The sequence below is a fragment of the Euleptes europaea genome, chromosome 6 (assembly GCF_029931775.1).
Source record: "Euleptes europaea isolate rEulEur1 chromosome 6, rEulEur1.hap1, whole genome shotgun sequence".
Lineage (NCBI taxonomy): Eukaryota > Metazoa > Chordata > Lepidosauria > Squamata > Sphaerodactylidae > Euleptes > Euleptes europaea.
In genome coordinates this window covers 99,216,507-99,359,806 of record NC_079317.1, presented here as the reverse complement: position 1 = coordinate 99,359,806, position 143,300 = coordinate 99,216,507, and the positions used below count along the sequence as shown (strand labels likewise).

At 43.4% G+C, this 143,300-nt stretch overlaps 3 protein-coding genes across 4 annotated transcripts; 2 read left to right on the top strand and 1 right to left on the bottom strand.

Annotated features, from left to right (window-relative positions):
• Positions 1 to 8,140: 8,140 nt before the first annotated feature.
• On the top strand, positions 8,141 to 50,456 carry LOC130478760 (acyl-CoA 6-desaturase-like). Its single transcript, XM_056850967.1, has 12 exons — positions 8,141 to 8,353; positions 18,814 to 18,924; positions 21,897 to 22,094; positions 24,037 to 24,138; positions 27,356 to 27,481; positions 41,800 to 41,860; positions 43,600 to 43,676; positions 43,866 to 43,963; positions 47,602 to 47,698; positions 48,230 to 48,309; positions 48,987 to 49,112; positions 50,201 to 50,456. Exons 1-12 carry the CDS (start codon positions 8,141 to 8,143, stop codon positions 50,250 to 50,252), a joined length of 1,341 nt encoding a protein of 446 aa, XP_056706945.1. The 3' UTR covers positions 50,253 to 50,456.
• Positions 50,457 to 83,447: 32,991 nt separating this feature from the next.
• LOC130479590 (eosinophil peroxidase-like) lies at positions 83,448 to 108,554 on the top strand. The gene is made up of 16 exons (XM_056851985.1): positions 83,448 to 83,547; positions 84,680 to 84,872; positions 85,138 to 85,313; positions 85,402 to 85,534; positions 88,349 to 88,478; positions 88,606 to 88,812; positions 89,960 to 90,320; positions 91,438 to 91,598; positions 95,683 to 95,941; positions 98,294 to 98,464; positions 98,580 to 98,817; positions 101,227 to 101,438; positions 102,302 to 102,466; positions 102,836 to 102,994; positions 104,596 to 104,692; positions 108,470 to 108,554. The coding sequence occupies exons 1-16, from the start codon at positions 83,448 to 83,450 to the stop codon at positions 108,552 to 108,554; spliced, it is 2,847 nt and encodes a 948-aa protein (XP_056707963.1).
• A 5,099-nt stretch (positions 108,555 to 113,653) lies between these two features.
• RAB3IL1 (RAB3A interacting protein like 1) lies at positions 113,654 to 136,258 on the bottom strand. Of its 2 annotated transcripts, XM_056852157.1 has the most exons (10): positions 136,046 to 136,258; positions 132,180 to 132,275; positions 130,843 to 130,920; positions 124,207 to 124,422; positions 121,228 to 121,356; positions 119,273 to 119,401; positions 119,029 to 119,141; positions 115,228 to 115,327; positions 114,761 to 114,827; positions 113,654 to 113,759 (listed from the first exon to the last, which is right to left on the bottom strand). In XM_056852157.1, the coding sequence occupies exons 1-10, from the start codon at positions 136,214 to 136,216 to the stop codon at positions 113,677 to 113,679; spliced, it is 1,182 nt and encodes a 393-aa protein (XP_056708135.1). In that variant the 5' UTR covers positions 136,217 to 136,258; the 3' UTR covers positions 113,654 to 113,676. The 2 variants fall into 2 exon arrangements, with proteins under 2 accessions (XP_056708135.1, XP_056708136.1); XM_056852158.1 differs by lacking the exon at positions 121,228 to 121,356.
• Positions 136,259 to 143,300: the final 7,042 nt, after the last annotated feature.

The window sequence follows — 143,300 nt, the reverse complement described above, 5'->3', positions numbered from 1 at the left end:
TGATAACGGTAAGATACAATAATGGATTCCTTACAGATGTTTAGAGCATAAAGGTCTTTTCCCATATTCACACAAACAGTAATTTCTGTTCAACAAATACAACATCCCTAACCCTCTTTAACTCCCATACTATTCACACTAAATACTGGTTCACATGTACTGCAGCACCACTCAGGTTCCTCATGGGACAATGCTGAGCTTGTTCTTGCCCATCCTCAGAAGCAGCTCTGAGGAAGTACCATGTGAATTAGAACCAGGAGCATATGCTGGTACATGAAATCACAGGAATTCATGTGGCAAAGTGCCATGATTGCAATAATCACTACAATCTAGGGTTGCCAACCTCCATGAGGTGGCTGGAGATCTCCTGGGATTACAACTAATCTCCAGGTGACAGAGATCAGTTCACCTGGAGAAAATGGCAGGTTTGGAAGGCGGACTCTGTGGCATTATACCCCATTGCAGTCCCTCCCCTCTCTAGACCCTGCCTTCCTCAGGCTTCATCCCCAAAGTCTCCAGGTTTTTCCCAATCTGGAGCTGGAAACCCTACTAAAATCCCAAGTAGTTGTGTACACATACTCTTCCCATTCAAACAGCATTGATTTGATACAATTGCATTCATGTAGAAGGATACATACAGCCTTATACAATAAAAGGCAAAAAAAAATCTGCCACAGCTTAAACAAATGGCCCTGAGAGAAATAGTGTTAATAGCAGATAATACCCTAACTCATTCTAATTTTCTCATGTGAGCATTACACAAGTAAAGAACTACTTTCCCCTTTCTCAGGGTGCCTGTATTTATCCCATGGGTTATGGCTATTTGCACTGTATGAACTACAGAAGCAAAGCAAAGCGGATTTCTGGGATAAACCTGCAAGACTTCATTAAACACCAGGTCTGAAGCAATACTACGTACTGCTTTGTCTTAAAATGTATCCAAAAAGCCAGATCCAAAATGTTATAGGCCCTTGAACACAAGTGTGACTATGGGCTGCTCCTCCCCATTGTATCTATATTCGCCACACCCACTGTGACCCCAACCACTGCATCTACCTCCCCCCTAATTATGACACCCTTCTCTCCCCTTAAGTGCAGCTGTGCTGGACGAAGCAGAGGGCAACTTTTCAAAGTCCTTTTAACCCATTGGTGCTGGCAGGCCTAAAAGGTGCAAGAAAGAATAACTGTCACATTGAAGGAAGTCCTCTGGGCAGAGTGGGAACAGGACCTCAAAGCAGCAGCAAGAGAGTGATTATCTTGGGCTCTGTTTTTCTTTCACTGCCTACAGGCACTTATCTACTTCCAGTTGGGGAGGGACACTCTGCCAGGCTGTGTGCCTCAACAGGCGTCCAACTCTTCTTACCACTGCTGCCACTCTTGGTGAGCAACTTGGCAATGACCAGCTGTCCTAGATAAACTTCAGACCCCCTAAAATACTTGGATGGTTGGCTTATGCTAAGAAGCACAGTTAATTTTTTTTAAAGACTATGAAGAAGACAAAGACAAATATTTGTGTGTGTTGTGAAAAGTGCAGTCAAGTCGCAGCCGACTTATGGCTTTCAAGGCAAGTGAGAAGCAGAGGTGGTTTTCCATTGCCTTCCTCTGCAGAGTCTCCCTTGGTGGTCTGTCTTCCAAGTGCTGAAACTGCTTAGCATTCAAGATCTGATGAGATCAGGCTATACCATGCCGCCTTCCCTCCAAGACAAATATTTGCTAGGAGCAAATTCCAGACTGGGAAAGAGGGTCTAGTCCACGACAGCAAAGGGCCATTCATTGATTTAACAAGTGAAGGTTGCATCACAAAATAACAGATGATATGTCTGAGCACAAAGAACTCTCAAGCTTTTGATACAGGTTGAAAAACAGCAGCCAGTACAGTCACATCATCGTCCATTATGTGCCATTTCAAATGTACATTGAAGACTACATATTGTTTCATTTATGTGGGTGAAGACGTGACAACAGTCCTGAGGACAAACATATGATTTTATACTCCTCAGGCAATGTGTAAATGGAGAAATCAAACATGTAGTCCATAGGAAGATGTACAAACTATACTTTCATATGGAGTTCTTCCATCTCTCCATAGGTGATTTGCAAGACTTATACATTATACAATAAAGGGATAGGGCATGTCACCTACAGTTCTGCTTTTCTGCACTCCCTGCAATGAAACTCTCTAAATGAAACTGCTATGAGCCTTGAAAGCCAAAACAGACTAGTGCACTGCAAGCAGAGTTACGCCCTTCTAAACATACTGACCTCAGTGGACTTAGAAAGATGTAACTCTGTTTTAAAAAAGTAGTAAAGGTTCCCGGTGCAAGCACCAGGTCATTCCTGACCCATGGGGTGACGTCACATCCCGACGTTTCCTAGGCAAACTTTGGTTTGCCAGTGTCTTCCCCAGTCATCTTCCCTTTACCCCCAGCACGCTAGGTACTCATTTTACCGACCTCGGAAGGATGGAAGACTGAGTCAACCTTGAGCCGGCTACCTAAAACTGACTTCTGTTGGGATCAAACTCAGGTCGTGAGCAGAGCTTTTGACTGCAGTACTGCAGCTTACCACTCTGCGCCACGGGGCTCTATTTAGGATTATACTATTAATGCTGTAGCTCACATATACATAAAACAATACAACTCTCAGGTTCTTCTTTCCCCCATTTCCACACCCTGGAAAGAAATGACAACAATTTAAAATAACTAAAAACAGAGGAACTAGTTTGCAGTTGCAGTTTTGAAAAATTGGCTATGATCAGGAAATAAATCTACCCAAAACACTTCCCATAGCACTTTAGCTGATACAGAAATCAGTGCATTTATTTAAAGCAGCAGAAAAATTGTGATTGCTTGCATGCAAAATCTTATCAGGAGAGACCAGAGTCCATTGCTTGGCTTTTTAACCTTAATGTAGAGTCCAGTAAGCCTCTCTTATTTGGAGTGCTGCCATCAATAAGAGGATGATCTGGACTCTAAAGCGTTGCTGTGCCCAACGAGAGCCTTAGTAAAAGTATTTTCACTCTAGCATGGATAATTGTGACTGTGCATAGCAGATCTTTCCTCATAAACAACACATAATATTAGAGCTAGAGAGATAAGAAACTAAAGTCAGTTGCAATACAGTTGTAAATGTATTAGTGGTTGGGAAACTATCATACATTACATCACCAACTAGAGATCAAAGAACAATTTTCCAGTATCAGAGAACACAAGAGCCAGATTATGTACTTTTCAGGAAAATATATTCTAGGAAGTAAGTAAAGTCTATAAAGAAAACTCTATCACTAGGAAGAGAATTTGGGGATAGCAATGCCTGCAAAAATTGCATACAGAATACAACTGGGATATGCACAGAGTATACAGAATATGTCAGAAAGCATAGCTCTAGGTTGGGAAATACCTGGAGATTTGAGGGTAGAGCCTGGGGAGGATGGGGTTTGGGGAGGAGAAGGACTTCAGCAGGGTATAATGCCTCCAAAGCAGTCATTTTCTTTATGGGAATTGATCTTGGTCTCCTGGAGATCAACTATAATAGCAGGAGATCGCCAGGTGCTACCTGGAGGTTGGCAACCCTACTCCCTCCACTGCATCCAGTTTGGCCCTGAAACAGTACATCCATGGTACAATTCTAAATACAGTTCCACCTAGTCCATTGAAGACAATGTGCCTATAAGTACAAGTACATTTCAGATATTCACCAGTCCTCCAAATAATATCTACACAACTGTGAACAATTGTGGTTAGGAAGATCATCTGGATGCCCCCTTCCACATCCTGGTAACATCTTGTAATGTCATTGCATACTAGATACTAACAACCTATACTAGGTACTTCATACAAATAATAATACTTAGCATTTGTATAGCACTTTAGAACATCTGAAGTAACTCACATTATTTCAGTACTGGAAGGCCAGTCAATATTATTATCCCCATACTGTAGATACCAGAGGGTAGGCTGAGACTGTCTTGACTTAAGTAAGTGAGTTCATGGCATAGATGAGATTTAAATGTCCTATGCCACTGTGTTATTCTAGCTCTCAATACAAGTACAGCTGCTCATGTTTATTCAGTCAAGTTTGGGGAAACAGCAGAAGTTTGGAAGATGAATATGCCTACTGATAAACACGTTGGGTAGAAAGGGTCTACTCAGCAGGATCCAGAAATCCTTTACTGTATTATCTAGACCAACTTCCAAGGGGAAATTAGCTGGGAAATTAATTTGCATGCTTCTCCTTCAATATCTCAAAAATATAACAATGCTGAGGCTTTGATTCTATGCACCAAATTCAATAGACTATTATGCAGAAGGTAATGGATTGACAACCACTTTTAATGGAGTCTTCCACTATACAGAGAGATGGTTAAGTTAGCTTGTTGCAGGAAAAACAAACAGGAGTCTAGTGGCACTTCGAAGATTAACAAGACTTTATTCTTGTATAAACTTCCATGGACTGGAGTGCACTGTGTGAGACGCTATGCAGTGCATTCTCACTAGGCAGACATTTATATATGAGGCTAAGGAAAAAATAAACAGCAGGGTCATAAATGATTACATTTGAATTTTACGTAAGTACAAGTCACTCTGTACTTCTTCAGTTCCATGGTCCTTTGATTCTATTGTTTATTTTTTCCCTATGACCTCATACAGGGCTTTTTTTTTTGGGTGGTGGTGGTACTCACATGTACTGGGTACCAGTACCTTTTTCAGGGCTCTCCCAAGTCCTAATCCTCCTGTGTCGGCATGCCCCACTCAGCCAGAGAAGAAAGAATGGACCCTCGGGAACTGCCTAGGGGGATCTGCAGGGGGAGGGGGGAATTGGTAGAAATCAGTTGAACCTTATATATGAATGCTGGTGCTGACCTCATATATAAATGTCTACCTGTTGAGAACCCAGTACATTGCATCTGATGGAGTGGTAGGGTTGCCAACCTCCAGGTACTAGCTGGAGATCTCCTACTATTACAAATGATCTCCAGCCGATAGAGATCAGTTCCCCTGGAGAAAATGGCTGCTTTGGCAATTGGACTCTATGGCATTGTAGTCCCTCTCCTCCCCAAACCCCGCCCTCCTCAGGCTCCGCCCCCAAAAACCTCCCGGCAGTGGCAAAGAGGGACCTGGCAACCCTATGGAGTGGGCTCTAGTCCAGCAAAGCTTACGCTGGAATGATATCTCTTTATGATCCATTAAACTCCCATTGGAGGATAAAATGGAGGAGTTGAGACCCATGTATGCTACCCTGAGCTCCTCAGAGAAATTGCAGAAAAACACTTTTTCTCCCCAAAACAGGAAACAAACAGTGAGATTCTGCTATCACTTCCTTTATCCAGGGCTCCCCAGATGGGCCTGGAGTAGGTATGATGTTGGGGGCCCTGCCATGTGTATGCACAAAACTGAGATGCCACATGCCATCTTACTTTTATATATCATTTCTTCTTTTTAATGAATACTTTAAACAAAATAAGAATTCTGGTGAGCAATGTGGTAGGCCAGAGTCAGAGGCACACAGAGGAGCTGAAACAAGGATGTCCTCTCTTCTTCCACTCCCTTCCATTGCCCTGCCTTGCTCCAGAAAGTCTACATAGAGATTAAAACAGAAACCACTGGTGCTTTTTGGTCTATATTTTTTCACCAAATCTGTTTAAAAGAAGGGCAATATGTCTCAGTTTCTAAACTGCAGGGTTTATATTTGGCCTCCTCTTAGTTAAAAATGAAGCCACTGTATCATCACCAAGAATATTAAAATGAACAAGGCAAGAATCCTGTTGATTTAAGTGGTGGTCATCTATAACCCCTGTAATATGGAAATAAAACCATATGATTGAAATCCTAGTCAGTTTCATTAATACAGTGTAGGACAAAAATAGACAATGATTGAGTTTTAATTTCTGCTGTCTAAAACACAGACATAACGGGGAGAAATTTTCCACTGCATGTCAACTATTGATAGTTAATTGTTAAAGAGTACATTTCCTTAAAGCATGGCAGCTTTCTTTTCTTTTTATGTGTGTGTGTGTTAAGTGTCGTCAAGTCGCTTGCAACTCATGGCGACCCTATGAATGAAAGTCCTCCAAAATGTCCGATCTTTGACAGCCTTGCTCAGATCTTGCAAATTGAGGGCTGTAGCTTCCTTTATTGAGTCAATCCATCTCTTGTTGGGTCTTCTTCTTTTCCTGCTGCCCTCCACTTTTCCTAGCATGACTGACAGGGCTGGTGCTACCATTAGGCGAACTAGGTGGTCGCCTAGGGCGCAAACCTCAGAGGGGCACAGAACTGGCCTAAGGGGCACAGTTTTAAACAGATTAGTTTCTTGAAAAAAATGCCACTGACAATTTATATATTTTTTATTTTAAGATAAGTACCACAACAGTGCTATGGAATACAATTCATTGTAACATCTTATAAAAAAGTGTTGTGCTTTTATTTTTTTCTACAAGACATATTTTTGAAAATTGGTTAGCAACAGGGGTGGGGGCACAAGTAGTTAGCTTTGCCTAGGGCACAAAAATGACTGGCACCGGCCCTGATGACTGTCTTTTCCAGTGACTCTTGTCTTTTTTAAGAAGAGGTTAAATGGCCATCTGTCAGCAATGCCGATTCTATAACCTTAAGCAGATGATGAGAGGGAGGGGCATCTTGGTCATCTTCTGGGCATGTAGTGGGGGTCACTGGGGTGTGTGGGGGGAGGACAGTTGTAAATGTCTTGCATTGTGCAGGGGGTTCGATTAGATGACCCTGGTGGTCCCTTCCCACTCTATGATTCTCATAATGTGACCAAAATATGATTTCTTTTTATGCCAACTGCAAATCAAAAAAGAAGGGATGGCCACAACTGTAAACGGGTATCAGTTCCTCGTGACAGCGAGAACTATCCCCTTGGCCATTTCTTCAGGGGAGGTTTTGCCTTGGATTTGCCACTCTCTAGACGCACATTTTCCCCATCCAGATTCTCAGAACTTAACAATAAGCCCCCGTGCAGAGTTTTGAGAATTTAGATCGGGAAAATGTGCATCTAGAGCAGTGGTTCCCAACGTGGGGCACAGGCCCCACAGGGGGCAGTTTGAAAGCTGGTGTAGACCAGGTAAATGGCCTTTTAAGACTTCCTCCCCGTGAATAGGAGTTCACTTTTTGAATAATAAGAATTATATGTCGGGTGGGGGGCATCAGGATTTTAGAGATGCTTAGGTGGGGCATGGCCAAAAAAAGGTTGGGAAGCCAAGATCTAGAGCAGTGGTTCCCAACCTTTTTTTGACCAGGGACCACTAGGACTTTTTTGTTCGGTGCAGGGACCCCAAGGTTCAAAATAAAAACTCCGAGAATTGGAAAATAAACTTTAATCATCACTGTTAGTTAAACATTAAACTTAGAATAATATTTGAATGTATATATTTTATAATAGAGAACTTTTAATTGAAAATATTAATTTATTATGGGTTTATAACTTTGTTTCGCGGACCTTAATTTAGTTCTCGCGGACCCCAGGTTGGGAACCAGTGCTCTAGAGAGTGGCAAATCCAAGGCAAAACCTCCGATGAATAAATGGCCAAGTTACATTTGGAAGGGGAGCTAACTGACCATCCAGTCACATGGGGGGGGGCTCGACCCCCAGCTCCTCCGGGCTTCTTCAAGTTGACGCTGGAAGTCAGCTGGCTTTTCCTTCGAAAGATCCGCGGCAGCCAATGGCGGAGCCCGGTGTCGTCGGGGGACGGCGGGGATTGGCCGAGGAGCTCTGCTGATTACAGTGGAAACCTCATCTGCGATTCATGGAGTGGGATGCTAAGGACGGGAGGGAGGGAGGGAGGGAACCAGCGAGGCCCGCTTGAGCCCCCCCCCCTCCCAAAAGCTGGTGCAGGGATTACCCGAGAGGGAAAAGTCCGTCTGTATAACGGCGGGGGGTGCGTGGGTAGGTGGGTGGGTGGGACCTCCTAGTAGGTAGCGGAGCCGGGGAGGGGGGGGGACTGCACAAGCTCCTGCAGGCCACCGAAGGGGAGACAAAGAGACCGCGTGTGTGTGTATGCATGCATGCATGCATGCATGCATGCGCGCCTCTTGATGAATTAAGCCGGCAAGGGGACGCGCTCTCCGTGCAGCTCTTCCCCTGCGGGGACAGCCCGAGGCGGACAAAGGAGCGCGGGTGGCTCATGGGGAAAGGCGGCGAGCAAGGCGAGGAGAGCGGCGGCGGCGAGCGGGGGGCGCCGCTGCCCTCCTACACCTGGGAGGAGGTCCAGAAGCACACCCTGCGCGCCGACAAGTGGCTGGTGGTCGAGCGGAAGGTGTACGACATCAGCCGGTGGGTCCGGCGGCACCCGGGCGGCCAGCGCGTCATCGGACACTATGCCGGCGAAGACGCCACGGTAAGGCGGCCGGGCTGCTGCTGCTGCCGCTGCTCGGGAGGGGCGGCTGGCTGCCTTTTTTCCGCCGGGGCCCGTTATTTCCATCCCCTGCTTTTGCAAAGAAGGGGCGCGTGGGTGGGAGGAGACCCCCCTTTGGCTTTGGTGCGGTGCTTTGTAGTCGCGCTTTGCGAGGAGGGCTGGATCCAAAGGCAGCTCCCTGGGGTCTCGATGCGGTGGCCCTTGCAAGAAAGGGGGGGTGTCGAGGGAAAGCTGTGCCCGTAAGCCTTTCTGTTATGCCTGTTCAATGACGCCTCCACGCTTAAGTTGCACGTCTCTTTATCCCAGCCGGATGCGCGACTTCAAAACGCATCCAACCCGCTGCTCCCTCTCCCGTATATTCTTATTTACAAGTGTCTTCCTGACCTGGATGGCCCAGGCTAGCCTGATCTCGTCGGATCTCAGAAGCTAAGCAGGGTCAGCCCTGGTTAGTATTTGGATGGGAGACCACCAAGGAAGACCAGGGTTGCTGTGCAGAGGCAACCCACCTCTGTTAGTCTCTTGCCATGAAAACCCCAAAAGGGGTCGCCATAAGTCAGTTGTGACTTGATGGCACTTTACACACACACACACAAGTGTCTTACAATTCTCTTAAAGATAATTCACAGTGGGTAGCCGTGTTGGTCTGTTTGCAGTAGTCAAAAAGGGCCAGAGTCCAGTAGCACCTTCAAGACTAACACAAATATTTTCGGGTAGGGTGTGAGCTTTCGCGAGCCACAGCTCACTTCTTCAGGAGAGATAGACACAGGCCGATGCCACAATTTCTCGCCACCACCACCCCGATCTTCAAAGAGGCGCCGGTTTTGACTGGGGGGGGAGGCGATCGGGTTTTCTTTTCGCCCCGGCAGCTGCTGCTGCTTCTGCAGCGAAGGGCTGCCCCTCTCTCCGCGCTGAGCTCCCGTTTCGGTTGTAGCAAAGGGTGGGGAGGGGGGAAGCTGCAGCCGAAAGGAGCAAACCCGGGGCAGTCGACGCTGCAAAACCCGTGTCTGCGGTTTGCAAAACCAGTGTCTGCGGTTTGCGAAACCACAGGCTCCAGGAGAGCGGCCAAAGCGCAGGCTAAGCTGTCCCCGCAAGGCACGAACCTGCGAAGGGAATCTTCTTTGCAGAAGCTTTCCAGGGAGGGGAAGCCCGGCCTCTCGCTCCCGATATAGCCGGGTCAGGGGCCGATGGCGGCGCTGGGAGTGTGCAGTGGAGAGGGGAAGGCCTTAGACTCATAGACTTGGAAGGGACCGCCAGGGTCATCTAGTCCAACCCCCGGCCCAATGCAGGAAATTCCAAACGACCTCCCCCCCCACACCCCCAGTGACCCCTGCTCCATGCCCAGAAGGTGGCCAAGGTGCCCTCCCTCTCATGATCTGCCTCCGGTCATAGAATCGGCACGGCTGACAGATGGCCATCTAGCCTCTTCTTAAAAACCTCCAGGGAAGGAGAGCTGACCGCCTCCCGAGGAAGCCTGTTCCACTGAGGAACCGCTCTGACTGTTAGAAAATGCTTCCTAATGTCTACACTGAAACTCTTTTGATTTAATTTCCACCCGTTGGTTCTGGTCTGGCCTTCTGGAGCAACAGAAAACAACTTCTACATGTGGTCAGAGGCACTCCCTTCTTGTTGTCGCCTATGTGATCTGGGGCTGTGGCTTAGCATTGAACGCTGGTACAAATGATAGCCTTGAGTGTGCAAAGCTATTCCTTACGTGTGTGACCATAGGCTGCATTGCCTAGTGTGCCTGTTGCTGTCGCACACGGTCGCCCTGGCCATCACTGATTTGCAGGTTCTCAAGTCTAAAAGTTGGCGCCCACAGTAGACTTTTAGGACTGAGGGTGGGTTCGTGTTATGTTTCATGGTCCATAATTTTGTTACACATCTGGCGTTCTGTGTCTTGTACATGCATATAGATCAGTGGTTCCCAACCTTTTTTTGACCAGGGACCACTAGGACTTTTTTGTTCGGTGCAGGGACCCCAAGGTTCAAAATAAAAATTCCGGGAATTTGAAAATAAACTTTAATCATAACTGTTAGTTAAACATTAAGCTTAGAATAATATTTAAATATATATTTTTATAATAGAGAACTTTTAATTGAAAATATTAATTTATTATGGGTTTATAACTTTGTTTCGCGGACCTTAGTTTAGTTCTCGCGGACCCCTGGGGGTCCACGGACCCCTGGTTGGGAACCAGTGATATAGATGCACGTACTCTAGTAAGTTAAGTTACTGGTAATTTGGGTGACGTCTCTGTGAATACTGTAAGCCGAAAGCGGGTGCAGAGGAAGAGAAGAGGTGAATTCACCCTGAATCTTGGCTCCTTTAAAGCCTTGCAGGAGCTTCTTCACTGTGTTTGTGTGTGTGAGAGAGAGAGAAGGAATCCATCATACTAGGCTTCCCAGCAATCTGCTTTGACAATCTGCCTGTTGGCTCTGGGGTTACTTCTGGCCATTATCCTTGAAGTGCCACGCTCTGTATTGTTCACAAGATGTACGCCTTCTCAGATGGGTCAGGACCGTACATTGCAGCCGACGGGAGCAAGTCACCGCCGTTCTTTTTGGGAAAAGCTTGGGCTGATGATTTATTGAGAGGGACTGGCCCAGGGTCTCCCGCCATTGGGCACCAGCAGATTGAAACAGTGATTTGGTTTTCACCTTTGAACACAAAAGTGATCCTGTTTGTCTTTGTTCTGATGTCCCTGTGAGGGTTGCCGAAGCAACATTGTGGAAGAAACCGGAGGGGGCAACTCTGAGGGGAGGCATTCTCTGAGGCGGCTGTGCTTTCGAAATAAATGACCCTAGAAAGTAAAACCGATCGGGGATTAAAGCAAGAAGGCGCCACATTTTCAAACCTAGCATGCCTTTCAAGTAGAAGGAACAGCTGCTAATCCTGTATTCCCCTAACTGTGAGAGAATAAAATAAACGGAGCCCCCTCTTTGGTACCCTGTAAAGGCAGGTCAAACTATAAAGCGATGCTGGTTATAAATGAGTTTTACTTCACGAAGAACTCGGTATTTCCCGCCTCCTAATACTACCCTGGTGCGCAGATGTCTGCTATTCAAGAAAAAAAAAAAGGGAGGTAAAGGAAGGATGAAGAGAACCAACTGCCAAGAAAGGCCCAGAGAACAGGCGATGGCTGTTGCTAGCAGTGTGAAGGAAGGGGGCAAGATGCCCAGGGAGTTGGGATGGAGGGGGTAAACAGCAGCTTGCTAGCAGCAAGGAGTATCTTTCTCTCAACCCTAAGGGGCACACTAGGCATGGCAGCCTGTGGCCACACATGTAAGGAATAGCCTTGCATGCTCAAGGCTTGCTTTGTTAGCAGTGGAAGTAAGAGGCGGGCCTGAAAATGCAGCAGGGGGTGGCAAACTGCATGTACACAAAAAGGGCAAGAGTCCAGTAGCACCTTAAAGACTAACAAAAATATTTTCTAGTCAAAAATGGCAAGAGTCCAGTAGCACCTTAAAGACTAACAAAAATATTTTCTGGTAGGGTATGAGCTTTCGTGAGCTCATACCCTACCAGAAAATATTTTTGTTAGTCTTTAAGGTGCCACTGGACTCTTGCCCTTTTTGACTACTGCAAACAGACTAACACGGCTGCCCACTGTGAAAAATATTTTCGGGTAGGGGATGAGCTTTCGTGAGCCACAGCTCACTTCTTCAGACCTGAAGAAGTGAGCTGTGGCTCACAAAAGCTCAAACCCTACCAGAAAATATTTTTGTTAGTCTTTAAGGTGCCACTGGACTCTTGCCCTTTTTGACTACTGCAAACAGACTAACACGGCTGCCCACTGTGAAAAATATTTTCGGGTAGGGGATGAGCTTTCGTGAGCCACAGCTCACTTCTTCAGACCTGAAGAAGTGAGCTGTGGCTCACAAAAGCTCAAACCCTACCAGAAAATATTTTTGTTAGTCTTTAAGGTGCCACTGGACTCTTGCCCTTTTTGACTACTGCAAACAGACTAACACGGCTGCCCACTGTGAAAAATATTTTCGGGTAGGGGATGAGCTTTCGTGAGCCACAGCTCACTTCTTCAGACCTGAAGAAGTGAGCTGTGGCTCACAAAAGCTCAAACCCTACCAGAAAATATTTTTGTTAGTCTTTAAGGTGCCACTGGACTCTTGCCCTTTTTGACTACTGCAAACAGACTAACACGGCTGCCCACTGTGAAAAATATTTTCGGGTAGGGGATGAGCTTTCGTGAGCCACAGCTCACTTCTTCAGACCTGAAGAAGTGAGCTGTGGCTCACGAAAGCTCATACCCTACCCGAAAATATTTTTGTTAGTCTTTAAGGTGCTACTGGACTCTTGCCCTTTTTGACTACTGCAAACAGACTAACACGGCTACCCACTGTGAATTATCTGCATGTACACAGATATCACAGGTAAGGTTTTTGAGGGAACTTCCCCTCCAATTCTTTAACCATGGGAGCTATTCCTGCAAATGGAGGGGTTCCCTTAGGTTTACTGAGCCCTAATTGCTTATGCCCTGGTTAATACTTGAACGGGAGACCGCCAAGGGATACCAAGGGCGCTACGCAGAGGAAGGCAGTGGCAAGCCACCTCTGTTGGTCTCTTGCCTTGAAAACCCCATTAGAGGTCACCATAAGTTGGCTGTGACTTGACGGCACTTTCAGTGAAAGTGAAAAGCGCATAGTTGAGTGAAAACTGTGAGCAATAAATGCAATCCTCTTCCTCTTTGTCTAAAATGTACCCCTCTATGATGCTTATTGAAGCAGAGTCTTAAAAATCACCCACCCTGTTTCATCCTCTTTTAATTCTAGGTCTTTTAATGAAGATATTTGTTTTTCAGCCTGACTACATTACATCTTGACCTTCTTTTCCACCCGTTTCTGGCAATTCCATATCAAGTCTCACTTCTTCCTAAAGCCTTCCCACTCTTAAACCAAGGCTTTCTTTTTCTCCCAGTTTCGCTACGAAGGAAAGGCTTTCTCCTTTAAAACATCATTACCTCTGCGCCCCCGCCCCCAGCCTTGTTGGAAAATTAACTAGCTTCCCTGTAGGAGTTTTGTCCGTTGCTCATTGACACAGGAAGAATCTCCCTTGTTCAGCTGGCTACTGTTCTTAACATATGAAAGGCTGTCCTCTACACAGACTGAAGGCTTGATAACTCAACTTAATGTGCATCCTCTTGCTGCCCTGTGAAGATATTGTAGGGTAATCTCTAAGCATTATTTATTTGTATAGTTATATGCCACTTTCCTCCAAGTGGCTTACAACATTGTATTCCTTGCCTCCATTTTATCCTCAGGTTGGTGAGGTAGGCTAAGCTGTGCGAGACCGGCTAGCCCATGGTCCCCACATGAGCTTCTGTGGCGAAGTAGGGATTCAAACCTCAGTTTCACAGATACTAGTCTGACACTACACCATTAACAGAGTGCAATGTAAAATATAAACAACCTTGTGGAACACCATGAATGGTACACTTGCACAACAGTTGTCCACATTCCTGGTATGTTACTGTCCTGTACAGCAGTTGAAGATGTCCCTGGGGGAAAAGCAGGTACCTTTATGTATTTCACCTCAGTTCTTCTGCAGTGACAATAGGAATCCAGCTATGCAGTCTTCATTGTACTCTGATCCTTCAGTAGGGCCCGAGAGATTGGGACCTGTACAAGCTTGACTTCTAAGAACAGCCATGCTGGATCAGACCAAGGCCCATCAAGTCCAGCAGTCAACACAGTGGCCAACTAGGTGCCTCTAGGGAGCCCCCAAACAAGACAACTGTAGCAGCACCATCCTGCCTGTGTTCCACAGCACCTAATATATTCGGCATGCTCCTCTGATCCTGGAGAGAATAGGTATGCATCATTACTAGTACCCATTTTAACTAGTAGCCATGAATACCCCTCTCCTCCATGAACATGTCCACTCCCCTCTTAAAGCCTTCCAAGTTCATAGAATCATAGAGTTGGAAGGGATCACCAGGGATATCAAGTCCAACCCCCTGCACAATGCAGGAAATTCACAACTACCTCCCTCCTCCACACCCCTAGTGGCCAGAGGATGGCCACGGTGCCCTCCCTCTCATCATCTGCCTAAGGTCACAGTATCAGCATTGCTGACAGATGGCCATCTAACCTCTTCTTAAAAACCTCCAGGGAAGGAGAGCTGGCAGTTGGCAGCCATCACCACATCCTGGGGCAGGGAGTTCCACAATTTAAGTATGTGTTGTGTGAAGAAATACTTCCTTTTATCAGTTTTGAATCTCACACCCTCCAGCTTCAGCAGATGACCCCACGTTCTAGTATTATGAGAGGGAGAAAAGCTTCTCCTTTCAGCACTATGGAGGCTGGATACACTTCACAAACTCATAAATGAGCACTGTCTTGGTGCACTCTGAAGTTATCTTTTCGCAAGCAGATTTAACAGCTCATGGTTATTGGGAAGCCAGCAGGTTGTCTAATAGAAGAGTAGGGAGGCTTTGAGATACAAATTCTTAGGGTCTTGCAAAGACGATGCTGATTTTTCCCAGTTTCGCTGAATCATAAGGCAGGGCTGGTTTGCACAATTTCATCAATTGATGACTGCAGCTGATACATGTGAAGGAGAATGAGCACAGCAAGCTCTGCAGCAGAACTTTACATCAACCCAAACATTACCTTAAACACAATTTTTCTTGTAGGCAGTTGAAACATTTAGTTGCCGGTCTGTGAATAACAAGTAAAGAAGGAATATATATGGAGACCTGGCATATAATTATGTTATATATAAAAACTTATATGCCACCTCACCATACTTACAGATATAGATAGCACACTTATATGCCACCTCTCCAGTGACCTGCTCAAGGCAGTTCACAAAGTAAGCCCGGTACAATAAAATAATCAAAACAATGACATAAGAATTATCAATAATGAATGGACAAAGTCACAGAATATGCAACTAAGGCTAAATTAACATCTTCAGTGCACCACAAACAGATCAATCTTTGAGTCCTATGAAAACTGGGATGTATTACTTGACTATACAGCTGTTAACCAATAAAAATAATAGAATGTAAGAATTTAAGTAAGAAATGCATTGTCAGTTATGCACATATAATCAGAACATAAAAAACTGTGGGCAAAAACGCATGGTCACTTTATCCTCCTTTAATCCCTGTTTTAGCCAGGATGGAACGCACATTAAGCGAAACGCATGCGTTCGATCCAGGCTGAATCCTGGCTGAAACAGAGATTAAAGAAGGATAAAGCAACCATGCATTTTCGCCCTGAAACTCAAAAAAGGTAATAATTGGAAACAAGTAAGTTCCAATACAATGTAATAATTTGATCTGTATGCCTGTATGTTTTGTTTGAAAAATAAAAATATTTTAAAAGAGAATTATCAATATTAAACATACTATATAAAAAAACAAGCTGGCTCTGGGTGACATTTGGATCAAAGTAGTTATACATTGCTGTCCCTTCCCCATTCTATCTGTACAACAACTTTTTGAGGTAGATTAGGCTGAGAGATAACTGTTCTAAAGTCATCCAGGGAGTTTTATAGGTGGGGTTTGAACACAAATCTAACCACTATGCCATATGGCTTATACTGTCTGGTTCATACTGTTATCAGCCCCTCTCCTTTCTGCAAATTAAGCCTTGTGCCCTGAACTCTTCCCCATATCATAATTCACACATACAAATTTAAGCCATGTTTACAATTTTCTGTTAAGTCATGATCAGAATGCGGTAGTGAACAAAGATCCTCAGAATATTGTCGAAGGCTTTCACGGTCAGAGTTCATTGGTTCTTGTAGGTTATCCAGGCTGTGTAAATTCCAAGACCACGGTTACACAGCCTGGATAACCTACAAGAACCAAAGATCCTCAGTTTGTGAAATTGTTCATGTGTTTCAAATAAATCAATCATAGATGAAGTAGAATGGCAGAAAAGGAAAAAAGGACCACTAACTGTGAACAAAGTGGCACAGTTTATGTATTTGTGGCAGATCTGTCTTAGAAAGCAAAGCTAACTCTGGTGGTGAAGACCCTGGTCTGTCTTCTCCACATCAGAGGTGTACACTAACCAGAGTTGACACCAGGGCAATTTCTCCATATAAGGAAGGTGTAGATTGACTCCTCCTTGTCTGCAAACTGGTCTATACAGTGGCCCACTGAGAAAAAGAATTCCAGAAATTTTGGGACTAGTAAGCATCAGTAGAAAAGGTGTTTCTTGCTCCTGTTTGAGGAAAGAAGGGAACAGAGGGCATCTGTTGCAGATGCCACGACCACTGCAAACCTTCCCTCATATTAAAATATAGTTTTAAAATTACATGTCTCCTAAACCACTGTCATTGCTACTCTGGTCTCCAGATCATTCCTTTGGTGCTTTTCCTCTAGTCTGTTTGTAGCTTGTCTATTTCTTCCTGCACCCTGTTCCAGCCTTCCCCCACCCCCATACTGAAGCCAGTTTCCCTGTCATAGATTTCTGCTTCCTTCCATTTTGATCAGCAAAGCAGTCAAGACAGTTTTGGATTAGATCAGTCCTAGGGAACAGATGTACAGCCTGATCATTTGAACACTCAGGTGTATACACAGGAAGCTGTCTTATACTGGATTGGACCATCAGTCCATCACAGTCAGTATTGTCTACTCAGACTTTGAGTAGCTCTCCAGGGTCTCAGGTAGAGGTCTTTCATATCACTTGGTCTTTTTTTAAAAAACTGGAGATGCCGAGGATTGGATTTGGGACCTTCTGCATGCAAAGCAAAGGCTCTTCCACAGCCCCTCAAAGATCCTCTATATTCAATAGTATTTATTCCCATCTACATGGACGAGAGATTTTGCCTCCCACTCACTATTTGGCCATGGGAATTTTCAATGTATGGCTCTGTACATCTGCATATAATATTTCTAGGGCTGGGGATTTATACCATTAATGCCTGTAAATATTTGGGGAATTTATAAATGGTAGTATTGCTTGTTTCTTTCCTTCCTGCAGTGGCATGCATCATATTAGTTTGTTTCATTATGTATTTTCTGAAAGCCTTGGCTACAGGTTGGCTTTGTTAAGTTTAGCTTGGTCATATATATTTAAAATGTATATATATATTAAAATAGTGTGGTTAGGCTTAAAGCTTTGGCCAGTAAAGCTAAACCATTAAAGGAAAGGAAAGGGTTGACTAGGTCAGTGTGACATGAATGGCATTATATGGCATTATGTTATATTTCTGGTAATTCTGCAGCTAACTTATTTTAATGGTATAGTTTCTGTACGTATAGATATATCACATATTTGTTGTGTTCGCAACTTCATCATTTCACGAGAGGAGCAACACGTCTAGAATCAATGTAGCAATAAAACATTCCCTGCACCTTCAGGGTTTCTGGCTTTTGCATAACGATTGCTCTGTGCTATGGTTCTCAGTTATATAGCAGCTCTCCCAGTTATTCCAGATTCTGGCCAGTCCCTGATGTAGGTTAACACTTACATGTGATACGTGTGTGAATTAGCTCCCTTCGGGTGGCAAATGAAACATCAAAATGTGACAATCCTGCTTGAAATTCAGTGCAGCAAGTAGTGCTGCCCAGTGTGTTATTTGCAAAAATGTGCAATTTGATATGTTGGATAGCACCATCAAGATGTTAACTTTTGATTAAATTAACAGATGAAGAATAAAACAGCTTCTTGATTGGATGATGGTATCACCCATGCCAGGGAATAATTGATCCAATTTGATGCCAGATATGAGAATTAGCAGCCTGCTACATTCTGGATACGTATAGGCAACATAAACATGGATGCAAATCTGACCATGATTATTCCATTAATTCAGATTCCTCATGCGGTACACTTCATTTGCAGAACTGATTTTTCTTAATTCTTGGGATCTGGATGTTTAAAACCAGAGGTGTGCAACAAGGACAGTGCTGTTAGTCAACTGCTGGAATTGGCAGATCATATCACCGCCTTTTAAGGTGATTGCAATTTATATAATTCAGGGGACTTTTTCTGAGCAAGTGAACAATCTGAACTCAGGCTCTTTACTGAAGCAGCTAAGTCATTGCTTAATCACAGATCAAATCCAATTCTCACAATCCTCCTTCAACTCTGTTTTTCAGATTGATGTAAATCATCCCTGATATTAAGTGGGAAAGAACATTACTGATGTATAGTACTTGGCATTTTTAAACCACCTCATATAAAATTATCTTACTGTAATCCTTGCAACAGGTAGTCCAGTAGGGGCAGCTGAGATTGAGAGAGAGAGAGAGAGTAGCTTCCCTAAGGCCACTTGGGGAGTTAATTGCAGAGGCAAAAATCAAACTGGAAACACAGCACATTATTTTAGCCAGTATGCTATACCAACTCACATGGAAGGAGAGTAGAGAATCAGAGGAGGAGATGAATGTGACAAATTTCAAAGAGCACATGTGTGTTCATTGGGGAAGAGTTGATAACTGCGATGTTCTGATTCTTCATTCTAGGATGCATTCCAAGCCTTTCACCCTGACCTCAACTTTGTGCGGAAATTTCTTAAACCATTGTTGATTGGAGAGCTTGCCTCAGAAGAACCCAGTCAAGACCGAGACAAGAATGTGAGTAGCAGCTACTTTCCCTGTGAATTAGCTGTTAGACTGCCTGCTACATTCTTGCATACATCTATATACTATTTCCCAAGGGGGTTGCCAGGGGGAAGGAAAGAGGAAATAGTATGGAGAAGAGGATACAGGGAAAACTGTCCATAAGTCTTTGAGGGTACCCTACCGTGCAAGGGGGCCCGGCCCAGTGGCTGCACCACACACTGGACCACAGTTTTCCTGGTAGAGGCTATCGGGGGTGGGGAAGCTTAAAACAGAGGGGCAGATAAAGGTAGGTTGGCAGTTGGGTGGGGTGGGAAGGAGATAGGGTTGCCAACTGTACATTAGGAAATTCGTAGACATTTCAGGGGTAGAGCCTGGGGAGGGTGGGGAGAGACCTCAGAGGGGTATAATGCCATATACTCCTCCCTCCAAAGCAGCCATTTTCTCCAGGGAAACTAGGGTTGCTAACCTCCAGGTGGGGACTGAAGATCACCTGGAATTACAACTGCTCTCTAGATGACAGAAATCAGTTCCCCTGGAGAAAATGGTTGCTTACCCTGCTGAGGTCACTTCCCTTCCCAAACCTTGCCCTCCCAAGTTTTCATCCCTAAATCTCCAGGAATTCCCAGCCTAGAGCTGGGAGCCCTAAGTAGGGGAACTGATCTCTATAGTTGGGAGCTCTATTATGCTTCTCCAGGCCCCACCTGAAGTTTGGCATCCCTAGAAAGAATGAAGGAAGCAGGAAAAGGGAAGAGACTGTAGGGACTTTGGGGAAATAATTAAATGGTCTATAGCAAGCAAAGTTTGAAAGCTTTAAAGGTGAGGAGAGAGCAGAATTCTAGCCACAGGATTAGGGCAAAGGTAAACAAGGCAGCAGCATATCCGTGTGGCTGTGCAGGAGAGTAGCTGAGGAAACATAATGGATTGAGATCAGGGTGGAAGAAGGTTCCACACTCCCAACATTGGTACACATTTTACACGTAACTCTTTGTACAGGATTGGGGCAGCTTTGTGTGTTTGGCCACTTAGATTTGCTGCTGTCGTGTCTAATTGGTCCTCAGCACTCCAAAACTTTCATTACGGTCTCAGTAAATAATCATGCTAGCCTGTCCCAAGCTAAATTGGTGGAAAGCACCAGCAAAGCTAGAATTATTGAACAAATAGAACAAGTCTTGTTGCTGAAAAATTAGTAAGACGTCCACAAGGGGAATTCTGTTTCCTAAACAACTTTGCATTTTTTGAGTGTCAACAACTATAGATAAGGGTGATCTCTTAGACACTATGTCCTTGATCTTCCAAAAAGCATTTGGCCAAGGCTCATGAGTAAGCTTAGCAGTCACAGGATAAGAGGACAGGTTCTGTTAAGGATCGGTAATCAGCTGAAGCGCAGGAAATAGCAAAAAAAGGGCCGTTCTCATAATGGAGGACAGCAGCAGTGAGGCACCCAGTGATCTAATTTGGCTGGGATTACCTTTGAATAAGAATTTGAGGTCAGTGTACTTCACTAAAAATGCACAATTATCGTCTCATAATGCCAAAATCAAGGTTTCTTTATAGATGCGGCTTTGTTACAGAGATATGAATGAATCTCATAACAAAATGCAGACTATGTGGATTTGTTGGAAAAACAGCAGTAATTTTGATGTTCCTTCAAAGAAGCCATGCATACTGAAAAAGGATGAATCGCGAGGCAGACACCAGCTAGCTAATACCTGATTGTCTTGCATGCCCTCCTTCACCATTAATTGAGTTGCTGTTAAAAGAAGCCTGCAAGGCTGAAATTGGAGAGATGCGAGGTTCAGTGGGGGAGGGGTCTGAATGTGTAATAAGGACCTGAGGAAAGCAGAGAGAGACGGAGACCCTTTCCTCAGCCACGTTAGCTGTGCTGCTACTGTGTCACAAAAGACTCTAAAAGGAGCTCTCTCTGAAAGGAGCATAGGGATAGCAAGGGCTGTGTGCATGTGGAGGGACGTAGTGGGAAGAGATGAAGTTGTGCCACATGTAGATTAACCAACTAGAATAAACCTTCCAGAGAATTATTCACGGGTTCCTGTTCCACCCATAAGGATCCTGTTCCCAACTTGCTGACAATTAGCTGCATACAAATTTCACTGTATCTCTTCTCCCTCCTCCTCCCGCCACTGGAACGAGACCTTGTTTCTTTGCACTGGTAGAAAATGACACATGACTGTCTGCTGATTAATTGAGATTCCACGATCAGCCATTTATTCCAGTTTCTGGACTGGGAGCTGCTTCGTTGCATCTTTCCCCTCCATCCTATGTCAGCATGCCACTCAGGACCCCTGAATCCCAGATGTTCGAGGGATCAATTATTCAGGCACTCTGTACTGCTTGGCTGACTCATAAAGGAATCTCTTTCTGCTCCCTGTTGTTCGTGGCTGACTGAGTTTATGACAGCTAGCCAGTGCCCAACCATTCACCTGTTGTTACTCTGTGGAGCATAGTATTTTGCCTCCCAAGGGGAACGCTTGTCAGAGGAGAGGCTAATGCTTAAGTGGCTTTAATTGTCTCCTGTTGCCCTCATGAGACCAATTAGGGAGGAGCATAGAGAAGCATAAGAGACCTCTGATGAACTGAGAGACCCTTGGCCATACCTTAAGTTATTAGTATAAACTGCCACACCTGTATTGATTTCAGGTGCGGGTATACAAGGAGCCTTTCCAAAAACCTCTTTTATTGTGCAATAAATGTGGGGGATATACATGTTCCCTCACCCCCAGCTTCAAGAACTGAGGCTCTCTTTAGTTAGCATTTAGCCTTTTCTGGAGTAGAATATCTGCTAGCCTATTTATTAATGGGGAAGAACGATGGAATGGCTGAATATGCCATCTAGAGACGGAGATGCCATCTAGAGAAAGTGACAGTGCCGTCCTAAGAGCACTTTCCTGGGAGTAGACCTGTTTAGGATTGCTCTGGAAGTGTGCTTAAAAGGACTTGTGTCAATTTCTTGCATTTTCACTTTGCAGTCCCAGTTGGTAGAAGATTTTCGTGCCCTAAGAAAGACAGCAGAAGATATGAATTTATTCAAAGCCAGTCCTGTGTTTTTCTCCCTATACCTGGGTCATATCCTTTTGATGGAAGCTCTGGCTTGGTTAATGGTTTTCTACTGTGGTACTAACTGGATCACAACCTTCATTCTTTCTATCATCCTTGCAGTCTCTCAGGTGAGAATTTATTTAGGGGATGTTGAATGAACAATTGCTTGTCTTATTCATTCAGTCATTCATTCCATTTATATAAATATGTATATCACCACAACCTCAACATAAATGTTCTTTTTTGAAGTTTGGAACCATGAGATAATATACAGTTTTATAACTAAAATGTTCAAATTCTTGTTAGCCCGTCTTCAATATTTTATGCTTCCTTCCCTGTTAAAATACCCAATCTGAACCAAAATACCGTCGGAGAATAATGTATTTGCTTCTCAGTCCCAGTGATGAAATTTAGCCCCTTGAATTAATCAACACACAATGTAATCCTAAGAAGAGCTACACCCTTCTAAATTCATTGATGTCAATGGGCTTAGAAGGGCATAGCTTCACTTACAGTGGCACAGACCATCCTGCTTTCTGTGTGGCCGCACCAACCCCTGTGGCTGCACTAGCACTGCACCCAACCCAGAGCATGGCAACACAAAGAGACCCTGCACACACTTGTTATGCCTGTGAGGAGCAGACATAAGCTGTATGCATGAACTACCTGTTTCTCAGTGATAAAGAACGGAAGCTAGGGAACATACTGTTTGACATAAATAAGACAGGAACCAAGATAATAAAATAGGCAGGATGGATTATTTCCTATGACATCATCTTGTTCTGCCTTCTTTTCTTGTGCTTTTCAGCAGTAGGGGTGTGTGGGGTTGGGTCTCTCACTTTCTGCCACTGTTGCTGATGAGGAAGGGAGAGGAAGGGGTATAGAGGAGTGGGCCAGGTCAGCCGTTCTCCCAGTTGCTTGCTCAGATCCTCTGTGTCCTGCTTTCTTTATGGAAAGACCAGGTGTTTTAAAAATATTTTAATGTAATAATTGTATACAAATACAAATGTACAAAAGAAGGAATCGGCAAACATAAACATCAAACACCAAGGGGGAATAAGAACATATTTATTAAACTAAACAGTTTGATTAAACATTTTGCATTTACTCTTCTATAAATCTTTTACTAGCATGCATTTACACATAATTAAGAATTTTCATTAGACTTAATTCTATTCCAGTATATTATAAAAGGTTGCCAGTTGTTGATAATTTTTTCTTCAGCCATTACTTTCCCTTCCGACATATCCTCCTATGCCTTGATTTTATCCATAAACATAATGTGCCAAGTCTTGCCAGGATTGCACAGTAAAATTTTAGTTAAATAATTTGGAGGAAGAAATTTCCACAACGAGGTACTCTTCGGAACTTTTATTTCACTTATTTATACCCTACTTTTCTCCCTAATAGGGAACCAAAATGGCCTATCTCATTCTCCTCTCCTCCATTTTATCCTCACACCAACCCTGTGAGGTGCGTTAGGCTGAGAGAGTGCGACTGTCCCAAGAGCATCCAGCAAGGTCATGGCAGAGTTGAGTTTTGAACCTGGGTCTCCCAGATCCCAGATCCTAGTCCTAGTTGAACCACAAAGGCCCGATCATCTTCTAGCTTAAGGCATAATGATGGGATCCCAGAGCACCAGATAGCATCTGAGCATAAACTGCCGCCAGAGCAAGATCCCAGCAGCAACAATAAAATGAAAAGGAAGAATAGAAACTTTTGTTTTTTAAAAGGCTTCTTAAATAGGTTTCAGACAGTTTTTTGTTGTATAAGAAAATCTCTGTATAGGAAAAACATCATTTATGGCTTTCACTTTTGGTTGCATTTCAAGCATTCTCCTTTCTAATGCACTTCACAGAAGCTGCTAGGTCTCATTGTGTTAGCTTGACCTTGAAAGTGGACATCTAGAATGCCTTCTGTTTCAGTTTCTGGTGTCTTGATATCAACAGTGTGAATATAACCAGATCTGTTCAGAGGAGATAACTCTTATAGCAAGGCAGATTTTGAGGCAGTTTCATACTTGCTCTAATGTTCTTTGTCATTCTTATGATCATTCTCTTTCCTCCCAAGGCCCAGGCTGGATGGCTACAGCATGACTTTGGACACCTCTCTGTATTTAAGAAGTCTGTGTGGAACCATTTAGTCCATAAATTTGTAATTGGTCACTTGAAGGTAAGGCTCATTCCCATTAAGCATTAAGGAAATAGCTTCAGCAAGAGACAATGAAGCTAGCATATCTTTTTCCTGGCAAGGATCTTGCATTCTTAATATATTGATATATTGATAACAGGCAGAAATCCAAGAGTTAATGCATTCCTCATCACTGACAATACTTTACCTGCTGAATTTCTGTCATACAGCTCTTAAAGGCACAGGACAAAAGGTACAAACTACCTTGCCTGGAGCTCTGCTTGGTCTTATTTTATTATATAAATAAATATGTGTGTGTTAAGTGCCGTCAAGTCGCTTCTGACTCATGGCGACCCTATGAATCAGTGTCCTCCAAAATGTCCTATCATTAACAGCCATGCTCAGGTCTTGCAAACTGAGGGCTGTGGCTTCCTTTATTGAGTCCATCCACCACATGTTGGGTCTTCCTCTTTTCCTGCTGCCTTCAACTTTTCCTAGCATTATTGTCCTTTCCAGGGACTCTTCTTAAAATGTGACCAAAGTACAATAGCCTCAGTTTAGTCATTTTAGCTTCTAGGGACAATTCAGGCTTGATTTGATCTAGAACCCACTGATTTGGTTTTTTGACTGTCCACGGTATTTGTAAAACTCTCCTGCAACACCACATTTCAAAGGAATCTAATTTCTTCCTGTCCGCTTTCTTCATTGTCCAACTTTCACACCCATGCATAGTAACAGGGAATACTATAGCATGAATTATAAAAATAGTACATTCTAGCCTCAAAGTCTGAGTCCTTACAATCAGAGCAAGAGAGGGACATAGATGTGCTGTTAGGGCTTGTTGTAATGTCTGTAGAGGAGAACTGATTGTGACGGGCTATTACTGTGCCTCAAGAAATATTATATTAAAGAAAAAACCTTTCATATGCAACAGCAGGACTGTTAGATCCAGTCAAATATACAACAAATTATTCTTATTACTGTTAAGTTCAATAAGGATCAAAACATGATATTTTGTTGGGCATCAAAGCTTACATTAAATTTATGGAGAACAGGGTCAAATCGTTTAACTCAGAAATGGAGAATGTCATATATTAGAAAGATCTAATTAAGTCTAAGGGAATTTGCAGCAATCTTCATGAGATCAAGCCAGACAGTTCAGAACAGGAAGATAGATTCACAAACCATTGATATCCTTAATAATTCTGGCCTAAGGCACAATACCAGAACCGAATCAATAATTTAAGAGTTGACAACAGACCTGGAAAAATGTCCTACGCCTTGGTGTGTGCGTAAAGTGCCACCAAGTCACCAAGTCACAGCTGACTTATGGTGACCCCGTAGGGTTCTCAGGGCAAGAGAAGTTCAGAGGTGGTTTGCCATTGCCTGCCTCTGCATGGGCTGAGAGAGTTCTGAGAGAACTGTGACTGGCCCAAGGTCACCCAGCAGGTTTCATATGGAGGAGTGGGGAATCGCACCTGGTTCTCCAGATTAGAGTCAGCCGCTTTTAACCACTTCACCAAGCTGGCTCTCCCTGTCCCTTTGGTAGAGGCTTAATGTATGGATGTGGGAAGCTGAGGCTTTCATAGCATGGACAAAAACAGCATCACGTTAAACATTTGTTAAAAGGACACAACACTGTTTCTCCCGGTAGTTGGCAACCCTGTTAGTAATGTTTACTTAAATTCTATGCAGCTAAGACTGCTTTGTAGGCAAAAACTCAACAGGCACCGTGAGTAGGCCACTGCTAAAAACCACTGATTGGGGATATTCTAATCAAACTAGCAGGACATCTCTTGGGACAGCCAGATCCCATCCCTCCCAAGGCTTACACCTGTGCCTTCAGCAAAAGCCTGACACAAAAATTAAGCAGATGAAGCGTTTCCTGCCATGGAGAAGTGGCAGGAAATGGTTTCCCTGTTTTATTATTGCATGCCAGGCTGCTGTTTAAAGCACGGGGAGCAGAATCTGTAACATAATTATGTTATGACGTTAACGTGGGATGGATAGTCATGGGTCTTTTACTTTCAATTTCAATACCTTTATTGGCGTACCATAATCTTTTACTTTCTTGTATCTCCTAAGTGACCCATTTTAGGTGGTCATTTGAAAATATTGATCAGGCAGCACCAGGGGAACTTTGAGCAGTTGCCCGTGCCATGTTAAAAGAGAAGCCTCACACATTTGGGGTTTGCTCTGCTCGTAAGTGCCAGCTTCTCAACAACGACCCCATTGGTTCTTGTAGGTTATCCTGGCTGTGTGACTGTGGTCTTGGTATTTTCTTTCCTGACATTTCGCCAGCAGCTGTGGCAGGCATCTTCAGTGTTACTCCTCTGAAGATGCCTGCCACAGCTGCTGGCGAAACGTCAAGAAAGAAAATACCAAGACCACGGTCACACAGCCCGGATAACCTACAAGAACCAATGAACTCTGACCGTGAAAGCCTTCGACAATATTTTGAATGACCCCATTGTTTGCTTCAAACGGAAGCCTTTCCTCAGTTCTGTCTAGGGATAACAAGCGTCCAGCAGTATGTGAGTAGGGTGTTATAACTGCTTGTGGGAGTCACAGCCTTGACTGAAGGCCTCTTTGTGAGAGAAAGCTCTCTGCCCTCTTGGAAGAAATCTGGAACAGCGCCGAGAGAAAGCTAAGCCTGTGATAACCAGCAACTTGGCCTTCTGCCCTGGCTGGGTACTTTATGCCAGAGCAGAATCTGGTACTCCGATCTCATGGAAAAGCAGAAGGAACAAGGCTATAGGGCGAAAACTGAACATTGACCTTAATTTATCCCCACTCTTCTTCAAGGTTTTTTACTCTCCATTAAGAGATCTCCTTAGGGCTGATATCAATATTCAGCACTAAATGTGGGGTTAGCAATTCCATTTCTCTGTTGGGGCCAATATGCAGAGGGCAACTAGCATGCAGGTCCTTAAAGTCCTGAGACATCATACAGCTGCTATGCTTGAGATTCCCACCAAAATTTTATGTTTTTTTCTTTTACCATACTTCTTCCAGGGTATAGGTCAAACATATCTGTCTCTTCTTGGTTTTTCTCTTCCCACCTGACTGCTTGATCAAGACACTGGATAATACCATTGGAGCTTTGGGGCAAAGACTGATCCTGTACAAAGGGCTTTCGACAATTTTTTACCAAAGTGGACATGTGTTATATTGAGTTGCTTTGTTGTAGGCATGGAGGTGACACACAAACAGAAATCAGAGTTGGCTGTGGACTGCCCATGTTTTTCTTCTTCAACAGGGTGCCTCGGCAAACTGGTGGAATCACCGCCACTTCCAGCACCATGCCAAGCCAAACATCTTCAAAAAAGACCCAGATGTGAACATGCTGCATCTCTTTGTCCTGGGGGATGCACAGCCAGTTGAGGTAAGTTAAGGGGATGTGAAGTCAGGCTGAGTTTATTTATTTATATATGTACTTAGGGAATTTATATCCCATCTTTCTGTGGAACTTTCTGAGTTGGATCCCACAGAGGATTTCTGAGGATGGAAGGAGTGTGATTTTTGGATCCCCCCCTTCATGCTGTTCTTAGAGGTCCCCTGTCCTCCAGGAACAGCATTTGGAGATGATCTGCGTATGAATAAAACAACTGTTTGAAAGAAAGAGGCATTCTTTCTTTTTTTTCAGATAATGCACCCAGGTCATAGCAGGTGCCATCCCAGAAAAGGCATTCCCGCCTATGAAAGTGAAAAGGAGGACTGCCTTTTCTAAGAAGGTGCCTGCCACCCACAGGTTTTGTAAATATTTAAGTTAAAAGTACCTAACAGGTTTTAAAATGATGTCTGATTAATCAGAGACAATCTTTTAATACATTAATTTTTTTTTGAAACAGGTCATCAAACTGACAAATTACTGCAACTTTACATATTTTGTAGCAAACTCCTGGAGTCCATATTCTATTGCAGTTGCCAAGCAGAATTCTATATATTGTGGCTTTCCTGTTGATGGGGTGTGTCACTTGATTGCTAATGGCAGATTCAAATGATACTGAATCACATGAAAACACATTTACAGTGCATTCCTAAGGAGAGTTACTCCAGACTAAGCCCATTCATTTAAATGGGCTTAGACTGGAGTAACTCTCCTTTGGAATGCACTGTTAGAATATCACTTTGGAGATGGTTGCCTTCATAGGTGGAGTCAGTCATTTGTAAAAGCTGCCAAATGGTGAAGCCAGTCTTCCTTCAGACTTGCTAGCTCCTTATTTCCAGATGATAACAAGTTGGCTTCACAGCACAGCTAGTTGCTAGTGTTTAAGCTAAATAAGCACTTTGGGAAGTCTAAAGAGGCTTCTTCTGCTTTCTGATACTGCATAGTGGACATGCAGCATTTATCTCTGCACTCCATACATTTTTCCCCAAACCAAAAGGTGCAGTAACCTTCTAAACCATAGTAGACTGCTGCTATCCTGCCTGGTCACTATTGAAATTCCCTTTCAAAAATAAGCCCACTCTTACCTGGTATTGTTCTGGTAGTCATGGACTACTGTTGATGTAGATATGGAATAGTTTACTTTGTGAGACAGTACATAAAAGAAAATGAAATTTATTGTAAAGGAAATCAGAGTAAAAGGAGGAAAATATTTCAAATACTGTCAAAAGCATTAAAATATTAAGGTACAAGATTCCTTAGGTTTCTTGCCTGTGCAGGGTCTCCAAAGGTGTACATGGTTTTAACAGGCCTTTTTTCTTCAAGCGATTCGAAACGTAGTCATCCATAGCTCTGTGCAGCTCCGGCCCTTCATGTGCTGCTTTGTGTAAGCATCAGGAACTGGATATCAGCCTTCTCCTCTAGATCTGTTAAGAGACTCCTGTTTGTATCTGTTAGCTCCCTTCCTTATTTCTGGAATCTTATCCAAGCACATTTGATAGAAGAAGAAGAGTTGGTTTTTATATGCTGACTTTCTCTACCACTTAAGGGAGAATCAAACTGGCTTACAATCACCTCCCCTTCCCCTCCCCACAACAGACACCCTGTGAGGTGGGTGGGGCTGAGAGAGTGTGACTAGCCCAAGGTCACCTAGCTGGCTTCATGTGTAGGAGTAGAGAAACAAATCCAGTTCACCAGATTAGCCTCCACCACTCATGTGGAGGAGTGTGAAATCAAACCCGGTTCTCCAGATCAGAGTCCACTGCTCCAAACCAAATAGGGTGCATCAGCCAGCAAGGACTGGACTTCTTTAAAATTATTTTATTTATATCCCACCCTTACCCAACTAAGTCAGGCTCAGGGTGGCTTCCAACAATAATACATTACAATATAAAATATAAGTTAAAACACACACAATGGAAAACTATAAATAGCAATTTAGCTTAAAAGATGGCATTCTAAATTACATACCTACTATGTACTATCTAGAGGAGCCCCGTGGCGCAGAGTGGTAAGCTGCAGTACTGCAGTCAAAAGCTCTGCTCACGACCTGAGTTCGATCCCGACGGAAGTCGGTTTCAGGTAGCTCAAGGTTGACCCAGCCTTCCATCCTTCCGAGGTCGGTAAAATGAGGACCCAACTTGCTGGGAAGATGACTGGGGAAGGCACTGGCAAACCAACCCGTAAACAAAGTCTGTCTTGGAAATGTCGGGATGTGACGTCACCCCATGGGTCAGGAATGACCCGGTGCTTGCACAGGGGACCTTTACCTTTTATGTACTATCTAGAGAGATTGGGCCTATCTCCACAGGATCTATTGAAATTGGATAAAAACCACTTTAAACAAATAGTAAGACAAAGGGTAGAGTACATCGAATGGCAGCATGACATAGCAAGGACACCCGGCTTCTTATTATCTACAAAAAACAGATATATACCATATTTTTCGCTCCATAAGACGCACCTGACCATAAGATGCACCTAGTTTTTAGCAGAGGCTGTTCAGAGAAGGAAGGGGAGGGACGGAGGGAAAGAAGGAAGGAATGAAAGAGAGGGAGGGAGAGAAAGACAGAGAGGGGTTCCCAGCTTCTCCCCCTCACACACGTGCAAACCTCCCCAGCTTCTCCCCCCACACACACACACACTCATGCATGCACAATGGGAAGAAACCTCCGTAGCTTCTCCCCTGCCCCTCCTAGCAAGCAAGCAAGCACCTGGCTGCACTAGCAACTGGGAGCGATTGGGAAGTCACCTCCGCAGCTTCTCCCCCACCCCACTCCCAGCAAGCAAGGAAGCAAGGAAGCACCCAGCTGCACTAGCAACCGGGCGTGATTGGGAAGTCTCCTCTGCAGCTTCCCTTCCCCCCCCCCCCCCCCAGCAAGCAAGCACCCGGCTGCACTAGCAACCGGGCGCGATTGGGAAGTCGCCTCTGCAGCTTCTCTCCCTCCCCCCCAGCAAGGAAGCACCCGGCTGCACTAGCAACCGGGCGCGATTGGGAAGTCGCCTCTGCAGCTTCTCTCCCACCCCACCCCCGGCAAGCAAGGAAGGAAGGGAGCAAGGAAGGGAGCAATCAAGCAACCGGCTGCATGGGCGCGATTGGGAAGTCGCCTCTGCAGCTTCTCTCCCACCCCACCCCCAGCAAGCAAGGAAGGAAGGGAGCAAAGAAGGGAGCAAGCGAGCAGCCGGGCGCGATTGGGAAGTCGCCTCCATGGCTTCTCCACCCCACCCCCAGCACACAAGGAAGCAATCAGGGAAGGAGGCAAGCAAGCACCCAGCTGCACGAGCAGCCGGGCACAATTGGGAAGACGCCTCTGCGGCTTTTCCCCTGCCTCCCTCCCAAACAAGCAAACAAGCACCTGGCTGCACAAGCAGCTGGGCGCGATTGGGAAGTCGCCTCTGCAGCTTCTCTCCCCCCACCCCCAACAAGCAAGCAAGCAAGCACCCAGCTGCACTAGCAACCGGGCGCAATTGGGATACCTCTCTGCAGCAGGGGGAAGCAGCGCTCTGACGGACAGACCGCCGGACAGACACAGGAACCCCAACACTTTCCTCTCGGCGATTTGGCTCCAGTTACGGTAACACACACACATTCACTCCATAAGACGCAGACATTTCCCCTCACTTTTGAGGAGGAAAAAAGTGTGTCTTATGGAGCGAAAAATACGGTACTAGCGCCGTTCTCATATCTTATGGAGCTAAGTGTAATCAAACTACGTAGAATCTTTACACTAGCTAGATGCGACGTACTACCATCTGCTGTAATGGAAGGTAGATATAATAAGATTCGCTGTCCATGCGAACTTGGAGAAGTCGAGCCTAGGGAGCATATTTTCTTTAAATGCCCTGTTTATAATCAGCTTCGACTCACCATATTATTCCCACTATTGGAAAATATCTAGTTATTCTAACAAATATAAACTTGGAAGTGGCAGACGAAAACCCTTCGACCACAAGACAGGTTGCCAAATTTTGCTTTGCGGAGATTAAAGTACACAGTAAATTAAAAAGCAAAGATGCAGATTAAGTTGAGCTTAAACTAATGGATTTCAAAAGTAGTGAAACCTGATGGCTGTTTTGTTTATCGGAAATAGATAATTGTCAAATTACTATGCGGTAATCTGATTTTAATTTTGATAAGTTTTTATATCCTATTTTATTTGAAATGCTGTAAGATTGTTACATATAGTGTGTATTTATTGGTCTTTGACCGCAAATAAAAATTCAATCCAAACTACTATGTATAATATGCTAATTATTCTCAGTGGTGAATCTTGGGACAATAGGCAAACAAAGTTTTCAGAATTCCTGCAGATGGAGATGCTAAGCAATTTCATCATCCTGAATAATTTGGTATCATCTGCAGATTTGCCCAGTATATGCTCACCCCCCAATTCCAGATCATTTATGACAAAATTGTTAAGCAAATTAAATAGCACTGGTTTCAATACTCATTCTTGTGGGACCACATTGCTTACTCCTCACCATTACAAGAATTGTTCATTTGTTCTTACTAGCACATGCAACTTGTGAGTTCTTTGGGCCTTAGAAATAGGAAGCTACTCAGGTTAGTTGATCATGCTATAACAGCTTGAAAACTAATACAGTGTATTGGTTAAGATGATCAAGGAGATCCTTGGTTCGAGTCTCATCTTGACTTGCTGGAAGACTCAATAGGAGGTGTAAGACAACAAATCCTGCCTTTTGTAGCCGGATAAGAATAGTTTAAAATTAATGTATAACTCCAAGAAACCTGGGTTGTGCTTTGGATGCTAGGATACTGTGGCATTGTGTTCATCCTATGAGGATAAGGGTTTGTGTCCTGTGATGAGAAAAGAACAATCTTCAGCTGGTGAATATCAATGCAGTACACAATTGCACTCCCTGTAGTGATTTATACCAGCTGGAAACCTGTGATGTGGTTGCCACAGCAACTAATAGGCTGAAATGCTCTAAATGCCATTGCAGTGCATATTAAAATACTGTAATTAAATCCAGCACCTCCACACAAGATGTGGAGGTGGGGCTACTAACAGGCCTGGTGTTAACAGAGGCTTAATGTGTGGAAACAGACAGATGAAGCTCCGAGTGGTGTGGAGGTAAATAATATCCCATTAAGACTCTACTTAAAGACAGGACATTTTTCTCCAGGCCGTTGGAACCCTTTATGGGGGGAGGGGAAGAGCATAGATAAATCAATGTTATAAGTGAATATAAAATGTTGTCACAATAACTGAGACAAAAATATCCTAGAATAGCAGTTGGTAAAGATTTTAAACAGGCACTAAGTGGGATGAAAAGAAGCAAAGGAAAATAGCAGAGTGCTAAAAATGTCTTGGCCTCCTTTCCTTTCACAAGAGAAGCTAATTTCAGACTTATCCAATCCTAGAGATGCTATCTAAAATGTGTTGCATCAATGTAAGCAAAACAGATTGTGCATTTAGTTTTTTTTCCCCATTTATAGTCTTATTTATAAAATTGGGATTTGTTTCATGTATTCAGTGTGCCTACCTTGTTGTGCTGGCTGTTTTATTATTTATGTTGGCTGTTTTATTATTTATTCATTTTAAACATTTATAACCTTTTCCAGCAATGTAAAAATCAAATTACAATATAAATTCAAAAAATGGAGAACATTAATATCAAACAAAACAACTCTCCCCAAAACTAGTGAAAGTAGGGTTGCCAACCTCCAGGTACTAGCAGGAGATCTCCTGCTCTTACAACTGATCTCCAGCCGATAGAGATCAGTTCACCTGGAGAAAATGGCCGCTTTGGCAATTGGTCTCTATGAAGTCCCTCCCCAAACCCCGCCCTTCTCAGGCTCCACTCCAAAAACCTCCCACCAGTGGTGAAGAGGGATCTAAGTAAAAAGCAGAGTTATTTAAAAAAAACTTTCTAAAAACAGCTCCCAAACAATTTAAAAGCAATTTTAAAAAATATTTGTTTTGGAAAATTTCTGTGCTCCTCTCCAGAGAACCTGTATGGAGTCCCAAAGGGGTTGCCCCCATTCCCCATAGGAAAACATTGCAAAGTTCACCCACAAAGACACCAAACTGCCAAAAAAAAAAACCCTCTCTCTGAATTCAACAATGAGAATGATGATGACAATAACAAAGGAGTGCCCCTCCAAACAATCAAATCACCCCCTCATTTTAGGTAAAAGCCAGCAAGATCTGAAGCAGAGAAAACCCCAAAATTCAAACAAAGCAACTTTGAAACAAAAAGCAGTAGAGAAATGGAAACAGGGCCTCCTACCCGAAATAATCAAAACACCCCCTCAGACAGCAATCCTTCCCCCCACCACCATCAACCAACAGGCCAAGGCCTGCTGTCTTCTAGCATAATTTAGATATCTTCTCCTCCAGGCATCAGGCAGGAAGGAATCCAACCCAAGCAGCAGGTTGTAATCCAGCAGGTCAGGATGAGGCACCAGGATCGAAGAGGAAGAATCAGGAGCTAAAGCCAAGCTATGCCACCAAACTCTCTCAAACAGCCTGGTCTGGGAACCAGCCCTGCTTTCATAGTCTTTGGCCAAGCACAGAAAAGTTTGAAAATAATTCCAGCCAAGAAGAACCTTTTGTGATTGGTGAAAGAACACTGTTCTTCCTTACCTGTGTTCCTATTGGCCATTGAGAATTCCTGGCCCTCCTCCCTCCTCCTCTCTAGGTTGTCCTCTGTTGCAATCCAGGTAGATTACACCAGCTGGCTACATGGGAAGCTCCAGTGAGCCTTCCTATCGGCCACTCCAACATGCCTGCTCCCTCCCTCCTACTGCCCTGGAAACCAGCCAGGGGGCAGGAATACAGAGAGGAGATATCGCCACAAAATGGAGACTCTGCAGAAGGCGATTAGCCGAAAAGCCGAATAGCTGTTCAGATTTTTCGGGAATCACCTATTCGGCTTTGGGCAGATTCCCATGTTTTCATATTCTGTCGACCCAAAACCCGAAATATTGCAGAAATGGCTAATTTCGGGTTTATTTTTGGTTCGGGTATATCGATATGCACAACCATATTCAGGACCTTAACTGTAAGAATAAGCACTTTGAATGGTGCACAGAAACAGCCAGTGCAGATGGTTCAGCACAGGGGTGGTCTGATCCCTGTATCCTCCACCCCTAGCAATATCCTCCTAGCTGCCACATTTTTCATCAGCTGAAGTTTCCACTGTTTTCAAAGGCAGCTGCACAGAGACCTATATTACAGTAATCTAACCTGGATGGGATTAGAGCATCACTGTTTCAAAACAGCTGTAGCTGGCATATCAGGTAACACTGATAAAAAAAGGAGCAAAAGTCAGGAAGGAGAGAGGCACCTCCAACTGTAGGCCAGGATCCAGCAGTAACCCCACACTATGAACCTGCTCCTTCAATAGGGTGCAACCCCTCAAGGACAGAGTGACTCCTAAATCTAGACAGCCAGTGTGGTGTAGTGGTTAGAGTGTCAAACTAGGATCTGGGAGACCCAGGTTTGAATCTCCCCTCTGCCATGGAAGCATGCTAGGTGACCTTGGGTGAATCACACACTCTCAACTGAACCTACCTCACAGGGTTGTTGTGAGGATAAAATGGAGGAGAGGAGAATGATGTAAATTGTTTGGCTCCCCATTAGGGAGAAAGGCAGGATATAAATGCAGTAAATAAATCCTGGCACATCTTTGTCATTGAACAAGAGCACCTCAGTCTTATCCTGACTGAGCTTCAGTTTATTGTCCTTCATCTGTCCCATTACCTTCTCCAAGAATCTTTTCAGGACCTCTACAGATCTACGTGACTCACCTCTTAAGGAGAAATACAGTGGGCTGACATCCACATATTGGTGGTAACCTTCTCCAAATCCCCTGACACTCTCCCCATAGGTTTCATGTAGATGCTAAACAGCATGGGGTACAAAATGGATCCCTGCAGGACCCCATATAAATGCTAGGGAACTGAGCAGCAGTCCCCCAGCACCACCTTCCGGAATTGTCCAGCCAAGTAAGAGCAGAAGCACCAAATGTCACTCCCTACTGCCAACCCAGCCACCTTCTCCATAAAGATATTATGATTGATGGTATCAAAAAGGCCCCGGAGAGTCAACAAGGATGGCCTTCCCTGTCACTGTCCTGGTGAACAAGGACAACCAAGACCATTTCATCTCACAGCCCTGAATCCTGATTGAAATGGGTCCATCTCCTCCAAAACCTACTGAAGTTCTGTAGGGATTACCTGTTCAAGCACCTTGCCCAAAAAAGGAATATTGGCCACCAGACAGTAGTTAGGTCAATGAGACCTATTTAGGACAAAGTTTAAAATTTCAGCAAAGGCCAAGAAAAATTCACCAAATTGGAGCAATTAACTAAATGCTCAAAAGAATAGTAGATTTGGTGATAAATGAAATTCATTAGGAATGGAGTTCCAAAACTTTGGTACTATGCCTAAAAATCCTCTTCTGTACTGTTCACCCACTTAATAGCTGATGTCTGGGGTTCTGGAGAGGGCCCTTGTAATACATATCTATTTATTTATTTACTTATTTATTTACTTCATTTGTACCCTGCCTTTCTCCCTAACAGGAGAAACAACTTACATTGTTCTCTCATCTATTTTATCCTCCCCAAAACATGCATGGTAGGCTAGGCTAAGAGACTATGCTGGCACATGTTTCCATGACAGCTTGGGAATTCGAAGCTGGAGTCTCCCAAATCCTATTCCTTTCCTCTAACCACTACACCACATTGGGTGTCCTCAGAGTTCAAAGTTGAAGATAGAAGGACAAAGGGATAAAATGATCCTTCGTATACCTTAATCCTTTGATGGAAAGGAATTTATAGGTATGCACCAGTACTTTGAAGCAAACCTGCAGCCAACAAAGCGCTTTCAGTATTGAGATGATATGGTCTCTATATCTTGCCCCTGTAAACTGTTGTGTCACTGTATTCTGAACTGCTGAGGCTTCCAGTCGGTCTTCAAAGGAGCCCCACTTAACAAACATTGTGGTAGTCCAAATTGGATATGATCAAAACATGGATAACTGTGGCCAGGAGCAGGAGACTTGCACTTTTAATAGCACCCAAACTGAGAACTTGATGCTTGCAGGAGCACAAAACTTCATCCAACAGGCTGAATGCACAAACCTCTGTTCTCTTTGTGTCCTCCAACAGGTATGAGAAGCCACTAAGAGATCCAGGAGAATCAAACAGGGTCACATTATCTGTCTCTCTCTATCCCAGAAAGGCTGTCAGTCAGGGTGATCAGAGCAATTTTTGTTTCAAAACCAGGTTGGAGACCCAACTGAAGTAGATCGAGAAAATCCATTTCATTCAAGAAAGCCTGTAGCTGCCCACTAATCATTTGGCCAATGCCCTTTCCATCTGGCTTGAACATGTCTAGCCAAATGGGGCATAAGCAAACTAATAGTGGCCATGTACAGCCTAAGTCTTGTGTTGTACTGAAGTGTCTTTTCCTGTTCTTTCATTGGAACTGGGTGACCTCAAGCCACATCGATTGATTTGACTTGACCTGGCAGTTAAACAAAATATACAATGGACTTATGCTAGTTTTCAGCTCTAGGTCATTTACAAACTGGCAAGTTTGAAAAACAGGGTTGTTTGCTTTATCAACAGTATAGATACCTGAAAAGAAAAGTAATTAAATCAAGGAAGTAATTAAATCGAGGAAGAAGTTGGTTCGTTTTTTGTGTGCCCAGAGGCACTTGTACATCTTGTTTGTCAGAACTTGTTTCAGTGTCTGAATCCAATATTATTAAGCAGAACATTTGTTCTTAGTAGGTTTATAAAGCATTGTGAAGCAATAAGACTTGGGCAACAAACTCATGGAGGATGCCATCCTCCTCCTTCTCCGTGTAGGATTTTAAGATGTTTTTTAAGAGTTTGTGATGGGGGAAGGGAAATTGTGTTGTTTTGATCTTTTGCCTTAGATATCAAAATGTCACCTAAGAAATGGCAGCCATGTTCAGAGTGGTGGAAAACTATGAAGGGATTCTATGCAGGATCCCTTTGAGCTTCATACCCCACAGATAATTCTACCATAGCAAGGTCACCATTTTGTGATCTTTTAATTTACCTTTGTACAATTTAAAACCATACTTTATCAGTACATGCAGGTTAAAACAATAGAGTAAAATATATTGTGGTTTTTGAGAAATATGGAAAACAAAACAACTGCCCACAGATTGGAAACAGTCAATGTACATTTCAATTCCAAAAAAGGAGATGTCAAAGACTGCAGCAACTATCAGTCCATCACATCAATTTCTCATGCAAGTAAAGTGATGCTCAAAATCTTAAACGAACACTTTTACCATATATGGAACAAGAAATGCCTGATGTTCAAGCTGGATTCAGAAAAGGAAGAGGCACTAGAGATCATGTTGCAAATTTACATTGGTTACTGAAGCATATGAGAGATTTCAGAAGAAAATCAGCTTGTGTTTCATAGACTACAGCAAAGCTTTTGACTGTGTGGATCATGAAAAGCTGTGACTGGTTTTAAAGGAAATGGGTGTGCAACAGCATGTGATTGTTTTGATGAACAACTTGTACTCCGGACAAGAGACTACTGTTAGGACAGAATATGGAGAAACAGAATGGTTTCCAATTGGCAAAGGTGTTAGACAAGGATGTATTTTATCTCCCTGTCTCTTCAATCTATATGCAGAATATATCAAAAGGAAAGATGGATTAGATTTAGATGAAGATGGAGTGAGAATTTAGGGGGAGGAACATTAACAACTGCAGATATGTCGATGCTGCCACATTACTGGCAGAAAATATTGAAGACTTGAAACGACAACTGCTGCAAGTTAAAGGAGAAAGCGCCAAAGCTGAGCATCAAGGAGACAAAAGAAATGACTACTGGGGAGTTACTCAACTTTAACGTTTACAATGAGGAAATTGAAATCGTTCAAGTCTTTCTATTCATTGGCTCCATCATCAACCAAAAGGGAGACCACAACCAAGAAATCCGAAGGAGATTGAGACTGGGAAGGGCAGCCATGAAAGAGCTAGAAAGGATTCTTAAGTGTAAGGATATGTCACAGGCAACCAAGATCAAGTTAATTTATACCATACTATTACCTATTATTACGCGTGGGTGTGAAAGTTGGACAATGAAGAAAGATGACAGGAAGAAAGTAGATTCCTTTAAAATGTGGTGTTGGAGGAGAGTTTTACAAACACTGTGGACTGCCCAAAAAACAAATCAGTGGGTTCTAGATCAAATCAAGCCTGAACTGTCTCTAGAAACTAAAATGACTAAACTGAGGCTATGGTACTTTGGTCATATTATGAGAAGACAAGAGTCCCTGGAAAAGACAATAATGCTAGGAAAAGTTGGATGCAGCAGGAAAAGAGGAAGACTCAACATGAGATGGATTGACTCTATAAAGGAAGCCACGGCCCTCAGTTTGCAAGACCTGAACAAGGCTGTTAATGATAGGATGTTTTGGAGGTCATTATTTCATAGGGTCGCCATGAGTTGGAAGCGACTTGATGGCACTTAACACACACAAACATCAGGCTTGGCCTTCAGCTGTATGCATTCAGAATATTACTTCCCACTGATAAAACCATGGTAGAACTTTATCAGTAAAACTTTTATCAGTAGATGAAAAGCTACATTTCATTAACCGCACAGTCACCTGGATTGACAGTGACAAAAGTAAACTTTGTACTTTTGTGATAGAAACTGTGATATCAATGTAATAAATGAATAAATTTGTACTTTAACTAATAGTACTGAGCTAAATGGATTCCTTGTAGGGCAGTCCTAAGTAGAGTTATACCTTTCTAAATGCATTGACGCCAACAGGCTTAGCAGGGCGTAACTCTGCTTAGAATGGCACTGTTGTGTACCCAATTTGTGGGCAAAAAAATAGACAACTGGTTTTTGAGATGCTTTGGCTCAGTTCTCACTTAACTTTTGCTACTTTTGTTTATCAGCTGTGAAGGAGCCTTTTTGATTAAGCATATATTACAGATTCAAACTCCACAGCATTGGATCTCTGAGCTAAAACTATGTTTTGCAATTTCCCTTGACCAGTTTGTTCAGTAATGTTCACATGACTCATCACAATCGTACTCCCTTCTAGTCACAAACCTACTGGCATCCAGTAGAGCCAGAGAATATACAGGGGAAAGCAACGGATAAGGACATGAGAGGAATAAAGCATCTGAATTATGGGGCCTCTGTCATCCAATAGATGTGGCAGAGATCTACATAATTGCAGATGTTGTGAAGACAGAGTGATCACTCTGTCAGAATACTAAAGCTATAGAATATCTCATGGAACTCACTGGCAACAGTTATGGAAAAACAAACAAAATCCTTCCAATAGCAGGAGTTGGCAATAGTTATTACGCTCTTCCTGTGAACTTTCCTGAGAACCCACTCTGACAGACTGCAAAGCCAGAATTACCTTCAGTTTGATCCAGGGCTAAGTGATCTCTGGGTTTAATTGGAATAATCTGGAACCCACAAAAAGGAAGATTGGAAGAAAGCATTGGTTGGGGAGTGTCAGCATTAGCAGTGTCCCCCCCCCCAAAAAAAAGAGGGAAGGGATTACATGAAGATGTATACAATGACCTGGATCCCATCTAGCATGAGCGGAGCAACACTTGTAGAAGCAACATTTCTAACCTCCTTGTCACACTAAAGCCCATTGTGCCCTCAAATTCATGTTCCTGCCGATTGATGGACCCCTGAACACAACATGGGTAGCACAATGGGGGCCTCTGCTGGTAGGGGGTCAGCAAGAACCTTTTTCTGCTGGCTTCTGCCAGCAGAAAGCATAGTTAGGAAACAAGCTAGTATGTTGCTTATGTATGTACAAGATATCATCAAGCAACTATTCTGCTAAATTATAAGGCATGCTTAATCGGTGGTTTTTACCTGCATCTGACACCTTCCATAGTTGTGACTACTTTATTTTTCTTGGCTGTGGTACAATTGCTGCTTATTATCATTTGGGAACTCTTTCTGATCTCTAAGGATATATAATTTTTTAAACTGTGCAGGGGTCCCCAATCTTGTTGAAGCTGTGGGCACTGGGTATTTTGAGAACAAGTGGTGGGAACTACTACAAAATGGTTATATGGGGGGGGGAAGCAATTACAAAATGATTGACATGGGAGCTGTGTTCAGTCTCAAAACAGTGGGAGGTTCCACAAAATGTTAGGAGGCACCAAGCCAAACACCCTCCTATGATGGTGGTAACTTCTTCCAAATGGGCACTTTGTGCAGGAACAAAGGAAGGTGTCCACTGCTTCAGTATGGTGAAGAAAAACCAGGACCGAAGCCAAGTGGATGCCAGGGAACAAATTGGCCACCACATTGACTATCACTGAACCTGCAGCTATCAGACAATGTACCATCAAATGTTGGTGTTCTGAAATACTATAGGTAACATATTTTATTGTGTTCTGCCCTTCCTTCAGGGAGCTCAAGAATGTGTACTTAGCTTTCCCACCCTTTAATCTTTAAAACAACCCTGCGGGGTTGGTGAAACAGAGATAGTGACTGGTCTTGGATTACCCAGAGAGCTTCATGGGTGAAGAATTGAACCCAGATCTTCCTAATCAACATGAAATGCATTTTCTTTAGGAAAACAAAACAGTAATAAGATAGCAAGGCCATGTAGTGGTAGAATGACCCGCTGGTGGTGGGTTACAGCTCTGAATGCTCTTTCGTACAAAACCTTGGGTTCAAATAGAAAAACAGCAAGAGTCTGCCCACTCGCTTTGCTTGGTGTGCCCGTTTCATATTTTCAAGGAATATTTTAACATAGGGAAGCATCCCAGAACATGATCCTTCATGATGCTCAACCTACAGAATGAAATAGGGTAGTGTTCTGCCACCTCATCTCCCCCGTGTGTCTGAACCAGACCTCCTTTTCATTCCCTTGAAACTTTTCTGTGTGCAGGGTCTGCCTATCAGTCCCCAATCCCAAAAAGACTATTAATGTTGATTGACCTCAGAGACGTTTTAAAGCATCCTTGCAAACAGGCCCATGGTAATCACTAGCCTGCCAAAATCCTGACTAGCCTGCATGCCCACACATACTTTGTATGCGCTTAATGGAAAAAAATAACCCTCTTTAGTAAACTGTTCCATCTGGTTGCCTAGAGGCAATTCTCCCTTGCCAAGATAAGTAGACATTTACAAGCCCGGTTTTAAATATTGAATGGAATGGGTGAGATAATTAAAGAAAGGTAACATAAGAACAGTTTTTCCATTGTGCAATTGTTCCAATCCATGAGTGTAAAGAGTTAAGATAACCCTTCCTCTTCTCTCCCCCCCACCCCATCTTCTTTTTCAGTATGGAAAAAAGAAGCTGAAGTATTTCCCTTATAACCATCAACACAAATACTTCTTTTTCGGTGCGTATCTTCATTTCCTTTTATTTACACACATGTAGACAAGGCAGGAGGAGATAATGTTTATAGTTGTTCTTCTTAAACACAGCTATAATCTATATCCAGGAGTGCTGAGAGGAGACTAGGCATTCGAAATATGGCAGCTCCAAGTGAGATTTGAGGAGCTGAGCCAGATGATGTGGAACAATAGCAGTGTGCCTATTCGACTAAAATATCTTGTATACATTCTGAATGTGAGAGATGGCAGTGGGGTGCATTGTCTGGGAGTTAGTGGTGGATCTTGACATCTCTGTTTATATCCTATCCAACCTCTCCATTTATAAGTAGTCAAATCCCTTCTGCATATTTGAAGTGAAGGAACAGGGTAATGTCCCTTTCAGTAAGCTGTAAACTGTCTCATAGCTGCCTCTCTATTCTATTTTGAGAAATGAACAGGTTCCATTCAGAACCACGCAGTGTATTCTCTTCACTGCTTGTGTTTTATGAGCTTTAAGTCATAAATGGTGCAAGAAATGAGTATCAAAATGGACAATGGCAGCTTCAAAAAAGATAGACACCTCATAGGATTTTTTGTTGTTCTTGAGATGTAAACAGCCATAATTAAACTGAGTAGAAAACTGCCATTGGGTGCTAAGAAAAACAGGGCAACTGAATATCTTTAAGAACCCATTCAAAACTTCTCAGCGTGTATATTAACAAGAGTCCTCTTGATTATATTGCACTTCAGGTGTGGGGATGTCCTGTTTAAATATCCCTCCATGTCAAAAAATTCCCTTCACACATTTCAGAGAGAAAGCTAGGCTACAACTTTTGTCACTGGCACCAGCAGGGAGTAGTCCTTGGCTTCACCTAAGACTATTTTTAAAAAGCAGACTTTTTAATTTGTGACACTTTTAATTTAAAAATTAGAGCTTCTTTTTGCAAAAAGAACATTCGTGTTTTTAAAAAGCAGCTCATTGCCACACATGCTTAAAATTAGAAGCACTACACTCCACTCACCTGATTCACACTGTTCTGCACACCGAGGATTATCCCAGGTGCTTTTTCCAAGGTCATTATTGACCTTCTCATACTTAAATGTGAAAATATCAGTTTAGCTATTATGACATTTCAGTGGCAGGCTGCTTAAAGGGTGTGTGGAATAAAGGGGTAATGAAATTATTATTTCTTTAAGACAGCACATGAGCAAAAGCTTCTGCACCAACTGCTGGTTTTCAGCTTATACGTTTCTGATATTAACAATTAATAGATACTAAAATAGTCAGACCAATGGGGTGGTAAGGGGTTTATAGGAGTTCCTGTAGGTAATGGGGAAAATATTACTTTTTCATTCCCTTCTTTGAAATGTGGCAGCCCCAACTGGCAAAGAAGGCTGGCTACATCCCTGCCTACCTTTCTACATGAAGAGAGCATTTGTCATGCAGGCATATTCAAATGTGACATTGCCTACTAGTATTGTGAAGTGGTTCAGCCGCTGAAAGACTGCAACATATTCATTTTCAGAATGGTCAGATTAGTTCAAAGCAGAAACCCAGAGACCTTTCTGGGATGGTTCATTTAATATCTTGGATATTGCAGTAAACACAGACCAAAGCAGAATTTCTTGCTTTCTTTTTCCTGAGAGAGAACATCTCATTCCAGCCCTGATTTTTCCTATTAAGCTTAAATGATTATCCAGCCCTAAGGCACCACTTCATTTTATGCTTCTCTGCCTTCTCTAACGCCTCTGGTTTTCCTTTCAGTTTTCCCACCTCTCCTCATTCCAGTTTATTTCCAAATACAAATCTTCACAACCATGGTCAAACGCAAATTCTGGGCGGTAAGTGAACAATTCTCTGGGTCCTACTGTGCTTTCATTAAGCAACGTTCTACTGCAGTTGGATGCACTCAGCTACTCCAGAGGGACTGGGGGAAGTAGAGGCATTTTTATACACTGTGTGGAAGTGAGCAGCAGCATAAAAGGGGAGGTTACCACCTGGAGTACATAATTTCTTTCTTCTCTCCCTAGGACCTGGCCTGGGCCTTCACTTATTATGTACGCTACTTCGTCACATATATCCCATTCTATGGAGTTCTGGGGTCCTTGTTTCTCCTCACCTTCGTCAGGTAGGACAAAGAGAGCCAGTGTGGTATTGTGGTTGGAGTTTCACATTAAGACTGGGGAGACCTGGCTTCAAATTCATATTAAGCCATGAAGCCAAGGGTGAGCGTGGTCCATTTACTTTCTTGAAACCCAGTTTTCCTCACAGGGTTGGTGTGAGGATAAAGGGAAGGAAAGATCGTGTGTTCTGTGTCAGGCTGTCTGTAGACACCCCATTTCGCCTTAACTTCAAGGTTGTTTTCTGGTGCAGCTGCCAGCTGCTTTGCTTCGCTTCGCTTCCCAGGGTCTGAGGTCCGTGGGAGCTTGATATTTCCAGACCGCTTCTGTAATCATGATGTGACTGTAATTCTATGTCTGTATTCTCCATATAACCAAGTGCACCCCGATCCCCCTTCGTTCCTGCCTTTTGATTTCTAAGCTCTGCATGCCTGTTTCAATAAACCAACTCTTTTGGACCTTTGTCTCTTGATGTGGCTATTGGATTTAGGATTACAAGTGCTTACATTCTGCAGTTATCAAGCAATGAAGAAATATGTGTGAACCATTTCAGTGTTTCTCATTGCCATAATTAACATTGCTACTGTTAACATTCTTGGAGTGAAGTGAGAAGGAAACTCTACTCTGCAGAAGATTCAAGCCACCTCTTTTACCTCTGTTGTTCCCAGGAGAAAATGTCATAAATACAGTGCACCATGAAGCTGGGGTGTATTTTTTGAGGCAGATTTTCATTCGAGTGTGAGAAATCCAGTGTAGTTTAGTCACTACATAGGTTGAAATTACTGATCAGCCATGAAGCTCACTGCATGATACTGGACTACTAACACTCTCTACTTCATAGTACTTTTTATAAAAAGGGGTGGAGAAACCATGTATATACCACCCTGAGCTCCTTGGAGGAAGGGGGGCCATGGCACAGTGGTAGAAATCTACAGTGCATGCAATTGGTCCCAGGTTCAGTCCCCATCTCCCTTTGAAAGGATCAGGTAGCAGATGATGTGAAAGATGTCTTCCTGGGACTCTGGGTGAGCTGGCTCTAGTCAGAGTAAACAATACGACCTTGGGGGTTACCGCATTATGTATTCCCAGCGATGTATTAAGAGTTTGAAAATGTTATAAAAAAACATCACTTTAAAAGGGTTTTTGGATGCCACGGCTAAAAAATGGTTGGAAGACGTCTTCACAGCTAAAGGGGCCAAACAAAGTGCGAACAGTATTTTTTATAACAGTTTGAAACTCTTAATACATCACTGGGAATACATAATGTGGTAACCCCTCTTGATAGACCAATGGGCCTGATGCAGTATAGGGCAGCTCCACGAAATATGATCAAGAAATAATAGCTGAGCTGAGTAATTTTCAGACTCTGGTTAAAATGGCCATTCTGTAACCTTCCTCCATTATCATCTTTGTAGGACTTCCCAGAATTCTTTTTGGAACTAGTTACACAATCAGCTGTTGTAAGATGATTGTCCCTTAAGTAATTTCATCATCTAATTTCTGTTTGTGATAACGGGGTTATTCAGAGACTGAAACTGAGAGGTCATTTATGCATGGGTTGGGGTCGCTGCTCTGCAGATGCACAGTTTTCTAAACCGAATTTTAAAAACCCTAAGCATACCAGGAGTAAATGTCTGCAATGAAGAAATCACTGCAAAAAAGCAGAAGGTCTCAGTCCCTCCCCGCTGAAAACAGTACTTTGTGATTGGATGTGGGCTTTGAAGGGAGGGGGGAGAAACAGGCGAGGGCTGGGGGAGGTTGATGTTGCAAACAAACCAAACCAAAGGAGACTTTGCCTTTCCCGGGCATGGCAGGGAGAGATCTCCCACCCACCCAAAAAACCACCAGAGTGAAAAAAGGAGCCCTTTTAAAATCTGCCGTTCAACACCCAATGGTTTTTGTGGTTGTTTGTGATCTGCAACAGCCTGACGATCACCATTCTCCAGCCTTCCCCCCCCCCCCCCATGCCGCCTTTTTGGTTTGTTTGAGGGATTCACTTCATCAACAAAATGATACGTGCACAATTAGAAATGAAGAGCAGGTGAAAGAAAGACCCAGCAATCCCCAACCCAACCCACTTTCAGGTTACTCGGCAGTAAATTGAAGGGGGGGGGAACGCTGAGTCTCTCTCTTACCCGCTCTTCATTTCTATTTGTGTATTCATCGTTTTATCGATGAAGTGAATCCTTCAAACAAAACAAAAAGGTGTGTGTGGGGGGGGGGGAAGGCTGGAGAAGGGTGATTGTCACGCTCCTGCAGAACTAAGAGGCCATTCTCCCTTCTCGTTTGGCTTCCGGGAGCTCCCGTGGCCTTGCAGGAAGGCTGAGTTACAGTTCTTCACACAATTTTCCTCTATTACCTTCACTTTGGAATTGCGGCTAGCTTAAAATTCAGTAGCCGGATAGCCAGGGACCACCAGCAAGTTGTTCTCAGCCAAGTGTAATGCTCTCTGGGGGTATAATGGGAGAGACAGTCCCACAGATACGCTTGTCCCAGACCGTTCAGGGCTTTAAAAGTGAGTACCATAACCTTGAATCTGATCCAGTACTCAATCTGGAGCCAGTGCAGCTGGCAGAGCACAGGCTGAATATGTATTCTTAGAGGGGTCCCTGTGAGGACCCATGCCACCGTATTCTGGACCAGTTGAAGTTTCTGGAGCAGCCTCAAGGGTAGCCCAGCGTAGTTCACTGAAAGCACTCAGTGACAGGAGAGTGACGCTTGCAGTTAATAAAATTGGTTAGAAGAGCTTTGGAATCTTATACGAAGAAAAGAATCACTCTTTCAGAAGAAGGATGCTGAGCTCACAGATGCTGAAGGTGCTTTACGCATCTCTGACAAGCCCTCTTTTCTGGAGGAACTATAATTTGGGATGACTAACAGTGAAGCCCGTTTCAGAGGTTGTGCAGGCTGGGTCCATATTAAAAAGGTAAAGGTCCCCTGTGCAAGTACCGGGTCCTTCCTGACCAATGGAGTGACGTCACATCCCGACGTTTACTAGGCAGACTATGTTTATGGGCTGGTTTGCCAGTGCCTTCCCCAGTCATCTTCCCTTTACCCCCAGCAAGCTGGGTACTCATTTTACCGACCTCGAAAGGAGGGTCCATATTGCCCCCAGTTTATTCCAAATCTCAAAGAGATGTGAGGGGGCGGGGAGCTCAAATATTTTGCAGGGTAAACAAACACAGAGACCATGAACTGGTTCTCAAATTCAAGGCATTTCTATGGAACTTTCAAAGAGCCATATTATTATTTCTCATTTTATCCCCTCTGGATAGCTGCCTCATCTCCTTTTTTATGTACTACAACTGTGTAAATTAGATTATTGAAACATATTGAGAAAAGTGTTTTCTTACATGTAAAGCAATGAGCCATGCCAATTTCCTCCTGAAGGAGAGACGCAAGGAGCTGTGCCTAACCTGAGGGTGCATTGGTGCATTATGAGAATGTTCATATAATGGGGATGGTGGAATTTATTTTTTATTTAAAACACTTCTTTGTTGCATTTCTGCCCAAATACGGTTTCCTGAGCAGTCGATGACCTGCCTTACACTGGTAGATGTCTGCACAATTTCCTTGGGCGTTTCTTTGCCCAACAGTGCCTGTCCACACCCTCACAGCTGAAACCGTTTCTTTGTTTTTCATGAAGGTTTATGGAAAGCCACTGGTTTGTTTGGGTCACACAGATGAATCACATTCCGATGGAAATTGACAGTGAGAAGCACAGAGACTGGCTTAGCGCTCAGGTAAATTTCCAGTCTAAGTTATTAAGGTTGCACTCTTATGCACAATTGCTTGGGAGTAAATCCCCCTGCATAAATGTCATGCTGCTCTGTACTAAAAATTTTAGGACAGAAAATCACTTGAATGGAATAATTGTGAATTATTGGTATCCTTAGTTTCCTTCCAACAGAAGATAATGTTTAATGTTTCTACAGGACAATAGGTTAAGTACCTGTATTGAACCAGGGGGCTAGAAAGCCTGATCTTTGACATAACTGCTACAATTACATTTCCACAGACAACAAGCTGCTTTATAAACCCATGGGAATCTTTTAGTATCTTTTGATGCAGTAAAAAGACTCTAACTGGCAATGGTAGGATGAAACACCCACATGTGCACAAGACCTCTTTGGGTTGTATCCTTACAATAGCAGATTGCAGAGTGTGGGGCTAGATCAGCAGACATTGCCTGAAAAGTAAAGTTTAATTCCATTCCATCTGTTTCCAAGACTGGTCATCATTAAAAGCCTCCACCGTCTTCTTGTCTTTTGCAGTTGGCAGCTACCTGCAATATCGAGCAGTCCTTTTTCAATGACTGGTTCAGTGGGCATCTGAACTTCCAAATTGAGCACCAGTAAGTATGCAACGCTTGGATCAAAAGCAGTTTTGTCTCAGCAGGTGAGAGAGTAATTCTCTAGGGAAACCACAGTGACTTATGGAAAAAGAAGAGTAAGAAGACAGCATAGTCCTGAAGTTTGCCATAAAAAGAGAAAAGAGCAACTTGGGATGTTATGGTTGTTAATATCGCAACACTAGCATCCCTTCACTGATGACCCTTTCTTAGCCATGCTTCATTTGAGTCTATCCATACCAGCTTGGTGGTTGACAAGTGCTGCAGAATAAGATGGCATCGTCAGGAGGTGATACAGAGGGCTCTTCTGTTTCAGTCTGCAGGAGGGCAATTCCATTTTCTGGATACTCGTCCATGTTTGTTTGTTTTTTAAAATTCCTTACAAGTAAAAAAAAAAAACCTAGCAAATGAAAGAGATTCTAGCTCAGCTTATTACTTACTTGCTTGAGCAGGTTTTCTACCAGGAGGAAGTGTTGTTGTTTTTTAAAAAAGGAGAACATTTAAAAATGCGATCACCCATCTGCAATCTGAAGTTGCACAGTCTGTTGTACCACCTTAGGACTCTGTTTTTTTAATTTCCTGTATGTGCAGACCAAACTGTATTCTTGTTAAGAGATGTAAAAGAAGTGTGTTTCCAATTAAGACTGCTGCTACTACAGTTCCTTTGTTTTCTGCTTAAGTTTGTTCCCTACAATGCCACGCCATAACTACTGCAAGATTGCCCCACTAGTGAAGTCACTTTGTGCGAAGTATGGAGTCGCTTATGAAGAAAAACCTCTAATGAGAGCTTTTGCAGACATCGTTGGGTAAGAGATTTGATAAAGATTGGCAGTCTGTTCACCTGTGCTAGGAAAGCCAGAGGAGATAGCAAGCATCCGTAAGCCCTGCAGGCCATTGTCCAACCCATTAAGGACCTTCTCCACACACAGTAGCATCTTGGACAGTTGACTTTACTGACCTGAGCCTCCGCTGCGGGTGATTGGGGTAGCATGCCTGCCTGCACTATGCTGCCCTAAAATGCAATATGGACAATGGACAAACGCATCTGCCTGCCCAAAATGGAATATTGGGGGTATGTTGGGAGGGCTTGCTGAATCTCAAGCAGGTCTAGTGGTAGCCATTGCTTTCATGGGAGACCTCCTACATATACTTTGAGTTCTATAATGGAAGAAAAATAGGATGAAATACAGCGTATAAGTATCTGTCCTTCCTAGCAGAAGAAACATAACACATAGTTGATATCTGTGAAAGCACATTCTGCTTAGTGCTTACGTCAGGCGTCACTTGTTTGCATGTGGCAGGAGGTGTGCACACAGCACAGATGGCCCTAAGACATTCATGAGCCAGGTATGGCCTGTGATTTGTATGCTTCCCATCCCTTAAAAGGACCATCACCGTTCAGCTTGCCGTTGTGTATCCAACCACATAGTTCATCCAATGGAATGTCATCTGTTTGCAGAAATGAGGGGAGCCATTCGTCCCTCCAACTGTAAACTCCCACTTTGACCTTATGCTGTTCTGAGGGTCTGCTGAATTCCAGAAAAAAGTTTTGGAAGGGCACAGTGGGCAACAGCAGGAGGGGGAAATGGGAAGGTCTCACTCTGAAAAGTCCACAGTTGGTTGAATATACACTACTGTCTCTCAATCCAATCTATCTCCCTGTGTTGGTGTGAAGATCATATGAAAGAACGTGTGCTCCATGCCAGAGTCCTTGGAGGTGAGGCAGGATACATCCCTGACAAAATAAGTAACAGAGGGACCCTATGCCGGACCCAAGTATAGCCTTTTAGAATACATGGGCTCGCAGAAAAGTTTAGTGCTGGCTTTGTATGGGGATGTTCCAGCATACAGACTATGTTGTAACTAATCTCATGCTTCTGTTCTTATTCTGTAGGTCCCTCAAGAAATCTGGAGCACTCTGGTTGGATGCCTACCTCCATAAATGAAGCTGGATTTCAGTGGGGGGGTGCTAGCAAAGGGGAGGGCTAGGGGTTCATATGTGTATTCTTAATGTCCAATTTCAGTCTGTATCTGTGTGCACAGTTTGAGGGGGAGTTTCCTGTCTTGTGAAAGTGGTGCTGGGGTGGGTTCAGGGGACCAGTTTAAAGCCAGAGAGGGTTTCAGATATGTCTTTAGAGGATTAATTGAAAACACTGATCTTAACATTTGGAGGCTGACAATTATTCCAGTGGTTTGGGGGTCTTCTGTGTTTGTGGAGGGCAGATGAGGGAGTGAAGGAGCAGGAGGCCAGAGTGATTTTCCCATTCCTCTTCTTAAGACTCATGGCAGTGGCCCCATCCCAGTCTCTAAGGCACTCGGTTCGCATGCACAGATACACAAGGGACAGGCCCATTTCAGGCAATGGCTCCACGCGTCTGAACTGGAGGAAAGCACAAGGAGCATCTCCATGTCCTTTAAAAAACACTCAACTTAAATCAGCTGTCCTCCCTCCCGTAATAATGTTGGTACAAGAGGGGAAAGGACAAGACAAGGTACATTTAATCATACTCATAGAATATTTATTATTTGTGGAACACCTTTTAAAAACCCATGCTGTATGAAACATGCGACAAACAGACCATGCCCAAAGGGCATAGAACGTAATTGAGGAAACGCTGGGAATGCTGCTGGAGCTGTTGTATTCATGTGTGTATGTGTATCCTCTCTGTCTCGCTGCCCCTTCGTTCATCTTGGATCAGGTGCCCTAGTCCTGCTAGGGTCGAGACATGTGTGGAAGCAGGCTTTCATATTCATGTCTCTTACTGAATGGGGGAACTGTGTGGACCAATGGCTGTTGCATACATGAATCACCAGCCAGGCAGCGCATGTGCTGCCTCTTTTTAGACTGTTGTTATTCACAACCAGCTGTTCAGGATGTGGCGCAGGGGACCAAATGTGGTTCTTCTCCACTCTCACTTGCCTGAACAGTTGACTGATGCTTTATAGAATCCTTAATCAGGGCTGTGTAGCTGTAGGTTCAGATTGGGGTCACTGAGGTAATTTGGGAGCCCGGGTCAATGTTCATCTGTAGCCCCAAATTATAAAGGCCTGGAATGAATCAGAATGTGATCTTTGCTGCAGTGAGGGACTTGCTTTAAAGATTGAGAATTGTTTCTGGAACCATTAATAGTATTAGGATTTTTAGTAAATCATGTACAGCATTCTCATAATGAGTTAAGATCAAACTACTGTAGGTGAATAGCTCGAGCCTACATTACTAACGGATGCTCTCCTTTCGTGTTCTGTTAAAATTACTTTTCAGGGATCATTGCAGTGATTGTATTTCCTTGACTTGCAAGGGTTTTCGCTACGAAGCAACCACTCCCTTGTCTAGTTCTGCTCCAAGTCTGTTACATAAGCAGCTACTAATGTTCTCTGAATTTATTCCTGGTGTGAAATTCCACAGACATCAAAGAAATATTTTCAACATCTGGTTCATTTGATATAATAACGATAAGCTCAAACAGTTGATAGAAGCTCTGTACATGTGACTCCTCTGCAGGTTGACTGAATGCGAGAAGGGGAGCAGGGGGACATGCATTGGCCCCGCCTTTGTGTGACTGCCAGCTTGTGAGCATGGCACCTGTACTTGGAGGAAGTATCTGCATATACACTCCCTCTCCATGATTGGCAGTGCTCAGAAAGCAGCACCATGCAGATAACCCCTGTGAAGGGGAGGGGGCAGAGCCAGCATGCTCATGCCCCCTCCCCCTCACTGTACATTCAGTCAACACCCAGAGGGGTCATGTGTAGAGGAATTGTGATGAGTAGCATTGTTATTTGCAAGGTATGTGGCTCACCTGACACAAAATTTGCTAAATTTGTGCCAAGATGGAAATGACCATAGCAGGCTAGGCCATCTGTTCCATCTAGCTGGCATTCTACTGCTTAGAATAATCAGAGCCAGAATTCCAGTGGAAGATATTCAATTGAACCAGCTCACTAGCAGACAAAAAGTGGGCAAAATAAGCAGCTGTCAGGAAGAGCTTGCTCTTTTTGGTCACAACAGCAAGGCTTCTCTTTCTAGTCGTTGCATTCTTTTTGAGTCTTGCTGAGTTTTTTATCTTAATCTGACAGCGTCATTCAAAGCAGAATTACACCTTTCTAAGTTTATTAAAGTCAATGAGCTTAGAAAAATGTAATTATGCTTAGGATTGTACTATTAGAGTGTCTTTATTCCTGAGGCTTAATAGCCTTTAGGTCTCTCTTGTACTGTTTATGTTAATATGTTGTAACTATAGAAGAAAAACTGGAGAATTAGCATTTGTAAAGCAGACAAATCTATTAACCAGTGTTCGTTTTACATTCTCATTTCAGAATTTAGTAATGAAAAAATGGTTTTCATCTAACCAACCCAACTACATGTCATTTGAAAAAGTAGTTCCTCGGGCCACTTTTAAATGAAAATGGACCATGTGGTTTACTCAAATATCCTTGAAAGGCTCCTTTCAGTCTACCCCACTGTAAAAAGGAGAACTATATATCTAGTGCATTTTTATCCTGTCTTTCTCCAAGATGTTCAGGGTGGCATGCATGGTTTTCTCTTGCACAGTATATCTTCAATGACACTAAGAGGTGGGTTAGGTTGAGATTATGTTACTGGTAGGGATTTGAACTCAGGTCTCTCATATCCTAGTCTGACACTTCTATATATTATACCACATTGACCTGGTTCACTAGTGCTGCTTCTGATAACATATTTCCCTTTAAACAGGAAAGCTGTCCAGAAATGGCTGAGAATGTGCTTCTTCAGGCCATTTCACATAATATATTTTTGTACATAGAATCCCAGCCTTTTGGAGTACAAACGTGGGCAAAATGTGTGGTTGTGGTGATCACAAGTAGGGCTAGCAGCAATTTCTGTGACAGCGATGAGTGGATAAAGTTATTGTACTATCACAGACATTGCTGCTGGGCATGCCTATAGTTGCCCAGATCAAGCACGATGAATGCTGATCTTGAACCAGAGCTGACCTGGGTTCAAATCCTCCTCAGCTGTGCAACTTCTGGGTGATCTTGACCTTATTACCTACCATGGTTGTTCTGATGGGAAAAATAGATTAATCTTATGTATACTAACCTGAGCTCCTTGGAGAAGGGCAGGATACAAATGAAATGAATATGCTTATGAGAGCATGCTGGGACTGCTCATGCGGACAAAAAATATATACCCTATGAGACAGACCTTTGGTGTGTAAAAACATAAGACCATAAGAAAGGCCCTGCTGGATCAGACCAAGGCCCATCAGCAGTCTGTTCACACAGTGGCCAACCAGGTGCCTCCAGGAAGCCCCCAAACAAGACGAGTGCAGCAGCACCATCCTGCCTGTGTTCCACCGCACCCAAAATAATAGGCATGTTCCTCTGATACTAGAGAGAATAGGTATGCAGCATGACCAGTATCCATTCTAACTAATAACCATGAATACCCCTCTCCTCCATGAATATAAGAACAGTTAGATTATGCTTGAGACATGCAGTTTACAAGGTTTCTGGGACCTTCTCTGGGTGTCGTTTACTTCTGTCTGACTGCTTGAAGGCTATAAAATCTAACATACATCCATAATTACTAAGCTGAAGGCCCCCGGTAGACTATGAATGCAATGCAGTTTTGGATCATTGACATCTAGGTGTTAATAAATGAGATTACTATTGAATTTGCTACTAATGCCTATTCAGTGCCTGAATATTTGACAGGTAATTATAAATATTACTTGCCACTGTATACCTTGATATCACAGTGGAGCTTTTTGATCACACTTTTCCCTCACATTGTTCCTACTGCAGCTTGTGGACCTCTGGTTGCAGAATTAATAGGATCATTCCATATTTGGTAACCTACTTAGACAACACAGAAAATGACCTGTTGACATGACATTGCAGTTAACACAATTACGTATTGCCTTAATCTTTCTCGGCATGACCCAGCCAAAACTAAGTACTGAAAAATCCAATTGATTTAAATGCAAAAGGTGTACAATACAATCCTGAAGAGACTTGTGCTCTTGTAAATCCATTGAAATCAATAAGTTTAGAAAGGTGTAACTCTTGTTTAGGATTGCACTGTTAAATACATATGATTGATTGAATCCAACCAGCTTTTCCACTGGTGAAAAAGGGAGATGGAAATTCTCTTTAACCACCAAAAGGCTGTGCTGGTAGCAATCATGTGACCTGCACAGACAAAAGACACGTGAGATAAGACTATAATGAGGGGAGTGGAGAGGACTGAGCAAAACAAAAACCCAGGTGGGATCCAACCCATGAATACCTACTCCATTGAAACCAATGGGATATACAAGCACTTAATTTTGGCCAAGTCATGCCTTCGGTCTGTCTCTCTGCTTCTGTGAATGTATTTCAGTTTCTCTGCTCAGCAGGGAAGGAGCACAAAAAAAAGTACTGTAGCATCTCCTATGCAGTCTTCCAAGGAGGCAGCTCACATTCTAAAGTCTTTTGATATTTCTCCCATTTCTTCTAAATAGTGGTTCCTGAACAAATTATTGTGGTTGCAGCTTTATATCAGGTTTTGGGGCCACCCCAGGCATCCAACTTCCTTGCAGTCCATCTCGTTGGGATTTTTAATATTTGCTTAGGTATGCTCCAAAGACACCCCCCCCCGAAAACTTGGGATTCAGCCAGTCCTCCTCCAATCAGTAGCCTTATTTTCATCAGTTCATGGAAAGGTTTACAATGAGTGTACCATAAAAGTTTTTCATGTCCATAGGAGACTGTGAACTACCACGGATTCCAGGAAGTGACTGTTGATCTCCTGGTAGCTGTAGAAACTCCAGGCATTACTATTTGACACAAACAACTATGTTGCTGGGACAATCCATACAACTAGGGGCCAGTACGTAGCTATACTAAGCAGTTCTTTTTAGTGAAATGTGTCCTAAAGGGGCCAGTCTGTAGCTGTACTAAGCAGTTCTTTTAGTGAAATGTGTCCTAAAGGGAACAATATGGGGATAAGAAAGTGACTCAGAAAAACTCTTCCTCCCTCAACTAAGACAACTCCAATGGCTGTTTTTTCCTCAAACTGCAGATATATTCTTGTTCAATGGGGGGGTAGATCTCAGTAATTGAAATAAATGTTAGTTTTTGCATTTAGGAGGTATCTGAGTGTTCTGTTTCTTTTCTTTCTTCCTAGGAGAGAAAATCACTGCCTCTGTATTTTTGTTGATGTATTTGTTGTTAAATTTAAATACAGTTGTGTGGATTATGCATTTTTATACCAGGTTCACCTTTCAAATGGCTCCCAATGAAATTACGCTTTGAAAGCATAAAAAGTTCTTGTCCATGCTCACCTACAGGTATACAAATTATACCTGTTTGGAGGAACCTGGTGAATTTTATTATCCCCAGTGAAATACATATGTGTACTTTCTCTCATTTCAAAGCCCACCACTAGGACAAAATGGCATTCTGAGGAGCAGTAGTTCAGTGGACTAATATATGTTCCACATTGAATTTCACATTGTAACCAGAATGTTTGCCAGTATTATTGGGCTAATATGATTAGGCAGTTTTTGGTACCAATATAGGGGTGTGGAGGGGGGAGGTACCGTAGTTGTGAATTTCCTGCATTGTGCATGCGGTTGGACTTGATGGCCCTGGTGGTCCCTTCCAACTCTATGATTCTAACCCTATTTAGAAAGTAAGAGCTTTTATGTGGCTTTGCCATTAAGATTTCAGCTAAGTTAGATAACACATTTATAAACACTGGCATTCTGTGCACTTCAAAGTGTTTACATAGAGGCAAAATACATGTGCCTGAGAAATTTCATTTTCCCCACTCAAGGTATACCGTGTTACATTAAATACTTTCCTTTAAACCCGTTTTAAAGGAAAAATAAGTAGAATATAATGCTAGCCATTTTGTTAGACAGTGAAGGGTTCCAGGTTATATCCTAATAGCAAAATAAAGGACATATTTTGGGAACTGTAGCAGTTGGAGAGTGTAAAAGCTAAGTGGAAGCAAGTGCCAAGAGAGACTTTGGAACACTCACAAAACCAAGAAAAGGGAAGTGTGGGGAAATGGGGCTAAGGGAAAGCTTGATGAGATGCTGGAAGATCTGTGAATGGATCTTCCCAATGTTTTCTACAGGAAATAGAAACACAGGGCCCCAAACTGGGGCTACAGTGTAGGGAGAGGGGGATTGATTCCTTTCCCACTACAGTTTCACCGAACAAAAGTGACCTCCCAAACTATTCCAAGACCAATTACTGCTAATCTGGGTCAGTTTCAAGAGGCATAACCATACTGGAGAGGGTCAAATGCCTTTGTCTACTCTTGTCATGGCCCTGATCTGAATCAGAGCCCCACACAACTGCCATTTACTTTGAAAACATTGGGAAGATCCATTTATGGGATCCTACCAATGTAATCTTCCTCATGTCACAAGCCCGTGAGGGGGAAACTGTTAAAAGATGTGATGTGAGTGAGAAGGAAACAGAAGGAAAATATCTACAGACACAAGAGAGAAAATGGATGGAGAAAATCACCCAAGAACCAACCGCTTCACATTCTGGCCTAACAAGGTCATTTCAATAATATTTGAATTGTAAATAACACTGTAAGGATGCACCAGGAGATATACTCTCAAAAATGAAGAGAAATCTTAACAATATAAGATTATAGTTGTGTCATACTCTGGCCTAAATGCAGAGATAATTTAATGGAAAAGCATAGCAGGTGCACACTCCCACCAATAAGTAAATTAGCTCAATTCCTTCGGCAACCCCAAAATGGAGTAGCATTATCAGACCTGTGCAGCATCCTATTTTGTCAATAAAATTTGTGATGACATCAAGGGACAGTGTTTCTGAAGGAACATACCAGTGCAAAAGCTCTCTTTGATTGATGTATTTGCATTGATTGTGCAGATGTGATGCTCTAAAAATGTGATCCACAGTTGGAATCTGAAGAAGCTTAACAGGCTGCAAATGTAGCATGTGAGATGATATATATGATAAACGGTTTTGGTGCTCAAATTCCTCTCAGCTTTCAGTACCAAATTTCCAGGTTTGCATCAGCTTTCAGTGGGGAAATCGCCAAAATTTTAAGCATCTGCCTTGACAGATACTGAAAGGGGTGTTGAACTTTAGCAGTACAATCCTAAACAGAGTTACACCCTTCTAAATCCATTGAATGTGTAAGATTACACTGTAAAATTAGTTTCACCTTCTCTGTTCTCTACCAGCTCTATAGAAGCTAAGGCAAAGGAGCTCCTGATTCTGTAGAAATTGGCCACTACACCCTGTATGTGGCAACTTTAAAAGAAAGAAAATAATGAAGCCTTAATGCAGGCCAACCTAAAAGGAGATTTTTGTATCCGTAAAAGGCTTCAAGTTGTCTCAGTCTTTAATTAAACTTGCCTTGAGGGAAACAAGTGGCCTATTTTCTTAGTGTCAATATTTTCTTAGTTCAATAAAATCATAACTGTTCATTCAATGTAACGTGTTTTGCGTCTTAAATTGCCCACATTAAAATACATAATGCCCACACTGAAGTACACGTTCGAAAAACATTCTCTGCTCTATAAAAGGCTTCTATTAGTGGAAGTTGTAATAAGCATTAACTACTTCAAAATAAGAGATCCTTGTTTATAGTTTAATTAATTGTAAGAGTGTGGGCTTCTGTCATCTTATTTGCTATTAGTCTCCGATGTGTACTAAAAAAAACTGGCCATTTTAAAGATCCTATCAAAATGTATTAGAAAGAGAAGTGTGTGCGTGTCTCATCTGGATTTTCTGCTTCAGGCAGTAAAATGCTTTGGGCCATCCCTATCCAAAAGCACCCTATGTATGCTGTGCCTATATTAGAAACAAATATGGCAACAGATTGCAGAATTTCCCCAATAATTAATTGCAATTAACCATCAGGCAAGAATAAACACAATTCACTTAACTAAGTAAAATAAATAAGTAAATCCACACCAAGCCCTACCATTCAAATTATTTGGGGGGATCAAATATAGTTGGTCATCTAGTTCTGTATGTTTTCCACCATTCCACTAATGAACCCAACAGATGTTTCTTCAAAGACCTTTAGCCTACAACTTGTGGAGAAGAACCACTCTCTGATTGGCTGCTTCTTATAACAAGATGTAGGGTCAAGGTCCTGACAGATGTTTGCCCTTCATGTCCTTTGTGAAGTTATCCAACGTGGTGAATGTGATGAGATGTAGCAAAACAAAGCTTCAGAAAGAGCAATATTCACCAATGTAACTAAATATTTCACAGGCATGTAACGAAGTTAGAAAATTAACAGAAGGTTATGTTTAATCTACTGAACAGGACAATTCACTGGATCTCTAATGATGAGCTATATGGAGCGAACAGAGCAATCTATTTGGGTTCTCAAAACCTCTTTTAAAGAGCAACATATTAAATGGATGTCTAGTTTAAAGGGCTGTCTCTTGGTTTAAATAGCTGCTCATACTACAACATCAGTCTCATAAGATAATCACCTCACTACACATTGACCCTTTTATTGTATTATTTTAAATCTGTATTAAAGTCACAGAAACAGTTCTCACACAAGCACGTCACACTGTATCATGGCTTTGTAGTATTAAAATACCGGAAGCAGGATCTAGTGATTCATCAGAAGAAAGATGTCTCATGGATATTCCCTACTTTATGCTCCCCCCTTGCAATCCCTTTGATCCTGGATAAGTTAACTCATAGGTTTGCAGGACCTGAGTGGAGGGGTAGCTTTGTGTAGTGGTTAAAGAGTTGGACTAGGCTCTGCCCTGAAGTTCAATGGGTTGCGATCCTAAACAAAGTTACACTCTTCCAAGGCCAATGAAATCAATAGGTGTAGACATGTGTAACTATACCTAAAATGGTACTTATTTGTCTCTTAGCCTAACCTACCTCACAGCACGGACCTGACAGAGGGCAAACCAAGGACAGGAGACTGGTGTATGTTGCCCTGAACTTCTTGAGGAAATGATGGAATTAAAATATACTAAATAATAAGTGATAGCCATGTGAGTCAGTGGGCTTCAATGAGTAGGGGGCATTAAAGAGGGAGGGATGACCAGTTTCGTCCCCTTCCAGCATGGTGTAGTGGTTAAGAGCAGCGGTTTGGAGCGGTGGACTCTAATCTGGTAACCGGGTTGGTTTCCCCACTCCTGCACATGAAGCCAGCTGAGTGACCTTGGGCTAGTCACAGCTCTCACAGAACTCTCTCAGCCCCACCTACCTCACAGGGTGTGTGTTGTGGGGAGAGGAAGGTGATTGTAAGCCGCTTTGATTCTTCCTTAAATGGGTAGAGAAAGTCGGCATATAAAAATCAACTCCTCTTCTTCTCTTCTTCCTCCTCACTACAGCCATTATTACTCCACAGTACAGCTTATTACTCCACAGGAAATCCATTTTCCCAGTGCCAGAAGGGGCTGTGGGGGCTGGGAGATGTGTGAGCCTTGCACAAGTAGATCACTGAGTCCAACCCCGTCCTTCTTACATTCTTATATTTGCTCGTTTTGCCCCATCACTCTTGATAATTGCAAGAGTTTGGTAAGATTATCATAGAGCGTTCAATGCAAAAGGGCTACAATATTTTACGGAAGCTGATGTTGCAATTATATATAAGCAGGGACCCAGGAGAAACTCGTGGGGAAATTATCTCATTGGTACCTGCTTAGCCTGCTTCCCCTTCACAATTAAAAAGTGACACAAGATTTTAAATGATATTGTTCACTGAAAACCTGGGGTTTTTCAAAATGCCACCCTTTCCTCCTGCATTAGACGTTTTTTTTAATGGTGATACCTGATTGGTATGTATGAATGAATGAATAATTTTATTTGTATAGGGCAATAGGCCATTACAAAACACCATCAACAAATAAGACACATTGTAACATGAATATGCATAATAAAATCAAGCTATAAAATTGGAATTACAATAATATAAACTACCTTAAAATAATTAATTTGATAGAACAATACAGACAACAACCACAGACAAAAACAGTTTTACATAACTGCTCTCGAAGAGACAGTCTTGGCCCTTATTTTCTTTGCTCCCAGGGCGTACAGTGCCATTCTGTAAGATATATGATCATCAACGTCTGATAGTAGAAATATTATTTTCTTTTTATCAAAATAAATGCTTAGGCTAGCTAATAACCCAGCGAGAAACTTGCTCCTGGGTTGTACATACATTGGGCATTCAAGTACATAATGAGCTCAATCCTCCAGCGCTGGCATACCACAAATACATAAGCGTTGGTCCTTCGGCTTTTGTTTATAATGTCTGTTGAAGACGGCGTAGGCAGAGTTTCAAAGCACAATGACATGAAAGCTGCTCTGAGGTTATGATTTAAGATCTTAACTAGGTAGGTAGATCTAAAGTGATTGCATTTAAATATTTTAAACCACGATGCAGACTGTGATTTCAAGATTATCGCTCTATCTGTCAAGGCATCGCAATTATATACCCAGTCTCTAAACTGAGAATTATCTAATGAAGGGCCAAAAAATAATCTGGGATGGAATATAGTGACAATAAACTATTAAGGAAACCAGATCGTGCTGGATCTTTAGAAAGCATGGAAACAAACGATAATTGACTAAACGAACTAGATTTATCCATTCTGGTTTTGATTGGTATGTAAGCAATAGTCTTACAGTGCAACCTTATGCAGAGTTACTCCTGTCTAAGCACACTGACATCTTTGGAACATGGATATCCATTTTTGTACAATATTAAAATGGGTCCAACATTATAGCAAAATGAAACAAAAGTCCTGAAATGCTACATTTATTTCACAGCTCACTTCCGCAGACATGTGGAGGGAAATCAAACTTCACACTTTCTGGTGGCTGCTGCAGACTGAGAGGACATGGCATAACCAACACATTACCCTATGTACACTGGGAAGGCAGGCCAGAGAGATTTCCCACTGGCCTACCTCCTCGGTTCTTTGTGGAGATCAACAGTGCAGCTAGGTCTGGCAGTGAACCATAAGCTATATTTACGCACACATACCACTGGACTCTACTATAAGTTTCAAATTATGTCATAGTGAAGGAGTGTTTTGTCACTTATGTCAACAACAGTTAAAGTGTTAAATCATATCCACACCAAAAATGTATCCAATTTACTGCAATATACATGTACATACTAATTTTATTTAGCTTCACAGTTGGAATGGTCCCTGTCGGGAACAGTGGATATACTTGGCATGCTGATGGAGGGAGGTTAGGGTTGGCAAAATCCTAACTGACATTTCCACTGAAAAGGAATCTCAAGGTGAACATGATAATATGATTAAGGTAGATTATCTCTCTGTAAAGAAGGGAACTGAAAGACAAAGAAGGCTGTTCCTGAGCTACATTACCACTGGCCTTTCAGGAAGGAAATTTATAGCTGTAAGTGGCTTGGAAGCATATAAGAGCTACAGGAAATATCAACCCAGAATTAGGCAGATACTCTACAAACATTTGTAGTGCAGAATAATAATAATAATTTGCCCATTTTCAATGCTGCAAAGTGTGTAAGGGAGTGCAAGGACAGGCGATGTGGCTTTGATCACAACCTCTTAGATAAAGATTTCTTGTGGGCCCCCACCACATTATTTATTTCCATTATTCAGTTATACCTTTTATACATTTCTCTCTGAGATTCAAGGCAAGTTGTAATTAAAAACAATGCAGTAATCACAGTATAGTACATACAACCAATAAAATCAGAGAACAACTTACTAAATATCACAGATCAATACAGGCAATGAAACAGGAGTAAAATATTGGAGAACAGTACCATGAATCATTATATTACATACAATAAATAATTAAATAAATCTGAATTACAAAATTATATAAAAATGCACTAAATGCAGCATCATATATACAATTAAGACTGCTTGGAATTCCACACATTAGCTACAACCTTATTAATTTTACAAAAGCGCCCTCTTGAAACACTTCATTTTACTCATTATGTGGAACAATAGGAGGGGGAGAGCCTTCCTAACCTTATGAGGCAAGCCCTTATTTAATTTTTTCCTTATTTTGCTACTATACACTGCTGGATCTTATCAGTTAAGTTCTTTTGAAGGAGAACAGTAACCTCAAGTGCATTAACAAATTCAGGACAATGTCCCTCCAGAGTTTAACAGGGACTTTGGATCCCTAACTCACTATGAATTCAAGTAGTTCCCGTCTCCCACCCTTACAGACTCTAATTTGTCCCACTGCTGCTGTTTTATTGGCTGTATTGTTTTCTTTTGTGAGTGTAATTTACTTTTATCTCTCATCTGAGAACAGAAGTTACATGGAAAGAGCAAATCCCAAATTCCCCAATTCTTGGAAAAAAGCCGTCAGCAGGTGGGTTATTTGCAGCAATGTAAAGATTATCTTGATGTGAAGGTTACTATGGCTCAAGGTTTTTTTCCCCTTCCAAGGGTGCTGTTGGCTGGTTTTGGTGGAGTGACTACACATTTACATAAATCCCTGTTCAACTTTAACCATCGACTTCGGCCTTTTAGAGAACTGTTATGTGACAACCCAAAGTCCAGAAGCCTTGATAGCTAGGATGACCTCTCCATTTCAGTGGTGTCTTATCTGTCTTTTATCAGCTAGATAAATAACTCAATAGCTCTTGTTTAAACACCTAACAACTCAAAGTATGTCTAATCACAAGCAGGGAAAACTGATCTCTTGCTCCAGCAGATGATGGTACAAGGAATAGTAGTGCTAGAATACCCTGGCAATGGCCTAGACCATGGCGCGAAAAGACTGTCCTTAAGTCTAGGTAAAGCAATTCAGCCTTGCTCGCCTCTGTAGGTTAGTCATGCACAGTCAGTCCGGCTCAGTCCATGAGTTGGTCATGCGCAGTATGATGAAATCAACCGGAGAAAAATAATATGAAGAAAAATAATAATACAATTTGTGCCATGTAGAAGACTATGAGAGTGCAAATGAGAGTCCACAAATGAATTGGATGAATTTCCACTAACAGAATAGGAAAGTGGGATCTAGATATATTCTTGCACATTTCGCAGACCAAGGGCTTCATCAGCCTAAAGAGTAAGGAGTAAGACAAAACCAAACAATTCTTACTATATTCATATGACAAATCCAAATCAATATATATTATAAATTCAGGATAAATTCAATGAATGAGAACATATGCCAACAATCCTCATGAATTTACCTAGTACTTAGTCAAATAATTCATAGTATATTATAGACAATGCTGTATTCCATTAGACCCGTTGGTTCAAGTCTCCATAGTAGGATCTCTAAAGGGTAATGGTGAGCAACAGAAAGTTAAATGAAACCAAGGAGAATTTCCAGGTGTAAGAAATTTGGAGAGCTTCATTGAAGTAGCTTATGATTAAAGGAACATGAAACTATCTCAAACTAAAGGTAACATGACAGGTCGAATTCAGTGTTGAGCCCATACGGAGCTAATGTTTTTAAAAGAAATATACCGGTAAACTTACATTCCTGTTGTAAAAGGCAGTGTTGTGCATCAACTTGATTATACGGATGTGGTTTGAATTGCCATACAACAAAAAAGGAAAGATTGTTTTCACTATGTTTTTTTCCCCTTAAATATTTGACAGTAGAGGAGCCTCTTTGATCCTGGCCCTGATCTGTGATCGGTGTTCACCTATGCGTAGCCTGACCGGGCGTATAGTAGACCTGATGTACAAGATGCTTCTGGTACCTGAGAGCACACCTGTCTGGAGAACAGAGCAGATTGTGAGGAGATAATGAATGGGCATTTCTGTTCCATAGGTCTTTCTAGGAAAAACAAGCACCACATTTTCTCTACAATCATTAATTTAAGTTCTAAACTGTGATGGCTTATAATATATTCCTAAACTTTTCAAAAAAGTTTACACTTTTCAAAATCTTTTGAAGTAATGGTAATGGGTTTTCAAGGCTGTGACTTTACACAGGATTGCATGGTTAATGTAAAGAATACTGATTTTTCGAACTTTAAAACAAATATAGCACCTGGACTTCATGTTTAGCAACAGCAAATGCTACTAACCCGTCCCATTCCTCTTTCTGGTTATTCCCACTTTTACTGTACATTAAATCCCAAGCTTTTCTGTAACACAAATCCCTGGTCTGCATCTCCAGGGACAACCTGACCTACTTAATAGTGCTTGCCTGCTTTAGAATCTATTCAAATCTTCAGCATCATTGAGAGGAGGCAGCCTGGGCAGCGGAGGATTAGTGTCAGCTACCAGCTACTCCTTTCAGACCTGAAATTCCACTTCTGTTTCTCCCACAAAAATAAAAACATTATACATTTAATAATGTACATATGTACACATTAAGCGTCCTGATACTGAACAGGGTTGCCAGTTTCGAGATGGTCCAACAAAATTAGTTACCTGTGCTGGGAAAAGTGTTAGCTGAAATCAAAATAGCAGCACGAAGGACCATCCAGTGTATATCAATGTATTAAACAATGCTATGTAACCTATAGAGCCCTGTGGCGCAGAGTGGTAAGCTGCAGTACTGCAGTCCAAGCTCTGCTCATGACCTGAGTTCGATCCCAACGGAAGTCGGTTTCAGGCAGCCGGCTCAAGGTTGACTCAGCCTTCCATCCTTCTGAGGTCAATAAAATGAGTACCCAGCTTGCTGGGGGCAAAGGGAAGATGACTGGGGAAGGCACTGGCAAACTACCCCGTAAAAACAAAGTCTGCTTAGTAAACGTCGGGATGTGATGTCACCCCATGGGTCAAGAATGACCCGGTGCTTGCACAGGGGACCATTACCTTTACCTTGTATGTAACCTATACACACGCAATATATAACACTACTATGTAACCTACACCTCAGACTAACACCTAAACCTGAGTATTACAATGAACATGGTTACATTACTTATCAAACATCCACTCTCAATGTCGTATAATACAATCCCTCACAGGAAAATGAAGCCCACAATATCGCCAAATTTCTTGCCTTTTGCCATGTCCATAATGAAGCCCAGTTAACCGTTGTGGATTTACCTACAAGTTCATATCTTTCACCGCAGCTTTAAGGGAGCAGCCTCCATAGTGCACAGCAAGAAATTCAGCTTCATTATGGACGTGGCACACGGCCAGACATTTGGCGATATTTTGGACTTTCTTTCCCTGTGAGGGATTGTATTATACGACCTTGACAGATCTGAAGACCTTGTGCCCTGCCTAGCTTTTCAAAAGTGGCTGCGGCCTGATTGCAAGCAAGCACCAGCATCTGTAATGGAAACTGCAGAAGACCATTGTAATTATGAGGAGGTAGATGGTGATCTATGCAGCCCTTCCCCATGTGAGAGCAATCTCAGGTCATTAGGGAGTTAACTTTCACACAGCACTGTAAATGATGAGCACCTGGTGATGGGGGAAAAGGTTAGTTTTCACTCTGTTAAAAGAAGGGGAGAGCTTCAGATAAGGAGCCAGCCAGCCAGGAGGAGGGCGTCTGGATGGATGCCAGAGAAGAAGCGGCTTGCTTGCCTCCCAGGAGACAACTTCCCATCCTTATTTCAGATTCAGCCTGGATAAAGGGTATTTTTTGTTAAAAGATTACTTAGCCTGGGTAAAAGGGTGCATTTTTTGTTTAATAAAACTGCATACTTTGTTTTCCCCCAACACTTGCCTGTTGGAATCATTTCTTTACCTAACCATGGGTAATACAGCATCTACCCCTGGCATACTTTCCCACAGGCAGGTTGTATACAGCATTATCTCTAACTATCCACTAATTGACAGTGCAGGCCTGAAGCTTGGGATAGAGTGAAAGAAGGCAAACAGAGAGAATTCATGGGGGTTTGTACAGATTCACCATTTTCTTGACCTTCAGTGGTCTTCTGCATGTTGACCTGCTACAGTAACATACCATTAACGAGTGGCAATCAGAAAAATTGCGCTCTATGTCTACCTCTGCCAATGACCTCTTCTATGAACTTAGAAAAGCCACTGAGGAGATCATTGTCTTGATCTCCTCATTTATAGATGTAGCCACCCACTGATACTACCTAACACCTATAAATTTCTTGAGAGGTAGATTTAGACAACAGTCTCAGAACCAAGGATCATACCACCAAGCTGTCTTAAATCGGAAATTCGACGTTGGTGTTCAGTGCTGCCTGGACACTAAGCAATGTGAAAATCTGAAACTCTTACCCTAAACCATGCTATAAACTAGACAGAAGCTGAGAAATAATATAAGATGAAAAGCACAATGCAGCTAAGTCATTTGCTTGTTTTCAAATGCTATCTCAGCCACCATGAGGACTAGAACAGTACTCTTTGAAAAATCAAAGGCATGATTATACAATTCTAAAAAGAGCCCATTGGGCTGCATAAAAGTACATTAACAGTTGCACATGGTTCAGGACATGTAGGTTGCCCATAGACTGTTGGTTTGTTCACTGTGGCTTAAAAGGACTAAAGGTTCGATATTATTATTCTGCTCATGAGACTGCTATACAAAAAGATGTCTTTATCTCAATGCTGTCTCGCAGTTCACCCAACTATGCCAGTTCTTGAATTCTAAGATCTCATTTCTAATGTTTGCCGTTTACTATTGTGAACACTTTTTTAAAATTCTACTGAATTCTTGAGTTTAATTAACCATACAAAACATTGGTTTATTCCAGTGGTTCCCAGCACAGAACTAGAACAAACCTGTCCAATGCTTGGTCTCAATTTACTATTCTCATGCCATTTAAGGACACTAAACAGGCATGCCACAAGACAGGTATTTCTTTTTCTTTTTTTATAAATATTTTTATTGATTTTTAATATTAAATGGGAATACAGGAAAGGAAAAAAGGGTAAGGGAAAACATTAGCAATTTTTTTTTTTTTGCAAGACAGGTATTTCAAAGCTGGTTATACCTGACAGGAGAGATGACCTTAGAGAGTACAAATCGGGAGCTGGTAAGGAATCACAAGGGAGGTAAATAAAGGAGAAATTGTCTGTAAAGCAAACTGGATGAGATTCCTGTGCTCTAGGCTAGATGGCTAGTTCCCTGATCAGCAGCAATTCCCCAACAGGTAAACAGGAAGGAGCTCACCTAGACCCAAAGAGAAAACTGGGGTTTTCATGCCCAGCTTGTAGGCTTTCTGGGGCATCTGGTTGGCTACACTGTGAAACTGGATTCTGGATACGGTTGCCACCCTCCAGGTACTAGCTGGAGATCTGCTATAACAACTGATCTCCAGCCGATAGAGATCAGTTCACCTGGAGAAAATGGCCGCTTTGGCAATTGGACTCTATGGCATTGAAGTCCCTCCCCTCCCCAAACCCCACCCTCCTCAGGCTCGGCCCCAAGAATCCCCAGGTATTTCCCAACCTGGAGCTGCCAATCCTAATTCTGGACTAGATGAACTGATCCATCCAGAATAGCTGATCTTGTGTTCTTACCATAGGGCTCAGACTACTGGAAAGTTCTCTTGAATAGGTTCTATTGAACTGAAGGGGATTTGAGAGCCAGCGTGGTATAGTGGTTAAGAGCAGTGGTTTGGAGCGGTGGGCTCTGATCTGGAAAACCGGGTTTGATTCCACACTCCTCCACATGAGCAGCGGAAGCTAATCTGGTGAACTGGATTTGTTCCCCCACTCCTACACACAAAGCCAGCTGAGTGACCTTGGGCAGGTTACAGCTGGGCTAGAGCTCTCTCAGCCCCACCTACCTCACAAGATGTCTGTTGTGGGGAGGGGAAGGGAAGGTGATTGTAAGCCGGTTTGAGTCTCCCTTAAGTGGTAGAGAAAGTTGGCATATAAAAACCAACTCCTCTTCTTCTGCAAGAGCACAGTAAGGCTTAGTTACCATTTCATCCTACCTTAGCATCACACAGCAAGATTTAATACTAGGGACATAGGTTGGACATCTGAGCAATTTCATAAAAATTATGATGACTTGAATACATTGATTTGATTTGCAGTCTTTATCCTAGTGTACAGGGCATAAGGATGATAACTGGGGGCCATGGGGAGAAACGGTGAGCAATGGTGCCAAACAAGTGCTCTAACACTTGAAGCTGCTCTAGAATTCTTCAAGATCCTTAGAAGGAATAGCTTATAGAGTGAAAGGATTTTCTTCATAGCCAAGAAAGCTAACAGTACATTCCTGACCTTCAAGGGCGAAAGGAAGCCAGGAAGGGGCCGTGCCGGGGGGACTTTCTGCCAACGTCCCGCCGGCATAAAGGCCCACGCCGGCGTTCCAGGGGGGCGTCCCGGGAGGTGTTCCCAGGGCATTCCAGGGGGAGGAGCTGCTGTTAGACAGCCTCCTGTCCCCTTTCAGCTCCGGATGCTGGCACCGAGAATGATGTTGCTGTGCCTGTTTTTTGCAGGTGCGGCCTCACTATTCTCGAATAAAGTGTTAATGAGAGAAATCCTAAACAAGTCAACTCAGAGTCCTAATCAGGTCTGTTCAGTGGGGCTTACTCCCCGGAAGATGTTCTTAGGATTTCCCTGAACAGATGATAATAGCTGCATATAGAGGTGAGGAAAAAGGACAGTAACACAGAACTAACTTCTTCTGGATTGTGGCTTTCTGCATAGTTAGCATGCTAATCTTGCTGCAGCTTAATCAGCAAATACTAACTCTGAAGTTACTTATTTAGAACAGCATATTCAAAGCTAAAGATGTAATGATTATATTTTAAATTTGCTTCTGTTCCATAAAAGCAATTTGCAGGATGTTTAAAAAAAATCACATTAAAATTGTCTTTCTGCATGAAGATTTTTTTAAAAAAAAACAACAACATTATTTGCGCTTTTTAAAAGAAAAGCCATTAGTTGAAAACAAATCTCTTTTTGTGGAAAGAAACTGCACTGGTAATAAACTAGCAGCAACCCAGGGTGGCCATTTGGCAAATGAATCACCGTCTTGAGATCAGAAGAAGACTGAAAAGAGGAGCCTGGTTATTGTTTTGCATTAATTCTGTCGAAAGTGCTGGATTCCCACAAGAAAGAGAAAGGGTTTTCTGCTTGCAAATCACATGTGGGGGAAGAGGAAAACACTAACAAGCGGGATCATTGCCTCCAGACCGAAATACTAATCATGGTTAACACTATAATTAGCTTGCAAATCAGGAGATAACAAAAATAGCAGACAGCAGGAACTGGAAACCCCTGTGAGAAACCGGCAGCCCAACAGGGCCATTTAGGGTCAGGGCAGATATTTTACAAAGAATGAATGGTACTTTCTTTTGGGTGAAATCTGCTCCTTACTCATTTCAAAATAAAATCTGCATGTGTTTAACAGGGGCAAGTGTCAGAAATTACTCTGTCACAACATTATCGACTTATGAAAAATCAATAATATAGTGCCCTGAATAAAAATGGGTAAAGTAAAAACAATCTAAATCATTCTGAAATCTACACATGAGCCTGCCTGATACCAATTGAAACTACAGCTCTGTTTTGAACTGTATTCTGATTGGCAGCAATGCTGAAAAATGTCAGGTAAAAATCTCTCCTCTCCCACCCCTTCCCCCTCCCCCCGCAAAAGATCCTTCAACAAGAGATCCCAGGGACTTGACTGATGGCGCTCATTGTATAAAATATTTATTTTTTTGTTTATTTAATAAAAGTTATACCCCACTTTTCTGCCTTCGTTAGGGTCACCAGAGCCGCTAACAAACTAAAACCTACACAATAAAATATCTTTAAAACCATTAAAACCAACAAAACCACATCATAAAACCATTAAAAACAGAGCTAAAATGCACACCGAAACATAAAATTAACTGTTAATTTTTTAACAGGAAGGGAGATCTCTGAGGGAATGCCAAACAAACAAAAAAGTCTTTGCACACTGGCAGGAGAGGGTTACATAAGAACATAAGAAAGGCCCTGCTGGATCAGACCAAGGCCCATCAAGTCCAGCAGTCTGTTCACACAGTGGCCAACCAGGTGATCTGGTTGATACTGGTAGCAAACCTTGTATGGAAGGCTAACACAGCCCAGAAAACAACAAGCAGAAAGTATTCCACAGCAGTGGGCTCTTTGAATTTTATAAATTTTATAGACTATATTGAGCATAAATTGGAATACATCCCTACATTCATACCTGGGTGGTTGCTATTATTTTGCTATAATACTGGTGTGGGAGCTGGACAATGAAGGAAGCTGGTAGGAAGAAAGTAGATTCCTTTGAAATGTGGTGTTGGAGGAGAGGGTTACGGATACCGGGGACGGCCAAAAAAAAACAAATCAGTGGGTTTTGGACCAAATCAAGCCTGAACTGACCCTAGAAGCTAAAATGACTAAACTGAGGCTGTCGTACTTTGGACACATTATGAGAAGACAAGAGTCACTGGAAAAGACAATAATGCTAGGAAAAGTTGAAGGCAGCAGGAAAAAAGGAAGACCCAACAAGAGATGGATTGACTCTATAAAGGAAGCCAGGGCCCTCAGTTTGCAAGATCTGAGCAATGCTGTTAAGGATAGGACACTTTGGAGGACATTGATTCATAGGGTCGCCATGGGTCAGAAGTGACTTGGTGGCACTTAACACACACACACATACACACATACATACACACACACTGGTATACAGTTGTAATATGCATTGGTGTGCACCATAAGTGATGTCATTAGACCACTGATGAAGGCCAGGGGGCCAAAACGTGTTTGGATTGTAGTTTGTTTATCAACCTGTATTCGTTGCCATTGTGCTTTCTTTTAATATTTTTAAATATATATATCAGCACCTTAAAAGAAATATATTTCTATACATAATTGAGTCTTTGTCCACCCAGCCTTTGGGTACCCAGTCCTCATAGAAGGACATGTGATTCCGTTACAGGGGTCCATCATAAATTCTGTCAGTAAAGAAAGAGGGAATACTTTAATTATTTTGTTAAGAAGATTATTATTGTTAAATCGCATCGTCAGCTTTCTGCTTAATAGGCTCTGTGCTGGGCCGTGCAGGTAGTAGAAGACATGATTTATAGTAAGAATAAGTCCAATCTTAATGAGAAATCTTGATAAGAATGTTCTTTATGGTCGGGAAAGAGGATTAGTTGACTAGTGCTGAAGAAAACAAAGCAGCTGTGTGTCTTAGGTTTTGCCTGCTGGCCAGTGAGCAAAGCAAACAAACACTAGAGCACTTCCCACACTTCTGATATCTCTGGCGCATGTTCTTTTCCAAGTTAAACTCAGACACACTCGTACGCCCCATGATGATGATTTTATAGTGAAAGTAGGCTTGACATTTGCAGACCAGTGTATTTAAATATCGTTCTGCAGACAAATGGAAACAGAGACCCGTTTTGAGCTGCAAAAGGGGTATGCAGATGGATGATTTCAGAACCCGCGTCTACATGCCCCAAGGGCCTTTCTCTAAGATAAGTACAATTCTCTAATCAAAGCTCATCTAAGAAGAAAAAGCATGGTGGGCGGGGTAGATTGGAAGGAAGCACATTATAGAAACTGGGAAGGTTCCTCATTCTCCATTTGTGCATCCCTTTTGGCATTAAAAACAGACTCTTTTATGATTTCACAGATGACTTCCTCTGGAAAGAAAGGCGTTTGCTGGAAATGTCAAGATACGGATGGTTCCTACTTTCATGTTTGGTGGACATGTCCTAAATTGCAAATGTTCTGGAAAAAGATCCATCGAGAACTACAGACAATAACAAAAACGAAGATAACACTAGACCCCAAATACTACTTGCTTAGTATGGTCCCTTCAAACTTGCCTTTGAGATTTCATGATGTTTTTAAGTATGCCACAACGGCAGCCAGAACGGTTCTGGCAAGAACTTGGAAGCAAACGCAAATACCCAAAATAGAAGATTGGAAAGAAAAAATGTTGGACTATGCCAGTATGGCCAAAATGACTTTTATGTTAAATCCAAACTTTAACGAACATATAGAACAATTTGATGAAAAGTGGGAATCATTTTACATTTACATGACCTCCAGTTAATCAAATGAATGACACATACTGACTAGTACGAAAAAGAATAATAGGCAATGCTTTACTTAACATGTCTAATATGTTTCAGCTGCTTGCTAAGTAAATGCTGGGCTTTAATATGCTATATTTTTAATGTCTCAGAGTTAGATCGTTTGAACGATTTTTATACTTTTATAATCACTTTTATAGATATATTATACTGCATTCGATCAGTATTTAGGCTTGTTATATGTTATTGTAATTCACCAAGTTTATCTCTCAATTGAAATTGCTATATTGTTTTTGTATATCAAACGGTTTACCCTTCCCTTTTTTCCTTTTTGTATCCCCTTAATTATAAAATAATAAAAAAAACAGACTCTTTTCACATGATGCCTGTTCAGGGCCGGATTTAGGTTTGATGAGGTCCTAAGCTATTGAAGGTAATGGGGTCCTTTATATGTCCAGCTGTCCTTTGTCAACAACAAATTGTCACTGTTTTTTGTGTTGAATATATGCCATATGGTAATTTATGGACCTAATAGGTATCTAAAGCCATTTGCACATAACAAAATATGTTTTTTATCAAAGTAATTGTTGAACTTAAATACAATTTGTTTTTTATCTTATATTTTGGAAATGTACATCTAGGTTTTTTTCCTTTAAATTTTTTTGGGGGGCCCAAGAGCGTGGGGCCCTAAGCTATAGCTCGTTTAGCTTATACATAAATCCGGCACTGTTCCTGTTCTACTGCTGTTGTTTCTTCCATGTGAGCCACAGTTCTGAACAGATCCCCTATGAGGACAGGTAATTCTGCTATGCTACATCTCTGCATCAAAAGAGTTTTAACAATCCAGTGAATTCAAAGATGCGGCAGAATCACAGTAATCTATCACAGCATACTAACAGTTTTCAGTAGTCAGCTCTGGCACACATTTTGGTAATTATGGACTGCTAAACTCCTGGGGGTTGAATCAAGCTTGTAATCAGGTATTTTGGTTTGGGAGACTTCAGCGGGGGTGAGGGAGTCATCCTCATACGTTTTTGTTTAACTGGCTCTTCTTCGGTGCCATTAACAGCAGCCTGATGTTTTGGCAGGTAAAGCATTTCCTGGCATGGAGATGAGGTGCTGGGAGGTTTTGCCTCCACTGGCAGGTTGATGTTAAAGGGAAACGATACATGCAAGTATCGTGATGCACACTTTGGATCCAGAAAAAAGTGTTAGCAATTTTTTGTGGCTAATGGTGATATATTTATACCCCTAAATGTAGCTGGAGGCTATATCTCACTGCACATGGCAACGTCTGGGAATACCCGGTCATTGCCAGAGACAAAGGCTTGATTGCTCTAGACTGGATTAGGAGGGTGCAGTAGAACCGATCCAGGAGGTAAGGCTGATCAGAAACAATGTCTGGGTACTTGGGGCTGAGTACTGGAGCATAGGGCTATAGAGCTGGAAATAAAGGTGAGACTGGAAATATTCTGGCAGTCAGAAGGCTTGGTTGGCTCCTTGGGGAGATTACTGTGTCCATCTGAATGGAGTTGACGCGATTTGGCTAGGTGTGTCTGGTCTACTGCAGAATAGCTATAGGATTGCTAAAAAGTCCTTTGTCTTTGTCTTCTGTGCACCATCAATGTTCCTTTCAGGGGAGAGCATGGTCAAACAAGTCTGAACATTGCCCAGTTGGCTTTTGCAGCACTGGCACAAACAAGATGGGATGCCAGGAGACCCCTGTTTGTCTCTGGCTATACAGCAGTGTTCCATCCTCACACACTAGCTCCAGTACTGAACACCTTGCTGGGTGCACCAGTGTATCTTAGGGCAGTGAGAATACCATAACAGAGGTACCTGGGGAGGGTGGAGTTTGGAGACTGAATTTAGAGGGGATGGGATGCCATAGAGTATACTCTCTGAAGCTACCATTTCCTCCAGAGGAACTGATTGCTGTAGTTAGAGGTCAATTGTAATCCCAGGAGAACTCCAGGCTCCACCTGGAGATTGATACCCTTATGGACAAACATAACAGTGCCCCCCCCCCCCCTAGACTCATAAATCCATACAAGTTGAAGTTGACAGATGTGGCTGTTTAGGTGTTACACCAATGGTTCTATTCAGCATTCTCCTTTAGGCTTTAGTTTGAGATTGGGTACGTTACATGGTGTGTTCTCCCATTACTTGACTCCTGGGACTTTCACCGGGACTGCCAATGAAAGCACCATGCAGTACATTTCTATGCCTGCTTAACTGGAGTGAAACCCCACTGTGTTAGTTGTTACTAAGTCCTTAGCAACTGTGCCAGCTCTGGATTGGGAAATTTTGGGGATGGAGATTTTGGGGATGGAGCCTGAGGAGGGCGGGGTTTGGGGTGCGGAGGGGCTTTAATGAGGTATAATGTCAGACACACACACACACATCTTCTTAAAGGCATAAAACCCTTTTTCCGTTTGCGAGTGATTGCTAACCAAAAAAACCCCAATGGGGTGGGCAGATGGGATATGGGTGGGGCATGGAGCGCCATTTGACAGCCAAAGCAGAGAAGGAACCCCCTCCCCACCAATTTGTTTCTGGTTATCTCATAGCAGGGGTCTAGCGCCAGCAAACTTTAAAGAACTCTGGCTGCTGAAACTGACCAGACTTGTGGGGCAAGCGTGGGGTGGCTGCTGAGTGACCCCCGATGGAGGCAAAATGCATTAATAACTAAAAAAAAAGCTGCAGGTCGGTTCTGCTGGGACTGTTCTGCTTATTACCAAGCATAAATGGCCTTAGTGGGACTTCTGGATTTAAGGTGGAATGAACACTGAAGAACACAGTGGGGTGAGCCCATGGCACAGCCATTGCTTCTTATCTCTAACCCAGTCCAGTTTTTGCTGCAGTAGTCCCTTTTCCCAGCAGTGGTTCTTGCCTGAGTACCTACCAAATATGCACTCATAATAAAAATCCCTGTTGGTACTGGAAAAGAGGGGAGAATGTATTTGAGGCTACTATAGGTCACAACACCCGCTTCTTTGGCTTTCTGTTAATGAAATCGGTGCCAGTGGTCCATGACTCTTTCATCTGGATCCAGCCCACACATTTGAGGAATGCTTCATGAGCAGGTTAGCTGTCTTTCAAATCTGCCATCCCTCGCAAAGTTGTCGGCACTTGTAATTAATACTATTTCCTTGGCTTTCAAACTGTCCGCTGAGGATCCATTTTCTGGAATGGAGACTTGGGCTCATTGAATTATGAGCATTATTCTACTACTCAGGAGGTTTAAGTTTTGCATTCTGTATCTGTTTCCCCCAATTAGAAAATGCATTGCATGAAGGGTAACTTTACATGGCAGAGGGGATCTTCCTTGATTAAAAAGAATCCCCCAGAACTGTTTTCAGTATATTAAATAGCCTTCCCAAAGGAGCCCCGTGGCGCAGTGTGGTAAGCTGCAGTACTGCAGTCCAAGCTCTGCTCACAACCTGAGTTCGATCCCGACGGAAGTTGGTTTCAGGTAGCCGGCTCAAGGATTGACTCAGCCTTCCATCCTTCCGAGGTCGGTAAAATGAGTACCCAGCTTGCTGGGGGTAAAGGGAAGATGACTGGGGAAGGCACTGGCAAACCAACCCGCAAACAAAATGTCTGGATGTCACATCACCCCATGGGTCAGGAATGACCCGGTGCTTGCACAGGGGACCTTTACCTTTTTTTTTACCCAATGGCTCACCATCAGATGTGTTTTCAGGCAGCCATTTCTTCGATTGCCACTCCATCCTCAGTGCATATTTGCTCAGAAGTATGTCCCACTGCTTTATTCTTTGCAAGATTGCTTAGAATTCCACCGAGTCCCCCTGAGATTTACCTCCAAGCAAGTGCGTTTAGGATTGCATTCTCACAACTCAGTCCTGTGTACTCATTTATGCAGAAATGTCCCACTGAGTTCAATGGGAATTATTCCCAAGTATCCAGCATTAGTGGGATATTCTCATAAATTACAATCCTATGGAGGGTTACCAGCCTCCAGGTGGGACCTGGGGACTCCCCAGAATTACTGCTCACCTCCAGACTACAGACATCAGTTCCCCTGGATAAAATGGATGCTTTGGAGGGTGGACTCCATGGCATTGTTCCCCTGAAGCCCCTGTCCTCCCCAGGTTCCATCCAGGAGTTTCCCAACTTGGATCTGGCAACTCTACACCCCCATCCCCCATTAGCAACAAGGGGGGACCTGGCAACCCTAACCCTATGTCAACATTGCAACATCCTGTCTCCATGTAATTGAAGTTGGAGGCAGATCGTTTTGCTGCAGGAGGGGGAAATCTGCCATTTGGCCTTGGATGGCAGGGACACCATTACAGATTCTGAAATGGGGAGAGGTTGAACAAGGTCCTGACACTTGCATACGACCATATGAGAGAGCCAGCACAGTGTAGTGTTTAAGAGCAGCAGACTCTAATCTGGAGAACCGCGTTTGATTCCACACTCCTTCACATGAGAACCAGACTCTAATCTGGTGAACTGGGTTGGTTTCCCTGGCACTACTCCACATGAAGCCGGCTGGGTCACCTCGGGCTAGTCACAGTTCTCTCAGAACTCTCTCAGTCCCACCTACCTTACAAGGTGTCTGTTGCGGAGAGAGGAAGGGAAAGTGATTGTAAACTGGTTTGAGCCTCCTTAAAAAGGTAGAGATAATCGGCATATTAAAAACCAACTCTTCTTCTTCTATATATGAGGTTAAATAAGTTGTATCTTTTAGGAGCATGTGATTGTTTTCATTTTTATGCTAAGGTTTGCCAGCTTTTTAACTGGTTCTGTTTCTTCACCATTTACTGTATCACAATACAGAGAAGTTCAGCATGTAAAGCTTTTCTCGGTCTGGGGATGAAGCAATAGGGCAAATTTCAGTTGCTGGTATTGCATCCTCTTGCGCTGCTGAGGGAGGCCAGCGGCACCAGCACAGTGGCCCTACTGCTTCTAATAACTGCAGGATTTCGGTGGACTCCACATAAGGCAGGTTGCTGTTGGCATTTTAAATAAAAGGGATTTCAAAGGGGACTTAGCCCTTTAGCGTCTCCTTCAGCCACTGAAGGGATAAAAAGTAAAACTGTTTAACTTGGCTTCAATACCAAGACAACAAAGACGAGAACTGAGTTTTAAAGAATCAAGGCAGATCAGAACTCTACACACTTCATATACCATACATCAATAAAGCAAAACTATCCTTTCTGTTCTTAGTTCGGGATCTGCAGGGCCATCCCAATGCAGCCAGCTATATCTCATCCATATTGATCTCATCTATGTTGATCTTTTCACGTGGCATAAATGATAGGAGCGATGTTGCCAATGACATCTTTTGTCCATCTTGGGCCATGACCGCACTAATGACACACCTCCCATTTTCCTTGTTTTCAGTCCCCAAGACTTGAAAACGAATGCTAATTTTCTGATCGCACTTGCACTTTTTGAAAATGTCCTGGAAGGGGGGCAGGTGAGCTCATCTGGGGCACCCAAATCATCATTGCCTTCTCTCCAGCAAGTTTCTTTGCATTCAGATGATCGGCTAAAGGGTTGAAATCCCTGCTGGGATTCCGCTCCTTGCTTTTGTCCTGGATGGGGAGGAGAGCTCATTTGGACCTCAAAGGTCACTGCTGTTTTTTGTTTTTTTTAATTGAGCATTAGGTCTAACGAAGCATGGTAGGAGTGTTATGTCTTAAAATCAGCTGCAGTTGTTTGCCGGTGATCGGAAATGGATGGCAGGGAGGAGAGGGGAGGGAGGGAGAAATGAATAACACGCCTCTAAATGATCGCACCAAGGGTGAAGTCGCCTTTAAAACGGAGAAAGGAAAAACTGCGTCACATAAGCGTATGCGCAAAGCATGGACAATCTGCCCTCTGAAATCCTTTTCAAAATCCAAGGCTTGTGGTGCGATGAAACAAAGATAAAGCGTTTCATTAAACGTTGAAAATGAGTCGTGCGGTCATGGCCTTTTTTCCCCCAAATTCTAACAATGTCGGGGGGTCGATTTCAATTGCGAACACCATGGAGGGGGGAACGAGTTCACCCCCCTCACCCAGAATCAGTGCCTTGTACAGCTGCTATTTCTATTTTTAAAATGCTGGGAAAGATCTGGTCCCAGCTCTCCCAGTGTTTAGTTAAGGATGGATTAAATGGCTAAATCCATTTCTGAGAAATGGCCCTAATAGATTTGGGAAACAGTGATGTGGTTGGTACACATTCTCACGCTGACTATACTTCCCCCTGCTGGCTTCCCCTATTCACTGGAGTTCCTCTCCTGCTTATTGTTTGTGAAAACTCTTTGACCCTTTCCAAATATCTCTTTCCAAATATCTCTTTCCAAGACCTCATCTTTGACCTTGTGTTTTATTTTATCCAGAGACATGAGTTTTTGCTTCAGGGGAGGAATGCACGAAGATAGAATATCCCCAAGCTCTATAAAAACGATTAAATCTCTTTGAAGTCACCTTGAAAGGGTTTTCTTCTGGCAAGGGGATAACATTCCGAAAATTTCTCATTAGGATCCAGCAAATAAAAGAAAGGCAGCTGGGAGAAAGCCTCAGACCTTGCAAGGCCTTCAGAGGCTTTGGGGGGGGGACTTATGGATGACAGGGCACAACACTGTGGTAAGTCAGAAAAGCTGGCTCCATTGGGATGGTCCTGCAGATCCCGAACTAAGAACAGAAAGGATAGGAAATTTGCTTTATTGATGTATGTATATGAAGTGTGTAGAGAGTTCGGATTCTGCCTTGATTCCTTAAAACTCAGTTCTCCTCTTGGCTGTCTTGCTGTGAGTTTGTGCTGGCGAAGTGAGCTTTGACTCATCTCAACTGGAACATTTTGTTGGTCTCTAAGGTAGTAGTAGACTTGAATTTTGTTGGCCGCATGGTATAGACCGATCTTGTCAGATATTGGAAGCTAAGCAGGGTCAATACTGGGATGGCAGAGGAAGGCAATGGCAAACCACCTCTGCTTAATCACTTGTCTTGAAAGCCTCTTGCTGGGGTCACTGTAAGTAGGGTTGCCAGCTCTGGGTGGGAAAATACCTGGAGATTTTGGGGGGTGAAGCCTGAGGGGGGCCGGGTTTGAGGAGGGGAGGAACTTCAATGGGATATAATGCCATAGAGTTCGCCTTCCAAAGTGGCCATTTTTCTCCAGGTGAACTGATTTCTGTCACCTGGAGATCAGTTGTAATAGCAGGAGTTCTCCAGCCACCACCTGGAGGCTGGCAGCCCTAACCATAAGCCAGCTGAAACTTGACGGCACTTTACACACATAGACAAACTACAAATACAGCCACCCACCTGAAACTATCTACAGAGTAGGTTTCTAAAACATGTCTCCCTTAACAATGAGCACTGATATACCATATAGTTTAGTTTTTAACCATTCTAATGGGAAAATACTCTCTCCCTAGTCCACACATGCAAGCTGGAGTGGTTTTTGTCAAGGCAGAAGCCATCTTTTTTTTTTTAATAAATATTTTTTATTAGTTTTTAATAGTAAATGGGATACAGAAGGAAAAAAGGGTAGTGGGTGGGGGAAAGAAAAAAGGATATATACATATATAAGTAAGTAAATACATAGATATTGTACAGCGTTAATATCTCTAGTAGTACTACTCCTTTGTAAAGTGTCATAATACCTTACATTATTAGCTGATTAAGTTTGATCTCAAGTATGAGTCTGCTGGGTCTCAAAAGGTGATATTATTTTTGGTTTTTTATATATTCATAGAAGGGTTTCCATTTGTCTCTATTTCGTTGTTGAATATCTTTCTGTAATGTTTCAGTTAACTGTGCCATTGTTATGTACTCATATGCTTTATCAATCCAAATCTCGATTCGTGGTATTCTATTTGTTTTCCATAGAGATGCTAAAACTACTCTTGCAGCTGTAATTAAGTATTTTAGCATATCTTGTTGATCCTTGTCAATGTTATCCGGAGTTTTACTCAATAGATATAGTTTAGGATCATATATTATCTTTTGGTCGATAATGCCTTCTACGTTCTTATGTATTTTCTTCCAATATTTCTGGACCGATTTACACGTCCACCAACAATGATAGAAAGTGCCTCTGACTTTGTGGCATTTCCAGAAGCCATCTTAAAGGAAGTTTCCAGTTAGTTCCTGCTAAGTTCTTATGGAAAGAGGTATTCATGGCTATTAGTTAAAATGGATACTAGTCATGCTGCATACCTATTCTCTCTAGTATCAGAGGAGCATGCCTATTATCTTAGGTGCTGCTGCAGTCGTCTTGTTTGTGGGCTTCCTAGAGGCACCTGGTTGGCCACTGTGTGAACAGACTCCTGGACTTGATGGGCCTTGGTCTGATCCAGCAGGGCCTTTCTTATGTTCTTATGACTTGATGGGCCTTGGTCTGATCCAGCAGGGCCTTCCTTGTGTTCTTAAGTTCACAATTCTCTGCAGATGTTAGCCACCCCCATCCGTCACACTCTTCAAGGCCATCTATTCAGACCTATGAATTAGCTCACACAGTTCAGCTGTGGATCTGGTAGGGGAGGGGGAACTCACTTTCACCCTGGAAAGTACCATGGATATAGCCCAGTGATCGGTTAAGAAGGTCAGGAGGTTATAGCCAGCATTTTTCTATAAGTATCATTAAAGAGAGGAATCCTGATCTCTTTACCCTTTCCTCCCTATCCCTCCTTGCTGCCAAGAAGATATTTGTATTATGCTCTGGAACACTTTACTATAAGAACCAACTGCGCTGAGTTAGGACTGCAGAAAGTAAGATAGCAAGTCAGTTTTTTTACAGAATCATAGAGTTGGAAGGGTCCACCAGGGTCATCTAGTCTAACCCCCTGTGCAACACAGGAAATTTTTGTGTATCTTACTGCCATTGAACTATATGCCTTGTTTTAATATCTTTTCTTCAGTTTCTTCAACAAAGCCTTCTTTTGCTTTATGGTGTGTGTTGCTCAGGGAGTTACTAAGACCACGACCAGGTAAAGCATGGCTACATTACTGCACCAAGGCACAGTCCGCCTTGACAGCTTTGCCCTTCCTGCTTTAGGAGGAAGGAAGCACAAAGCTCCAAGGACAGGTTGCTGAGGCAGAAAGCCTTCTTCACCCCATGAAGAGATGGAGGATGTTGAATTTAATCCCAAACCGAAGAGGTTGAGCTGAAAAATTACAAATATATAAATTTGAATAAGGTACACATTCAAGTTAAAAACATAGGGCTCTAGCATAGGTAAGACTTTCACATTCAATGTATACAAACATGAACACCTGCAATGTACAATCTTATATTGATCAAAGTAGGATCCAAAAAAGGACCAGACGCGTTTCGGCCTAAGAAGGCCTTCCTCAGTGGTCAGTAATATAGTTATAATTTAGCACACATCCTGATAATATAGTTACATCACAAAGAACAGTAAAAAAAAATGTATAAAAAGCCCTTCTAGTATAGTGAAGCCCCCTGTATGTTTATTTCTTATATACTAGAAATGTCTCACCTTCTGTTGCATGTCGGGCTCCTAAGGATGTGTATACATCAAGCAGAGAGAGAGGGGCTGTGGCTCAGCGGTAAAGCCTCTGCTTTGTGTGCAGGAGGTCCCAGGTTCAATCCCCGGCATCTCCAGTTAAAGGGATTAGGCAGGTAGGTGATGTGAAAGACCTCTACCTGAGACCCTGGAGAGCCGCTGCCGGTCAGAGTAGACAAATACTGACTTTGATGGACTGAAGGTCTGATTCAGTATAAGGCAGCTCCATGTGTTCAATTAAGCAGTGTGATAGGTCAAGTGAATTTAGATATAACACAGCAGACGTTTCACTGTGGCACTCAGCTTCCAGGAGATCTGGAAGATCTGGAGATCTTCTGGGATTACAACAGATCTCCAGGCATCAGAGATCAGTTCACCTGGAGAAAATGGTCACTCTGGAAAGTGGACTCTATGGTGTTATACCCTATTGAGGTCATTCCCTTCTCCAAAACCCTGCCCTCCTCAGGCTCCACCCCCAAAATCTCCAGATATTTCCCAACCTGGAGCTGGCAACCTTAACTAGCTGGCTGCCTTGGGAGATGAGTTTTTCTGATGCCATTCCCTCAGTGAGACCTTTATGCAACCTGCCCTGTCACTACCCATGGTGGTGGTGGTGGGGAGAGTGCTTCTTGTTCCTTCCTTTGGCTGGAACTGTGTGGGCTGTGAGTGAAAGTGTTTCAAAGTGAGGACCCTGAGCTATCCAAAAGCTGATGGAATGGTTGCCTAAACCTGCATCTGATTGACTCAAAGAAAGAAAAGTGATGGGGACTGTCTTGAAGCCAGGCAATATTACTGAATGTTACGGCTGACCAGTCTGGGGGGTGGTCATCACATTTCTGGGCCTTCTCAGAGCAGCCTTGGCTGGGCAGGCAACGAAAGGTGAGGTGTGGATTTGCCTGGATGCTGGAGACTGCTAGTCTCCCAGGCTACCTGAAGTAAACAGTAATCTCCACTGAGCAAAAGGAGAGAAGTTCTTTAGCAACAATTAGTTGCTGCCCATCTGCTGTTCAGTTAAGTTCATCTTAGTTTAACCTAACAATGTGCATCTTGTGTCTTAACGGAGTTCATGCTGAGTTGAAAGTCACTGGCTGGATAAGGCTTGCATGAATTCTCCTCCCCTGGTCACCCCCTGTCACCCTGTCTCCTTTGCCCCAGATGCCAGCTCACTTTCTCAACTCAGCTCCTCTGCTATCTTAATTTAAGTATTATGGAGGGACTGCCATTGATAAGGGAATGCTGTTATCTGGGCAGCTTGGAAATAGATGCTGTTATAAAACACACAGTCAATATGAGTTAATTTTGCATTTCATGATCTCTGAATACACGCTCATCCGTGTAATCTATCCCAGCAATTTGCCCATGAGATAACATAAGTAAACATTACAGAGAGGGAAACTGCGGCCATGTACATTTCAGTTTCTAAAGGTTAAAAGTTAGAAACAGAATGTAGAGATTGCAGCTGTGAATTTCTTGGACTACTAAAATTTTAAAAACAATGACGCTAAGATTAGACCTAAAATTGAGTTTAAAATAATCCAACCAAAACCTGAACCAATGATTATTGTTCATTTATTCTCGATACTGATGCAGTTATTAACCCACATTGTATTCAATCCTCAGCACTTCAAGCTGGCTTTCCCCATCCAAGTAATGGTATCTGGACTCGGACCAATCTTGCTTATATCCGTATTCGCCTTTCATACTCATCTCACCAATGCAGGTAATCAGCACATTGCATTATTACAGCAACTGAGCTCTTTGGTGTCATGTTTGGAGGAAGAGGAACACTATCCCTGTACTCTGCTGCACAAGGAGATGGGCTAATGAAAAATCAGCCTGATGTGCCCATGATGCAGGAGCATTCTGGTAGAAAGCAACCTAGAGGAGTGGCACAGTTATGTTCTAGTAGCCACTAATGGGGCATTTCTATGTCCTCTATTATATACTGGAGATTCCAGGATGAAATAATTTAAGAGCAAACTTGAGAGCTTTTCAGCACCAAAGTTTGTTTGTTTTTTTCAAACTTCCTACTGTCAAATAACTCTTTCCATGCGCTGCCCAAAAACCTCTGTTCATCTGCCATGGAACATTACAGAGGGTTCACAGGAACATTTTAGGGCACACCCCCACGTTCAAGCCTGACACTGAGCAACCTTATTGGGCCTCACAACAACCCTTTGCTGGGCGATCCATGATCGAATCTTCTCAGTTACTGGAAGAAAACGTAGTTGTGTGGCCCCCTGCAGCGCTGGCTTGTAGCACCACAGCGGCCACTCAGCTTGGCTTGCTCTAGGGCCTTTCTCATTTCTCAGTCTAATCCTGACAGATAACCATTTTTTGTCCATCTGTGTTGCTTCCAAGGCTATTAACTGTGTGTGTGTGTGTGGCTTGATAAAATGATGCAGGGTTGGAACTAAACCCCTCTCCCTCTTTGCACGGCACAGATTTGAATTGGGGCCAAAGACAACTACCCTTTACTTTTAAAAAACGCTGGGAAGAATCATGAAGGATCACCCAGCATCTTTTCGACTTTGAAGAGTATCCCTAGAACACACCAAATGCTCCCTGTACAGTGAGTGATCAGATCCAAGGAACTGAAATGAAGATCAGATTTCAGGGAAGCTTATCTACTGAAGTTTGCTTATTTCTTGTGTTATTTTGGTTGGCCTTAATAAAGAGATTGCTTGGCTTTTATGTTTGGCTTGCACTATGACTGATGTTATCACTGACAAAGCTCTGATAGTCCTGTTTTCTGGAACACAGCTTGAAAACCACTTTCCTAGGCTGTGCCACAGTTTGTTCTGGTGTCTGGCCACACCAAGAGACATCAACAGATGCCAGAGTGATATATTAATCTTTACCCAAAGCCAAATGTCTTGTACTTTCTTCAGATGCTTATGTTAGCTAATCTGTACGTTTAGGTGGTTGATAACCCTGCAAATTAGGACATGGATCCCTGTATTTCTTTGCTTTCTGTTGACTACTCTCTTTTACCCAGCCTCAGAAAATGACAACCACTGTGAAAGCTCATTGGTGAAGGAGGCCCTGGAACGGGCAAAGCAACTAGTCTCTTGGGCTTACTACCGCTCTAGAAACAGGTACCAGCCTCCTGGGATCGAAGCAACTGTGAGCCAGTTCTTTTTCTACTCCTCCCCCATGCCCCTGTCTAAGAATCCCAGAGAAGTAGCAGTGTCAGTCTGATACTGCAAGATTGAACTGTAGCCCCTTAAAATTTATTCCAGCAAGTCAGAGCTCGCTTCATTCCTTTCCAATGCAAAGTGAGCTCTGACAGATGAAAGGTTGTACTGGAATACATTTTGTTAGCCTTGAAGCCCCCCCCCCCCCCCGGGACGTTCATGCCCTTGTTTCGTTGTACTGCCTGCTTACCCATCCACTCCATGGAGCCTACGTCCCAGGAGTTTTCAGCCTGCTCAACCTTTGATTCTGTAATCACAGGGGGAAAGCAGCACTGGCCAAAGGATCACTGAGCGCCAGCGACCTGCTGAGCCTCTTTAAGCACCCAGAGGCTGAGACCAACGTGGCCGTTCAGGCAGCCGAGCTGATGGACACAGCCGTGGAGCTCATTCGGCAGCTTGTTTACACTCAGGAGAAGCGGAACCGCAATGTAACAGGTGTGCGCTCCATTCTTTTCCTGACAATGCCCGAAGCACCAGCTCATGGCTCTCTGGAGTAGCTCCTTTCTCCCTTTTCTTCTGCAAGGGATCCTAAGTGGCCGTGATCTCTCCACCTTGGCGAAAGTGACTGGCTGTGCTGCCCAGCTCCGGCCCATCAAGTGCTCAAACTCCTGTTTAGCTGATAAGTACAGATCCATAGATGGAACCTGCAACAACAGGTAAAACTGGCTCAGATCTACAAGTTAAGGCGGTTCCACATATGCTGAATAATGCACTTTCAATCCACTTTCAATGCACTTTAACAATTGTTTACAAGTGGGTTTTGCTGTTTCACACAGTAAAATCCATCTGCAAAGTGTATTGAAAGTGCATTTTTTGGCATGTGTGAAAGCACCCTTAGACTTGTAACTGGCAAAAAAACCATTGGCCAAATTATAACCATAGAGAGAAACTCATCAGCACTGGCTTTGTAACTAATTGAGTAGATATGCAGAGTGGTAACTGAGGCATAAAAGCTGTTTCACACACCTTGTTTTCCACGAGTGGTTGCGATATGCCAGAGCACTTTATATATAGTGTCATTTGAAAAGAGAATACTGAAGAGTCATGGCTACTTTATTTACCAACATACAAACTGGGCGGGGAGCGAGCAGCCCAGAAGATATTGATACTCAGATTCAGATTCAGACACCTTTATTGGCATAGAAAGGACACTGATATAAAATAACAATGGTACAAAGATTTATAAAAACACTCCATCCTACAAACATAACAATACATATATCCAACAGGTGACTATGAGCTACAATAGACCCCGGCACTCTATCTGATGATGGAGCCCCGTGCTTTCAAATAACCTAGGTTAATTTTATACCATTTACTTAATCGTTATTCTTTTGTTTTGTTTTGATGACAGCCATCAGAAACTCTGCCACATGTTCAGTGACAGAGAAGAAAATAGACACCACTGTACAATTATCAACAGATTTGGAAATTAGTACAGGAGCGAAACACTACTTAAACAAAGTGCAAATTATTTTATAAATAGCTACATGCAATTACATACAATATGAGACATTATTTACAAAAGGACCTACAAAAAGTCATTCATAAATATTCATATTTTCAAATGTCCCAAAACCGAGTACAAATTCTTCTTCGGCAGACTAATGTCATGTAGTACAATGGATGCCAATAATAATGGGATACGGCCGTTTCAAATTCTTGGCTATTTAACCATTCTTCTTCAGTCCTTCCTATTCATATAAATAATTTAAAAATTCAAATCACAATCATGTTATCAGTCATAAATAGTGTTAATCAATAAATATTCAAATAAATATTCCAATAAAATTGCTTACAGAAGGCATCTTGCAAAATTTTCTACCTATTTTTCACTTCCAGATTGTAGGTTATAATATATGTCCCGCCACGGGTAACATTCTGATGCCGGTCCCAAAAAGGGTAAAGAAGCTCAGTGTGGAAATACCAGTAGTATGATTTACTTGTTGCTAAATAGCTAACCGGTGTGTGGAAAAAAAGGGGGGGGAATTCCCGTATGTATCAGCTGTTTGAGAGACGTTCTTCCTGTCCGGTATTTAAAGAAAACATGATAAATAATTGTTAATTGTTAAATAGCCAAGAATTTGAAACGGCCGTATCCTCCATTATTATTGGCATCCATTGTACTACGTGACATTAGTCTGCGGAAGAAGAATTTGTACTCGGTTTTGGGACATTTGAAAATATGAATACTTATGAATGACTTTTTGTAGGTCCTTTTGTAAATAATGTCTCATATTGTATGTAATTGCACATGTTCAGTGACAGCAGGAATCTTGTCCTCAAGTAAAAATTTAATGATATAACGCGTTGTATTTTCTGAAGGTGTAATATGGGGATTTATTAATTCTAGACTATAATTATGGTACAGGGGACAATGCAGAAGAATACGTTCAACTGGTTCTGGTTTTGCCATCTGGCAGGTACAAACTCTTTTATTCCAGGGTATGCCCCTGTATCTGCCAGAAACTATAGCAGATGGGAATATATTTAATCTAGCTAGCATGAAGGCCCTTCGCTGGAATGGGTGAGTTTATTGATAGTCATAAAGCAGTAATATTCCCCCACCCCCAGGAACAGCAGTAACTTTGCAGGCCCAGCAACTCCCCCCCGACCCCGCTCAAGCTGAAGATAGTGAGGCCAAAGAGACCCATAGCGTATATTTAGGTCCCTAAAACAATCCCACAGAAGATACAACATGGAGTGGAGAAGAGAGAAATGTCAGTACAGCCCTTCAAGAAGTACTTAAACTGATTATGTGTTTGTTAACAGCTTCCATGTGTGCAATAAATGCTTCCAGATGATTCAATAGTTTCACACTAGACCCTAAAGTATGGGGTATTGCCATCAGAGGAAAAAAATGCACACAGCAAAAAAAAAAAAAAAGAGCCTCTTTTTAGGATACACAGACCAAGCTTACGTAGACAGGAACCACATAAATGCCTATGGATACAGTGAGAAAGTAAAGGGAAAGGAATGAGAGGCTGCAGGTGGATATTGCACAATTGAGAGCTTTCCCATTAAGAAAAAAAAATCCCTGCACCTACAAAGCTAACATATTGGAGGCAAGGCTAGGCCTAGGCAAGAATTTTCCTTCTTGGTATTTTACATTTTTTATGAATGGGGGGTGTATTCAGTCATGTGATCCTCCAGCTATACTTTTAAGTAGGGTTGCCAACTCTGGTTTGGAAAGTTCTTGGAGATGAGGGGAAGGAACTCAGCAGGGATGTCCCATAGAGTCCACCCTCTGCAGCTGCCATTTTCTCCAGGGTAACTGATCTCTGTAGTCTGGAGATCAGTTGTAATTCCAGGAGAACTCCAGCTCCCAGTTGGAGATTGTCAATCCTACTTTCCAGTGGTACAGTCAAGCAATGGTTTTACCATACCTTCTATGTATGCAAATTAAATTGCCGTAATACCATTTTCTGGAATTTGGATAATGAGATCATATTTTTCCCTCTCCCTTACAGGAAGAACCCTCTTTGGGGAGCAGCAAACACAGCTTATGCCCGCTGGCTCCCGGCAGACTATGAAGATGGGTTCTCTGTACCAAAAGGGTGGAATAAACCAAAGGTCTATAACGGCTTCCCGTTACCTTTGGTATGTGGACCATGGATTCTCCTGTGAATGGTGTTGATGGTTTTAAATGAAAAGGAAACACATTTTTAAAAAAACAGAAAACCTGAAAACTCACTTTCCCTTTCATCGCTTATCTCTGTTCTTTAAGGTGCGTCAGGTATCCCATGAAATCTTGCATACACAGAATGAGAACATCTCCCTGGACAGTTCCTATACACACATGCTGGTGGAATGGGGCCAGTGGATCGATCATGACATGGATCTCACACCCCAGAGTGCCAGCACAGTCTCTTTCATGGATGGAGTAGATTGCTCCCATGCTTGCATTAACCGGAATCCATGTTTCCCTATCCAGGTAACAAAACAAGGCAACATGGGGCCAAACAGCAGAACCTGCCATATTCCTCCTGTTTCATAGTTAGGGTTGCCAGCTCTGGGTTGGGAAATATCTGGAGATTTTGGAGGTGGAGTTTGAGGAGGGTGGGGTTTGGAGAGGGGAGGGACTTCAATGCCATAGAGTCCAGTTGCTAAAGCGGCCATTTTCTCCAGGGGAACTGATCTCTGTCGCCTAGAGATCAGTTGTAATAGCAGGAGATCTCCTGCCACCACCTGGAGGTTGAGCAAAACAAAAACAAAGGCACCTCCGTGCCTATACCAAATAGGTTTGGAAATTAGCACGGGAAAGTGGTACACAAATGCACATAAACAGGTTGCAAAAAACACGTCTATAATGAGTAATGAAGATGGAAAGAACAAAACAAGTGTACAACATGAAAGTTTAGCAACTAAGTGATTGGTTATATACAAATGTACAAGTAAGCATGAAACAGTCTATTGGTGTGTATCTGGAGGCAAAAAGTCCTCTTCTGAGTTTCAAAATTAATCAGTTCAGCAGGATATCCAATAGTAGGTATAAATCCAAAAGCTAGGGGATGGTCGTTTCACATTCGTTTCTTCAGCCCCACATTGCATCATTCATTTTGTAGTAAGTCAATTACATATACAAGTCCATTTCAATTCAACATTCTGCAGCAGCACTGTCAACAGGTTCCCAATGGGATACTAGTGTAGTAAACTAGTATCTTTACCACACTAGTATCCCATTGGGAACCTGTTGACAGTGCTGCTGCAGAATGTTGAATTGAAATGGACTTGTATATGTAATTGACTTACTACAAAATGAATGATGCAATGTGGGGCTGAAGAAACGAATGTGAAACGACCATCCCCTAGCTTTTGGATTTATACCTACTATTGGATATCCTGCTGAACTGATTAATTTTGAAACTCAGAAGAGGACTTTTTGCCTCCAGATACACACCAATAGACTGTTTCATGCTTACGTGTACATTTGTATATAACCAATCACTTAGTTGCTAAGCTTTCATGTTGTACACTTGTTTTGTTCTTACCACCTGGAGGTTGGCAACCCCATTCATAGTAAGCATCTCTTTGTACTGGTAGGCAACAGGGCATTCACCACTGTGCTTCCCTTGTACCAGATCCCTGCCGGCGACTTGCGTCTGGGTGAGGGGGAAATGGAGTGCCTGCCCTTTATTCGCTCCTCCCCGGCTTGCGGCAGTGGTGAATCCAGCTTCCTCGTGGGACCGCTGCAGCCTCGAGAGCAACTGAACAGCCTCACCTCCTTTGTAGACGGCAGCATGATATACGGCAGCTCGGCCTCACTGGCCAGCAAGCTCCGCAATCGCTCCCAGGAGCTGGGTCTCCTAGCTGTCAACCAGGAGTTCTCCGATGGCGGCCTCCCTCTTTTGCCTTTTGCCAAGAGGAAATTCCCAAACCCTTGTGCCTTGACGCGGAACTCCTGTCTTGCCAATGTGTCTGACATACCCTGCTTCATAGCGGGTAAGCAAGAGGCACCTGCATTGTTGTTGCTTGCTACTCCTTACAGGGTGGCTAGATGAGGTCTCCTGGTCCTTCCATGGTTGCGGAGGAGACTTTGGCAGGTCCCGTTTTTCTCAGCCCTGCTTGGCAAGCTGCACCTACCGACTTTACCTCTTCAACTGTAATGCCTGAAATTATTATATACTATGGGAAATATATTTAAACGTATGTTCTCATGTTCAGTCTGCACATTTGCAGTTATGAAAATACTAAGCCCAAAATGTAAGGGCTGGTTTAAAATGCTGTGTATTCATATGCACACACACCTGAGGACTCTTTGAAAATGGTGGCATCCACAACTAAGAGACCAAGCAAGCACTGTAATCCGTTGGTGCTTGCTTGGTACGGCCTATTACCAATAGAGCTTCAGAGTTACCTATTACTTAAGGAATGTGTTTTGTACAAGACCTAGCATCTGCTTAGAGACAGCTTCTACCAATCTCTATACACTATGTTAATTAAAGTAAAAAAAAAAATAACCAATGTCTAGCAAGTCTAAGTAATTGGAACATCCCTAACCAAAAGTTATAATTGGGGTTGCAATCCTTTGTTCGGGGTGCGAGCTGTCCTCCGCTTTTGGGAAGCTCCCACCCGGTATGTATTGTTAAGCTTAATAAACTGTTCTAAATTATCAACCTCTTCCTGTGTTATGGTTATTAGGACTTAAAACCATTTCACAGTCATAACACAACACCATTGTGAAAAGTGCCGGCCTCTCCTTTTCTGCCTCTGCATCCTAGGCTGTGCAATGCCAAGCAGCGCTAGGGCAGGCCCTTTGACCGTCTATGGGTCTGTGGCGACGGTGTGCAGAATGGTTGTAGGAAGCTTGTATGTTTGATGCTGCAATAAGTTCAACAGCACCGACTGCTGGCCAGAACGGCTTCTTTCCCCAGAATGGATTCTGCTGGGTCCATAACAGAGCTCTGTCGGAGGCTCTTCAGAAAGCCAGTTGTTAATGTTGGGGGGAATGAGGAGGCTGAGAAGCATGGCTTCGGTCCTGCTTAAAGCTTGCAAGGGGCATGCAGTGTTTTTCCCCTTATTTGCCGTGTACATTAAAATGAAGTCTCTTTGTTTCCAGGAGATTCGCGGTCCAATGAGCATTTAGGAATGCAAGTCCTACACACAGTGTTTCTGCGGGAGAGCAACAGGATCGCTGCTGCTCTCCACCAGGTCAACCCCCAGTGGAGTGGGGAGATCCTGTATCAGGAGACACGAAAAATCATTGGCGCATACCTCCAGGTTAGAGCATCAAGCATAGCATGGCCTCGTTCTTGCACTAGTGGCCTTTCACGGAGGGCCATATACCTGATGCTAAATAACGGATCCCCAGAGTGGTACCCTTGCTTCTCATGGTGTCCACCAGTGTGCTTCCACATGCCATTTTGTGGTGGTGCTTGCTGCTGTTCTGAAATCTTCAAAAGTGTTCACAGGCTCAACAAGATGGGGGACCATGGTGCTAAAGGTATCTCAGTCACCTAAATGGAGTTTCCAGCAGGCCTGGACAAAAAGGCTCTGTCCCTTTAATAGAGACTTCATATGTGGAAATGGACAGCTGAACCTTTACGCGGCATTCAGTTAAACAACAGTATCTGGTAAATAACATGCCATTAAGCCTCCATTAAAGTGGTAGGACATTTTTCCCCTCCGAGCAGTTGGCAGCCCTGCATGACACAAAATGACATGAATCTGTTTGGCTCCCTGCTGCCATGTCTACTCAATTAGTAAATTGCAACATTACTTTTTGTGAAATATGTATCCTGCCTTTCCATTCATATGCTCGAAGCAAACAATAAAAATCAAAGTTGTATCAGTATCAAATAGCAGGGCCGGATCTGGGAGGGTGAGGGGGGTAGGTGCCCAGGCTGGCAGTAGGAGGTGGGGTAGGCCCAGTTGCCCAGAAAGATGGCTCGTTCTTCAGCATGCGCACTGCATTCCTCCAATTAGGCTGCTGCTGGGAGGTGGTGGGAAGGGAGAAGGAGACCCTCAGAGGGGAGTCACAGCCCTTGATAAGGCAGAAGCTGCAACTGTTAGTTGGGCTAACAGTCATGCTAGGAAAAGTTGAGGGCAGCAGGAAAAGAGGAAGACCCAACAAGAGATGGATTGACTCAATAAAGGAAGCCACAGCCTTCAATTTGCAAGATCTGAGCAAGGCTGTCAAAGACAGGACATTTTGGAGGACTTTCATTCATAGGGTCGCCATGAATCGGAAGTGACTTGACTATGGCGAGCGAAGAGGAGGGGGAGCTAAAGGTTCCTGAAGAGATGTTCAGTGATGTCAAGTTCTATGCATAATGGAGATCAGGTGTAATAGCAGGAGATCTCCAGCTAGTACCTGGAGGTTGGCAACCCTAAGGAACAGGGGAACACTTGATACTGTGATGTCAGGACAAGAGTAAGTTCTGCTTCAACTGATGCATGGAAGGAAGAGTTCAACAGACCGCTGGTATTTTGAGAAGCAGCGTGGCACCCTTCATGTGAGTAAGGCAACCGATTTCAGTTTGGAAAATTCCTGGAGATTAGGGGGAGGGTGGAGTTTGGGCAGGGAGGGCCACACAGTCTGCCCTCCAAAGCTGCCATTTCGTCCAGTGGAACTGGTCTGTGTAGTCTGGAGATCAGGTGTAATTTCAGCAGAACTCCAGAGCCCATCAGGAGGCCGGCCACACTATGGGTGTCATTCTGTTGGGCCTGAGTAATAATGAGAGTCGGGTTTGCCTTGTCCTCTCACTGTTGTTATCTGATAAGAGCTGGTAACACTGGAAACATTCACTCAGGTTAACACACACAGATATGTTTGTATAAAAGCACTTCTAATCTCAAGAGGCCTCTTGTGAAGATATGCAAGAACCGCAAGGCAATGTCTAGGTCAAAGTGCATCTGGCAAGGAAGTGAACACCTGCAAATAATTGAGCTTTCTGTTGGGGCAGAAACTATGCCTTCTATAGTAGGTGCTTAATGTGAGGGATAACAAGAAATATTACCAAGATAATGTTGGGTGAAATGCAATTACACCAAATAGAACAGCCTCCAAGGTTTAACAAACAGATTTGTTAACTGGATATATGCCTCATTTCTCCCTACTTGCACCAAGAAATGTTACCTATGACCTAAGAGTGTAGGTATGTTTGTCAACTAGAGTTAATTTACCCCTCACTAACTGGGATTCTAAGGCTGGATTAAACCCTGGTTAAGATCTTGGTTAGGAGCCCCGTGGCGCAGAGTGTTAAGCTGCAGTACTGCAGTCAAAAGCTCTGCTCATGACCTGAGTTCGATCCCGACGGAAGTTGGTTTCAGGTAGCCGGCTCAAGGTTGACTCAGCCTTCCATCCTTCCGAGGTCGGTGAAATGAGTACCCAGCTTGCTGGGGGTAAAGGGAAGATGACTGGGGAAGGCAATGGCAAACCACCCCGCAAAACAAAGTCTGCCTTGGAAACGTCAGGATGTGACGTCACCCCATAGGTCAGGAATGACCCCATGGGTGCTTGCACAGGGGATCTTTACCTTTTCAAGATCTTGGTTAGTGGAAGGAGGAGTAATTCCAGTTACTCCGTGTGTCTGCATTCGTATGTCATGGGTAACTGGAATTAGTGTTTAACCACAATTCTTGGTGTGACAAGGGAGGCATGAGGTGTATCCAAGAACCTGGTAACCAGCTGGGTTCATCATGTCCATTTTTCCTTCAACACAGTTACATGTGATATTGGAATACAATTTGAGAGAAAATATAGACATTAAACTTCTTGGTTCTCAAAAATGTAGGTGTTTGTCTTTTTAAAAAAATCAGAATCAAGCAGTTAACCTATACAGTATTGTTCTCGTGATGGTGAAGCTTTTGACACTGACTAGCTGAGCCACTATGATAAGGAATGTTCAAGGACACTCCAAGTACACAGGGCAAAAACATTCAGAAAGTTTGCAATCCAGTTGGTTTTAGTTACTTTGTTCGTTCGGTTGGTTGGTTTCGGGAGAAGAGAAAGTTGCCAGCCTGTCTGGGTTTAAAATATCACCCAGTCCCTAGAAAAAGGAATTGTTTTATGGAACAAGTGAGGCTTGAAAAGAGATATAGGGAAACCATGATGATGATGATGAAAATAAGAAGAAGAGCTGGTTTTTATATGCTGATTTTCTCTACCACTTAAGGAAGAATCAAACTGGCTTATAATCACCTTCCCTTCGCCTCCCCACAACAGACACCCTGTGAGGTAGATGGGGCTGAGAGAGCTCTAAGACAACTGTGACTAGTCCAAGGTCACCCAGCTGGCTTCATGTGGAGGAGTGGGGAAACCAACCGGGTTCACCAGATTAGCCTTCGCCGCTCATGTGGAGGAGTGTGGAATCAAACTCGGTTCTCCAGATCAGTGTCCACTGCTCCAAACCACCACACTGGCTCTCATGAGGCTCTCATGAGGCAGATAGATCAAGGGAAGAGAGTTGAGGAAAGGTGCAGAATTATTGATGTACTGTGAAAAAGAATCCTAACAGAAGGGTAGATAGAAACAGAGAACCAAGATAAGGAAGAGGAGGAGGTAGGGGCATAAATGAGACAAAGGAGTAATTTAAGGAAATTATTATTAATTTAACAAGTAAGTAAACGTTTGTGAATGCAAATGTAGGTATTTAATGTATATGTTTCTAACAATTCATAGAAGCTAGAATGCCCAAAGTCATACGACCTATGAATTATTCAGTTTCCTTTCCCTCTTTCTTTCCCTCTATCTTTTCTTTTCTTTTCTTTTCTTTTGAATCCCCATCTGAAAATTTGGCAGTCCCTACTAGTGAAAAAGGCTGGCTACGGCCCTGCACATGTATGTGTGTATAAAGTGCCATTAAGTCACAGCCGTCTTATGGCAACCCAATTGGATTTTCAAGGCAAGAGACTAACAGAGGGGGTTTGCCACTGCCTTCCTCTGCATAGCGATCCTGGTATTCCTTGATGGTCTCCCATCCAAGTACTAACCAGGCTCGACTCTACTTAGCTTCTGAGATTAGACGAGATCAGGCTAACCTGGGCCATCCAGGTCAGGGCAGCACTGCACATACTGGGTGGTAAATTCTCCATAGTGTTTGGCAGGATGATGCTGATGCAAGCAACCAGTTTACAAATTGTGACATGCATGTTTGTGATACATCATCACTTGGCAAATGTTCATCCTTATTTACCCAGAGTGGCAAAGTATCTTTCCCTCTTCCTTTTCATGAAATTTCTCCCTCATTGTCTCCTGTATTTCTTTATTATTAAGGCATTGGCTAGATTAAAAACAAAAATTTCACAGGACATAAGATCACGTTAAGGCATGTATTTTCCTCTTTCTGTTTGATTGCTGTAGATTATAAACTGGAGGGACTATATCCCAAAGATCCTTGGCCCAGAAGCCACCAAGGCCTACCTGCCTCCATACTCTGGTTACAATGAGTCTGTTGACCCCAGCATCTCCAATGTCTTTGCCACCGCTGCATTTCGTTTTGCTCATGTCACCATCAATCCTTTCCTTTCCCGTCTGGATGAAAACTATGAGGAGAATCCCCATCACCCCAGCATTTCTCTTCATCAGTCTTTCTTCTCCCCATGGAGGATCATTGAGGAAGGTACAGAATAACCACCTCTCAGGGGAGGGGGGGAAGACATAATCCCATAGTTAACATCAAAGGATTTGTAGATGGGTGCACACCCAGCAATCCCTGCACACCAAGGCTTGTAGGAACCCACCCAGTAAACCAGTTGATCTCCAATGGCCAACCACACGTGAACCATCAGTTACATAGAAACTGTACAACAATTTTCCAAATGTATGAATTCCAGAAAAATGGCTTTTTGGGGGGGGGGGTCCATGCTGTTGTTCTTGTTGGTGATGCTAAGGCAGGGGTGGGGAACCTTTTTTCCGCCAAGGGCCATTTGGATATTTATAACAGCATTCGCGGGCCATACAAAATTATCAACTTAAAAATTAGCCGACTAAGCCCCAAGCAAGCAGGCAGGCATCCAACCAGTGGCACACTTGCCCACCTGGTGGCACAGGATGGTCTGTTGCACCAGCCGGGCATAGCTATCCAGCCACACGCCAGAGTTGCTCCTGCTCCGCATGGTCGGGGCTGGATTCTACAGCCGGATCCTGCTACCTCTGCCTGCAGGGATGAAATGAGGACACACTGGCTAAGAACACCCCCCCCCCCGCACGCGCATTCTGGCCCTGCCTCCTTTAACCCCTCCATTGTCACCACTTCCGCCCTCTTGTAGTACAGAGGGAATACGTTTCTCCATGGCCCAGGTGGGAAAGGGCTAACACAGTTTCTTGGGCGGTCCTAGCAGCTCCATAGCTAACGACTCTTCTGCAAGGGGAAAAGGTTCCTTTTCTCAGCAAAACAAACTCACATATGCCTTGAATAGAGGCTATTCCTGTCTGCGGGAGGGGGTGGATCACCAGTCTTAGATCCTTCTGAGCTAGAGATCTGCCAGGACCCACGAAGGGCCAGACCAAATGATTTCGCGGGCCTTAAATGGCCCCCGGGCCTGATGTTCCCCACCCCTGTGCTAAGGAGATGAAATACAGTGAGCTAAGAAACCAGTGGGTGTATGATGCTCAGCATGGCAGGATGAGAAGTCCTGAATTACAGCTATACAAGACTCATGGCTCCATGGAGAATGCCAAGAAAGAATTGTTTCCGCTGTGATGACATTCAGAGGTGTGGAGAATGTGTGCTACTTGTGTGAGCCATTAATTTGCTCAGATTCCATTTACAGCTATGCTACTTGTGAATTCTGTGCGTGGCTACAGTCAGTCATTCACATGTTCTCATAATGTACGCTTCTGCTTAGGGGTCCCTCTCGTGTTATTCTAGTATGGTTTCTGCATACATTGTAAAGGTAATGGTCAAAAGCTTTAATAATAATTAAGTCCCCAGTGAGTTGCAACTGACTAATGGCAACCCCACATGAGGCTTTCCAGGCAAGAGATGAGCAGAGGTGGTTTGCCATTGCCTCCCTCTGCAATCTTCCTTGGTGGTCTCCCATCCAAGTACTAACAGTGGCCAACCCTGCTTACCTTCTGAGCTCAGGCTAGTTTGGGCTCCTCAAGCTGCTACAGGCTTTCAGAAAAGGGCCTACACTGCAGCCATGCTGTAGCTCTTCCCTGTACCAAAGTGGTCCATCTGAGGTTTGGAGTGAGGCCAGATGGCAGAAGGGCCATTTGGCCTGGACCTTAAGCTTAAAGGGGGCCTCAAATGTAGACATCTGATATTATTATTTTTTGCATTTGATAAGTTTCACAGCTTGTTTTTACGCACATCATCATGTATTATAATTTTTCATTTTTGTTATGGCTGTGTGTGTGTGTGAAAGTCCTCCAAAATGTCATGTCTTTGATAGCCTTGCTCAGATCTCGCAAATTGAAGGCTGTGGCTTCCTTTATTGAGTCAATCCATCTCTTGTTGGGTCTTCCTCTTTTCCTGCTGCCTTCAACTTGACTGTCTTTTCCAGTGACCTCAAAATCTGGAAGTGTCCTGGGCCTCTCTGGCCCTCTGAGATGGCCTGGTATGCATATGTATTTGATTTGGATGTGAGTATCTATGTGTGTGTGTAAAGTGCCTGCAAGTCGCAGCCGACTTATGGTGACCCCCTTTTTGGGGGGGGGGGTGTTTCATGGCAAGAGACTAACACAGGTGGTTTGCCAGTGCCTTCCTGTGCACAGCAACCCTGGTATTCCTTGGTGGTCTCCCATCCAAATACTAACCAAGGCTGACCCTGCTTAGCTTCTGAGATCTGATGAGATCAGGCTAGCCTGGGCCATCCAGGTCAGGGCATGGGTATCTATACCATGATACAAAATGTGTGAACAGTGAAAAGTCATCCTTGCTCTACATTACAGAGCCTTGTCATGAGGAAGATGTACATAGCTTTGTTTTAACTGAGTTTGAAGTTCCCAATTTTATTTTCAACCTTAGGAGGGATTGATCCTATCCTGAGGGGAGAAATATTCAGCTGTGCAAAGCTCCAAACACCCACTCAGATGATGCCAGAGGAGCTGACTGAGAAGCTGTTTCATCCCAAGAAGGCCCTGTCTCTTGACCTGGCCGCGCTGAACCTGCAAAGAGGCCGGGACCATGGACTGCTAGGTATGTGATATTACCCAGAAGCACCTAAGAGGGGATGGTATCAATGGCAGGTCGGACACCTCCCCTTAGAATTATGATATGAGATTCAAATGCCATCTTCTGGTGCTGCCTGCAGGTTACAACTCCTGGAGGAAATTCTGTGGTCTTCCAGAGGCTCACAGTTTCTCTGACTTACAGCATATCCTCAACAGCAGCTACCTGGCTCACAAACTACTCAAGCTGTATGGGACACCTGAAAACATTGATATCTGGATTGGTGCCATAGCAGAACCTCTCCTCCCTAATGCCCGAGTCGGAGAACTTCTTGCTTGCTTGCTGGGAAGGCAGTTCCAGGCCCTACGAGATGGGGACCGGTAAGGGATAGCACAGCTGCTGTTAGTGGTTCCCCTCAAGTGACTTCCCAGAGGGCTGTGTTCAAATACTGTTTATCTCTTCGCAACACAATGCCGGTTATTTTAAAATGTGCTCCATCCCTGCAGAGGGCAGCAAAAGTGAATCATTCTTCATGGCTAGAGACATTTAGTTAAAGTAAACCCCCCCAAACAAAACACTGGAAAAATAAACCTATTACTTAAACACTTTTGTTACCATGGAGTAGAAGGGAAACTGCTGAAGGCCTGTGGGTATTTCTGGATGCACACAAGAGAGAAGTAGTCTAGAGTACACATCACTTTTCCTTCATAGTGGAGCCAGCACTGGAAATATTTTATATCTGAAAGCAGTCTAGGGATGTTTCTGAGGAGGTTGTCTCAAAAGCAATAAGTGGGATAACAACTTTTCAAGCCCGTCAGGGACTTAGTGAGGATTGCTTTTCTGCAGCTGCAATAAAAGAGTCTCCTCATCATTAGGGTTGCCAGGTCTCTCTTCATCACCAGTGGGAGGTTTTGGGGCGGAGCCTGAGGAGGGCGGTGTTTGGGGAGGGACTTCAATGCCATAGAGTCCGATTGCCAAAGCGGCCATTTTCTCCAGGTGAACTGATCTCTATCGGCTGGAGATCAGTTGTAATAGCAGGAGATCTCCAGCTAGTACCTGGAGGTTAGCAAACCAAAAAACAGCAACAAACTGCAAACAATTCAAATTTATGCTCAATAAAGCATATAAAGATACATCCTGTATCTGGTGCAATAATGGACAATGTCCAAAGGTACATACACGGCCACAATAAGGATAATATACAGTCCTAGAATATTAACTAGGAAAGTGTCCTTCTCTTCAAGAGGTAAGGTGATAAGTCATTTCGACAGAAGTCCGGTTTCCTTTCTGTTTCGGCTTATGCTGACAGCCTTCCTCAGGGGCCAACGCTAGCTGTAAATTACAATGCGGTTTGTTGCTGTTTTTTGGTTTGCTAATTATCTTACAGCACGCTAACTTTGGTTTACCACAGTACCTGGAGGTTGGCAACCCTACTCATCATATCCAAAGGGCCACGTTTTCAAGATCACTCAATAAGGGCTTTAGATACCTTTAGTCACCTCACAGTGTTCCTGGTCCAGATTGCTTGAGAGGATCCCCCACCCCCTACCCTGTCAGTGCAGATTTATGGGTGAAGTGGGAAACTTGCATACCAGGTCAGTGTTGATGTGTAGCAACATAACTAGGGATGATGTTTGCTCTGAATAAATTAATGTTGAGTTCAAATGGGTGATTACCATTAACTTTAAAGGATGTGTCTTGTATAGAGTAGCCTTAGTAGGTTAGTGAAGTATGACCTGCATTTGGACAAGTGGGGCAGAGCATGCTGACATATATTAAACACATTGTTTGTCTTTCGGGGAAATAATAGGCATTGTTTTTGTTATTTATTTTATTCTGCCCCACAGGTGTGCATGGTGCTTCTAAGTATTTTATAGGCTTAAAATAGTTCCTAGCCTTCAATCTAAAATTGTCAGTGGGAACGCAGTAGAGAGAAGGAAGGGAGAGATGAGGGAAGCAAGGGATGAATGTGAAAATATGCAGACCTCGTTGTCTCTGAGTTGATAACGTGTGTCTGGATGGCTTCAGGGAGTAGGTGAGGCTTTACAGGACTGAATGCTCCTTTAAAAAAAAAAAAACCTTCCAGCAGAAGGAAAACTAGCATATCAAAGGGAAAGCTACGGGAGAACCCTTTTGCTTGATATCTAGTTTTCTATGTGTAGGGGTTTTTTTGTGGGTAGACCCATATACAAATTCATCCCAGGTCTAGGAAGCAGCAAGCCAAAGTGGGTGGAATTATGCTTGGGGGATCAGGCATTAACAGGTGCTGTCATTCTGCATCATGCAATACCTGCCACACAGAAGTCCTAATTCTGCTTTTGTCCCTGGCTTGTTTCTGGTAGTCTGCACAAAGGGATTGCAGAATGTGCTGATTTACATTAACATTTTGTGCCCCTATTAGAGAATTGGTGGGCTTCTCAACGTGTAGGCATCATCTGCATGGGGATTTTGAAAGAATCCAGAGATGAAATGCACATGCATGCCATCGCAAGTACTGTTGTGGTTTGCTGGAAGATCCTGGCAAGCCACATAAAAAAGGATCATGTAGGCCTTCGCTGTACAAACTGTGCTTCCCCGTTCCAAAGTGTGGGGAGGTCGCTTCCCTAAGACTCTTGTTTTGATTCTGCTTTAGTGCAGCGGTGCAAAAACCTACCATGAGTGCGACAAATGTATTGACTTCATTTGTAGCCCTCATTTCTCACTTAAACTCACTGAGATAAATGAACTGGCTGCATCCTTATGTACTGATGCAAGGGTTCTGGCTTCCCAGTATGGCTTTGATTTTGCAGATTCTGGTGGGAGAATGAAGGGGTGTTCACTCCTCACCAAAGAGAAGAGCTGGCCAAGGTAACCTTGTTCCAGATCCTCTGCCAGAACACGCACCTCAGCCACCTCCCAGCAGATGTCTTTTCAAGCAGTCACTTTCCGGATGACTTTGTATCCTGCAAAAGCCCTCAGATTTCAAGAGTGAACCTGACAGCATGGAGAGAAGACCCAACAGGTAGAACCTGACAGGGGTGGCTACAGGTCTTAAGACCAATGGGTAGCCAGGAGTGGTCCCAACTTCACAGCTGCACAAATCATAGCAAACTTTCTCTTCCCTATCTAATTCATTCAGCTGTGGCTCTGCTGGCACCCATGGAGCACAACTCTCTGGCACTCATTTTAGCTTCATGGGTGCCAGCAGAGTGTAAAGGGGCCAGGGTTCCATTCTCCCCAGTGCTCTTTCCATCAGGAAGTGACCCCAGTTAATGCCTATGTTGATGCAGGAGCCTCTGGGGCAAACCCCCCCCCCCCATTTCTTGGTAGAAGAGCTCCTAAAGCAGCAGCAAAGTTCAAGATTCTCTTGAGCTCTGCTTTCTCTACTGTCCTCAGACACTTTGGGAGAGGGATCTCATAGTTCCAGTTAGGGCGGGCCTTCTGTTGGGTCCTGATCCTCAGCAAGTGCCTGACCAGGGCATCCCCTGAGGTTGACCCTGGAACCTGAAATGCCAGTTTATGAACTAGAGGGAAAAGCCAATTCTCAGCAATGTGCAGGCTTATGCAAAGCGTCTGGGTTTTGGAGAGATTATCTTTTATGTATTGTGTCACACTGTTTTGGTAGATAGCAACTTAAAAAAAAAACTTTTTACTGGTGCCTACAAACAGAGAGGCAACTATTTTGTGTTCTCCTTCGTACACTCATCTCAATGCAAACACACTACCGTCTCATGAAGACATCATCATCTTTATTTTTTCCTTAACACCCCTTTTTTGTTTTGGAAGATATAATGTATCAAACCTACACCTGAGAAGTACAGTGTGGTCTTTAAAAATTATCCACTTCCTGAGAAAGCCGTTTGTTGCATTCTCTGATCGCCACAGGTACACCATGCGGTCCAGTCCCAATGGTCAAAGATGCCTACTTTGTACGCTGCAAATCACAGGTGTTCTTTGAATGCCAGCAAGGTTACACACTGGAAGGTCCTTCCTCTATCGCCTGCAATGCTGAGGAAAGGGAATGGAGCACCATCTTGCCTATTTGCCAAGGTGAGATCGACTGTAGAAACAGTAACAAGGGGACAATCTGTGGCCTATGTCACACTTTTAAAAACCTTTTGGTCCTCTCATTTTCACTTCTTGTCATGACTTTGCTGTGTTTTAACTAATGGTCCTTTCCTTGTCCCGTTATTGCTTCACTGTCCACTCTCCTCCACACTTTGATTGCAGTTCACGGTCTCAGTATATTTTAAGCATGTTTTTAAGGGTGGTAGAGACCTTGTGCCAGTTTGGGAACAAAGAAGGCTCTTTTTTTTTTTTGTCCCATCTCCTCCTCCTGCCTTTCAGCCTCTCTTTTCATTGGTGGGCAATGCTCTAAGAGTTCTTTTCTTTTTCTCTACCTTCCCCAATGTCGTTTAGACATCAATGAATGTGAGCCCAGCCGGATGAATCCATGCCCCTCCTCGCTGGTTTGTGTGAACACCCCAGGGGGCTTCAAGTGTGTCTGTGAGGGTTCCCTGGCTCTGTCTCAAGATGGCACCACTTGCATCAGTAGGTTTGAGGTCAAGCGGGCGTGGGGTATGCAAGCTGGCAGTTTCGCAAATGGTGGGCTGAAGGATAAGCAATGACCTAATTTCTACTCTCTCCTCCTGAGGGGTTAGAAGGAACCTAGGAGTCTCAGTGAATAACAAAATAACCGTGAGTCCATGCCACCTTAAAAGGCTGACAAATTTATTGTGAGGTAAGCTTCTGTGAGAGCCAGAGGCCGCTTCGATAGATGCATAAAGTGGGTGAGAGTACCTCATTCAAGTGCCTTTCCTTCCAACTTCTCCTGTGTGGCAGAACATGCAATGTCACCATTTCACAGGACAACAATATACTATAATATATAAGAGCATCACTGGTTGGCTGTTCCCTGACTGTTCTTCTAGGGGAAAGTTGCAAGGGCTACCTTGCTGCAATTGCTAACCTACTTAGTTGAGCAGGACCCAGTATTGGGGTTGCTTTATGCCAAGGGTGGGGAACCTTTTTTCCGCCAAGGGCCATTTGGATATTTATAACATCATTTGGATATTTATAACACCAAGGGCCATAGAAAATTATCAGCTTAAAAATTCGCTGACCAAGCCCCAAGCAGGCAGCTGCCCCAGATGACCCCCCCAGTGCAGGCAAGCAGGCAGGCATCCAACCAGGGGTGCACTCACCCACCTGGTGGCACAGGGTGGTCTGTTGCACCAGCTGGGCGTAGCAGTCCAGCCACACACCGTAGTTGCTCCTGCTCCGCATGGTCGGGGCCGGATTCTACAGCCGGCTCCTGCTACCTCTGCCTGCAGGGATGAAATTAGGACACACTGGCAAAGAACTCACACACACCCTGCACATTCTGGCTCTCCCCCCTTTAACTGCTCCATTGTTGCCACTTCCGCCCCCAGCCCTCTTGTAGTACAGAGGGAATACGTTTCTCCATGGCCCAGGTGGGAAAGGGTTAACACAGTTTCTTGGGCGGTCCTAGCAGCTCCATAGCTAACCACTCTTCTGCAAGGGGGAAAAGGTTCCTTTTCTCAGCAAAACAAACTCACATCTGCCTTGATTAGAGGCTATTCCTGTCCAAGGGAGGGGGCGGATCACCAGTCTTAGATCCCTCTGAGCTAGAGATCTGCCAGGACCCATGGAGGGCCAGACCAAATGATTTCACGGGCCTTAAACGGCCCCCGGGCCTGACGTTCCCCACCCCTGCTTTATGCATTCATTTTGGAAGAGAGTAGCCAACTCCAAACATGGCTGGGAGCAAATCTGCAAAGCCAGATACACTTTTAAAAAAATCATTACATTTATTTTAACAGCGCCAGCATAAAACAGCTGTGGGGCCATTTCAAGCTGATATGTTATGCAGAACTGGGTTGGAAAAAACAGACATGCTATCCTGTTCCACACAATCTTCTCTCTTAGTGGTGAACACAGAGACAAAGAAGCCCCAAAGTTGCCTTTGGACACTGTAAATGACGAATGGTTTTGTTCAGAGTTCCTATCAACCACTCCACTGTCTTTCCTGCACTAGCAACAGAAACCCTAGCAATACAATAGCACATGGGGGACCTAGTTTTCCAGGCGTCTGTCTTTTTGGTGGGCTTGTGGAAGGTATGTGGGATCCACACTAAATTCTTTGTTTCCTGTTCTAGAGGCTCCAGGTTCTACTGCCACTACAGTGGCTATAGCAACAGCTGGTATTGCTGGAGCAGCCTCTTTTATCACTGTAGTCGTGACGCTACACAGAAGGTATGTTTGAATTAACTGGTGATAAGGTCTTCTCTCGCTTTCCTTCACATCTGCTTCTGTGGCTTTCCCTTGGAAATAAATGGATTTCATCCCAGCATTTTTGCACTTCCTAGCCCAACACTCTCGGGTTTCATGCAAAGGGTTCTTGCTTATTCTCTCTCCTTGTGTTGAAATTCAGAGGCATGAGAAAAGGAAGTATAGATCACCCAAAGTTTTGTCAACACTTCCTTAGAATGGGCCAAAACTGCTTCCAGGTGTGAAGCAAATAATACTGTTGCTACCTATGTTCTATCCAATAAGTCTGCTTACAATGACATTGATTTCGGTGGAGGTTATTTTTGGTGTGTGTGTTCAGCCTTTAGATACTTAATGATCTTATGGGAGGCTCTCCCTAGTGTAGGATCCAGCCACTAACTGACTGTTGTTTTATGATCTGCAAGCCTGGGCCCACTTACTCTGAAGTAAGTCCGCTTGGACTTACAGAGGCTTATTTATTTATACATAAAACAGCACTGACTGGGGAAAATGTGACCCTTAGAAGATTGGAGAAATCAGAGCAACGCAATGAAGAATATAGATGCCTGCTGTCTGTCTATGTAAATAGGGGCTCTTTAGATATGTAAAGTATATACTTAAGGGGTCTGTAATCCAGAATCCCATTTCCAAATGTTTCCTTCAACACTACTATTTAAGCAGGTTTGGGATGTTGCTGGATGTTACAGGGCTGTGTGTGTGACTTAGGGTTGCCAGCTCTGGGTTGGGAAATACCTGGAGATATTGGGGGCTGGATCCTGAGGAGGGCAGGGCTTGGGGAGGGGAGGGACTTCAATGGGGTATAATGCCAGCGTTCAGCTTCCAAAGCAGCCATTTTCTCCAAGTGAAGTTATCTCTGTCTCCCGGAGATCAGATGTAATAGTGGGAAATCTCCAGTCACCACCTGGAGGATGGCCACCCTAGTGTGACTGCTTTTCCCCAGACACAGCTTTCTCTTTCCCTGTTACAGTGCAATCCTGGGCATATCTTCTCAGAGGAAAGCTGCATTTTGTTGAGTAGGGCTTAGTGCCGGGTAAATGGGCAGGGGAAGAACTATTAGTTGACTCCCTCCTACTGCTTCTGCTGTTGCACACGCCATTCTTTGCTCCTATCTATTCTTTGCCTGCTATGCTTCCTCCTCCTCCTCATTTTAATGCAAAATATGGAGTGCCACAGTGAATAAAATATAGCCCTGACCTGGCTAGCCCAGGCTAGTCCGATCTCTTCATATTTCAGAAGCTAAGTAGGGTTGACCTTGGCAAGGGTGGTGACGTGGAGGCAGGCAATGGCAAACCACCTCTGAACCTCTGTCACCTTGAAACCCCCACCAGAGGTCACCATAAGTCCGATGTGACTTGAGGAGCCACCCAAACACACACAAAAAGGGGCAGGAGTCGCAAGGCTGCATTTGGGGCTCCCCGGCGGGCTGAGTTGCCAGGTGGGGCTTCAGCCTTGCTCCTTGAGGTCTGGCCCTGATGGTGCCTCTGCTTAGCACCTTCCACATGTTCCTCAGCATGTGCAGTTTGCACCTAATAGGGACGAGGCGTATTCAGAAACCTTTTGCAGGGTACATCGGGAAGATCTGCTTGGTCTCTGGACTGGTAGAACTGTGTATCATGTTGGTTCTATTTCAGACACAATGGACTGTCTTTGTACCACTGCAGTGTGCTGTGCATGGAAGAAATGTTAAAGACCAAAGCCATTCATTCTTCTTTCATTAAAACTGCATGACATAATATGACTGAAGATCATGGCTCAATGTCAAAAAATTCTTTGCTGTTGCACAAATCCTTTTTTTAATTTACAAAGAGAATACTCACATTGACATCTGTTTATTTCCTTTTTATTAAATGCTTTCCTTAATAAATAATACAAGTGGGACCTGCAAGAAACTTGCAGAGAGGGTGGATCCTTCTCCCCCGCCCTTTACTTCCTTCCCTCTTCCCCTTTCTCTAACAATCTTCCCTCTCTTTCTCCATCTCCCCTTATCTATCAACCTACCCCCATCTCTTTTGCCCCCCCCCACCCCTTCTCCATCATTCTACCCCTCCCTTGCTGCTTTCCACACCTACCCCCCCCCCACCCTTGGCATGCCATTCACTCCCCACATTTGCTGCTCTCCCCACCTCCTTCCAGCGGGCAGGTGGTGGTCTTGCTGGCTTGGGGGAAGAGGGGCAGTGAGGACTTCCTTCCTGGCTCAGTAGGGGAGGGCTTGGGAGACTTGCAGAAGGTAGAATTTTGGGGGGATTCAAACCCCCCAGTATATTTTTTTATTATTTCAGATTTTTCTGAAAGCCTGGGGGTCCCTCAAGTTTGCAGAAACATCTGTTTAGTACAAGTGTGGCCACGATCCATGGTTTTAGATATCCAAAGATGGGGGCACACCTTTGAAACAGTATATAATTGAACTAGAGGGACTAATGGTCTGACTATATAAGGGAGCTTCATATTCCATGTATGCCATAAAGAGCTTTATGCTTATGAAATGCTTTACAAGTTGTAAATTCCATTGAGTTCAATGGGACTTATTCCGTGGTAAACCTACATAGGATTAAACAAGTGCAGTGGGTGGCTAGCCCGATCTTGTCAGATCTCAGAAGCTAAGTAGGGTCAGCCCTGGTTAGTATTTGGATGGGAGACAGCCAAGGAACACAGAGGTTGTGACACAGAGCCAGGCAAGTGCAAACCATCTCCTAATTTCTCTTGGCATGAAAACCCTGCGGGGTCACCATAAATCAGCTGTGACTTGATGGCACACAAAAAAATGGCTGGATTAAATTTTGTCAGTCTTTAGTGGGGTTACTGGACTTGTACTGAAAATCAAACCAGCTTACAATCACCTTCCCCTCCCCACAACAGACACCCTATGAGGTAGGTGGGGCTGAGAGAGTGTGACTAGACCAAGGTCACCCAGCTGGTTTCATGTGTAGGAGTGGGGAAACAAATCCAGTTCACCAGATGTTCTTGCTGCAACAGACTATTGTGGCTACTCTTTTAGAACTGTTATGCATGGGATTGCAATCTTAGATTTATTTGTCCCTGTGACAAACCTGTGAAGCAGCTCACTATTATTCTCACATTCCCTAGGAGAACAGATGTCCAATTCTCTCTCTCTCTCTCTCTCTCTCTCACACACACACACACAATAAGACGTACACAAGGAAACCAGCCTAGGTCAGCTTCAGCATGGGTCACTGAGCTCTATGCTTGGGGATCAGATTTCACATAGGAACTTTCTCTCTAGACCAGCGTTTCTCCGGACCAGTGAGTCTTTTTACAGTCATCTTTCCGCAGAGCAAATGCATTTCACAGCAACCTGCTGCAATTGTCTCAGATGTACCAGTGAGTCGGCAAGTGAACTGATGCATCCCTATTTCTCCAACTACCAGCGTGGTGTAGGGATTAAGAGTGGTGGTTTGGAGCAGTGGACTCTGATCTGGAGAACCAGGTTTGATTCCCCACCCCTCCACATGAGCAGAGGACGCTAATCTGGAGAACCGGATTTGTTTCCCCACTCCTACACAGGACGCCAGCTGAGTGACCTTGGGCTAGTCACACTCTCTCAGCCCCACCTACCTCATAGGGTGTCTGTTGTGGGGAGGGGAAGGTGATTGTAAGCTGGTTTGATTCTTCCTTAAGTGGTAGAGAAAGTCAGCATATAAAAATGAGCTCTTCTTCTTCTACTCGAGCATCCATCCCCTCTGTGCCCCTTCAGCATGGATGACTTTGCAATTTGTTTCCTAGATGGCTCCGGAGCAAGAAGAAAGTGTCCATTTCCAGCTGTCCTCTGGGCTGCTCCAAGGAAGCCCCGAAGCCTGACACAAGTTGACTCAAACCACACTATCCTTCAGCCCAGGCATCTCAGGAATCCTAGGCACGGTGGCTTTCCATGTACGGCATCATTTTGTGGGTAAAAAATAAAATCTTGTCATAGTACAGTGAATGGGGTCCCACTAAAGGAAATGTCTATGTTTAGAGCCAACAAATCTGTGATTTCTGGCAGAGGGGGAGACCATCCGGTGAAGGCCTTAGCCTCAGTGAGCTCGTTGGTAATGCTTCAGAACAAACTGGTGAGCAATTGTGTGAAACAGGATGCTGGACTGGGCTGAACTTTAGCTTGACCCACTGGAGATACTGTCATATTCGTGTTTCCATACAGCTAGACAAAAACAGGGTTTGTTCTCTAAGGGGTATATCCTGTGACATAAATATATTTAATATCTGACTTACCATACACAAAGGAAACTTTCCAGCTGGCCCTCTGCTCCAAAGAAGGAACATACAGCAGCAGCGGAGCCCTGTAGTCTACTGTGGTTGTTCCCATGAACAATGGCAATGCCCAGCTACCAAAACCTAGTTTGTGAGTGCCACTTTGCAGCCCTTTCGCATGAACACATGGGGGAAAGATTTGGTTTCCCATCCAAGTTGCAGCCCCGCTTAGCTTCTGGGATCTGACTCTATCATGACCCCTTCCCTAACTTCTATTTTCCCCCTTCACAATTTATCTTACCTTGAACTAAGCGAGGAGGAAGGATGTCTTGGCTTGCCAACCCTGGACACACATGCCTTTGATTTCAGTGGCTGAGTTTAACACAGCTTCGGTCTGTGGCTAATTACTGCTTAATCGAATCAAGCCCCAGCTGAGAGATAATCCCGACACTACCACCCCTACGGATCAAGTGCACTCTTTACTGGAGTTCAATCTTGGCACACTTCAGCACTACAGGAAGCTAATTTCTCTCTCCCTTTTCTCAAATTTAATAACTAATCCTTGCATGGAACAACAACAAAAAAAAAGAGCCACCAAAAAATCTGCTTTGAAAATGTGCTATTTATTTTACAGCTGAAATACATGCAGGTTGGAAAAGGACTAAGACAACCTAAAGGCAGTAAAAACCAGCCTAACTCTGTACTGGAGTCTATTTATTAAATAGAGATCAGCATATTTTATTAAAATAGGAACACAAGTAAGAGGAGATAGCAATGCATCCAAGAGAACTGCACAACCATTGCCCCTTTCACCTCAGAAAATGTTTCTTAGTGGTCTGCGGAGGGTAGCGGGAGTGTGTCTTACAAGAAAGGAAGGGTGTCGATTTTTTGCAAAAACCGTGTCTGTTTACAGCATCTAACTCATTAAACTGAGACCGAAGGGCAGAAACCCCACTGCAATTTTCATTCTTCATCACGAACCCAATCACAAACCTTACAAAACATGGGATGTTCTCTACAATCACTAGAATTCTAGACTGAAGGAGATTCCACATTCCCTGCCATTGGATATTACCCCATTCCACAAGGACCTGAACAGCTGCTATTAAAAAGCAACCATATTCTACACAGGCAGGCAATTGAATAGAAAGAGCCTATCGCCACCAAGAAGCCTCTTTTGGTTTCTTCCTGCAGTGGACTGTTATATATGGATGTTATGGGACACCATGAACGAGTCAGTTCCTATGCTAGCCTGCAGGCATCAGAGTGGAGAAAGTCAGGGGGTTTCAGGGCAAGTACTGCAGGAAGAAATTACATATCTCATTTGAGCCCCACACAAAGCTATCATATGGGGCGTGTTCACACACAATAGTGTTATAATAACTTTTAAAGCACCGAAGAGAATTTAACCTTGCAGTATGCATGTTGGAGCTGGGGTAGGGGGTGCATTTGTCTCCTACACTGCTGATTTATACACACATAGACCTCAGCCTCAGCTGTCTGGACTGGAACTTAGAGAAATTATAGAGGATGGGCGTCAGTATTACTGTCTTATGAACACTTGCTTGGGGCTTAGACCACTAAACACTGACTTTGTTAAAGCAAGTATACAGAGGGTCAGGCTATAAATGAAGCAATTATGGAGTAGCTATAATTTAATTTCCCAGTTTAGTTAACTGGTGGAGAGGCACCCCTGAATTCAGACAAGGTGATTCAGATACAATACCTTTTCTGTGGGGTGGATCCTATGAGCCATGAGCAAGGATTTTGAAACACACTTTCCTTCTCTTCCCCTCAGTATGATCATGACTGCTGAGAAGTCAGTTGGCTGGATCCTATCAAAAAGGTCCGTGTATGCAAAGGGGTAATTTTTTCCTCCCTCCTGCGTTATGCCCCCAACTCCTCATGCTGCTCCAGCGAGGGTCTCCTGTCTCCCCAGAACAGTATTTGAGGAGGGAAGGGGAAGTCATACTACTATGCACAGACATTTCATTTGGGATGCAATCCAGTGCGCACAAAGCTCTCCCAGCCCTCGGCACTGGCTTTTGGGGGTGGGGCACGGGGGATGCCAGAGAAGGGAAGAGCTCCTTGTGCTTGCAGTTTGGGGATCCAACCTGATTTGATGGAGAAGAATCCTTTTGGCCCTTTGCCATCCCTGCAGGCAGAAGGAATGGAACTGGAGTTGCCCAGGATTGGAGTGAGGCAAAGAGGGTCCATTAGGGTGCTCTTGTCCTTTTGCTGAAAGCAAGGCTTGCCCAAAGCAGGAAGGGATGATTGTTGTTGCCACCTGTCCTCTTGGAAGCACAGTTCCATTAATATTTTCTCCCAGATACGTCCTTGGGGAGAACTTTTATTTTGTGTATGAATACATACATATATTTTTACTATAATCCTTAGCATGCATATGCTACTAGAAACTGTCAAGATGACATCAGGTCCTGGTACGACCTGTGCAGAAAGCATCAGGGACCACAAAACAGGACACTTACTTATCTGCAAAGCTAAGGAAAGACTATCCCAAAAGCTTTCCATACAGCCATAGCTTTCCATACAGCCAAACAGCCTTCTCCATTGCACACAGTCCCAATGTAGTACCAAAGATGGGCAATTATTTCTTTCCAAAGCTCATACAAGGCCACTCCACCAGGGAGAGGAATTGAGAGTGCCAGCAGTTACGTGGAACCAGGCAGATGTGATGGACATAAAGAGTCAAGGGGCAGCAATGCTGTACTCAAAGCATTTTGCTACCAACAGGGTCTTTATGCCCAACAGAATATGAGATGATGCAACCAAGCATTATGGCAGTTGAGATGATTTAATTCCAGGCAACCAAATATTCATTTAATCGAAGGTTGTGGACATCAGTGCAGCAGCATTCTTGGTGTGTAGTCAGTGCCAGCATTTAAACTTGAATCTCCATTCTCAATGTCCGAGATCATCCATGGAATGTGAAAAAAAGAGTGCATTTGAACATGTGCTGAGTGCCTTCTCCAATTAATAAACCATTGACCGGTCCCTATACATCTGAGGATAAGGGGAAAGGACTTCAGGAGGCAGCTTGCAGATAGAAGAGAATGCCAGCAATGCTGGCCTTAAAAATCAAGCATCCTCTTCTCAAGAGAAGTTTCAAATGGTTTAGCATCCAAATCAAAAGCTAGGAGAGATTTTCCGCATTGCTATCATTTAACAGGCCTTCCACCATTTCTCTGTGGTTTTCAAATTCAATATCAAGTCTACCTGCTGTTTATAAAGTTAAAACTAAATTTTGGTTCCATAATCTATTGTGGAGCCCCGTGGCGCAGAGTGTTAAGCTGCAGTACTGCAGTCAAAAGCTCTGCTCATGACCTGAGTTCAATCCCAATGGAAGTCGGTTTCAGGTAGTCAGCTCAAGGTTGACTCAGCCTTCCATCCTTCCGAGGTCGGTAAAATAAGTACCCAGCTTGCTGGGGGTAAAGGGAAGATGACTGGGAAAGGCACTGGCAAATCACCCTGCAAACAAAGTCTGCCTTGGAAACGTTGGGATGTGACGTCACCCCATGGGTCAGGAATGACCCAGTGCTTGCACAGGGGACCTTTACCTTTTTAATCTATTGTACCCACTCTCCCATTCCTTAAAAAAAGAGCAGAAGTAACACCCCCACACACACAATCTTCCAAAAAATTCTGGAGTGAAAGTCAAGATGAACTCAATTTGTTATGCTCCATATTAATTTTTACCTTTTACATTAATAAAACGCCATTAGACAGATATAGCCATCCGATGGGAAATCTGCACAGAGGCAAAGTGTCTTACATAAGATTCTGCAGTAACGTAGTAGAAGTGAATCTTCAGCTGGTGTTTAGATGGTAACAAAGTACAATGAAAGAATTAAAGTGAGACATATGGTGATGTCAGTAGATGGGAGCTGTTCGTTGAAGAACCAATATGGCAGCCAAGTCTCCCCACTCAACAGTGGGGGGTGGGAAATCCACAGCCTTAGGCCACTGACCTCCACATAGTTGCGGGACACCAGTTGTTATGCAACTTCCTCATACTTGCATCATGACTGAGCCTCCAGTCAGAGGTTTGGTCTAGAATACACGCCTGCCTTCACAGGGTCAAGTATGGAATCTGTTATGCAACCAAAAATGCAAACCCTGAGTTATAAACAAAATCAAAAGCATTCTTTGTGCCTCAGCCTCTCCAGCCTGAATCTTGCAGACTTCTCAGAAGACAGAGGTTTGGGAAACACTGGAAGAACACCCACTTTGTGGCTATCAAGCAAGGTCATTGTGTGATGCCAGCATTTGGAGAGCACCCCCCCCCACCCGCCCCCGCAACAGCCGGAGCAACAAGCTGGCCTTTACAGCTCAAACCTTTCCTTCTTTCATGTGGGGATTCCCAGTCACATCTGCAACTCCAAGCAACAGGCAGGATCAACAAGAGCCTAGTTCAGAGTATGGCTCTTACAACTACTGAATCAAATACTTCAAGAACAGTAGACATAAGCTGGAAGCAGAATGCACAGAGAAAGAATTCCATGGGTAATCTCACTTGATTGTGCCAAAGATCCAGGAGTTGATGGGCAAGTCTGAAGGCGTACTCAGAAAGCAGCAAATGATCTCACAGGGAAAATTGGTGCTCCTTTGGTCTTCTGGTTGCATCTGCCGGCTTCCATTCCAAACGGAGATGCTACACCATGCCATCTGTCTGCCTGGTGGTGTATCTGTATGGCGACACCTTTATGACTGGCAGTACCAAGCTACATCTCACTGGAATAGAACCCCAGCTTGGCAAGCGACATTTCTTTCCTGAGCCGCATGATTTCCCAGTACATCAATTCCGCTGCAAGGCAAAAGCAAAAGGGGAAGCAAATAAGAAGCCTATGCAGCTTGTTCGGTATCCCACCCTAGAAATGCCACCTTGGGATCCAGAGTTTTTTGGGCTAGAGGAGCTACAGGGCAGGCAGGCCCTTCAGCTAGTCTTCTCCCACTGGAGCACTCCATTAACATGGGAGGCAGCTTCTGTCAAAGACACATGCTCGACAAGCTAATTTAAGGTACTGTCACACCTAGGGGTATGCAACCGGCAAAGCCAAGCCGACCCCCACCCCGAAAAATACCTTATCACCCAGTGAGCTTCATGGGGCTGAGTGGGGGTTGTGAGTAGAGGAGCTGATTCAGCTTGTGAGATGAGCCTAATACTGGAGCCAGCATCACTTGTTGGGAAACTGCCTAAATAAGCCTGCAGTGAGGTTGGAGTCAGTGTGTGATCAATTTGTCCGCAACCTTACTAAATATCCTATCATTTGTGTTGCCAGCTCTCTGAACCTTGTTGCCTGAGCCCTGGACTTGCTTTTGGGCCTTGCTCTGGACTACACCGCCTGACTGTGGACTTGACTTTGGACTGTGACCCCTTGGTCCTGATCCTGAACCCTGACTTGCAGGTCCTGTTGCTGCCCAGGGCTTTGGAGAGCAGGACACCCTAGACAGCAGGACACCCAAATTCAAACATTACAGTCCAACCCAGACTTCTAACTAGCCAACCTTCACTTGCTTCTTTAGTGTCTCAACTCAACCCACCTATCCCTTAATGCACAATGTGTCGTTCCCCAACCCGTGGTTATTCATTCAGATAAGGCAGGAACATCACTCTTGGTAATCTCTCTTCCAGCAATATTTCAAAAAGGAAGAAGTTATTCCGCTGCTAGGGAGGAAAGGTCAAGCGCAGGGTTAATTCAGCTGATCCCATTACAGGAAACAGGCTGGCTGAATCGCCTAACCAACAGAGAGCAGCAAGGCCTCCACAGTTAAAGAGGGAGAATGGGAGAGAAAATGGTTACTTACCATCCTGTCTTACCAGTCCCTGCTGGATATAGCGAACGTAGGTGAAGAAGTTGCAAACTGCTGTAATCTGGAAGAAAGAAAAACTTTCTAGGATTTAACAGACCCCATTTTACCCATCGCACAATTACACAGTCCTGGTCTACATGTGCAGCAGAGTAGGATCACGGGAGTCCTAAAGTGGCAGATTAGACTGTACCACTTCAGACCGCAGTTGGGACATGCCATTTCAACAGTATAAGTATGTCCCATGTGTTAAAAAAAAGACCCAACGTGTTGGGGAAAGTGATGTTAGTTCAGTCCACTCCTTACTGTGCTACGTCCAAAGACCTTTTTATTCAAGGGTGCATTCAACAGTGTGTTGTATTTAGAGGGCTCCCATAATCTGAGGCTCTAAACTGTAGTTTGCTTAGTTTATGCAGAAATCCAACTCTGCTATTACCCTCTAGGCAGATGGTCTCAGGACTTACCCTGGCCCTGCAGGAAGGAGAAATGTAGTAATAATTCCCGGAGTCCCCCAGTTTGATGCGATGTCTGCATGCTCGGGAAAGGCCACTCAGAGCACATTTCCTGTAAAGGGGGAGGCAAGGAAAAAAACAGTTCAGCGAAAGGCTCTTCTTCAAAGTAAGAGCACACCCAGCTCGGCAAGCTGCTATAAGCCAAACCAGAAGCAGAGGCTTTAACTTTCAAGTAAAGAATTTTAGTACTGTGTTCTTGAGGATTGGTGGACTTGTGATTTTTGAGAGGCCCTGACCTGGATGGCCCAGGCTAGCCTGATCTTGTCAGATCTCAGAAGCTAAGCAGGGTCAGCCCTGGTTAGTATTTGGATGGGAGACCACCAAGGAAGTCCAGGGTTGCTGTGCACAGGAAGGCACTGGCAAACCACCTCCGTTAGTCTCTTGCCATGAAAACCCCCCCAAAGGGGTCGCCATAAGTCAGCTGCGACTTGAAGGCACTTTGCACACACACACATAATTTTTGAGAGATGCTGTCAAGGTATACTCTATTCTGCCATCATCTCTTTCCATTATTCTTTGCAATGTTAGAATAGTAGTTCCCCTCCCCAAGAAGAATAAGAAATATTATTAAATGACAGGAAGGCTTTCCAGGCTATCTATGAGCAGTTTCCTTTGTCAAGGTCTGATACTGGAAAATACCAGTAAAGCATTAGCTTTGGTTAAGGAGTGACCAGCAGCTCTAAAAGCAAAGGGAACTAGGTGTTAGTAACTTATTAGTGGAGCAAACATCTGTTAATCATTCGCTTTAAAAAACCCACTTACGTTACAATTTGGGACCGGAACCCACTGTGAGAAGAGACAGAAAAAAGAAAAAGAAAAAAGGGAGGAGCCAAAATCAGGATAAAAATATATAATTCATAACATGGGCTTGATATGCATGAAAACAGCAAGGAGGATATGGGGGGAAAGGGAGGGAAAAAAAACCCAAAGACTTGCTGTCATGGGCCTGCCTTGTGACATTGTGAAAAGTGGCTTTTGACTGGCAATAGACCAGGGGTGGGGAACCTTTTTTCCACCAATTTGGATAATTATAACATCATTCGCTGGCCATACAAAATTACCAACTTAAAAAATAGCCGACCAAGCCCCAAGCAGGCAGCTGCCCCAGATGACCCTCCCCCCGTGGGCGCACATGGGCAAGCAGGCAGGCATTCAACTAGTGGCACACTCGCCAACAGATTGGCTGCCTGATGACCACCGTTGGTGCATAGGGACTTATGGAAAGAGACAGTCCTTCAAATATATGGGTCTCAGGTCCTGAAGGGCTTTGAAGGTCATACTAGCACCTTGAATTGAACACAGAAACAGACTGGCCACCAGCGTATATGTTTAAAAATGTTCCCAGTGGCTAGCCCCTGACGATAGTAGTAATGCCACATTCTGGACCAGCTATAGTTTCCGGGTTGTCTTTGAGGCCTGCCCCACGTGAAGCATGTTGCAGTAATCCAGCCATGAGGTTACAGAAGTATGGATCAGTGTGACCAAATTGGCTGAGAGACAAGGCTGCCTCAGCATGTTTCTTGAAATCCCCAAGCACAATCATCCTGAGGGTCCTCAACACCAACTCCAACACCATCTCTGTCAACTCAGGCAAAGACCCTGCCAGTAAACTAGGTGGATGGCACACTGGCAGGATCACTAATCTGTCCCTGGTGCCCAACACAAGGTACAGACAATCAAAGCCAGCCTCTGTTTGCACCAGGTACCCAGTGATGGAAAAAGACTCACAGGGAAAAGATGCTATCCCCTCCCCCGTCCTCCAGTTCGAGGTTGGTGAAGAAGGACTTTACACTCAGCTGGTGTGAGCTGTGTCAAAGTAACCAGATCAGAGTCATCCAGCCAGGTTTCAGTCAAGCAAGCCAGGTCGACCTGTTCCTCATGCAACAGGTCAGGTATTGTTGCGATCTTATTTTTCACAGAGCTGGCATCGCACCACAACAAGGTCGAAGTGGAGCCACCCAACAGAGCCTTCCCACCCACATTTTGAGGGATTGGATGGAGATTAGACATGCAGAGAGCGCCATTACATCTCCCCTTGTGTCTTCCTGCACCAACACTCCTCCCACTGCCATATCTTCCCACCCCAAGAGATGCTGCTGTTTTATACAGAGTCAGATCCATTCAGCTCTGCATTGCTTGCAGGAACCTGGCAGACCCTTAAACTGAAGGTGCCAGGCACTGAACCTGGGACAAAAACAGGCACTCCACCACTGGCACACAGCTCCATGGACATCTGGCATGCCACATAGTTCAAGGTGACTCGGTTTTTTTAACAAATCTAAAGAAAGATTTTAAAGAAAAACACTGAAGGAGGCAGCCAATTTCATGCTAGGCCTTATTTCTTGAAAGAAATCAGTTTGCTAGAATTATCAAAAAGCAGGAAAGAAAAGTGAAAAATCACTCTTAAAGTTGTTGTTACTAGGATTTCATTATCAAAGAGATGCAGGACTAAGAAATAGAAACCGGGAAGGGGGTCATTTCTTTGAAAAAGGAAAATGTGTTTTGCTCCATAACAAAAGACCATTTTAAAATCCTGGATATTACAGAGTCCAAGAACAGGAGAGCTGAAATCGTATAAATAATCTAAGCCTAGCATGAGAAGCTCTCTACGAAAGCCCCTTCTGTGGATTAATTATCACCAGACAATCACTTTATTATATCATCTGGAAATGGGGGTGGGGGGACTCCTAGGCACACAAATATATGGTAGACAAGCATCTATAAGCCCAAAGACACACCATTTGGAAACATACCAAAAAAAAAAAGTTGGTCATGAGGCTCTTGAAGATTTACACTCTTTAATCTATATCCATCTTTCACTGTTTGTGTTACATTGTAAATCAGATGTGGAACAGAGAATGAAGGAACTCACTGAGCAGTAGTAGCTAGAAGAGGATCCCTGGGAAAGGAATGACTAGAGAACAGGGAAAGAAACATGTCCGCATCACACAGACACAAACGTTGGCTGCTTTCAGATGCTACATGTAAGCATGGCTGAGGAAAAGTGCACACAAACCCAGGCACCCACCCCTTGCTCTTCCCTTCTCACACTGAGAATTGTGTTTAAACTTTTTCCAGCTAGGTGAACCAGAATTACTTCCCTCCCCACACTAACTGGTATTCTAAGCCTATACACCTGCATTTATTTGTCAGGGTAACCAGAATCAGGGTTCCTGTGATGGGGGAGGAATAAGGTTGCAGGGTTGTACACATTTCCCCTAAACTGCTGTTACATTCAACGCAGTTGGCTTCCATTCAGGGACTGTCTGCAGAACAAAGGCCTGAGACCCAAGGCATGGTCTTCTCCCATGCAAGTTATCAATGCATGTAGGTCAACTTATAGGACTAGACTCCAAGGCCGCACCTTCTAAAGCTGTGCAACTGGCCTCAAAGAATAGAGCTTCATTTGCTGGGGTCACCACCCTTTGAAACTTCCTCCCTTGCGAAGCTCACTACTGGCTTTTAGAAGACTAGTGAAGATTTACTTTGAAAAGTCTTTAGGTGAGCAGATGTGTTGGGCTTATGTCAGTACTGATTTCACCACCACTTTAACTACTATGTTGTTCAGTTTCATTATTACAGTTTTCGTGGCAGTCAATCTAAGCTGAAAGGTCCAAGGTACTGACTGAAAGCAAGAATATAAATAAATGAGCTGAATTCCATGTGCATTTAAGCAGAAGGTTCTGACTCATAAAAGAAACTTCTGATGCAGCAGTGAAGGAAGCCAGATATGCAACTGAGAAAGTTTCTTACTTTGGTCCACCACACTCAATGGCTGACACCTTCACCACAGGGAGAGCCTGGACAGCCGCTGGTTCAATGGTGAGTGTGTTCTGCTCCACGGCTGCCTGAACCAACTCTGACAGCTGCAGCAAGAGAAACAAAAGGCAGGATATTCGAATCAGCAGGTGGTAAACAGGGAGCTGTTTTTAGAAGTTACCCTAGTAGAAGAACATGGGGGAGAAAAAAATATCAGCAAAACTCTTTTTGAACTCACCTCACGTTTGGTGAAGTCCAGACAAGGCCCCACATCTTCCTGATATATCCTCTCAAGAAAGGGACATGATTTATCCAAAGACGGAGACTCCTTCCAAGCCTGGAATTCTGCAAACAAGATGGAATCCACCTGCAGTGACAGAGATGCATGGAATGGAAGGCAGAAGACAACCACACCAGACAAGACAACAAGTTATTAGTACACAAGAGCCAAGAAGTTACCTCAGAATAGATGGTATTCATTGTGCAACCCATGAGGTGAACAAGCAGACTGTGACATGTGAACCAGAGAGTGAACTCCAATGCCTTGGAATCTAAGTCTCCAGACACATAGCAGTAACCACACAAAGAAGAGAAGCCCATGCCAAGGAAACATCAGCAAGAGGGCATCTTTCATCAACCATGGCACATTAAACAAACAAGGGCACCTTTAGTCATAAGCCTGTGAAAAGCCCACAGTTTTGGGACACTACATGCCACTGGATGTACAGAAGATTAATTCCCCTCTATTGTTTACCTTCAGTATGAACTCATAATGAGAGAAAGACAGAACAGCGACAGCCACAAAGTGAGTGAATCCCACTGATATCTCAGAAAAGGAAGGAGAACATTAATCCATTGTGAATTTAGCTGCCACCCTGCTAAACCAGAGAAAATCCAGTTCCAACCCTACAAACAAGGATCATCAAAATCCAGGGGGGAGACAAATTCAAGAAAAATAATTTTAATATCTGCTCTGCTGCTTTTTGGCCCAGTATCAGAAGATTTGGGACCATGATGATTATGGGACAAATATGCTGGGAGAAGAAAGAAGGATGCAAGGAGTCCCTCACTAAAGGCCTTTTCAGTGAGGGAAAATGTCTACAAATAATAGATTCACAAAACCAAACAGATCCATGGCTTTAACTTGGGAGAGAAGGAGACAAGACACTCTCGCTTGCCTTCTTGTGGAAGAACTTCTCTCTGCATTCCCTTTCTAGTTTCCAAACACCTTAGGTCATAGAATAGAATCATAGAGTTGGAAGGACCACCAAGGTCCTCTAGTCCAACCCCCTGCACAATGCAGGAAACTCACAACTACCTCCCCCACACACCCCCAGTGACCCCTACTCCATGCCCAGAAGATGGCCAAGATGCCCTCCCTCTCATGAACTGCCTAAGGTCGTAGAATCAGGCTAAGGTCTTCAGCAGCAGAACTGTGAAGTTTATGGGCAGGAGCCTCTTTTTGAGAACTCAACTTCTCTTCCAAAATCCAGAAGATACTCCCGTTGTTTTTTTTCCCACCATCCTACTGCTCCAACCATTCCCAGCATGCCCTTCAGGCTTAGGAAATCCCAGAATGCCTCAAATATGAGGCATACTGCTGAGCGACAGAAGCCGCGACTACATGGATCTTCCAGAAGTGCATATTTGAAGGAGTTTTGCTCCTCCCTGCCATTATTATTAAAGCCAATATTTAATTATTAAAAAAACAGACATGAGAAGAACATAGGAAGTGAATGAAGCTGCCCAGCACCCCCATAGAAAGGTCTGAACTGACAGCATGGAAGCCCGGTGCTACAATCTGCTCACCTGATGCCAGGAGACAACTTCAGAGCCACAATATGGAAAAACAATTAGAGAAACAAAACAAAAAAAGATGGGTGTTAGTATGAAAAAAAAGAACCAAAAAGGGGTGGGAGATGTAAGAGGCGGTTGTGGCCAAACTTTACTGCCTTTCCCCAACATCAGTACCTTGTTCCCATTCAGGGTGACCCAATATGAAGCAGAACCAGGCTTTGGCCTTTTATACTTGCAAAAAAAGAAGGATTTTCAGTAAGCGTAATTCTTATCATACTTGCATAACAAGGTTTACCTGCCAAAGTGACCATCCCCCCCACACACACACAACCACAGGAGACCAATCCTCCTATGCACTGGGTCACCCGACTGCAGCCCCAAGTTGAGAGAGATTACCTGCCATGAAGGAGCAGAAGAGAAGGAAGAGTCTGTTGCCAGGGACTGCCAGCCTGGCTCATAGGTGATGTGGATAGCCTTCGCAGGGACGATACAGAGAAGCAGGGAGAGCAGAGTGGGCACCCCAGACTTTGAGGAACGGGACAGACAGATGGGCAGACAGGGAAGAAAGAGACAGGAAGAGAAGGGGAGAGAGCAAAACGGCATGAGAGGGAGAGGAAGACCCTGTTTGTAAAGGTGCTGAGCACCTCACAAGAAACACCAGTTGGCCACAGTACCGAGGGAGATCTTTCAGTGGTGACCTGTGCTTGGATTTAGAGAACCCCAAAACACTCCTAGCAGCCTTGCATTACTGAGCCTTGCCAGGTTCACACAGTCACTGCAAATGACTTACTTGGTCACTTGCTTTAATGGAGCAAAGGACTATGGACATATGACCTTTCTCTCCAACCCCTGTGGAAAGTATGCAGCAAGCAGTGCCATGGTAAGGTTGCCAAGAAGCCTGGTGAAAACTGTCCTGTCCCTTTAATAGAGGCTTAATGTGTGGAAATGGGCAATAGGATCTTTTTATGGCATGGAAGTAAACATCACCTGGTAATAGGGTTGCCAACCTCCAAGTACTGCAAAACAGTTCACAGTGCGATACAAGTTGGCTAAGCAAAAATAATCAACACTAGGCTCAGTTCTACACATATATTCTAAGTGAGAAGTCAATACAAAAAGTAGTGCAAGCAATATCTACAAGTGAGCGATAGTCAAACAAGAGAACATAGTACAACAAATAACAATGAACAAGGTCAAGGAACATATATACAAAAATCTATGTCTAATGTTTCTCTCTGAGTCTAAAGACTTTCCAGTTGTAATATCAGTCTTTGTAAGAGCTGGTCCAAATGGTGAAGAGGATTCCTGTAGATTTTTTTTTTATATATAATTGTTTTATTTATATAATTGGAGGGTACAAAAAGGCAAAAAAGGGAAGGGGTAAATGTTATTTTTGTAAAAACAATACAGTATTATAAAATATTTCTGAATAAAACATAATTACAGAGTATCTTTAATTTGTTAAGATTGAGTCTGATTGATTTCTAGTCTTTAAAAATTTATATTCTACTTAGCAGTTGATTAAGGTATTAGCTACCTTTTATGTAAGTATAAAAAGACGCCCACTTCTCCTTAAATTGCTCAATAGGTTCACTAGGTTTAGGATTTAATTCAAAAGTCATTTTGGCCATACTTGCATATTCCAAAAGTTTTTCTTTCCAGGCGTCAATTTCAGGTATATGAGTTTGTTTCCAGGTTCTTGCTAACACTGTTCTGGCAGCTGTTGTAGCATATTTGAAAACGTCATGCGATTTCGAAGGTAAGTTTGGCGGCACTATACTGAGTAGATAAAATTTGGGATCAAGTGTAAACTTCATATCTAACATCAACTGTAATTCTCGATGAATTCTTTTCCAGTATAGTTGTAATTTTGGACATGTCCACCAGACATGAAAGTAAGAACCGTCTGTCACTTGACATTTCCAACATGCACCTTTTTCCCCTGGAATTGTCATCTGGGAAAGCATATTTGGAGTCAGATACCATCTGTAAAAAGTTTTATACCAATTTTCTTTCACTTCTTGACAGTATATTTCAATTCAGTAGTGCAAAGTTTTTCCCATATGTCCATACTGATCATTTCTCCAAAATTTTGCATCCACTTTATCATATTTGTTTTCACTTGTTCTTCTGTATCGTATTTCAGGAGGAGCTTATAAATTTTCCCTAATACGTGTGAATCATTTTTAAATATAAACTGCTCAAATTCTGCTAATTCGCGAAATGGTTGAGGGTATAGACAGTCTTTTTGCAGATTGGACCTCAATTGTAGATAAGTTAACCAGTTCAGCTTTTGAAATTTTTCTTGAAGTTTGATCATAGTCTTAATTTCTCCCGTAGATTCTATCATATCATTGTAAGTGAAGTGGACACCCGGTTTCAGTTTAACATTGTCGTGATAAGCTTCGGTTGGAGACATTATGGATGGCGGAGAAAGGATTCCTGTAGATTTTTGATGAGGTCCGTATATGGAATCAGACTCTATAATCCGCTGGCCATGTGCTGTGGGTAATTCAAACGAGGACCAAGCTGACACTTAATATCAAAAGGAAACGTCTTCCAGGTAATAGACACTTTCACCAAAGATGGCTTCTTCAGCCTTGTTATTTTCTTAATGCTACATAGTAGTCTAGAAGTTGATTCTTGTCTGTGTAATGGTCACAGTGAAAGTCTTTAGACTCCTTTCCTTTCCTTTTATTCCTTAGAAGCTCCTTGATCAATTGATCTTGAGCAGCATATATCTAGTGTTGGAGGGATATAAGGACTGAAACACATCTTGCCACTGACAATGTAGCCTTGGGGTCCCTATCACTTAGTAAAAAAGGCATTATGTCAGTCAAGTCTTTAGACTCAGAGAGAAACATTAGACATAGATTTTTTGTATATATGTTCCTTGACCTTGTTCATTGATATTTGTTGTACTATGTTCTCTTGTTTGACTATCGCTCACTTGTAGATATTGCTTGCACTACTTTTTGTATTGACTTCTCACTTAGAATATATGTGTAGAACTGGGCCTAGTGTTGATTATTTTTGCTTAACCTCCAGGTACTAGCTGGAGATCTCCTGCTATTACAACTGATCTCCAGCCGATAAAGATCAGTACTCCTGGAGAAAATGGCCGCTTTGGCAATTGGACTCTATGGCATTGAAGTCCCTCCCCTCCCCAAACTCCGCCCTCCCCAAGCTCCACCCCAAAAACCTCCTGCTGGTGGCAAAGAGGGACCTGGCAACCCTACCTGGTAAACCACATCCCATTAAGCCTCTATGAGAAGGGTTTTTTCTCAATTTTTCTCCAGAATTGGTAGTAGCCCTCTACCTCCCCCCTCTTCCCAAGACTTCAAGCACTCATGCTGGCAAATCAACTGGACCCACCTCTTTGAACTCACTGCCGGCTGGCTCTGAAGGTGTGCCCTGGCTTGTGGCCGTGACAACAGTGCTGCTGGTGCTTTTGTTGCGCCCATGCCCTTTCCTGAAGGCTGTTTTCGAGGGGCTTTGGAGCTGGGGGTGCAGCTCCCGGTTTGGAGAGGAAGGGGTGGATGTTATCACCAGAGTCTTCAAGGCTGTCACCTCTGCCTGCAGCATGTCAATCTGGGTGTCAGAATGGAAAGGATTAGGAGTCACCAACACCCTGCTTTCTGGTGAGGAGAGGACAAGTTCCTGCAAAGGCAGCAGATGCTCTGAAGAAAATCCAGAGTACCAACTGGCCACTGTCTCATCCTGGAGAACATTCAAGGGTTCACTCAAGCCCACTAAGTCCCAGTAACTTCAGAAGATTCTAGAGGGGTCACAGAGTACCCACTTGTGTTTCAAGACCTTTTAGCCCCCCTGTTGTACAAACATAAAGGCCCAGACAAAAACGTTTCCCCCCTTTTTCCAATGGCTTATTTTTAGTTTCCCAACAGAAAAAAATGGGGAAATTTTTTTTTGGGGGGGGGGGGATGCTAGCAAAAATGCTACCAAGTATTTTCTTTTGGGATGGGTGAAGTGCTTTTAAGGCAAGGTTTTACTCACTCAAAATGTACAGCATGGATGAATATTTTTATATAAAGATCTACAACATTAGATAGTGACAAGAGTGGGCCCGTGAGACTCATGAGGGGAATCCCATCTCACACACACACACACACACACACGTTCTTGCCAGGCCCGCTGCAGCTTTTGGGCTCTCCTGTAGCTGCCACTGCACCCAGGCAGCTTTGCCTTTGCCAGGCCCACCACAGCTCCGGGGTTCCAAGGCAGATGCAGCACTCAGGCTTCACCACGCTGAATGTAGGGAAGAGCGTTCTCTGCACTTGCACAGAGAACGCTATTTCACTTTTGGAGGAATTTTAAAAAAAACCAGTGTATTTTTTTTAATGATTTTAGATTTTTCTGCAAACTTGGGAAGTCACCTAAGTTTGCAGAAAAATCTGTTTAGTGTAACAGTGGCCCTGATCCATGGATTTAGATATCTGTAGATGGGGGCTGCACTTGAGAAACAGCTATATAGATGTTGTCGAAGGCTTTCACGGTCAGAGTTCATTGGTTCTCGTAGGTTATCCGGGCTGTGTAACCGTGGTCTTGGTATTTTCTTTCCTGACGTTTCGCCAGCAGCTGTGGCCGGCATCTTCAGAGGAGTAACACTGAAGGGCAGTGTCTCTCAATGTCAAGTGTGTAGGAAGAGTAATATATAGTCAGAAAGGGGTTGGGTTTGAGCTGAATCGTTGTCCTGCAAAAAATAACAAAGGTAATGTGCTAACCATTGTCCTGTAAGTATCAAGCTAATGTGCTAATGAGGGTGTTGTATGTTAATATGGAACCATATGAATAAGGCTTGGCTTCCTGTCTTGAAAACCTCCAGACTAACAAAGACTACAGTCAACAATAGCCATGCAGATTAGCTTTGGTTTTCACACATTAACAGATCACTTCAGGATACAATGGTTCCATATTAACATACCACACCCTCATTAGCACATTATCTTGATACTTACAGGACAATGATTGGCACATTACCTTTGTTATTTTTTGCAGGACAATGATTCAGCTCAAACCCAACCCCTTTCTGACTATATATTACTCTTCCTACACACTTGACACTGAGAGACACTGTCCTTCAGTGTTACTCCTCTGAAGATGCCTGCCACAGCTGCTGGCGAAATGTCAGGAAAGAAAATACCAAGACCACATTTACACAGCCCGGATAACCTACGAGAGCTATATAGATGATTCCTACGTATACTGTAGGCATATACATTTTTCAAGGATATGTTTATTGTTTAGATGTGAATAATTTTTTGCAACAATTAATATGCTAAAATGTGTTTGATATTATTAAAGAGTTTCGGGTTTCCAACACTATAAAGTTTTAATTTGATATCCAAATGGAATGCTAGTCCTATTGTGACTTCGTTTTTTTTGTCCAAATGCACACTATTTTTATTAATCTTGTGCTCTGTATTTTAAATTTTTATCCCTTTCCTGCCTCTCAGATGGCTGAGATACATGTTCTAAGGCAGCATAGCGTACGTTTTTCGTAGCAAGCTCTGTCTCAGCAGTAGTGTGAATATATTCGTAGTTTTGCTTATAGAAAATGATTATGTACTGCATTTATACACACACATTCTCCCCTCCGGAGCCCCAAACGGCTTGCATCATTCTTCTCTTCTTCATTTTATCTTCACAACAACCCTGTGAGGTAGGTAAGGCTGAGAGTGTGTGACTGGCCCAAGGTCACCCAACAAGCTTCCGTGGGAGAGAGGTGACCCAAACCTGAGTCTCCCAGACCCAAGTCCAGCACTCTAACCGCTACACCACACTAGCTCTAAACTATGAATGGAAGCATCTGTATTTCAAAGTTTCCTAAATATGCAAATAGTACAACTGTACATGCTAACTAAGTTTTTCATGATGGGGTTTATGGTGATACTACATTTCCTGAGATTGTCAGTAATTTGATGTCCCAAATCGCTCTTTTCTCCACTACTACAAGAAACAAAATAAACTATGGAAAGTGATACAAATATGCCTTATACACACGGGTTGCAGGATTCAACTCTTCTTGGTACATTTAAAAATATATATTTGTAACTCTATGCATTCACAGACCTGCCAAAATACACACCTCCCTCCCTCCCGTTCCCAAGAGATTAAACAGTTGCTCTTCTCTCAGTGGAAACAGCTTGGTCAGACAGTTCAACTCCTCTCCTCAAGTTTTCTGGCCTCAGTGCCTACACAAAGCAAGCTACCTGGGCAGAACATACTCAAATGAGATGCAGCCTTCCTCAGGGTCATCCCTGTCTGCAGAGGCAGAAAATGGCACCTTTAAGCTTAACCAAAGTAGCTTACAAAATGTCACAGAGTAGCCAGATAAGTCTCAAAGGCTGCACTCCTACGAACACTTTCCTGGGAGCAAGTCCTACTGAACAAAATGGGACTTACTTCTGAGTAGACCAGCTTAGGACTGCTCTCTAAAAGGTGCTGAAGCCCAAGTTGCCTCCCATTTTCACTCATATTGGCATCTTGTAGTGAATATGGAGGTTTCTGCCTGGGTGAAACATCCACAGAACTTTGAGGGAAGGAAAAAAGAATTTATGTAAGGCTTGTGAAATTTCTTAAAGAGGCTTCCAGGCATCCCTACGCCAGGACTGAAAAATAATGCAAGTTGCGAGACCAGCTGTGCTGTGGAAAGCATTTGACCCTCATTAGCACTGGCTGACTTGGTAAGAGTCAAGGATGGGTTAAGAAGGTCTCCACGCAGCGGGCAAAGTTGACGTGGCCCAAGATGAGAGCTGGCTCCAATTTTGCCAATTTTAAAGTGAACTTTTGCAGTGATATTACACAGGGAAACCGTCAGAAGAAAGCTGAGACAAGCAGCAATAACAAAATGTCAGTAATACTAGCAGGAATTATTTGACGGGGGGGTGTCCATATATTTCTGGTTGCATCACTTAAAAATCTGGCCAGCTAACCTTGTTTCTCCCCTCCCACCCCCCTTTGCTTCTCCCACAGTCAGAGCTGGAAAAGGTAAAATGTCAAAATCCCCAGGACCATGAATTCAGCAGTTCTCATTTATCTGACGGATGAGCAACTGAATACACACAAGAATCCAGTTGCGTGAAGAGACAGAAAGTGTTCAGGTGCTTTGCTTTCACCCTGCCAGCAGATGGTGGTGCAGCCACATTACAATAGGATCCTTTGCCTACATTTCGCAACAACTATCTGTGGATTCCTTTCAAAAACCTTTAGGCGTTTCCTCTGGGTTTGGGGTATGCTAGAGATGCTGGACAAACTGGTTCTAACTGCTTTCAAATCCCCATGGCAAAAAATCTTAGATGAGAAACTGGCGTTGTTGGGCTTCTCGCAGGATATGTTATCAGATCTCGGGAAAACTGAAGCTTTTGCCAAAATTAAAAAGCACATTAAAGAGCTCGATTATAACAGCACTACTTTTCGTGCTCGTCGTGTCTGTTCATCCCAGTTCTTCAGAATACCCCCTCCACGTGGTCTGCCTGCCTATACATATTATCTGACAACTCCTCGTCTCTGTAGAGCTTTTTGCTTGGCTAGATTGAATGCTAACCCTTCTATGGTAATGCAGGGCAGAATTCTGAATATACCATACTCAGACAGGATCTGCCCTTGCTCTTCTGGCTCTGTTGACTCATGAGCCCGTGCCCTTTTGCAATGCCGCTTTTACGAGGAACTTCGATCGCACTATATTTCCCCCCTTTTAATATACAAATCCAATGCCTCTGTGACTGACATAATGCCTTTTTTACTAAGCGACAGGGACCCCAAGGCTACACTGTCAGTGGCAAGATTTGTTTCAGTCCTTATATCCCTCCAACACTAGATATATGCTGCTCAAGATCAATTGATCAAGGAGCTTCTAAGGGATAAAAGGAAAAGGAAACAAGTAACACCTAGTTAATACAGTCCTCGATCCCCTTTCTGAAGTCCCCTTTCACAGACTGGTTGACCAAGACCTCTACCATCATGTCCACTTGTTATGTAGGTTTTTCTTATGATGGAGGACCTAAGGTGAATTTACCTGCCTGGAAGCTGTATGTTCCAGACTCAAAAGGTCTAGAAGAAAAGATGGCCCTCTAATTCCCCCTTCTTCCATTTCTGAGAGGGGGGGAACGGAGAAGCCTGTCAAGCAAAGACACAGGACCTGGAAGTATGGGAGGGGTCAGGGGTGGTTCAGTCACAGATAAAACCAAAATTGCTTTTTCATTGTGCTTTCTCTCTCACACACACATATATGCATACAGACACACCGTTTATGATGGCTATCAGCACTTTGTCAACCTACTGTCTAAGCAAAGTTATTTTAAAATAGTATGGAGGAAGAAGCTTTTCACGGTTTCAGGTTTTTTTAAAGAACCAGACCTGGTGCAGTAACAACGATGTCTGCACAATGATATTTAACAACAGGCTATTCAAAATAGAAATTACAGGCTAAGGTATTGGAAATATGAACATTGCTGTAAAGAAACCTAAGCAGTTTGGGACTCAGATAATGCAAACTATTCGCTCTATTTTAAAACCAGATGTACCCTTTGTCATCTTGAAATTGGTTTGTTAACCTACAAGAAAGGAACTCTCCCCAAAACAGGAGATACCACACCTTATATCTGCAAGTAGATTAAGCTATTCTAAATATCAGAAGCCCTCAGATATTCCCAGATTTTATGGATGGGGTGTTAAAATTTGGGACCTAGCTCTAATGGACAAGATTACCTCTTGCATCCAGGCTAGAGAAAACTGGCACCAATTTAGGATATTTTGAAATGCTAAACAAACAAACAAACAAACAAACAAAGAGAGCCCCATGGCGCAGAGTGGTAAGCTGCAGTACTGCAGTCAAAGCTCTGCTCATGACCTGAGTTCGATCCCAACGGGAGTCAGTTTCAAATCGCCGGCTCAAGGTCGACTCAGCCTTCATCCTTCCAAGGTCGGTAAAATGAGTACCCAGCTTGCTGGGGGTAAAGGGAAGATGACTGGGGAAGGCAATGGCAAACCACCCCGTAAACACAGTCTGCCTAGTAAAAGTTGTGATGTAACATCACCCCATGGGTCAGGAATGACCCAGTGCTTGCACAGGGGACTATATATACCATGTTTAACAAACAAAGGCTGACGTCATTCTATTTTCATGATATGAATCTGCTAGAGAGTCAGTGTGGTGTAGTGGTTAGAGTGAGGACTAGAATCCAGGAGATATAGGGTCAGATCCCTACCTGCTGTAAAATTCAGTGGGTGACCTTGGACCAGTCATTCTCTTTCAGGATTGTTGTGAGGATAAAATGGAGGAGGAAAGGACTCCTTGGAGGAAGCGTAATATATTTTTATAGTAGCATATATAATTTTTAAACATTTATATATATAATAAAAACAAAACATAAAAGAAGAAGCCAGGATTAATACAGGAAAAAAACCATATCAGTATCTCATTTACAATTAAAATAGTTCAGTCGATTATACAAAAGGAAAGGAAAGATATATCAATAATATTACTAGACTTAAAGGCAGTAGAAAGCAATATGTAATAAGATAATAGACAGAATTAATTAATAATTATCTTAATATTTCATCATAAATCATAAAATTCTTTGTTTTACACTTACTAACTGCAATATTTATATTCACTAGTGTATTAAAATAAATTTGGAAATAATATAGCTAAGAATAGATCATGTTAGTTATTATATTATACTTCTAATAAAAGTTAATCATTGTTTTATATGCCTAATAATTCTTCTCAGCAGTGAAATTTTTCCCACCATATTTGACATATTCAATACAATATATCGAAGAGATGTTTTTAAAAAAATTCAATATCATATTCAATCGATAGAATCTTTTCTTTTTAGGGATAACATAAATAGTATGTTTTCTGCATATATAATTGTTATACTTAATACCATATTTATACAATTTAAGAAGAGGGTTTTTTTTTTAAAAGGGTACCATATGTAGCTAATTTAAGCCTTGAATCTAATAAGGTCGATTGATAGAACTCACTTTCCCTCGTGCTTCCCTCAGCTGTTTCTCTGATGCTGCCTGTTTGGTATTTGCTTCCCGGACCATCTTATGTGCCTCCTGTAACAATGCAAGAAATAGGAAGAATGATGACAGTAAACAACACAGTCAGATATTCAACACGATACAGTGAACCACTCTGAGTGCTTGAATCATACTACAAAAGTTACGCTCTTTTTTGCCATCAGGTCACAGCAGACTTATGGCAACTCCGTAGGGTTTTCAAGACAAGAGAGGTTCAGAGATGTTTTGCCATTGCCTGCCTCTGTGTCATGACCCTGGCATTCCTTGGTGGTCTTTCATCCAAATACTGACCAGGGCCAACCCTGCTTAGCCTCTGAGATTTAACAAGATCAGGCTAGGCTCGGCTATCTAAGTCAGGGCAAAGGTTACAAACCACCATTTTTTAAAAGTAGCATAAGTTTGATTAAGTCTGAGACATTTTTAAAAATTTAAACTTTCACTGATGTGGAACTGTGAGGCAGGTGAACACCAAAAACAAGGCTCTCAACTATGACCATGGCATCACAGGGTATCACCCTTCCAAGGGATAAGGGGAATTTTACTACACATCAGGTGACAGGTGGTAACAGTGTCATATATTCTCACCTACTGTGTCCTGCAGAGCACAGAACATTTTTGCTCTCAAGGTTATTAGGGGTCATGCTTAAAGAACTATGGAACCCCTTCAACTGATGGCTGTGGGAATTTACCATTATCATCACCTGGAGAAGGCTAGCGCATAGCCACTCTCATAACAATTGGGGATCACCAAGTAATGAACAGTCCTAGAGCTCTATATTTGAGCGCTATATATTTAAGGAAAGGAACAGCGGACACAGTAGCATCAGTAGTCAGCACTGAGCTGTGTGATCAAGGAGAATTACAGCCCTTGTGGCCCCTTGGTTCTCTGCCTTTCAGATGGGGGTAAATCATTCATTTCACTGTTCCCCAGTACTCTCTGAACATAGAAACCTATTGTGCCAAGAAGGAGGCTAGGCCAGAACTTTTCTCCCTAACAAAGTGGTTTTCTCCCTGCAGGGAATTTATTCTGAGTACTCAAACAAGTAGCTCTCTCACCTACAGTCTGAAGCAGTACAGCATGGCTTGCAGAAACAATTTGGCTATTTATATAAATTTGATTCTCCACAATCAGTTCCAGCATAGCTGGAGAATGAGACGTGATCTGTATTGGTGTATGTACATGTGTTCGCATATACTCATAAAGTCCATGTATAGTGCTTGAATTTGGTTCTGGAAGAGTAGGAGCATCCCCTTGGGGTCCAGGCACTGATCTCAGTTTAAGTATGGGGCAATACCTCAAATAAACTTGCTGTTAACTCTTCCAGTTCTTGCTCCAACTGTTCTCTCACTTTGGAAAGTCTTTCACATTCTTCATCTTTCAACTTCAGCTCCTGCAGAGGAGAAACACATGAGAAACCAAGGCCTTTTATGCAGGGGTTGTTCCTGGCATGGTCACCCCCCAACTACTTCAGGGCTTCGTTTTAATTATGCATGTATTTTCCAACCTTCAGAAATCACCTTACTCTCCCCTTGCATTTCCGCCATGTTTTCAGGATGCGGTTTTACCCCGAGTTTAAAGTCTGTCTTGATCCCAAATTGAAAGCTGGTCCTGTGCATACTTGTCACTTAGAGATTTTCTCCCCATGCCCATTCTTGCTTCCTCCACCCACATTCTCCCCGCATCCATCCCCTCCCCTCGAAGCCATTAACAAGTGCACTAAAAAGAGAATACCATGAGGCTGCTTTTTGGTCAGTTTCACAATAATGAGTGTGGGTCAGTTTCAGATCCAACAGCTGAGAGAAAGCTGAAATACAGGTAATCACAAACTATGTATGAGGCTGCTTATTTGGCCAGTTTCACAGCGAGTGTGGGTCAATTTCAGTTCTGGGCAGGATGGAACAGAGCCAGGCTGATTTGCTGTCCTCCTCTTATATGCGTCCTCTTATAGGCATGAAACCCTTTTTGTGCGCATGAATGCAAGAGTACTGATTGAACAACGAAATGGTCACAAGTGATTGTGTGAGTGTTTTTATGTTCTTATGACCCCTTCATTGAGATAGCCAGAAACGAATTGGTTGGGGGGGTTGTCCGAACCCTTCTCTGCTTAGGCTGTAAATGGCCTCTCGGTTCAGAACAAATGAAAGCATCCCATTGCTGGGATGGAAGGGGCTGGTGATGTAGTTAAAAATAATATCACAGCCAATTACAAAGCAGTGTTTTCAAGGAGGAGGGACTCACTCGTGGTTCAGAAGCTCTACATTTTTGCTGGGGATACATAATTGATCACAAGGTACCCCTGGAATTTCTTTGGGAGGGGGGGAAAGCCCCTGTGCATCGTCTTTTGAGAATTCAACTGCAAATACTGTGCAGTTAGACAGCAGCAGATCCAGCACAAACCGACCCTGCATAAAAGGCCAAAAACTGTAGGCATGGGGCAAGGACTCCCCATAAGCACATAGGACTGCCCTCACAGATGCTTTTAAGAATTTAAGCAGTTGCCTTACACGACTTGCCCACCTATGCCAATACTATCTAAACTAACTGGCAGTTTTTTTAAGGGCCTAGGCCAAAGGTTTTCCACATCCCTGACTCTGGAGACCTTTTTAACAGGGGAAACCACGATACAACCTAGAGCTACTAGAAGCTACTGCTTCTCTTCCCTACAGCTGCTGATTCTCCTTTTCTTTGTCGCTGTCAAGTTGCAGTCAACTTATAGCAACCTCACAGGGTTTTCAAGGCAAGAGACATTCAGAGATGGTTTGCCATTGCCTGCCTGTGTAGCAACCCTGGACTTCCTTGCTGGTCTCTCCTCCAAGTACTAACCAGGGCTGACCCTGCTTAGCTTCTGACATCTGATGAGATCAGGATAGCCCGGGGTATCCAGGTCAGGGTTCGAATCTTCATTAGGTGTTCCAAAATTATATCAGGAAAGTAGAGATGGTAGGGGAGAGTCATACATTTGGGCTTCTTGAAATATAACCAAGAACAACACATAGAAATGTTCAGCTAGCCATGTTGCCAGGCCTAGAGAATGACCAATCATAACAGGCTGGAGGCAGACTGAAGTATGTCCAAGCTGGGGGAGTAGGAAGGTTAGCCCAGAGTTCACCTCTCCTTTAGCGCATCTTGTACTTCCTTAGGGGAGGACAGCGTACTCTGAAAACTACAGTACTAGGTTAACACTCTTGCAAACATATGTTTATGCCAGTGCGATGTACTGGTTAGTGTCAGACTAGAATCTGGGAGATCCAGGTTCAAATCTCTACACTGCTGCGGAGTTTGGTGGGTGGCCTTAGGCCAGTCACACACGTTCTGCCAAGCCTACCTCACAGGATTGTTGTGAAGGTAAAATGGAGGAGAGGAGAAAGATGTAACCCGCTGTGTGTCTCCACTGGGGAGAAAGGCAGAATATCCCATAAATGAATAAAGTAAATAAATAATGAAAGTATCAGTGTCATGGTCTATTAGCATTAAAACCTTCTTGAGGCAGATCAGAAATGTGAGGCGGGTAGCTATTAGAGTCAGGGCATTTTCTGTGGTGGCACCTCCCTTTTGGAACGCTCCCTTCCCTCCCCTTGACACTTGCATGACATCTACTTTACTGTCTTTTAGACGCCAGGCCAAAATATATCTTTTTACCTTGGTTTTCAATTCAGGGCTTTATTTTTCCAGCTTTTTAATGGACTGCTTCAGGACTAAGGTCTTTTTTTATATATATATATTCCTGGGTTTGTTTCAACGGCTTGGTTTTATAGTACTAATTATTTTAATTGTAAGCTGCCTCGAGCAGGACTCTGACAAGGCCACACAGAAATCTCTTAAATAAATAAATAAATACATACATACATAATTAATATAATAAAAATCCAACCATAATATTATCAGCAGTAAAACCAACCACAAGAACAAGCCAAAAGCTCGCCAGCATACAAATAACATTAAACAACTTAAAATTATATTAACAAAACAGAATAGAAGCAGGCCATAAAAATTACAGCTAAAATATGGCACCCTTCCCAGAAAAACCTGGGTAACGATACATGTCAAAGGCAGTACAGTAGGTGCAAGGCAAGCCTTAAGGAAAGGAGATTTCACAGGTGGCCACCTCTGAAAAGGCCCTGTTCCCCAGTTGCCACTCACCCCACCTCTGAAGGCTGGAACACAGAGGTCAGGGCTTAAGAAGCAGGGCCGCTTAACTGGCAGGCAGGACAGTATAGGGAAAGGTGGTCCTTCAGGTACCCCAAGTGCCAAGTCATTTTGGGACCTTCAATTTAAAAACTAGCACTCTGGATTGTGTCCAAAAACAAATATATGTAGATTCCAAGGATCTGAAAATCAGAAATATTCTGCCTCTGTGGAGGTTTCGTTTTTAGAATAACTAATAGATATCGAGGGAACATAAACTTACCTAATCCTTTGTTACGCATCAAACACATGTGGTACGAAACCATACCATTTTAACAAGAAACAATAAAATAATTAAAGGAATGTTCAGGCAGAAAGGTTAGCAATACACATTTGCCAAGAGTATAGAAACACAAAACCACCAATGATTTGAAGTGTAAAGCGCACTTATGGGGGGGGGGGGGACAGTTCATATAATGCTTATGAACACATAAAATGTTAGGCAATAATATTCAAAAGGGCAAGAGTCCAATAGCACCTTAAAGACTAACAAAAATATTTTCTGGTAGGGTATGAGCTTTCGTGAGCCACAGCTCACTTCTTCAGCTGTATCTGAAGAAGTGAGCTGTGGCTCACGAAAGCTCATACCCTACCAGAAAATATTTTTGTTAGTCTTTAAGGTGCTACTGGACTCTTGCCCTTTTTGACCACTGCAGACAGACTAACACGGCTACCCACTGTGAATTATAGGCAATAATATGTTTGACAAAAGGAAAATTAAATACACAAAATACTAAAAGATGGTTTGTGTGGCCTTTATCCTCCAGTGGGTTTCCGGTTTCTTCTGCACTCAGTAATGACCTTATCCATGAATAGACATAAACTTAACTGAGGAAAATCAGTGCAGCGCACAAGAACTGGAGAGCAAATCAGGCAGCACACACTGGTGAGCAATTCAGAAGAAGCTCACACCGATTCAGGTACATGAGCTTCTTCTCACAACTTGGCCATCCTCACTTCTTTGCAAAAACTTACCTTCTGAGCTCTGTGAAGCTCCTCTTTCAGGAACTCTGAGCCCTTCTCACGGATCTCCACAGAGGAACTGCGCAAGCGGGAGACGTTGAGTTGAGCCACGGACTGGTTCTCATCCCCACTGCCGCAGTCCTGAGCAGGAGGCTCTGGCTGGTGCAGCTCCTGTTCTCTCATGGCTGAGGCAAGTGGCTTCCATTGTCTCACGACTGGCTGCTTTTGGACCTGATGCCGGGGCTCCTCAAACTGGGCCTGGCTGTAGGAGAAGACCCATTAGATCTGGATTGATAAAGAGGACATGGAAAATATGTTCTCACTTTCTGCACTCTGTGCTGCGTTCTACTTCCACAGACTTCTGTACTGGTTTGATTTCATCTCACGGCAACTTTAAACACCTGATTTTTTCCAAGATTTGTTCAGAGATGGTCAAGGACGGAAGTGAGGCACATTAAAAGTGTGTCCACAACAGGGAAGGAAGATCGATTAGAAACAGAACGTTATGCAGGTCAAAGAAGCTCTTTCGCTTGATGAATTGGGTTTCTGACAGGGCTGCCAGCTTCAGGTTGGGAAATTTCAGGAGGTTTGTGGGTGGAGGGGCTTTGGGAAGGGGAGCGGCTTCAGGAGTGTGTAATGCCATAGAGTCCACCCTCCAAAGCAGCCATTTTTTTCCAGGGGAACTCTGGTTTTTCCAAGATGAGTTCTGTAAGGATCTCTGTAGCTCGGAGATCAGTTGTAATTCTAGGAGATCTCCAGGCCCCACCTGGAGGTTAGCAAACAAAGAAACAGCTTCAAACTGCAAAACAATACAAGTTTGTATTAAACAACAAATAATCATGCACCATACATATGTTACAACAAACATGGACAATGTCCAGCCAAGTAAATTCTATATACAATTGAAGCCACCGCAGGGAATATTTACAGTCCTGGGCTTGAGAGCATCTTTTCTCTTCAAGAGGTAAGGTAATAAGTCAATGCTACAGAAGTCCGGTTCACTTTCTGTTTCGGCTTATGAGGAAGGCTGACATAAGCCGAAACAGAAAGTGAACCGGACTTCTGTAGCATTGACTTATTACCTTACCTCTTGAAGAGAAAAGATGCTCTCAAGCCCAGGACTGTAAATATTCCCTGCGGTGGCTTCAATTGTATATAAAATTTACTTGGCTGGACATTGTCCATGTTTGTCATATGTATGGTGCATGATTATTTGTTGTTTAATACAAACTTGTATTGTTTTGCAGTTTGAAGCTGTTTCTTTGTTTGCTAACTAACTTACAGCTTGCGAATTTGTGTGTGCCCACCTGGAGGTGGCAATCCTAGTTTCTGAGCTCACTACTCATGTTCTTTTTTTCAAAACTGATCCCTGAATTTAGGGATGTTAGGAACATACTCCCTCAACAAAAGGGGTAGTGCATAGGAGTTGTACAGATTAGACAGACATCAAAATTTTCCTGTCGTTATACATGAGATGTTTTGACAACAAAAAGAGAGGCCCCTGAAAAACCAAAACATTGTAAGACTATTCTTCCCCAGCAGCGCCACCAGGTGTCTTCCTAACAGGTACTGATCGCAGCCAGATCTGTGTAGCTTCATCAGGGTTACTTGATCATGTGCCCTTCATCCAAACCCTGGGAAACAGGCCTTTCCCCCAACCATGCTCTGCAAGCCTGTCCCCAAAAGAGCACCCTGCCCCACGCCATTCGATTTGTGTCCCACTGTTGTTACCAAGAACTGAACTTCTGCTGCCCAGGAGAGAAGAAATCGCTCCATAAAAATGGAGAAGTCAAATTCCATTCGTCTTTGGATTTTACCGTACAGCGCATATGTGCTCAGAATACCTGTGCGCTCAACAGACACAGTATTGCTAGATGCACATGGTCTCCCACAGGACAGTAATCAACCCACTATTATTCCTCACCCCATGAGCTGTGTCCCGGAGTCAGCAGCTGCAAACAACCTGTCCATATTTAAGAGCCATACCGTGAAAAAACACAGCTTCCCCCTGAACTGTGAATGGTGCAATCTGACATTGGAGAACTTTGTATTGAAAGTGTTCCACACATGCATGCACAGCTGGACAGGATGGGTGGTTCCTTGGCAGTTTCTAGTGCTTTATGCAGGCAAGCATCCAAATTTGGGAGAGTTTGCAGCTCCAAATGAGCACTAAAGTATATTAACAAACCCTGGAAGGACAACAAATTGGGTAGAGCCACCACTTCCTCCTTTCTAGGGAATTAGGAATGCTGTGTAGTTAGAGAATGCTGTGTAGTTAGAGAGGTAAGAAGAGGAAGTCTAAGTATAACTTATCTGTGGAAAGAAATTGATATAAAAGCCAATCAGGAGTGAATCACTAGACAATGTTCAGCATTACTTAGTCCTGGGATAAATATCTCAGCTGTCCAACAGGCAGGACATCTATGACCCAAATGGGCTTCAGATACACTTCTCTGCATATTTATGATAAAGCCTTTTTGCCCTCATTGAGTAAATAAGCATTGGATTGGGCTGCATGAAGTTATCCCGACAGGATGAGGCCCAAAGGTCATAAGGAGTCTATGGAAGAAAGGTTGTAGACATCCATCAGCAACACTGATTTGGTGTTCTGCATCCCAGAATTGGGAAGGACTGCTGTTCTCTCCTCACAGTAAAGCAAAAACCCTTTGATGCCTCAACTGTAAAACTATTACTGAGAAGTTCCCCCCAATCGCTTGTAAATTCTCACAAAAGCAGAGGGGATGATACAGCTTTGTCTGGAATTATTCCACCATATGCAGGGGTCTATATGCCTGAATGCCTCTCCATACAAAACGATATCCCTCCACACAGAAAACTAGAATGTCAACAGTTATCACCTTGCCTTCTCCATGATATGCTACTTTTCCATGTGAAAGTATGTGGAGGAGCATTCAGACATATGATCCTCACCTGCAGCCTGTGGTACAACTCCAGAAGCAGGTTTACCATCCCAGCACCCTGTTTGTGAGAATCTGGCTTGACAGCTTCAGAAGAGCTATGGAAAGAATGGACTGGATGGAAGGGAAAAACAAATTACCAAAAATATAGAGAAAAAATATGAGTGAGAAAGCAGAGAAGACAGGGAAAAGCCCAAATAGCTCTGAAAATTACATGAGTTGATAAACAGCTAACCTGAATCCTACTTTTTAAGAAGAAATACAGACCATGTGGTGTGCAGATATGGGGGAAGAGAGAAGCAGATGATTAACACATGGCCTTTGCCTGGTTTGTGAGCAGCAGATAAAAGGCTGTCAAAATACAAAAGTAAGTTTCAAGTGAGAGAAGCAGGGTTTGGACATCCAAAACCTGACCTTGGTGCTATCGATTCCCAAAGAACATATTGGTCCCATTCTGGGTGTGTATTTTATGCACAGATAACAATAACAACCCTTTGTCTAAATAAGGAAAAAGAAAACTGAGCAGCGAAGCAAAGAGGCAGAGATGGCATGCTGAACTTGGCTAGAGAGATCTAAAATGAATTTCCATCTTGGATGACAGCCTCTCTCGGCGTCAGATTTCCAAGTACAGAAGAAGGCATAACCATGGTCTCATTTCACATGATTCATGCACAGGCAACTATGAGAAAAGCTGTAAAGCTCTTTATTTGTTAAAAGGGACACACAAATAATTAACAGAAATACACTTATTGCAAAGAAAATAGACAACAGCAGGGGGGAGAGGAGAAATCCTACAGGAAAGAGAACTGAAGAACAAGAAGAGGGGATGGCTGGTATCCAGAGAGCCATATGTACAGTTCAGCTGCTGTGTTACCTACAGGAAGCACACCATTCATTAGCCACCTATAAGAAAGCTCAGGCTGCATTTTCAGCCTTGGTCACCAGATTGACCGAAGATCCGTATTTTGCGAAGCAGCATAGTGTGCACAAGCACAGTAGAAAGCACACAAAAATGATATTGTGTACATCTGGAGTGTAATATATATACTCTCTCGTGCGCGCACATGCACACAAACAGTAAGCAGCAGAGTATCTTTATGACTTAGCTTTTGCATTCAGATTCAAATGGCCTACAGTTTTTTCAAAGAAGTGGAATTCGCTCAATTTGCTTAGAAAAGAAAGTCGACAAGGAACCAGTTCTGCAAAAAAGGAAGACGTTGCTCTACAAATCCAAATTCAATTCCAGGCAAAATATCACCAAGGCAGGCAAAGAATATGAGCGGTGAATAGATGAAAAATGACCAAATCACATCAAAATGTTTACTTTGTAGCTTGGAGTCCATTAGCAAAAAGGAAAAAGATTTGCTACATTGTCTGTAGCATACCTTGCCTTAAGCAGTTTGCTGTTTGCATAGTGAACATAAGAACATAAGAAAGGCCCTGCTGGATCAGACCACCACCCATCAAGTCCAGCAGTCTGTTCACACAGTGGCCAACCAGGTGCCTCTAGGAAGCCACTAACAAGATGACTGCAGCAGCACCATCCTGTGCTTTAATTTAATTTAATTTTAGTACAGTGCTTTAATTCTGTACTATTGCATTGTCCATTGGATGCCTTATGCTGTATGAGTACTTTTTATTCTGTAACTCACCTTGAGTCTCTGCAAAAAGTGGATTATAACTAAATAAATATATTGAGGTATCACTAACAGCATCTAAAAAGAAAGGTAAAGGTCCCCTGTGCAAGCACCGGGTCATTCCCATGTCACCATGGGGTGACATCACATCCCGATGTTTACTAGGCAGACTTTGTTTTTATGGGGTGGTTTGCCAGTGCCTTCCCCAGTCGTCTTCCCTTTACCCCCAGCAAGCTGGGTACTCATTTTACCGACCTCGGAAGGATGGAAGGCTGAGTCAACCTTGAGCTAGCTACCTGAAACCAACTTCCGTCAGGATCGAAGAAGGTAAATGTAACCAGAGAAAGAAGGGGCGTATTCAAAGATATGTGGTACTGTGGTCTTAGGTTGATCTTTCCCAGCTAATGGGGGGGGGGGGCTGAGGCTGAGAAAAAGCATGGCATGGAGGTGAGATTTCACATGACACATCAACTCTGAGCCTCAACTCTATGAGGCCACAAAGGTTGTACCTGTTTATGAACGCACTGTAAGGGGGTTACCGCATTATGTATTCCCAGCAATGTATTAAGAGTTTGAAAACGTTATAAAAAATACTTTTCGCACTTTGTTTGGCCTCTTTAGCTGTGAAGACGTTTTCCAACCATTTTTTTTAGCTGTAGTATCCAAAAACCCTTTTAAAGCGATGTTTTTTATAACATTTTCAAACTCTTAATACATCGGTGGGAATACATAATGCGGTAACCCCCTAAGAGTCTGCCATACTTGGATTCTTTTGCAGTGATGGATGGGCTGTGGCTCAGTGGCAGAGCATCTGCTTTGCATGCAGACAGTCCAAGGTTTAATCTCTGGAATCTCCATTTCAAAGGAATAGGTAGCAGGTGACTTAGAAAAACCTCAACCTGAGGCCTTGAAGGGCTACTGCCAATCAGAATCAACAACAGTGACCATTGATAGACCAATGGTTTTATTCAGTAAGAGGCAGTTTTATGCAAGGGAGAAAACTTAGTCTGGGTGAAAGTTATAGGAAGACCATCTCTTAGCAATATCGTCTCCCCCAATCCTGTGGCCTTAAAAACTAACAATTTGTATTTCCGCTTAGGCTTTTGTGGACTAGTTTTGTGGACTAGTTTTGTGGACTAGTTGGAATAAAAATTATTAGCTTTTAACATGCCTCAGGACTCCGAAATGCATTTGCTGCAGCAAACAAGTACACCCCTTTGAAATTTTTTGACTTTTTTTTGTAAAGCCAATTTGATAAATTAAATAATAGAAACTGCAAGAAATCTCCATATAAGAAAATTTAACACTTTTTAATAATATCCGAAGTGGCAAGCCCCCCCTTCTCTTCCTCCCATCCCAACTTATGTTTTATCTCCAGTGAAGCATTTCGATATAACAGTATTCCATCTTGCTCTCACCTTTGGCTAACTCATCCCCAAAAGCACAACTTGAGTATACAAAACAGAGCTAAGAATTCCAGACAAAACTAGCTGACCACTGCCAATAAGCCCATTAGTACTCTCCCTTTCTCTGCAAATAAAGTAAAATTGGAAACTGTTGAAAACATCAGCTAAAGAAGCAAATCAGGGGAGAAAGGCCAAGAAACAAACATCAAGTTTGCCAGGAAGTGCAAAAACTAATATCACCGAGTAAGACTAAACCAAACATAAATAGAAGTTGGATATTTGGAAAGCAAGGTTTCAGATCAGAGGTAAGGATGGTATGAAACTAGACATAACTTGATTGCATAGTAACAGCATTTAGGGCTGAATTCAAAGACCCCGTTCTCACTGAGGTTAAACACTGCAGGTGGGAGCTCACAAAACTTAAGTGTTTCTCCATACCACCCCCCTCCAAAATCACTGCATGTAGAAGCACATGCTCACACTTACTGGGAGCTCCCCGTTCACCAGTGTCAGGCTTCAGCAAATGCAAGGCGTTTCAGGCAATAGAACTCAAATCCAGACAGAGCAGCGATTCAAGGATTTATTCCGAAAGTCAGTGATTTCAGTAGAGAGATGAGCAAGGCTGGAATACATGACTGGGGGAGTACGGATACATATATAGGGCTGATACAATAGGGTTACAAGAACAAAGAGGCAATGTAGTCGTTTCCTGCCGGTAACGACTTAAGTAAAACTGAAACAGAAACAATTGTGAGCAATCAGTGGAGGAGATGGCCGGGCTCTCGGCTTTGTGCGCGGGACCCGATATCAGATCGGAGATTCACACGGGCGGGTCCCAATTTAATTATAAATCCCTGGCCGGAGCTCGTGTGCAAAACGGGGGGGAAGGAGTGCACGGAGAACTCCATCTTGTTCGCGGGGAAACCATCTTGTTTGGGGACGGAGCTGTTAGAAGCCCTATCTGACAACCAGCCTGCACTGGGGAGGGGACAAGAGAGGATGCCAGGCAAGGCAGGGTCTGCCCAGCCAGCCCCAACCCTCACGAAGGCTGCGGGGGCCCGGCCAGGCCTTATGAGTAGTGACACATAATGGCTGCTGGCAGGAAGGCTTGCTGGAGCCTCAGCTTGGCTATGGTGGGAACTTTTCCTGCCAGGCTGCTCACACACCCCAGGCCCGCCCCAGGTTTCAAACAGGCCAATCAGGCCCTGGCTCATCCGGGGGCAGGACCCGGACGGCAGGGGGCAACCTGAATTTTCACTCAGGTCCTGTTCTGGTTAATGCTATAAAAATGAATTCATTCATTCAC

Excerpts from the sequence above, each read along its gene's own strand:
- RAB3IL1 (XM_056852157.1), bottom strand. The coding sequence starts at position 136,216 with ATGAGAGAACAGGAGCTGCACCAGCCAGAGCCTCCTGCTCAGGACTGC. Across the intron at positions 121,357-124,206 it reads CCGGCAGTGAGTTCAAAGAG|TCTGGGGTGCCCACTCTGCT; the intron begins GTGGGTCCAGTT and ends CGTTCCTCAAAG. Across the intron at positions 115,328-119,028 it reads ATTGAGTGTGGTGGACCAAA|GAAATGTGCTCTGAGTGGCC; the intron begins GTAAGAAACTTT and ends CCCCCTTTACAG.
- LOC130479590 (XM_056851985.1), top strand. The coding sequence starts at position 83,448 with ATGTTTGGAGGAAGAGGAACACTATCCCTGTACTCTGCTGCACAAGGA. Across the intron at positions 85,314-85,401 it reads GCGGAACCGCAATGTAACAG|GGATCCTAAGTGGCCGTGAT; the intron begins GTGTGCGCTCCA and ends TTCTTCTGCAAG. Across the intron at positions 95,942-98,293 it reads ATGGAGGATCATTGAGGAAG|GAGGGATTGATCCTATCCTG; the intron begins GTACAGAATAAC and ends TTTCAACCTTAG.
- LOC130478760 (XM_056850967.1), top strand. The coding sequence starts at position 8,141 with ATGGGGAAAGGCGGCGAGCAAGGCGAGGAGAGCGGCGGCGGCGAGCGG. Across the intron at positions 18,925-21,896 it reads GTCAAGACCGAGACAAGAAT|TCCCAGTTGGTAGAAGATTT; the intron begins GTGAGTAGCAGC and ends TTCACTTTGCAG. Across the intron at positions 43,677-43,865 it reads TCAAACGCAAATTCTGGGCG|GACCTGGCCTGGGCCTTCAC; the intron begins GTAAGTGAACAA and ends TTCTCTCCCTAG.